The sequence below is a fragment of the Cynocephalus volans genome, chromosome 2 (genome assembly GCF_027409185.1).
Source record: "Cynocephalus volans isolate mCynVol1 chromosome 2, mCynVol1.pri, whole genome shotgun sequence".
In the NCBI taxonomy this organism is placed as follows: domain Eukaryota; kingdom Metazoa; phylum Chordata; class Mammalia; order Dermoptera; family Cynocephalidae; genus Cynocephalus; species Cynocephalus volans.
The window spans coordinates 174015580-174159758 of record NC_084461.1 but is presented as its reverse complement, the minus strand read 5'-3'; positions in this window follow the sequence as shown (position 1 = coordinate 174159758).

The window sequence follows — 144179 nt, the reverse complement described above, 5'->3', positions numbered from 1 at the left end:
TCCAAATACAGCATGGACAAGTGGGAATTTATGGCCAAGGAGTAAGGTGGGGGCCAGTGGATAGAAAATTACCAAGAGGAAATATCATCAGGGTAAGGCGGATTATGGCTAAATCAGCCTAACTGGATTCTTACTGAAGATGGCCAGGAGGGTCAGACATCACTTGGAGGATGTTGGATGATGAGGAACTTGATCAGATCTTGAGGATGATCAGATATGGAGGGCAGGGGGTTCTTGCTAAACTAACAGTGAGGTTCTTTTGCTAAAATTGGATTTTACAAGGAAGTGCACAGATGAGTCCAGAAAAAAGTTCAGAAGCCTGACTAAAGTAGGACCAAGCAAAGAATTTTTGTCACGCCCCACTGACATGTTTCCCTAAATTGTCCAGGTAATGCATTTATACTTGTTTGGGAAATTCTGGCAAAGGAAAACACAGAGTCCCAAGTGATCCAAATGATTGGCCTAACTTTTCTTTATCACAGAAAGACAGGGTAGTCTATAAAGTTCTTTTTCAGAGCCTGGGACAGAACTCTGCAAACACTGGTGTTTAATAAATGCTAACTCACTCATATGGCACTGCTTTCCTGCCAAGGTCCCAAAGAATGAGTCTTTCCTGCTTAAACCAGCCACCCCAAATTGCTATCTCATTTACATGGGACCATGTTAGCAATAATAAGTCTTATTCAACTTCTGCTAAGTTAAAAAAACTGTGACACGTGCTAAAAGAATAATAGGAGAGAGTTCCTACATTTTAGGAGCTCTTAAAGTACTTAGGGAAACTAGGTTAGAAATATAAGACATTTAATAATAAAAATAAACTTAATAAATGAGTTAGTCATGTAATATGTAAAGGTAGGGGGTTGGAGTGAAATTTAAAATGTGAGGGTGGCTTAATAGGTTTGGGTTGTTATAGCAAGAATACCACAGACCTGGTGGCTTACATGAGAAGCATTTCTCACAGTTCTGAAACCTGTCCAAGAACAAGGTGCCTGCAGATCCAGTGTCTGGAGACAGTCACCTTCTCATTGGACACTCAAATGGCTGAGAGAGAGCTCTAGTCTCTTTCTCTCCTTAGAAGGATGCTAATCCCACTCACAGGGGCTCCACCATTATGACCTAATCACCTCCTAAAGCCCCTACCTCCTAATAGTCTTACATTGGAGATTAGGCTTCAACAAATTGATTTGGGGGGACACAGCATTCAGTCCATATCAGGGGATGTCAGGGTAGGCCTCAATTAGAAGGAAGTGGGGGTGATGGTCCTGCTGATCCGGCAGAGAGCACCCCAGTTAGAGGGTGTGGCCATGCCAGGTTGTAAGGAAGGCCCTGCAAGGAGGCCGGGGAAGCCAGAGCAGACAAGAGCAGTAGAAGAGGAGGTCCAAAGGGTAACAAGAGGCCAGGTCACGTAGAGTTCTTCAGAAAACCAAAAAGATTTTGGCTCTTACGCCCAGGAATGTGGGAAACAATTGCAATGTTTTGAGAACAACAACAACAAAAAGGCACAAACTTTTAAGTTCTGCAAAGATTATTCTTGTTGCTGTGCCTAGCCCCAGGAGGCAGAGGCCAAACAAGGGGACTTGTTAGGAAGCAGTGCAGTAATCCAGGCAAGAGATAGTGGCAGTGGCTGGGACGACGGTACCTGTGGAAGAGGTGAGAAGTGGTCAGATGATGGATGTGTTTTCAAGATAGAATGTGATAGGATTTTGTCTTAGTCCATTACGGCTGTTATAAAACCCCTTAGACTGGGTAATTTATAAACAACAGAACTTTATTGCTTACAATTCTGGAGGTTGGGAAGTCCAGGATCATGGTGCCAGCAGATTCAGTGTCTGGTGAAGGCTCACTTTCTGCTTCATAGATGGCACCTTCTTCCGGCTTTCTCACGTGGTGCAAGGGCCAAGGGAGCTCACTCGAGCCTCTTTTGTAAGGACACTAACCCCATTCATGAGAGAAGAGCCTTCCTGACTTAATCATTTCCCAAAGGCCTCCACTCTTAATGCTAACACATTGGGAATTAGGTTCCAACATAGGAATTCTTGGGGGACACCAACATTCAGACCATAGCAGATTTCAAAGTGTAATAGGATATATAATTTGAGAAGACTTCACCAAAGATATTGAACTTTAGCTGAATCTTCAATAGAGTTTGATGAAAAAGGGTGAAAAGCAGCAGAGAGAGTATATCAGATAGTGGAAAAAGCATAACATTAGAAAGGACAACCAACTTTTAGAAGACAGTAGGTAGATTCATTTGGCCAGAGTTAAAGGTTTAGGAAAATCAATAACTCAAGATTGGTAGGTAGAAAAGGTAACAAAACATGGCTCTAGAGATCCTTGTTGGATGAGCCTTGGTTTCTGGATGATCCAGATTTACTTTCCTGTCTGAATCCAAGAATCTTAGAAGAGGAACCTCAGGCCAATGTCACTTTCAAAAAATAGTTGTTTGCTACATCATTACTGACAAGTGGTTGGCTAGCCTCTTCCTAATAACCTCCAAAGGGCTAATTCATTAGTTCAGAATAGCCCCTTCCTCTGGGGGCAATTTTTGTTTCTGGAAGATCTCCCAGACTGAGCTGAATCTGCTTTCCTGTGACTTCTGACCAGTGGCTTTTGTTCATTTTTCAGTCAGTAGTCACTAGCTCATTTATGCAAGAGACAGACATGTCTTAAGTACCTATCAAGATCAAGTAAGAGCATTAGTATGGCTTGAATTTCTTCTTACTACCACTGTGGAAGCTATTTTACATTAATTATAACATTTAATAATCATAAAAATCCCATAATACAGAAGATTCTCAAATCAAACTGTCTCTTATAGTGCAGAGTATACATATGTATATATATATACAAATGTGTATAGAGGGAGTTGATAAAGGACATAAGGTTAGATCTTCCTTTAAGGAAATAGCTCTTTACCAAGGAAGAGCAAATAATTTGACGTTTTCTTCTTCCTCCTTCTGTTTCATTCACCTCTTGTGTGGTTTGTGAGCAGGGAGGGATAGAGCACATATTTACTGACATCTAACTCTGACCTGGACTTTAAGGGAGAAGAATAGGTGTGTGGGTACACACAAGATTCATGCATTGCTCAGCCCAGCTTGCCAGGTGGCAGGGCAGAGAAATATTTGGACAGAGGCCTTAGCCAGAAGTAAAGAGTGGGCTCAGGGACCAGGGTGGCTGTGGATGGCAAGGCAAGAAGTCAGTTACTCGAAACCATGCCAAGTCCAGCAGTGGGTTCCATTACCCTCACTTCATAGAGGAGGACTAGAGCTTGAGAAGTTAAGAAAATATGTCTGGGTCAAGGTTTTTAAATGGAAAAGCCAGGGAGGAATGCAGCTGTAACCAACTCCATGAACTTCCATGGCTCCCAGGACACCATGTCAGGCACATCTGGGGAACCAGAGAGGAAGAGGCCAGACAGACCCAGAGCCTCTTCTCACTTGCTCTCAGACTGGTGGGAGATGCACAGAAGTAAAACAAGCCAAGGAATTAAGGCCTGGGAGCCATAAAAGAATGCATGCTACACAAGACCACGGGGGAACAAAATTACTGATGGCTATTGGGTTCAGGGGTTTAGAGTGGGGATGAGATTTTTGAAACACAGAGATGATCAGGGTGAATAGAGAACAGGATAGGTAAAGATGTGGAGGTGAGAAAATCCAGGTCATGTACGTTCTGTTTGACTCCTGCGTGAAGTTCATGAAAGGAAGTCATATGAACAAAGGTGGAAACTATTGCAATCAGATCACAAAGGGTCATAGAGGACTTGGTGGATTTGATCCCATAGGTGACCAAGAATTCTTGAAGGTTTTGAACTTTCGGTAACTTGATTGGAGCTGCGGACATCAATTGTGGCCTCCGAAGCCAAGAGAATAACTTTAATCCCTTTATACAAAATAGTCCCCAAGATGTTTGAGAGGTGGTCTGATCCTCTTAAGACAAGCATCTCCATTTTTAAAAACCTCTTGTCTTTAAGGCATGGTTTCAAACTTCTCATCCTGGTCACCTTCCCCTGGACATGCTACAGGTTACTCGTAAGCAGCTAACTAACATTTACTAAAATCTTATAATATGCCAGGCATTATGATGACTATTTTAAATGGGTTGTCTTATTTAAACCTCACAATAGCCCTATAAGGGAGTGTCATTTTATCCACATTTTACAGATAGGGAACCTGAGGTTTAGAGATGTTGTGTAAGTTGTCCAAGGCTCGTGAGTGTTAGAGGCAGAATCCAATCCTAGGCCCTCTCTACCCCACCCCCAAATCCCCTAATAAAAAAAAGGGATCTGGGGAACTCAGTCTGGACTCCAGACCAAACGACCCTTCCTTTTCTGAGACTCAGTTTCCTTAACATTAAATAAGGGGTTTGGACCAGAACCTCTCAAAGGTCTAGTTCTGACCACCAGTAGGAGGGTTTTATTTGTTCATGTGAGTAATTTCAGTCTCATAGGGTCAGGGTAACAGTGACTGCATTCACTGAACCAACACTACTCAAGAATAGCAGAGGAGTGAATTCTAAACACCCTGTTCTTAGGATAACCCTGGGAAAATCCCATCTACCCTCCAGGAGCTTATTTTATACAAACCAGAGATAGTAAATAGATCCTGTGGTTTAATGTACACCACGTGTTTAAAGCACACCTTAAATTGGATATAATTTTGGACTTATGTAGCATTTTTCTTTTCATAATAATAATAATAATAGTTTATTGATGACTGAGAAAAAGGGGAAGGAAAATATGCTTCTCACTGATACAGAGGAAGAGAAATCCAATAGACCTCTTTTACCTTTTAGCACTAAAAGCTTGAATGAAAATGATTGAGCACTGCACTATTAATATAAGCATAAAAGGGAATGGAAATGTGAGAAAATAATTCCAGCCGTGCTGAAAGCAATGGGGTGTTCAAACTGGGTATGACCAGATGGGACAGGCGGGCACCTCTGGAGATGGTCTGGTTCAAGAAGATGGACCCCGCATCATCAGCCAGGGTGAAACGGCCAGCTCAAAAAGGCGAAACAGGATGACAAGATTCTTGCCACAACGTGGACTCTCGTAATCTTCACTCTTGCCTCTGCCTTAGCCAGACCAGCTAAGATCCCCTCTATCCAGACCACCCTGACCCCCTGGGCAGCATAACAGAGCTCCCAGTCCTTTTTATAAGTGTTGAGCCTGCCCTCCCATTGGTCTTCTGGACTTTGGATCCAGCCTCCTGGTTCTTGCCTGCACCTAACTATAACAGGTCTCCCGGGCTTCTGCAACACCTGCTGACTTGGAGACTCTGTCCTGGCTTCTCCCAAACAGCCCAACACTATTGTTGCCTGGCATATGACCCTTTTGACCATACGTAGGTTGTCAGTTCAGTTATCCACGTGCTATACTCTACATAGAATCTGGGTTTGAATTGGGAAAATCTCTATGCTTAGGATATTTTATCCTCCTCCCTGGAAAGAACAGAGAGGGGTCTAAGCAGGAGCGGTTTCATAGGCAAGAAAGCTTCTTACTTGAGATCAAAGTGTGTGGTGCATGAGGGGAAATCCTGGAAGCTGTGTTTCACAGATGGTGCTGAGACCAAAGATGGGAAAGTTACCTCAAGTTGAGCCGTCTGTGTTTCAGGGTTAAATGAAGAATGGGAGCCAAGGCACAGAGCCAAACCAAGGCTCTCGGGGAAATAATGGGTGAATGATGGTACTGCCAGCACCTTAGAGGTCATGTGGGTGAATCTGGAGGCTGAGGGTCATTGCTGGCAGCTACTTGCAGCTGGGGACTTGGGCACAGGTTCATCCATATTTGATGGGCCCTCTAATTCAGTGGCTGAAATCTAGGGTTCTGAGTCAGAAAGATGGATTTGCATTCCAGCTCTACTAACTGATAGCTATGCTGTGATTGTTGCAGAATTTCTACACCCAAGTGCCTGAGGGGAGCCATCTGGTTGGATCAAGAGCTTGGGAACTTGTCTTGAGGCTGCCTTGGCATGGTACTATACATAATACTGAAAAGAATGAAGTGTCCTTATCTAAGAATGCCTGAGGGCAGGATGGCAAAGCAGTATTAGTCAGCTCCTGTCGCAATAATGTCTCATAACAAACAACCACAAAATCTCAGTGGCATATATGTAACCATGAGCTTTTATTGCGATGCTCACTGGTATGCAGGCCAGCTGGGGTAGCTCTGCTTCCTGCTGCAGGTCTGAGGGTCACTGTACAACTGGAGGAAAATGAAGGAGAATGCCTGTTAAAGATGGAAGCACTCTTGCTCTCCAGAATATAGACTGTTAGCAGAAATGCAAAAAGACTGGGTCAGCAAAAATTTGCAAGGCTTAACCACAAACCACAGACTTCCTATTGAGTTGCCTAGGAGATGGGGAGGTAGGGGCAGGGTTTACACCTGGCTAAAACATACATAAGGCACACTTTTACCCAATAAAGTTGCTTAGTGCGTGCACTAAGCCCTAGAACTTTGTGTCTGGTCTGTGGTTAACCACCTCCCCAGGTGGCAGCCCCTAGCTCAAGGTATGCTTTGAGCAACTCACCTTACCACACTCTCTTGGCAGGGCTGCGTGAGGCCCTGCTCCCTGAGGGATTCCTGGCAGAGGCTACATGTAGTCCTGCCTCCTGAGACACCCAGGACCAAGAGAAAGGTGCATACAACAACTCTGCTATGTTGCGCTTGGCTAAGTCTGGCTTCAAGCAGAGGACTGGGTCCAGGTTTGCTCTGCCTGTCTTACAACTTGCTTCAATTAGTGGCACCTGAGAGCTATTCTACTCACAGGGAGTGGCAGCACACACAGTGAGCCCAGCCACACAAGCATGTTTCAGGCCTTTGCTCAGGTCACACCCACCAATATCCCAAAGCCACAAAGTAGGGAGCATACTGCTTCCACTCTGATGCCATGGGAAGAAAGGGTGTAGGTGTACAATACAACCTCCAGAGGTGGAGAATTGAGACCACCTTTAGTTAGAGTTGCATAGCACTTGGCCTGGGACAAGTCTCTTAAAGCTTTGAATATAAGCTTCCATGTTTTCCTCTGTAAATCGAGGCTACTGTAACTCAGAAAGGCACAGAGGGTAACTGAGTGGACTCTAGAGTCAGACTTTCTGGGTTCAAATCTCGTTTCCAGCACTGATGAGCTGTGTGTCCCTGGGCAAGTCATTTCACTATTCTGTGCTTCAGTTTCTTGTTCCATAAAATGGGATTATGACAGTGATAGCACTTAACGCACAGGCCTATTCAGGCATTAAGTGAGTAATATAGCATGGCACAGAACTTGGTACATGCGTATGGCACATCCCCAACTCTCCAGCCACACTCTTCCTCCCCTCTGAGTACACTTGCTCTCCCTCCTGTCTTTTGCCCCTGCCTTTCCTTCTGCCCTGCCCAGGCTCCACTTACCCATGCCTCTCCTCCAAACTCACCACTTCCAGGAGAACACATTCCCAGTGAGCTCCCCTTCCTCCCAAAGCTGCATTTCCTCTGCATTTTTCCACTTCGGACCTCTTTCAAGGCTTGACCAGGCTGGAGGGCCTGTGTGATCCAAGAGCATGATGTAAGCATGAGGGGGGGGAGCCTGGATGCCCAGAAAGGAGGCAAGGTAGAGAAAGTCTGGAAGCCCAAGGACAACAGGAGCATATTCAATTCTGTGACCTACTATGGGCCTTGCAGTGACAAAGTTAATGTAGCTGTCATCTGGTTGGGACCTGGAGCCCTATGGGCTATGGGGTTCCACAAAGCTTATTGATCTTCGTCTTCATGACCGTGGTTCCTGTCATTTCCAGTTTGACCAACAAGTTTGTAAATTAGAGTCTGCATTTAGCATCTTATTATAACTACTGTTGCCCCAGGAGACAGGCTATAAACCCCAAAGGGCCAGGAATTCACCTTAGTTATGTTTGTAGCCACTACCCCCTCCATTCTCTCCAGTCCTCCCCTCTCCCGTGCATACCACAAAAGCCTGTGCATAGTAGGAGCTCTCCACTTGCTGAATAAAACACTGCACTGTGCCAGCCTGAGGGGCAGTCACTGCTGGGGTTACTGACAGAGATGGGTTAGTCCAGCCCACTTCTCCACTTCCCAGAATAGCTTAGGAATCAAGAATTGCAGAGCAAATCCACACACCATGCTGAAATGCATGCCACACACACACAGAGTTTAATCACCCTATTTATCCTCTGGGCTACCAGCATTGGGGGGCAAAGAAAATGTGAAAAAGAAAGATTGAAGAAAAAGTTTCTCATTTTCAACACTGCAGTTAATTCTGTTAATTATGTTGTGATGCAATTAGGCATTTCATTTAAGAGTTATTAACACTTAAATTATTTATTAATAATTACTGATCATTACCTGATAGTGTTCCTCTGCTGAACAGGGGATGAATAATCTAGCAGCTTTGACATGGTTCTCTCGTAGGGTTCTCCTTCAATGATGTCTGTATTTGTGCATGTCAGCTTGCCAATATCTGTGCCTGTTTGTGTCAACTAACCTGTCCCTTCTTGTGGAGACAGGATCTTCCTAAATTCTGAATGTTATTTAAAACTTTTCACTTAAAAGTTTTATAACATAGATTTTAGATAAGATAGGAATACTAGTAATGTAACATAGATAAAATGTGCATTTTCCTCCCACTGTTGAAATAGACTTTAATTCTAAGAGTAAATTAGAATTACACTGATTCATTAAAAAAGCTTTTTTCCCTATTCCCTTCTCCTCCCTTTCAGGACCTTTAAGAATTTTTATTGCTGCATTATTACTACATACGGGCATGAGCACAAATTAATACTTTTGCTTAAATGCTGTTTAAAGATGGTTTTCAATCAAAACTAAAACAAAATTATTAAAGTTTAAATGTATAAAAGAATCTCATGATGAATCAATGCAAGCAGTAATTGACAAGTAAATACTGATGTTATGTAGCGATAAAGACCAAAGTCCAGTTATTATTGAACCAAACCAATCAATTTTAATATCATCTGGAGTGGTTCACCCTAATGCTGTATCTGGGAAGAATTCTAACTGATGCCACCAATTATCCACATTGGGAAATTACTCAAGACGTATATACCAGGAGCACAGACAGCTACATGGGAGTGACTTAATCACATACTATCTATATGGACGTAAATATACTATTATCTATTTTGGGAGTTTAAGGTGGAAGCCATTTCTTCACTCAGCAGATATTTTTTGAGTAGGTGATGCCAACACTGTGCTGAATGCTGGAGATATGACAGTAAATATATTGAGGGGGGAGGCTTTACTGGATTCAAAATACAATTCTAATAGCTTTATAACATGCTCTTTTCCAGTTGATCTTCCATCATTCCTCTGTCTTCTAGTGATTTGCCCAGGAATGGGAACAAGACTTTCCATTCCAAAACAAAATTGATTTTTGAAACAAAAATCAATCAATTTATCATGGCATGTTCTCTACCTTTAACTGTGTATAGACCTGCTGTAAGCTCTTGGAAACATAGTATCTTTATTGCTGTATGCTGTGGATAAATTCTGATTAAGATGTGGTTTTGTACACATTCTGCCAGAATCTGGACAGGGAGGGTAAGGAAGACTTGTGTTTTCTAAGCAATTATAACTTTTTCTCAAACTCCAGCAACCTCAGACAATTCATTCCCCATGTCAGGGGTGGTGTACTTATGCTGTGATGCTGTCTTTTCTGCTCCAAACTTGTCTACAGAGACATTCTTTTCTTTATTGTGGTAAGATGTATATAACATACTACTTATTATTTTAATCATTTGCAAGTATACAATTTGGTGCCATTAAATATTCACAATGTTGTGTAACCATCACCACTATCTATAGCCAGAAAATTTTTATCACCATCTGCAAGAACTCTGTACTTAGTAACCAAATTCCTCATTCTCCCTCCCCCAAGTCTCTGGTAACCTCTATTCTACTTTCTGTCTCTATGAACTTGCCTAGTATAGGTATCTCATATAGGTGGAATTTTACAATATTTGTCTTTCTTTTGGCTCATTATGCATGGATCGTTATCCATCCATGTTGCAGCTTATATCAAAATTTCTGTCCTTTTTAAAAGCTGAATAATATTTCATGTATGTATGTATGAGTATGTATCACATTTTGTTTATCCATTCATCTATTGATGGACGTGAGGCATTTCCACCTTTTAACTATTGTGGATAATGCTGCTGTGAATATTGGCACGTAAATAACTGTTTCAGTTCCTATTTTCAATTCTTTTGGATATACCCCTAGGAGTGGAACTGCTGGGTGTATGGTAGTTCCATGTTTAACCATTTGAGAAACTGCCGAACTTTTCCACACTGGCTGTACCATTTTACATTCCCACCAGCAATGAATGGGGTTCCAATTTCTCCTTTTTTATTTTTTAATTTCCCCCCCCACATCTTGTTATTAGGTGCATAAATATTTATAACTGTGATATCTTCTTGCTGTACTGAAACTTTTATTAATATACACTGTCCTTCTTTGTCTCTTATCACCTCATTTGATTTAAACTCTATTTTATTTGCTATTAGGATAGCCAACTCAGCTTTCTTTTGGTTACTATTTGCACAGATTAGCTTTTTCCATCCTTTCACTTTCAATCTATGAGTATTTATGTATTTGGATCTAAAGTCTCTTATAGACAGTATGTGGTTGGGTCTTTTTTTAAAAAATGAAAAATCCTTTCCATTAATCTCTGTCTTTTGATTGGAGGTTTAATCCATTTACATTTTAAGTAATTACAGATGAGGAAACTTATTTCCACTGTTTTTGCTGTTTTATACATGCCTTAAAGTGTTTTTGTCCCTTATTTCCTTTATACTGCCTTCTTTTTTGTTTAGTTGATATTTTTATAGTGAAACGTTTGGTTTTCCTTCTCATTTCTTTTTGAGCATACTCTATAGATATTTTCTTTGTGGTTATAACAGAGATTGCATTCATCATCTGAAGTTACAACAATCTAATTTAAATTTGTACCAACTTAACTTTAATAGCATACAACAACTCTGCTACTATACAGTTTTCCTAACCACCCCCCCTCAACTTTTTTCTGTTATTGGCATCACAGATTGTATCATTATATATTGTATGCTCAATAACAGATTAATAATTGGTTTTCTATGTGTTTGTATTTTAAATCATGTAGAATATAAAAAATGGAGTTATAAACCAAAATTACAATAATGCTAGCTTTTATAATTGCTTGTACTTACTTATACCAGAGATCTTTATCTCATCATACAGCTTCTAGTTACTAACTGGCTTCCTTTCATTTCAACCTGAGACTCCTTTCACCATTTTTTGCAGGACAGGTCTAGTGGTAACATATTCCCTCAACCTTTGTGAAATCTGAAAATGTCTTAATATTTCCTTCATTTTTGAGGGACAGTTTTGCCAGCTATAGAATTCTTGACTAACATTTTTTTTCTTTTAGTGCTTTGTATATACCAACCCACTGCCTTCTGTCTTCCAAGATTTCTGATAAAAAATAGATGATAATCTTATTAAGGATCCCTTATATGTGATGGGCAGTTTCGCTCTTTCTGCTTTCAAGATTCTTTATCTTTATTTTTTGAGAGTTCGATTACAACGTGCCTTGGTGTGGATCATTTTAACTTCATCTCACTTGGAGTTTTTTGAACTTGTTAAATTTGGGAAGTTTTCATCTATTATTTCTTCAAATAATCTTTATGTCCCTTTCTCCCTCTCTTCTTCTGGTATTCACACAATATGTATGCTAGTCCATGAGCTGGAGTACCACAGTTCCCTTAGACTGTTCATTTTTCTTTATTACTTTTCTCTTTCTATTCCTCAGACTCAAGAATTTAAATTGTCCTCCCTTCACATTTACTGATGTTTTCTTCTGCTTACTCAAGTCTTCTTCTAAACCACTGCTATGGGTTGAATGTGTTACCCAAATGTCCATGTGTTGGAAACTTGATCCCCCTTGTGACAGTGTTGACAGGATAGCAAATCTAATTATGATATTTAAAAGGAGGAGCTTTAGGAGGTAATTAGATTATGAGGGTCCTACCTTTATGAATGGATTAATCAGTTATTTATATAAAGGTTTAATGAGTTATTAGGGAGTAGGTCAGATAGTTTTATAAGTGAGCAGGTTAACTCCCTTGTTCATTAAATTCTCACCATCTGATTGGACCCTATAGAAAATTCTCAGCAAGAAGAAGGCCCTTACCAGATGCATCCCCTGGACCATGGACTTCTCAGCCTTCAAACTGTAAAAAATAAATTTCATTTCTTTATAAATTACCCAGTTTTAACTTTTCTGTTATAAGCAATAGAAAAGGAACTAATACAAAAAGTTGGTACTGAGAATTAGGGTGTTGATTATAAAAAATACCTGAAGATTTGGAAGTGATTTTGGAACCAGGTAATGGGCAGAGGCTGGACAAATTTGGAGGAGCAGGCTATAAAAAGCCTAGACTGCTGTAAATGGAGCATTGATGGAGATTTTGATAAGGGCTTGGAAGACAAGAAGACCAGGGAAAGTTTGGAACCTCTTAGAGATTGCTTAAATGGTAGTGACCAGAATGCTGATAGAAATATGGATTGTAAAGAACATTCTGAGAAAGTTTCAGATGTAAATAAGAAGAAACTTATTGGAAACTGCAATGAAGATCACCCTTGTTATGAACTGGCAAAGAACTTGGCTGGATTGTATCCGTGCCCAAGGGTTTTATGAAATGCGGAACTTAAAAGTGATGAGCTAAGTTATTTAGTGAAAGGAATTTCTAAGCAGCAAAGCCTTTTGTCAGCTGTGTGGCTACTTGTAATAGCCTACCCTGAGTTGTGGCAGCAAAGTCATGACACAAAGGCAGAATTTATAATTAAAAGAGAAGCAGAGGGTAAAAAGTTGGAAAACCTCAGCCTGGCCATGTAAAAAGTGAAAGAGTGTGCAAAGGAGAGAAAAACCAAGGATGTAGCCCAGTGACTGGCTTCTAAAGAGATTAGTACAGAATGAAGGTATCTTCAACAGAGTGGATGAAAGACCATGAAGGTATTTCAGAGATCTTTGAGGCTATCTCTCTCATCACAGACCCGGAGGCCTACGGAGACAGAATGGCTTTAGGAAACAGGCTTGGAGACACTCTCCAAGGGCTCCCTGCCCAGGACTGACTCAGAAAGCTGCTCCCTCATTTCTAGCACATATTCCTTGGCTGCCCCAGCTGTAGGTAAATTGGCCTCAAGTGCAGCTAGACACATTGATTCATAAGACACAAACCAGAAGCATTGGCAGCTTCCATGTGGTGTTAAGTCTGCAGGATTGCAGAAAGAAAGAGCTGTGGAGGCATAGTAGCCTCCACCCAGATTTCAAAGAAAGTATGAAAAAGCTTGGGGACCCAGGATCAGATTTGCCACAGGGGCAGAGTCACTACAGAGAGCCTCCACTAGAGCAATGCCAAGCAGAAATGTGGGGTCACCGTTGCAGAAGAGAACCCCCTTCAGGACCATGCCTAATGGAGCTGTGGGAGAGGGACCACCATTGAGACCCCAGAACTGTAGAGCTGCTAGTGTGCAACACCAGCCTGGGAGAGCTGAAGTGTGACCTAAGCCCAAGAAAGCCATAGAAGAAGGGCTGCTCAATAACTTGGGAGTCCAACCCCTGTACTAGTGTGCAGAGTATGATGCAGAACATGAAGTCAAGGGAGATTATTCTCCAGCTTTAAAATTTAACGCCTGTCCTGCTGGGTTTCAGACATGCTTAGAACCTGTGACCTCTTTCTTTTGGCCTATTTTTCCCTTTTTGAATGGGAATATATACCCTATGATTGTCTCACCATTGTATATCGGAAGTAGATAGCTTGTTTTGATTTCACCAGAGTTAGTTTGGACTTTTGAGTTGGTGCTGAGATGAGTTAAGATTTTGGGGCTGTGGGGATGGAATGACTGTATTTGTACAGCAGAAGGACATGAATTTGGGGGGTCAGGTAGAATGCTATGGGTTGAATGTGTTCCCCAAAAGTTTGTGTATTGGGAACTTGATCCCTGTTTTAACAGTGTTAAGAAAGGGAGAGATCTGATTATGGTATGTAAAAAATGAGACCTTTAAGACATGATTTAATTGTGAGGGTCCTGCTCTCATGAATGCATTAATCCATTATGGTTTAATGGGTTATCAGGAAGTATTTCTTATGGCTTTGTAAGGAGAGAAAGTGAGCAGGGTAGTTCTTTTGCTTGTGCCATTCTCACCATGTGATTGCCTGCATTGACATGGGACTCTGCAGAGAGTTCCCACCAAGAAGAAGCCTCGAATCAGATGTGCCCCCTCGACCATGGACTTCCCAGCCTCTAATACTGCAAGAAATAAATTTTATTTCTTTATGAATTACCCAGTTTCAGTCATTCTATTATTAGCAACAGAAAACAGACTAATGCAGAAAGTACCAATTTAGTGTATTTTTCATATCAGTTATTGTAATTTTCAGCTCCAGAATTCCTTTTTGGATTCCTTTTATGATTTCTATCTCTTTAATGATATTCTTATTCTGTTAATGCATTATTTTCCTATCTTTGTCCAAATTTTTCTTTAGCTCTTTGAGATCTTTAAGGCAGTTTTTTTTTAAGTGTTTGTCTAGTAAGTCTGACATCTAGGCCTCCTCAAGTACATTTTCTGTCATTTTAGCTTGTTCCTTTAAATGCATCATTCTTTCCTGTTTCTCTGTATACCTTACAATTTTTTACTGTTGCTGAAAACTGGATATTTGAATTTTATATTGTGGTAACTCTGGAAATCAGACTCTCCCTCTCCCACATGGTTTTCTGACTTTTTTAATTTTGTTTTTGTTTCTGTTTGTAATTGTCATAGGGTATCTGTGGGTCAGGGATCAACCTGAGCTAAAAGTGTATGGTCCTATCAGGTGTTTTCTGTGCCTGTGCTTTTCCCTGAACACATACATGTCCCTAAATTTTCCCAGATATGCAGATGTTTTTGAATCATCAAATCAAAAAATCAGGTGTGGTTCCTTTAAATTCCCTAGATGCCTCTTCATCTAGTGAGGATTGAAACAGTGGTCAGCCTGAATATCTGCATTTCAGTATTAAGAAGCAGCCATCTACAATCAGCGTGTTGTAATATTTGGAGGACAAGATCCCCAGTATGTGGAGGACAGGTTCTTATTGCCCACCCTGGCTCCTGCAAGCCAGACCACGAATGTGGGTTGCTGTGCCCACAGCTGCTTACCATGGGTCTAGTGGTGGGGGATGGGCAGCCACTACAAAGCCTAGAGCTTAAGTTGACTGATATTAATTGCAATTTACCAACCAAGCTTTTCCCTGGAAGCTGTAGGCATTCAAATAGACTTCATAGTTCCAAAGTAGTTACTTCAGACAGTGTTTGCCAGTACAATTGTTGTCTAGGTACATAGATGAATTCCTGCTACTTCCTACTATGCTATCTTCCCTGACATTACTCTTCTCCAGAGGGATATTTTTCAGAAGAAGAAAGCAGAAAGAACACACAATGGAGCCACGCAACCTTAGGAAGCTGCTTCTGCAATGGGGCTGTTCTCTCAAGAGATCATCTCTGCAGGATTGCACGTAACACTGCACTTCTTTGGACATCTGCAGCCCAAGAGACTTGGAAGTTCAAAACCCATTGAGCCAAGTGGAAAGGGCAAAAGCCAAAATCATGAGATTTTAAACACCTTTAGAGTATCCATTAAACTATAATTCTCTGCTGAGGACCTGACATCTGAAAGGCATTATGGAGGTTATAGACACATTATCCAGAGTCCTTGTCTTGAAGAATTAACAATTTAGATTTAATAAAAAAATTAAAAGCTTCTTTGGTGGGAACCAAATGTTGCCTTAAAGAATGAGAACCATAGTTGCTCAAAAAAAGAGAGAGATTATTGTGTATTTGGAAGGTCATAAAATATGTGGGACATTAGGGATAGGAAGGGTTAAGGGGGAAAAGGTTGCAGATTAGACAGCAGTGTGATAAAAACTGTCAAAAAAGGTATTCAAGGTAGATATCAAAAAATTGTTTAACCATATAAATTAGTTTGGCTGAGGTAGAAGATTCTGGGAAAAGAGACTGGAAAAGTTTTCTTTAAGAAATGTCTCAGACATCCAAAAAGTTTAAATAAATAATAATAACAAACATCTGTATATACACTACCCAACATAAGAAAAAAAAGTTTACAAATTATAGTTGAGGTTCTCCAGGTACCCATTCTAGACCATCTCCTTTCCTTCATCAATCAGAGGTACCCCTTTCTGTAATTCCGTGTTTATCTTTTTTATGCAAATCTTTATATAATTATATACGTATCCTTAGAAAAGGTGTAGCATTAACTTTCATATTTCAAAATTTCATATAAATGTTATCATAATGCAGGGCTCTTTCTGCAACTTGCTTTTTTTTAATGGTGATTTTTATCCATATGATATCTATGGTTCTATGTCACTGGGCAATAGAAATGTTTTAATGCCTTGGGTAGGATGCTGGTATGCCTAAAATATAAATTTAGGAAGATTAATCTAAAAAAAGGAGACTACTATCCCATTGCTATAGGTGATCTTTTTTTAAAAGATTGTTTTTATTTTTTTCTCTTAATATACAATAGTAATTATTTAAAAGGATTATACTTTAGACTCTTTACACTCAAAATTTTAGAGCTTAAAGGGATTATTTTGATCCAACCAAAGGCTAGAGAAAGTAAAATAATTTTCCTTTGAAACAGGTGGACATCGGTCTCCTGACTGCTTTGTTTTGGGTTGGTCCTTTTTCATCTTGCTATTTCTGAGTTGTTCAATCCAGTACTACAGAGATTATCTATCTCCATAGAGCCTAAGTAACACCAAACAGGGTTAGTTTTGAAATCTTCCTCCCCCAAAACCTGTAGGCAAATTTCCTAGATGTGGCAGATAAACTCTAAGGTCTCCCCGCCTCAGGAAATAAAGTTTAATCAAGGGACTACGTACAAAGCTGCGGGCATGGTTGGGCAACCTACAGGGGTTGTACAGTACTATCAAGATGAGCTATTGCATGTAAGGAGCAAGGGTCAATATAGAGAGGTTACCTGGACCTGAAGAGTGCAGTTCTCTCAACAGAGCTGCCAGGCAGGAGCTCCAACCTCCCAGAGAGGAGGCAACCACCCACGACACTCAACAAAGAGGGATCTCAAGGCTCCCCTCCAACTCTTTTGGAATTTAGATGCCTTTCACTGGCAATGAATCCCACATGGCTTTATTCAGCCTCCCATTTGCCAAATCTAATCAGAAAGCTGAGGATAAGAAAGTTGTTGAAATTTATGAACGTCAATTTTCTAGTGGCCCTAAGAAATTAACATTTTACATGTATATAAAAAGAACTTCAAAGGATTTCAAAAGTAGCCCTGTTTGGTGTTACTTATAGTATCTTTTCAATCTTCCTCTTGGGGTCTTGATCCAAGCTCTCTTGAAGAGCGGAACACAAGAGCACCAATAATATATATACATACATATCACTATATCTATACATACATACAATGTCAATCACAGACATTATCTAACATATCTGTCCTCCATCCCTAGCACAAAGTGTGGTGAATCCAAGGTGCTCTATAACTGTTGTCCAGACACTCAATATGGAATTCAATTTCAAACATTCTTCTAATTAAAATTATTCAGTTATATATAAATGGAAACTATTTTACTGATATTTGCACATGAGACATTCAGCAATATGACTTCACTGGTATGGGCTGGGTAGTAAAAAATTAATTTAAAAAATTAATAAAAAATTAATAAAACGACTGGCTGACTAGATTAAAAAGGAGGACCCAACTATATGCTGCCTTCAAGACCCACCTCACCCATAAAGACTCACATAGACTAAGAGTGAAAGGATGGATGAGTTTAGATTTAAATCTTATTTAGACCACTCACTTGCTCTGTGGAATTGGACAGGTCATTTAATTTTGGAATCCCAATAAGGGAGACACACACACACACACACACACACACACACACACACATCATGGTGTATGTGTGTGTGTATATATACCATTGAAAGTAATTGTTAATTTAGGCCCTGTGGTGCCGGCATGTGACCCAGCAGGTAGGCCTCACCGCCGCCACCTGACTCCATCCCCGGCCTGGCCCAGGGCACGTGGAGCAGGGAGACATCCAGTGGTGGGGGGGGGGGGGGTGGAAGCTCTGCAGAGACCACACGTCCTGCAGTGCTGGCATGCAACCCAGCAGCCCAGCCAAGTGCATGCTGACAAGAGAGGTGGCTCCCCAGAGAGGCCCAGACCCAAGGCAACCACACACACAAGGTACTAGTGGCCAACTGAGCAGACACTGAGGTAACCATACCAAATTGGCAACCCCAGCAACATCCTAGCCAGACAATAGTGTCAAACCAGTGGACTGTGAACCCCCTGCCACAATGACTAAATATTAAAGGAAAGATACCAGAAATATGAAAAATCAAAAAAGTACACCACCAAAGGGTAATAACTCTCAAGCTCTAGATCCTATAGAACAAGAAGCCCTTGAAATGTCTGACAAGGAATTTCAAGGGATAATTCTAAGGAAACTAAATGTGATACAAGAAAACTCAGCTAGACAACATGATGAAACGAAGAAAAGTATACAAGACCTGAAAGAAGAAATGTACAAGGAAATCAATGTCCTGAAAAAAAATGTAGCAGAGCTTGCTGAACTGAAGAATTCATTCAATGAAATAAAAAACACAACAGTTTAACTAGCAGGATTGCAGAAGCAGAAGAGAGGACTTCTGACCTTGAAGATGGGCTGTTTGAAATAACACAGGCAGAAAAAAAGAAAAAAGAATTAAAAGCATTGAAGAATATCTAAGAGAGATATCAGATAACCTTAAGTGCTCAAATAACCGAGTCATGGGTATTCCAGAAAGGGAAGAAAAAGGAGATTGCATTGAAAACATATTCAACAAAATAGTGGCAGAAAACTTCCCAGTTATTGGAAAAGACACAGATCTTCAGATCCAGGATGCTCAAAGATCACCAAATGTATTCAATCCAAAAAGGTCTTCTCCAAGACATGTTATAGTCAAATTGGCAAAATTCAAAGACAAAGAGAGAATCTTAAAAGCTGCAAGAGAGAAGCATCAAATGACCTATAAGGGAGCCCCAATCAGAATAACATCAGATTTTTCATCACAAACCCTAAAAGCCAGAAATGAATGGGATGATATAGTCAAAATACTAAAAGACGGAGATTGCCAGCCAAGAATACTCTACCCCACAAGGCTATCCTTCTGAAATGAAGGGCAAATAGTATATTTCTCAGAAAAACAAAAACTGCAGGAGTTCACCACCACACGACCACCCTTACAAGAAATTCTTCAGGGATTGCTGGGTTTGGTACCTGAAAAACAACTACCACTGCCATAAAAACTCAAGAAAAATCAAAACCCACTAGTATAATAAAAGTGGCATCCATGAAGAGAAAACAAACAAACAAAAAAGGGCTATCTACAACCCAAGGAACCAACAAATACAGAAAACAAACAGTAAAACAGAAAGAAAGGAACAAAAGGCACCTAAGACATCCAAAGAAAAATCAATAAAATGCTAGGATTAAATCAACACTTTTCAATAACAACTCTTAATGTAAAAGGCTTAAATTCCCCAATCAAAAGACACAGACTGGCTGACTGGATTCAAAGGGGGAACCCAACTATATGCTGCCTTCAAGAGACCCACCTCACCCATAAAGACTCACAAAAACTAAGAGTGAAAGGATGGAAAAAGATTTACCATGCAAACAGAAATGAAAAATGAGCTGGAGTAGCTATTCTTATATCTGATAAAATAGACTTTAAACTAAAAACCATAAAAAGAGATAATGAGGGTCACTTCATAATGATAAAGGGATTGATCCATCAAGAAGACATAACAATCATAAATATATACGCATCCAATGTTGGAGCAGCCAGATTTATAAAACAAATGCTATTAGACCTAAAGAAGGAAATAGACACTAATACCTTAATAGCACGGGACCTGAACACCCCATTGTCAATATTGGACAGATCATCTAAGCAAAGAATCAGCAGAGAAACACAAGATCTAAACAACATACTAGACCAATTGGACTTGGCAGATATCTATAGAACATTCCATCCAACAACCTCAGAATATTCATTCTTCTCATCAGCACATGAATCATTCTCCAGGATAGACCACATGTTAGGTCACAAATCAAGTATCAAGAAATTCAAAAAATTGGAATTTTCCCATCTATTTTTTCAGACCACAATGGATTAAAATTAGAAATCAATAACAAAATTATAGAAACTGTACAAACACATGGAAATTAAACAGCATTCTACTTAATGACATATGGGTCCAAGAAGAAATCAAACAGGAAATCAAAAAATTTATTGAAACTAATGAAAATAATGATACATCACACCAAAACCTGTGGACACTGCAAAAGCAGTACTAAGGGGGAAATTTATCGCAGTAAATGCTTACTTCAGAAGAATGGAAAGATGGCAAGTGAACAACCTAACACTTCACCTTAAAGAACTGGAAAAACAAGAACAATCCAAACCCAAAGTTAGCAGATGGAAAGAAATCATTAAGATCAGAGCAGAACTGAATGAAATTGAAACCCCAAAAATGATACAAAAGATCAGTGAATCAAAAAGTTGGTTTTTTGAAAAGATAAATAAAATTGACAAACCATTAGCATGGCTAACAAAAAAAAGAAGAGAGAAGATCCAAATAACACAAAATAGAAATGAAAAAGGTGATATTATAACTGATACCTCTGAAATACAAGGAATCATTAGAGACTACTATAAACAACTATATACTAATGAACTTGAAAATCTGGAGGAATTGGATAAATTTCTGAACACACACACAAGCTACCAACAGTGAGCCAAGAAGGTGTAGAAAATCTGAACAGACCAATAACAATAAAGGAGATTGAAGCTGTTATCAGAAGGCTCCCACAAAGAAAAGCCCAGGATCAGATGGATTCACAGCAGAATTTTACCAAACATTCAAACAGGAATTGACACCAATTCTTTACAAACTATTCCAAAAGATTGAAACAGAGGCAAATCTCACAAACTCTTTCTATAAAGCAAACATCACCCTGATACCCAAACCAGGTAAAGATACAACTAAAAAAGAAAACTAGAGGCCTATATCCTTGATGAATATACATGCAGAAATCCTCAATAAAATACTAGCTAACAGAATACAGCAACACATACGTAAAATTATACACCACGATCAAGTGGGGTTCATCCCAGGGATGCAGGGTAGGTTTGACATATGCAATTCAATAAATGTGATACACCATAATAATAAAATCAAACACAAGGACCATATGATCATCTCTATAGATGTAGAAAAAGCATTTGATAAAATTCAACATTCATTCTTGACAAAAACCCTCTATAAGTTAGGTATAGATAGAAAGTATCTCAACATAATTAAAGCCATATATGGTAAACCCACTGCCAATATCATCCTGAATGAGGAAAGATTGAAAGCTTTTTCTTTAAGAACAGGAACTAGACAAGGATGCCCACTCTCACCACTCCTATTCTGCATAGTGTTGGAAGTACTAGCCTGAGCAATCAGAGAAGAGAAGGAAATAAAGGGCATCCAGATCGGAAAAGATGAAGTCAAACTGTTCCTGTTTGCAGATGACATGATTCTATATATCGAACAGCCTAAAGTCTCTACAAAAAAACTCTTGGAGTTGATAAATGATTTCAGCAAAGTAGCAGGATACAAAATCAACACACAAAAATCAGTAGCATTTCTATTCTCCTATAGAGAACATGCAGAAAGAGAAATCAAGAAAGCTAGCCCATTTACAATAGCCACCAAAAAATAAAATACTTAGGAATTGAGTTAACAAAGGATGTGAAAAATCTCTACAATGAGAACTACAAACCACTGCTGAGAGAAATTAGAGAGGATACAAGAAGATGGAAAGATATCTCATTCTCTTGGATTGGAAGAATCAACATAGTGAAAATGTCCACACTACCCAAAGTGATATACAAATTCAATGCAATCCCCATCAAATTCCAATGACATTTTTCTCTAAATGGAAAAAACTATCCAGACATTTATATGGAATAACAAAAGATCATGTATAGCCAAAGAAATGCTGAGCAAAAAAAATAAAGCTGGAAGCATAACACTACCTGACTTTAAACTATATTACAAAGCTATAATAACGCAAACAGCATGTTACTGGCATAAAAACAGACACACTGACCAATGGAATAGAATAGAGAATCCAGAAATCAAACCACACACCTACAGCCATCTGATCTTTGACAAAGGCATTGAGCCTATGCACTGGAGGAGAGACTGCCTCTTCAGCAAATGGTGCTGGGATAACTGGATATCAATATGCAGGAGAATGAAACTAGACCCATACCTTTCACCATATACTAAAATCAACTCAAAATGGATTAAAGAATTAAATATACACCCTGAAGCAATAAAACTTCTTAAAGAAAACATATGAGAAACACTTCAGGAAATAGGACTGGACACAGACTTCATGAATACAACCCCAAAAGCACAGGCCACCAAAGGAAAAATAAACAAATGGGATTATATCAAACTAAACAGCTTCTGCACAGCAAAAGAAACAATTAACAGAGTTAAAAGACAACCAACAGAGTAGGAGAAAATATTTGCAAAATATACATCTGACAAAGGATTAATATCCAGAATATATAAGGAACTCAAACAACTTTACAACAAAAAACAAGTAACCCAATTAAAAAATGGGCAAAAGAGCTAAATAGGCATTTTTCAAAGGAAAATATACAAACGGCCAACAGACATATGAAAAAATGCTCAACATCACTCAGCATCCGGGAAATGCAAATCAAAACCACACTGAGATACCATCTCATCCCAATTAGGATGGCTAATATCCAAAAGACTGTGAATGATAAATGCTGGCAAGGCTGCAGAGAAAAAGGAACTCTCATACACTGTTGGTGGGACTGCAAAATGGTGCAGCCTCTATGGAAAATGGTATGGAGGTTCCTCAAACAATTGCAGATAGATCTACCATATGACCCAGCTATCCCACTGCTGGGAACATACCCAGAGGAATGGAAATCATCAAGTCGAAGGTATACCTGTTCTCCAATGTTCATTGTAGCACTATTTACAATAGCTAAGAGTTGGAACTAGCCCAAATGTCCATCATCAGATGAGTGGATATGGAAAATGTGATATATCTACACAGTGGAATACTACACTGCTATAAAAACGAATGAAATACTGCCATTTGCAACAACATGGATGGACCTAGAGAGAATTATGTTAAGTGAAATGAGTCAGGCACAGAAAGAAAAATATCACTTTCTCACTTATTTGTGGGAGCTATAAATAAATAAATACACAAAAAAACGGGGTGGGGAGGGAAGAACACACAACAATTACAATTTCTTGAAGTTGATAGGACAAGCAAACAGAAAGGAGGTTGTTGGGAGGGAGGGAGGAAAATGAGGAGGGAGGGAGCTTTCGGTAATCGGCCACAATAATCAACCACATTCTATATTGACAAAATACAATAAAAATTGGGGAAAAAAATGCAATTCCTTTAAAAAAAGAAAGTAATTGTTAATTTGTATAATGTTTAAAAGTAAAGTAGCTCCTTTAGGTACACTGATCAGGAATATGGGTTATACATAGCTGGCAGTATAGTCGCAATTCCGATAAACCAGAATAAATAGTTTGAGAAGACAGAAAACTAGATAGTTGGTGTTGTGTATCTAAATCAAGGAATTTAGGTGCCTTTGACTGGTCACAAATCCCCACATAGCTTCATCTGGTATCTTGTCTACCGAATCTATCCAGAAGCTGGGGACAAGAGAGAAAGCTGCTGCAGTTTGTACAAGTCAGTTTTCCAGAGCACTGAGCTGGGGAATAAGGGCAGAGAGGAGATCTAGAGAGTCAAATAGAAGTGCCCAGAGCACCCTACCTCTGCTTTCCAAAGGGTGAGTTCCTGTCTTTTACACTCTCTGGAAGGCTGAGAAGTGCACTTTCTGCCTTCAGGACTAAATGCTAAGGCACAACTATCAGCCTCTTCCTCTATCATTTGATGAAGAGGTTTGTCAGAAATGTATTTTGGTGTCATGTCAACGATGTGAGTTCCAAAGCCAGACTGCCTGTGTTTAACTTCCAGCTCTGTCCTAGCTCAGTGCTTGGGCAAGTTATTTAAAGTTTCTGTGCCTCAGTTTTCTCATTTAGGACAACATGAGGATAACAATAGTACCCACTTCATGAGGTTGCTGGTGATATGTAAAGTACGTAGAAGAGTGTCTGGCACACAGTAGACATTGTATACACAGGTTAGCTATTTTTTATATCAGTACCACACACTGTAGTTAATGCATAGATATAATGCTCCCACTGCTAGATCTCGTACCCTCAGCTCTACATATTCTAAGCATTAGACTGGGTCTTTGGGGGTGAGGATTGGGGGTAGGGTGGAGAGAAGAGAGGACTTTACAATTCAACCAAGCAGCTTCTCAGTGATCCAAGAAGGCAGTGGATGGGAGAAAAAGGGTTGGTTTTAGCATCAGATACCGAAAGTTAGCAGCAGCTCAATCAGACCACAAGATCCTCATAGCCCTGCCACCAAGGCAATGAGGTAGTTGGGATTTTGTGGATGTCGCTAAAGCTGTGTATTTTGTGAGTCCTGTTCTCTCTAGGGCTGTCCTCAAGGAGCACCTGACCTAATTTCACTTGGTGAAAGTCTTGGCGAGGATCGCCTAACACCACCCCTGTCCCAAAGGGCAGCCTGCTGGCTGTGCTGTCCTCGCACTGATGTTCTTCTGCAGCCTACAGAACTGTGTCCCTAGTGACAGGGTACCGTGTCTGTAGCATTCTTGGGCACAGGGGCTATGAGCAATTGAATGCTGGAGAAATAACTTTTAATGTAGGGATCTGCAGCCTACAGAACTGTGTCCCTAGTGACAGGGGACCGTGTCTGTAGCATTCTTGGGCACAGGGGCTATGAGCAATTGAATGCTGGAGAAAAAACTTTTAATGTAGGGAAACAGACCGCAGTGTGGGCAGAGAAGCCAGACAGTGAGAGCTGATCATGTAGAATGCTCACGTTCTCATCTGTCCTAGCTATTTAGCAGAAGCTGGCCCACCAGGTGACCCAGTCCCAGGGTGGCAGATGTACATGCCAACTGCAAGCTCCCTGGCAGGGCTGTCACTCCCGTGGGAAACAGTTTGCTCCATTAGCTAATGAGAGTGCCAAAGGGAGATAAACTCCCATTAGGAAGGCTCTCCCCTGGGCTCTGACCTTTCCTGCAGGCAGGGGAAGAGGGGAGGAGGGAGCTGAGATAAAGGCTGAAAATACTGAAATAAACTGGCCTGGCTTCTGCAAGGAGGACCCTGTGATGCCAAGCCTTTGTAACTCAGCAAACAGAATTTGATGCTGTTTGAATTTGCAAACTAATGATAAGAAGTAATTGCTAAATAGCTCAATAACTGTCAGGAAATTACCCTTGTTTCTCCATAACAATGTGGCAAGAAGATTCAATTAGGGCTACTGTGGATTAAAAAAAAAAAAAATGTTTGTTTACATGATTAATTTCCAGCAATGACAATAGATGGGAAAGATAGGAAGATTGGGCCGAGGAGGGTCCAGAGAGGTTAATCCCCCTGTTTGCAGACATCTTTCCAGGCAGGGGAGGTGGCAAAGCTAAAGCCAATGGGTGGGTCTCTCCATTCAGGCCATTCAGAAGGGAAAAGATGAGCCAGAGGTCCCTGCAGGAAACCTGTCACGAGACTGCCTGATGAGAGTCAACAGGGGGTCAATAGAAACCAAGGAGAGGAGCTACCTGATTCCCACCCTGCCCACCTCCACCCAGGATCTCCAGATGGGGGCCCAGGGCTACCAGGAAGAGTCCTTTGGTGTTGGGGCAACTGCCCTAATCCTCCTCATTTCTGCATCTTTTCTAGATTCCAGTTCTCAGCTCTCCAGAACCAAATCTTGGTCCTACGTTTCATTTCTCAGGAACCTAGAATTAGCTGAGTAAGGTTTACAGCTGTTGCTCCTAAGGATGCTTGAAATTTGAAAAACAGTTCTTAAAAACCAAAAATCATTTTAAATTCCAAGAAATGAGCCTCTTTTGCTGGAACTACTAACAGTGAGGGGAGATAATTTAGTGCAAAGGGTCCTGCAAGTCTTGCCTTAAAGGTTTGTTGACCAAAATTAAGGCAGAAGTAATTGTGTAAAGGTTATTGGGAGCCAAATGTGAGGATCGTCCTGGAAAACACCATCCAACACAGTCGGAGAAGGGCTCCGAGGTCTATTACAAATTGCAAAGGTTTTACAGGGAAGGTTACAGAGGGAGGGGACCGCCTCTCACTGGTGGGCTTTTTAGCCCAGAAGTTATAATCATTCATGTCTAATTACATCAGAAGGGAAACCTGCATCAGCTGTCTTAAAAGTTCACATAACTTCCTTAATCAGCAAGTTAAACATCTGTCAGTTTATCTCATTCCTGACCACAGGATGTTCTTATCTTATAGAACAGGGTGTCACCAAAATCATGAGACTCAGTCCCAAGCAGAGGTTGTTTAAGTTCCTACTTAGGTTCCTTCATCAGGCGCATCCTTAGTCACCAGCTGCTCTGCCCCACTAGGACCAAGAAGAGCAGAGAATCAGGATCCAGGAAGAAGACTGAGAATTCTATAGCTCACTGCAAAAGCCACAAGTGTGAGTCTACTAAACATCTCTGAGCCCAAGTCTACTTTCTGATTTATATACAATTCACCCCCCCCCCAATAAAATTCCCTTATAAGTTAGACAATTCTCTTTGGACAAAGTTATCTATATAAATCAGAATTTCTCCCCAATGTCTCCCAATAAGTTACCCCAATATTTGAAGGGCAGGAGAGAAATGAGAGGCAGTGCAGACTGGGTAGGGAGATTAGCTATTCAGGGCAAATAGCTACTCACAAACACCGTCCCGTCTGGTGCTGTGAGCGCCAGATGGCAGGAGCCCTCTTCAGTCCCATGGTTTAGGGATATCTCACCCAGCACTAAGGCCCATGGAAATGATGGGCCAGCCAGGAAATGAAATGTGGCCAGGAGGGAAGCTGCACTAACCTTGTCATCTTTAATGCAGTCAGGTTCCCTGGGAGATCCAAAGCACAATTTTTTCCCCTTACAGATAAACCCAGGGAGACCAGCTGAGCCTGCGTTCGCAGCCCCTCCTTACATCGCAATTTATGGTTTCTTATTGCAAGAGTTTTCAGAGCAGAAAGTTCGACCTTCATCTGCACGTTCAAGTGAGATTCGATCCATTTCCCCTTCCCACCTTCTTCTTCTCCCTCCCCCAATGTCCTCTCCTCCACCCAACCCCACAGCAGAGAGACAAACTCTGCAGGAGAGAGGGCTCGTTTTCCTGCCTTGGAATCCAATTACAGTTGGCTGTTGCGAAATTAACATTCACAGCCATGAAATTATGCCGTAGACGCTTTATAGAAATCACTCAATCAAACAGAGTGAAACCTTTTTTATATGGTAATCATTTCCCACCATCAAATTTCATAGGAAGGAGCAGTTTGATTGAACCACCTAGTTAAACTGTGTATGAAATTAGTCATTCTCACCATAAACAGTGTTCTGCTGCCTTCCCAGACAAAAGCTAACACAGTCAAGGTAGTAATTGGTTAGGAAACGTCAAGTCCTCATTCCGCCTGAATTGTATTCCTGCTCTTTGCACCATCTCACTGGAAATCCTAGAGTCATGTGCTTCATGGCCTAGGGATTTTCGTCCTTCAAAGGTGGCCCACCATAGTGGACAAAAACCTAGTTTTGAACACTTTTCCTATTAACTAGAAATGTGACTATGGGTAAGTGACCAACCCACTCTGGACCTGAGAAATCGGGAATTGGACTTGATTTCTCTTTGGTCTAAAGAAATGTGATTTGAGGAAATCTGTATCTAATTCTGCTCCATGAGGAGGTCCACTCTGTAGGAGCACTTGAATGAGCCTGCTTTCTTGGGCCGAAGACAAAGAATGAAATAGGAGAAAGATAAAAATATGCTGATGAAATCAGTTCCTTCGTTAATGAGCCAATGGTGTGTATTAGTAGATGGCAAAAAATGAAGTCTCAAAAAATGAGTGGTCTCTAATCTTTTTATTAAACAAACACTGAACCATTTCATATGCACGCCATCCCTTTCCCTTTCAAATAGATGTTTTGATATGTACTAATTTATGAACATCCAAACCTTCTTTTCCCGCTGAATTTCAGTGTTTTCTCTCTACCCCACCTGAGTGTGACAAGCCTCACCTACCCTGCTGACCACAAGGCAGTTCCTGGCAAGGGTCTTAGATTGTACCCACGCATGCACAAAAGCCTGTAATTTTGATATGTTAAGGATTTAGCATAACAGCTTCTAGCTGTGAGCTCTCTTTATTTTCATTCTAGCAGTGTTGTTAGTTTATGACAAAGTCTTATAGATGCCAATCATGTGGTCTTAGCAGGGATTCCAAGTGCCCTGATAGTACCAGACTTTATTTTTTTTCCTAAGGTGGTTAACAACAGTTTATAAATCAGTTTCACATACATTTTCTCATTAAATTGTCATTAACTACCCCATGAGGTAAATCCTCTTCTTCTCCCCATTATACAGGTAAGAAAGTACAGGCTCAAAGAGATGGAATGGCCTTGCTGAGTCACTCAACTAGAAAACGGTGGTGCCACCACGAGGACTCAGAATGATAGAAGCAAACTGAGAACTCTGTGCCACATTGGCCAGAAAGCCTAAAATAACAAAATTCACAACAATGAAAAGCCGGATACAGGTCAGGTGGGGACTGGGCTGGGCTTGGGGTCTCAGCTGGAGAGTGTGAGCTGTCTCGCCCTATGGGTCTTTCATCTGCTAGGCTAGATCAGACTTCTGCAGAACACAGCAATCTCAGGTGACAGGAAGGTAGAAGTGCAAGGCCCCATGACACCTTGCTTCTGGAACAGCTATAATGTCACCATCATCACATTCTATGGGTGAAAGTCACCAGGACAACCTAGAATCAAGGAGTGGGGAAATAGACTTTACTTCTTGATGGGAGCAGCTGCAAAATACTGTGGTTCTGGTTTTCAATCTACCACAAATGGTCACCAGGAGGTAGAATTGAACACATTCAGTACATATATGCATTGTGCCTGCATAGACCTGGGTCTCCTGAGTAGACAGATGAGCCCACAAATGACACCAACAAGTTCCCTAGGCATGTTCTAAAATGCAGGCAGGACTATTAAAATATTCTGGGTTAGTGGAACGAGATCTGGATTAGGATATCAGAAACCAGGGCTCCTGTTCCATGTCTGTTATAAACCAGCTGAATGGGCCCGGGCAGTGAGAGTCAGCCTCGCCTTCTGTAATGGGAGTTTAATGTTCCTTCCACTCTTCTCCTAGGATAGTTGGTATGATCAACTTAAGTCCTAGGTGGGCCGTCCATAGAGGGAATAAGCTGCCTTAACAAGATCCACAAATGCCAAGGTGCTGTGAGGGGGGGAACAAAATGGGGCCTTGTGAGGAGACCAAGGCAGGAGCAATTAAGAATCACACTCGGGGACCTGTTTATGAGATCGTCTGTGAAGTCCTCACATTTCCCATTTATGTACTCAGCTAGATATAATTATCTTGTTAATTTCTGTGTACTCACAAATTGCATGGGACATCCTTAAACACTGCTCAGGATTAGCCAGGATGATCTCAAGGTTTTGGCATCAGATGGGCCTTGGGTGGTGAGCTAGCTCACTACTCACTAATGGAACATCTTGATAGTTCCTGGAAATATTGCTTTTCCCTTCTCAGGAATAACAATTTCTGTCTCATGGAGTTGTAAACGCCATGGCAGGTAGCCCCTCTAACAGAGACTGGCACATAGTGGGGTTCAGTGAATCCTGATTCTCTGACTCCCTTTCTCTCAATTGGGCTATAAGTTTTCTGGGGGATTTTTAACCTCCAGAGCCATGGAGATATAGGAAGAGACCCCCACCAAGGCCAAAGAAGGGAAGGATTTACTGAAGGATACTTGGTGGTGGACCCTACTGCTTTGTTTACTATTAGATTGTTGTGGGGCAAATGCAGAGAGGAATCCAAGACCGGCATCAGTGCTGTAGTTTTATAGCTCTTTATTTTAGTGTTGCAGCTCTTTGTTCAGTGTTACAGCACCTCTTTTTGCTTGCAAGCAAGGAGAGCACTGGGGAGCAAGAACGCCTAAACCAGTATCTCCCAGAACAAAGTAAAAGACCCCCTTATATAGCCTAAATCCCCCCCGCCCTTTCCCTCACAGGTTCCCATTCAGGTCCTCTTATGTAAATGAGGGATGCTGTCCTGCTAATTTGGATCGGCTGATTGTGGGACATAGTCCGTTGGTCACTTTAGGAGTCTAATTTGACTCTGGTCGCTGGATTGGGGTGAGACTGCTGTTACCTCCTAGAGGGTGGGCCCAGGAAGCAAGTAGGGTAAATGGCAAGGGCCAGAGTCTACAGTGGAGCATAGAGTTTCTAAAAGTTTCCCAAGTGGAAAAGGGAAAGCTTAACAATTAGAAAATGCTTAGGGTTCCCTGCAACAAGATCTCACCCAGTTATGCTGGCATAATGTCGCTACCCAATAAATGTTTATGGAAGGAACGAAACCCAGACCTGTGCTCTCTTGCCCTGTGCTTTCTCACACCCAGCTAACTAATCTATTTCTTGTGGGTCTCTCTCTAGTACCTAATACCAAGGACAGCATCTAATTGTTTCCTTCCTGTTGTAGGAAGTGGTGCTCTGTGAGTTTGCAGGTGTAGGAGAGAACACACCAGCTGGATGGCCTGTGTCCTCTTCCTCTCTCTGCTTCTGAACAACCATGCAACCTTGGGCACATTATCTTACTTCAGTGCTCAGTTTCCTCACCTGCATGATCAGAAAACTGTCTGATCAGGAGCCATAACTCTAAAGTGTTTTTCAGATTTAGCATTCCTTGAATTCATGAAAATCAAGGCAATGTTATCTTCACAGGGTGTGAGTGGGGAGAACGGCAGGACAGGGTTTTGCAATGATCCTCCCACTTAGCCCAGAAGCCGCGAGGTTTCTCTAGATGTCGAGTTCAACATCCTCTTGGCAGCTCTGACTTGCTGTTCTGAGAGCTCCCACCACCCAGCTTCTGGCAGGGGTTGCAACCAAACCCTCAACACTCTCCCACCTGGCCAAACAGCCAAGGGCCCTGGAGACTTCTTCTCCTGTTGGACAAGCATCTACAAGTCTGATAATGCTGTCTCCAGTTTGGTTCCAGTTTTCTGGAGCTGTCACAGTGGATGCTGCCATTCCAAGAGTGTATTAATGGTAGGGGGTACTCACTGCGCCATGGAGGTCTCCTGGGGAATTATCACTCAGGGCATCTCACCACGTCAGGCTCCTCCTGGTGTGGCAGTGGCCACGAGGGTGTTGGGACAGGGAGAGGGAAAGATGAAAGTACTGAAGAGCATTGCGTTTATAGGAGCAGTGACCATTCTCTGATTGTCTTCCCTGGAAAACCATGGCTTCCAGATTCACATAGCCCCTCACTTCCGCAAGCCCCTTTCTCACTCCCAGCACAAAGGTGGGAAGCAAATTTTCAGCTCGCAGGCAAGTCAGTGCAGGACGGAGCTGGGATATGGCAGAGCCAGGGGCAGCTCTGGTCATTGTGGGTCCTCTTCCATGGGGGTGAGTGGGAGGCCATGGGCAGGACATGCTCTGTCCAGATGTGCTTTCCCTGCTCTGTGCAGTGGCTCTCCCTTGATGTCACAGATGCTGCTTCTAAAGCAAGACAGACAGGGAGGCTGAACCCTGCAAAGAAAAATGCTTATTCACTGCTGCCCTGCCAATGCAGCCCTGAGCGTGAGATGGTGACTTTCTGATGGCCTTCCTACTCGGGAGGACTGAAGAGGTGGCCTTTCTGTTGGGTGGAAACTGTAGTGGGAATACTTTACAAATGCGACTATGCCTCATATTTCTTTTAGGCCCCCTTGTGCTTAGGAGTAAGCCCGACCCATAGGGGTTCCTGATAAAATTCTTGAGAGACAAGAGGGACAAGTGGCACCATGACCAGTGGAAGGACCACAGGGGTCTGCCTCAGAAGTGCTTCCGGCCTTATTCCACCTCTGCCTCCCTGGTGTTAGAACCGGGATCTTTCTATGAGTGTGTTTCTTCATGCTGACTCCTCTCACATGGAAGTCCCCCTCCTTTCCGTCTCAGAGTGAGCCCTTGGAACTGATTCACTGGTCATTTCTCCCTGGCTCTTTGTCTCAGCCATCCAACCGCAGCTACCCCCACCTGATTCAAACTGGATCCTCAACAATAGCACCCAGTGGCCCTCACATTAGCTTTGGCCCCTGAGCCTCCAAAATCCACCAAAAGGATTTTTAGGAGATTGCCTTTGTAGGTTTCTTGCTAAAAGGAACTCATGTGCATAGACCTCAGGGAGCACAGACAAAAACAGTCATAACAGCACTATTCACAAAAGCAAACTCCTGGAGACGATTCAAACACTTGCCTGTGGGAGAATGGGTAAATAAAGCAGGGGACATTCATTCAGTTGGACATTCTATGGGAGCGACACATAATATGGATGCATCACAGTAATCTAATATTAACCACGAAAATAAATCCCAAACAATTATAGACAGCACAGTATCCCTATAAATTTATAAACAAGTAATTACTTTCTAGGAAAATATATAGATACAATAAAACCATACGAAAAGAAAGCCAAAAAAGAAAAGTGATTCAGAATGACAGTCATTTCTAATGCGTTGATATAGTTCAACTTAGGTCATTGTTTGTTTGGGGTAGAGGGTTTGTAGGTGCTGTCACATTATGAAAAATAACTAAATGAAAACACGTAACAAGAATGATACAGTAAAGGTTGCTGCCTAGGCATTAGAAGTGGAACACCATAGTCAAGCTGGTGGCCAGAGATAAGAACTTAGAGGTGTGTTTTGTGACCAGCAGACTGGGCTCCTGGCTTTCCTGCTGCTTCTTTTCAACAGGCCATTCAGGCATTTGACCTGGAGCTTAAAGTGCCCACATGCTATTTCCTTATATATACTGCTAGTTGCTTCTCTCTCTCTCTCTCTCTCTCTCTCTCTCTCTCTCTCTCTCTCTCTCTCTGTCTCTCTGCCTGACTCTTTATTCCTGCATAGCATGACCTGGGAATGCCCTCTGGACTCATTATATTCTCCCTGCCTGGGATCTATGAGTAATAAATCTTTGAACTTGTATCCTGTTATGGTGGTGTATTGAATTTGCACCTTCCTTCTGAAGAACCAGAGGCTGCCCATGTCCAGGTTTTCTCCAGGATGTCAGGGAGAACATAGACTTGGTCTCCCCGTGCCAGAGTGATAATCAGGCAGACGTAAGGTGAGCATGGGTCAGACCAGAGCCACAAGGACATGTGCCAGTATAGACAAGTTTCCCGTATGAGGGGTCCCTGGGTCACAGGTTGGACGGCTAAGCATTAGGCCGTCTGCCAGGTAAAAAAAAGTATCCTGTGCAAGGCAGCTGTAAACACCCACATTTCCTGTTAGAGCAGGGTTGCTAGCTGCCCTAGTACTAGAACCCCAATTTAGCCAGGGGCTCTCAAAACAAAACAAGCCATGCATGGGCCAAAGTGAGAGTGTGCCATGAACTAAGATTATTATTAATCCAGTTCTATGAACCTGAGGAAAATCTCTCTGAAGAGGAGTATGAGATGCCTTAACACATCTCCAGGAAAGTGGCAGAGCTGGCTGGATTGTGGACACCTTCCTCACCACTCCCAAGCCAGGAGGAGAGGGAGGGTACGGCCCAAGACTGTGACTACTTTTAACCTTGTGCAAAAGTGAAGTCATTGCCCCCATATTAGTTTTCTATCACTGCTGTAACAAATTATCACAAATTTAGTACCTTAAAACAATGTTTATTGTCATACAATTCTGTAGGTCAGAAGTCTGAAGCTGGTCTCAAGGGGATAAAATCAGTGTGCAAGCAGAGCTGGATTCCTTCCTGGAGGCTCTAGGGGAATCTGTATCTTTGCTTTTCCAGTTTCTAGAAGCCACCCACATTCCTTGGCTCTTGACCCCTTCCTCCATCTTCAAAGCCAGCAACAGCAGCCTGAGTCCTTCCCACCACATCACTCTGATCTTCTCTTCTGCCTCCCCTTCCACTTTTAAGGACCCCTGTGATTACACTGGGCCCACCCATATCCAGGATAATCTTCCCATTGCAATATCCATAACGTAATTTCATCGGCAAAGTGTTTTGCCATGTAAAGTAACACATTCACACGTTCTGGGAATTAGACGTGGGCATCTTTGGGAGCCATTATTCTGCCTACCAGACCCCCATGGGAACAAGTCTGATTAGCTCATTTGCACTAACTGTTCCTGTCCCTACCCCTCTATTCTAGTTGTTTTGGAAGCAGCTGCTTTGAGGGCACACTACTGAAGGGAAAGAAAGAGGAATTAATAGACTGGGAAAGCAGGAGCAGGATACATTAAGGGCTTGATTCCGTCTCAGAAATCACCAGCAACTGAATGAAGTCAGGCTGAATCAGTCTCTAACTCATTTCGCTGAGCAAGGTATGGAAGTCTGGGCCATAGTAGCTGGGTGCACTGAGGCATGCAGTGTTGCTGTGGAGGTAGGAAGCTCTGACAATGTGGATTTAAGAGCAGAGCCAAGAAATTCATACTCTGTTATAGAGATGTAATATTGGAGCTGGTTAGCCTTGTATTAGAGCCTAGATCAATGTGCAGAATCAATAGCTTCTAACCAAGAACTGGCAGGGATTCCTCTTTTACTATCATCCTTTGCTTAGTAAGATTCTTCTTAGAGTCTTTTTCAGGGCAGTGCAACTCAGGGGCCTCAGCAGAAGTACAGAAAATATACGGAGAATGACAGAGTTCCCAAAATGTATAAAAAGCATGAAAAGACTTAAAAAACCCTGAGATTGTTTCATACAAAGGAAACAAAAAATCCCTGGTAAGTAACATACTTATTGTCTTTAAGTCAAGCTCTATCACCAAAGTCACCTGGACAAGTCAGTTCCTCTCCTTAGGCCTCCATTTCTCATCTAAATAATGAGGGGCTTATGTAAATCTCTTCTGTGCTTCTTAGCTCTGCAGTTCCACGATTGTGGTATTCTTGGCATATGGCATATTTCACCAGTTCTCTGCTGCCTTCAGGTTGGTGTCAGACATTGTCTTCTCCTGCTGCACCAGCCTCACTTCTGCTGGCTCCTCTGTGCGTGCCAGGGCTTCTCAGGGTGCCATGAGGGCCATACTGCACAGTGATGGTCTGTGCTGGCTCAGAGAGTTGACTGTGCCCTTCTGTCCCCAACTCCACATGAACATTGGGAGCTGGACATTGACCATTGTGGCGTACTTATACCACAGAAATTGACAAACACTGCAAATCGGGCTTCTCCCTACCACTATTGCCATTTACCAGAACCCATCAACTGGGGAGCACTACTACTTCTGCTAGTACCATTGATGCCAGAGGAAGGGGTCTGGGGAGGTCCAATGGGCAGCCTCAACCCACCCCGTCCTCTTACCAGGTTCTTGACTCTGCCACAGGAAAGAATTCAAGAGCAGAGTCACAGTAGAAAGTGAGAACAGGTTTAAGGTAACAAATAAGAGATACAGACTTCACAGAGAAAGTGCAGCCTAGCTCTAGAGACTGAGCAGGACCCACACCAAGTTTAATACAAAAGTAAGGAATGCTTATTTATAAAGTGCAGGCTGGCTCTAGAGTGAACAGCAGCCTGCTAAATCAAGTTTGAAACAAAAAGAAAGAAATACATGCTGCACAGGCAGAGTATGGGTTGGCCCCAGCAAAGTGAGCAACAGCCCTGCCTTCTGCAGGGATTCAGCTTTTATAGTTTCACTAATACATATTCATGATATCTAATGAATATTCAATTAAGGGGTGGTTCCCAGTTATGTAACCTAGTCTTGCACATGCTTGGTTCATCTCTTTTAGAGCATGCTCATTGGTCAAATTCCACCACATGCACCAAATATATTTCAATGTGTATTTGAATATGTATCTCTAGCATCTCAATGGAAGGTCATTCAAAGGATAAACTCCCTTCCCCTGAGCATGCTCAATCACTCAGTCATATAAGCCAGTATAAATTCCTTTTACTGAGCATACTCAGTTACTGGATTTGCATAAGCCAGCACCTTGTGATCTCAATTTCCCCATGTTGGTGCCAAAGATAGGTCCAACAAGCAACAGTAACTCTCCTCTAGGGGAGGGCCTAGTGGAGGGGCTTGAGACCCTGAGGAGTGGCTCGAAACCCAGAGATGTGTCCTGAAACCCAAACCCAGGGAAACTGAGCACCTCCTATCTCACCACTTCTGGGAAGCAGGAGAACAGGCTAAAGAGTATAGGGTGTGTAGTATATCACCCAGCTTTCAAATCTAGATTTGCCATTTTTACCTGTACCACCTTAGACCTCATGTAAAAATGCTTCATATTTAATAATGTTGCTATCAGGATCAAATGTATGTAAACACTTAACCCAGCAGGTGGTGCATGCTAATCCCTCAGTAAGTGTACTATTACTGTTCTATTGCTATCAGTGTTGCATAGGAGTTGTACCAACACTGCCCCAACTGAAAGAGAAAATACCTCTCTTCCTTTTGCATTTTATATATTAGATGAGGGATAAATGCAGAACTCTTGTGTGCCAGTAATTTTCAGAGTTTTAAGTGAAACCCTTATTTCAGTATTCTGTGTTTCTTCCTTCTCAGCCACCAGGACTCAGACAAGTCTATGGTGGGCTGAGGTGGGGGGTAACCCTAAAGAGAGGTATCATGTTGCTTTCACAATCTTATCTTCTCTCCAACCTCTAAGACTTTCTCACCAGGCTAAGCTTAACTGTCTTACTGTCTCTTCCCTGAAGACCAGTTCTTTCCCCAAAGTCTTAGTCCTACAAGAAAATAGGCATCCAAGCTAACTGCACTGTCAAGATTCACACAGCTAGCTCATAGAACGTGCTGGGAATCCCAACACCAACACTGGGACCCCAAGCCCATAAATCAGGAAAGGAATCTCTGTTATCAGGAGGTATATGTGTGCAGGAGTACTCTATCCCCACTGAGAATTAAGCAAGAGACAAACCGGCTAAGTTGTATCTTAATTGACCAACGTTCTATAGAAAGAGGCATCTTTTCCAAATGAAAAATGTAAACTATGAATTCTGAGGGAAACAGGTTAGGCTCTTCAAGGGTAACTTTAAAGTCAGCAAAAAATTCTTGTTTTTCAGAATAATAATGTTAGGAATGGCAAGTACTTGGAGTGAGTGGTTAATCTTCCCAGGGTACCCATGGTCGACACACCTAACTGATCACAACCCTCTCTCCCTCTCTCTGAACTCATAAGCAGCCTCAAAATGCTTCACAGTGCAGCACTGTAGGCAGCCATTATCAATCAATCAGAGTGGCATGTGATATTAAAGTATATTCCCCATCCTCAGTTCAGGTGAAATAGGGGAAAGGACACAATAGAGTATTATGAGGTCCTTTCTAATCCTAAGATTCCATAATATTCAATAATAGCATCGATATAAAACTGGACCTGCAAACTGCTATTACCAGATCTGGGTAAATATCACATTTAACTTGTGAAATATTCTTGCAACATCTACTAAAGATAGCCTGTATTGTCTAGTAGAGTTTTTATCTACCTCTGTATATTATGAGACCTCTATTTCCCACATATTTTCTGCTGATGAAATTGTTGATCGTGGTGGTGATGATTATTACTACTACTACTAATAATAATAATATTAATAATACTAAGCCTTTCTGCATTTCCTGGTAAAAAATGAAGATAATTATTTAGCTTGATAAAGTATAACTTCATTTCCTACCTCCCTCTTCCTGACGTTTGTAAAGCACCAAGTCATTGCTGGTTTAAGGAAGGTACTCAGTAAACGTAAATGTCTTCTTTACCCCTTTTCCCTTCTAATTTTCATTAGCATTTTAAAGTGACATTTCAATTCTTCCCATGTGTCAATCAGGATAAGTGGTGATTTTTGAGCTGATATCTGTCAATTAAGCTTTAAGCCAAAGATGCTGGTCCTCATCACCAGTGGGTAAGGACACCTAAAGAAGTGCCAACCATTCATTCTCCACATCCGTATTGACCCACCTTTGCTAGACACCTTTTTGCTCTGTTGGACTTTCAGCTCATGACCTTTCTGGGATTTTTCTCTTTATTTTACAGTTGACAAAACCAAATCCAAACTGAGCAAGTGACCACCTAAGGCTGCACAGAATGCTGATGTCAGGCACAACTAAAACCCAGACCAACTAGCTTCCATGCAACCCAAACCTCCAATGCATTCTTCTTGCATTACATTATGCTCACCGGTTAGAAAAAGTCACTGTGTGTTAGCACTAGGTTTAGAGGCTGTGTGGCTCAGGACACATTCACTGTGGAATTGATCTGCAGCCATGCGTGGGCATATACACATCTGTATTTGCATTCCCTCCCACGTACAAACACCCAGCACAGCACACTTGTTAATTTAATTTATTTATAAACATAACCTGCCAAATTTTGAGATGATGGATGATTTTGGGGCTTTAATAAATCCAACATTGAATGAGCCCAAGAAATTGTCTAGTGTCAGCTTTTCACTAAATGCAATTAGTCATGTGGAAATATTACAGATATAAAAAATAATTTTCAGCTGAATTTCATAAATTTGGCAGAGTACACAGAGTGTAGGAAGCTGTTTGTTTAGAAAGAGAAAAAAGAAAGGAAGGGAGAGAGAAAGGAAGAAAAGAAGGGAAAAAAGGAGGAGGATAAAGAGGAAAAGAGAAAGAAGAGAGACTTTTCTCTCTTCCTTAAGGGAGAAGAGAGAAAAATATTGACAAGATAGACCGAGAGAAAGAAAGTCCCACTTTGCCCTCGAGATTACATTAAAGTTGTTCTTTTTTGTATGCACAATAGAAGAAGAGCTACTCACTGCATATATACCCGTAGTGAAGCTCCTCATTCTGTGCCATCCCTGCCTTGCTTGAAGATCCCCCGTCACTTCCCTGCAGTCATCTGAGAGGGGTCAGACAAAGTCCCAAAAGAAGCAAAGCAAACAGGGAATATAGCTGGCTCCTGGAGCTCGTTTGACCCTACATCAGAAAACCTCAGTCACTACTAGAAATCACCTGCTGTTTTTAGATTTGCCTGCTTTTCCTGTCTTCATCTCTCCTGGTATTGCCCCAGCCTCTGGAACTTTGGTTTCAGGCACTGGGCAATGCCAGCACTGGAGAAATGAGCCTGTCGATGGGATCTTCTTGAGGACAGGGGTTGTGCCCTACACATTCCCAGGTCTCTAGTGGCTGGCCCAGAGTTTGGTGCTAAATAGGTTTTCAATGCATGTCTGCTGAATGAATGAATTGTTCTGGCTTTTCTCCTCTCATCTAAGTTAAGGAAAGATTCACTAGGATCTTATAAATAGGTTCTTAAAGAGATATATATCATCCCTGCCAGAGAGAGCTATATTTTTAAAGAGTAACCAGAAAGAGGCAACTTAGCTGGGAATCTTTATTTTCTAATAACGGAACTGTAAGTTTTGGCAGTTAACCTGTGTATTAGTCTGTTTCTGTTGCTTATAATGAAATACCTGCAACTGGGTAATTTGAAAGAAAACAAAATTTTTTGTTTACAGTTTTGGAGGCTGGGAAGTCTAAAGTCCAGGAAACACAGGTGGTGACACATCTGGTGTTGGCTTTACAGCAATGCAGGGGTCTAACATGGTAAATAATGATGAAGCAGAAAGAGAGAGACTCTCATGTGCTTTTAAAACCTTCAGAGCCACACCTCTGACCACCATTATTAATCCGTTCTACTGCATGGTCCTACAATCTAATCACCTCTCAAGGCCCCACCTTTTAATTACCGTAGTAGGACTTCCTACCCTCTTAACACTGTCATAGTGGGGACTAAATTTTGGGGGATGTCAATCCACAGCAACCTGCAAAGTAAGGCTGACCATAAGCCAAGGTGATTGTGAAAGACTCCCGCAGTGGGTAGTCAGTCAGTTCAGGGAGACCCTCCCAAGGAACAGCGAGACCACGGCTTCGGATGCAAAAACAAGAGGTTTATTGAACACACAGGTACCCGGGCGACTCAGTCTTTCGAAAGACTGGCGCGCCGAGTAGAGCTCCTGGGTCCTTTTTATAGCAAAAAGCGCGGGTACAGAAGCGAGAAGCAAGGTAATTGGTTAGTTTAAATCAAGCCAGGGGTGAACTTCGGTCAAGTGGGAGTCCTTGAAACAGCTGAGGGGCACTCTTGAAACTTTAACTGACTTGTCTATTTCTGGGAACTATCCGCCCTTTGCCTCGGGCCGGGGCCCAGGTGCATAACCACAGATATCCTGTTTGACTCTGTTCCCCTTGTTTCTTAACTTGACTTTTTGGCTGTATTTTCCCTATACCCTTGTAAAAAGCACTTCCTTCATTCCCCCATTTCTCTTGTGGATCGCTCTAATCTTAGAGCGGAATTAAAAGTTATCTTCGCCATTTAAGGTTTGGTATTTTTGCCTAAGGACCAGAATCTTAACTGCACTTACCCTATCATTGATGAATTGGACTAGTCTATTGATGACGTAGGGCCCAAGGGTGAACAACAGAAGGAGGAGTAATAGGGGCCCGGCGATGGTTGACAGTAGGGTGGTCAACCAAGGGGAGTTATTTGATCTGGTTATAAGCATTTTCATAGTTTGAGTCAGGAGGCCTGACTCTTTTAGAGGCCGGTGCATCAATTTCTGGAATATCCCAAGCCTCGAGACCCGCCGCCAGGGCACATATATCAGGGGTAAGGGAGGGCCACCAAGTCCAAAGGGGGTGGACTTCTGTCTTGAACCAGACAACCTTTCCAGTTTGGGACAGTACCTGCCAGGTGAGGGTGTTGGGCTGGTTAGGGTTATTACTTGGTAGGCTTGCTCCGCCGCCGCCGAATGCGCAACTTAAGAGGATTATCAGTCCTCTCCAGCTCCCAGGATTCATCTGGTACGGAGGGTGGCGCAGGCTTGAGGTGAGAAGCATGTACCCAGGCTGCAATGCCATCAACTTTTACTGCGGTCGGGGTGGTCAGCAATACCAGATACGGGCCTTTCCACCGAGGCTCAAGGTTGCTGGGTCGATGGCGTCTGACCAGCACTTGGTCTCCGACCTGGAACGGATGAGGGATGGCCACGGCACCTGGCTCGTATACCTCCTTGATCTGGTCCCAGATCTGGGTTTTTACAACTTCTAAAGCCTTTAAGTGAGTAAATAAGACAGGAAGAAAGTTATCATCGGGACCCAGTGTTCCTCCCAACTCAAGTATGGGGGGGGGTCCCCCGTGGAGGATTTCATAAGGGGTCAGACCAAGCTGGCCAGGGGTATTCCTGGCTCTGAACAGCGCTAAGGGAAGGAGGGCCACCCAGTCTTTTCCACCGGTCTCTAAGGCCAATTTAGTTAAGGTCTCTTTGATGGTTCTATTCATTCTCTCTACTTGACCTGAGCTCTGGGGCCTATACGCACAATGTAATTTCCAATTTATTCCCAGTTGTGTGGCCAGTCCCTGGCTTACCTGAGCAACAAAGGCTGGGCCATTATCTGACCCGATCACCTTAGGGATCCCGAAACGGGGCAGGATTTCTTCTAGTATCTTTTTACATACAGTCAGGGCCGTTTCAGTTTTGGTAGGGAAAGCTTCTACCCATCCAGAGAAAGTATCTACAAATACTAGCAGATACCTGTTCCCATACCGGCCAGGCTTTACCTCTGTAAAGTCTACTTCCCAGTATACGCCGGGTCGATCTCCCCGTTGTCTTTTTCCGGTCTCTCGGTAGGTGGTAGTCGCATTAGTCATGGCACAAGCCGGACACCGATTGGCGACTTCTTGAACGGTGGACCGGAGATTCGGGATGGAGAGGCTGGTGCGGCTCGTTAGTTGAAGGAGCTTTTCTGGTCCTAAGTGTGTTAGCTGATGTAACCGCTAAATGAATTCTTTTCCCTGGTCAGGAGTGAGCTCTCTTGGCTTGGTCCTAGCTTGAGCAGGCTCGATTGGCTCTTGAAGCTTTATAGTTTCTGCTAGCACCCTGACCGACAGGGCGGCTTGTTTTGCAGCCTCGTCGGCCCTCCGGTTCCCGGCCGCCACAGGGTTATTTCCTCTCTGGTGGCCCGGGCAGTGGATAATGGCGACCTGCTGTCCGTGTAGATGTTGATGTTTTTTCCTTCGGCTAGGCGTAATGCCTGCGTCAAGGCGATTAGCTCGGCCTTCTGGGCTGATGTCCCTTCTGGCAGGCTGCTTGCCCATACCGTCCGTTTGCCATCTACGATGGCGGCCCCTGCTCTCCGCTTACCTTCCACAATGAAGCTGCTACCGTCTGTATACCAGGCAGGCACTCCGGGCAATGGCTGGTCCTTCAGGTCCCGTCGAGTCCCAGCTTCTTCAGCAAGGATTTCTGAGCATTGGTGTACTGGGGTGGATTCTGACTCGACTGGTAGTAGGGTAGCTGGGTTCAGGACAGCAGGGGGCGCGAAAGATATCCTTTCGTTTAGCAGCAAACTCTGGTAATGAGTCATTCTGGCATTGGTCATCCACCGATTGGGGGGCTGCCGCACAATACTTTCGAGGCTGTGGGAAGCAATCACAGTCACATTTTGCCCCAAGGTTAACTTATCAGCGTCTTTGAGGAGGAGTGCCACTGCAGCAACCGCTTTTAGGCAGGTTGGCCACCCACTGGCCACTGGATCCAGTTTTTTTGATAGATAAGCTACTGGCCGTCGCCATGGTCCTAGGGTCTGAGTAAGCACTCCTCGGGCTACACCGGCTCTTTCATCTACGTATAGAGTAAATGGTTTGGTGAGGTCTGGGAGAGCCAAGGCGGGGGCAGACAGCAAGGCTTTTTTTATGTGGTCAAAAGCCTTTTGATGCTCCTCAGTCCAGGTAAAAGGAATGTTTTCCCTTGTCAGGGGGTACAAGGGTGCAGCCAGGGAAGCAAACCCAGGAATCCAGAGCCTGCAGAATCCGGCAGTACCCAGAAATTCGCGGACCTGCCTGGGGGTTGTGGGAGTAGGGATCTTCATAACTGTAGCTTTCCGGGCCGGGGTCAGCCATCTTTTTCCCTCCTTGAGCAGGTACCCCAAATAGGTGACCTCTTTCTGGCATAACTGGGCCTTTTTAGCTGATACCCGGTACCCCAACTTACTCAGTTCCTGCAAGAGCTTTTGTGTCCCTCTTTTGCAGCCTTCATATGTGGGAGCTGCCACTAGGAGGTCGTCCACATATTGGAGTAATATGACCTGGGGGTTGAGAGCCCTAAAAGGAGTTAAATCCCGGTGGAGGGCCTCGTCGAAGAGAGTGGGTGAGTTCTTGAACCCCTGTGGCAGCCGTGTCCAGGTCAGCTGACCAGCGTTACCTTTTTCTGGGTCTCTCCACTCGAACGCGAACAGTGGCTGGCTGTTGGGGTGTAGTTTGAGGCAAAAAAGGCATCCTTGAGATCCAAGACTGAGTACCAAGTGTGACTAGGCGGAAGGGAACTCAGGAGGCTGTATGGGTTTGGGACTGAGGGATGAATGTCTTGCACCCTTTTGTTAATTTCTCTCAAGTCTTGGACTGGCCGATAGTCATTGGTCCCTGGCTTTTTTACTGGTAGCAGAGGGGTGTTCCAGGGCGACTGGCAGGGCACTAAGACCCCTAGGTCTAAGAACCTTTGGATGTGGGGTCTGATGCCTTCCCGGGCTTCTTTAGTCATTGGATACTGTCGGACGGCCACCGGTGAGGCACCCGATTTCAGCTCTACTACTACTGGTGGGACGTTATTGGCCAGTCCCATACCTGTCTTTTCTGCCCATACGGTGGGAAAAAGTTGGAGCCAGGATGGGTCGATGGAGGGAGAGGCCGGCTTTTCATACAGCCGGTATTCTTCTTCTAGGTTTAGGACCAAGCACATGGTAGAGTGATCTCCCCATGTTACTTGTGGGCCCTCTGTAGAAAACTGGATTTGGGCCTTTAGTTTGGTCAGAATGTCCCGGCCCAACAGAGGAGCAGGGCACTCAGGTATGACCAAAAAGGAATGGGTCACTTGTTTATGTCCAACCTTTAAAAGTCTTTGTGTGGTCCAGGGGTAGACTTTGCTGCCGGTTGCTCCTACTACGACTGTCCGCCTGGACCCTACCTTCCCCATGGGTTGGGTCAACACCGAATGTTCAGCCCCGGTATCGACCAGAAACTCGATGGGGGTCCCCTCCACTGTCAATGTTACCCTAGGTTCGGGGAGGGGGTCCGAACCTTGACTCCCCTAGTCGTCTAGGGATAGAACCTTGGCTTCTCTGATGTTCTTTTTCCGGGGACATTCTCTTGCCCAGTGACCCTTCTCTTTACAGTACGCGCATTGGTCTTTGTCTAGAGGGGGTCTTCCATCCCTAGGTGTTTTCTTTGCCCGGTTGCTCAGGTTCCCTGTCTGCCTATCTCTAGACCCTCTTTCACCTACCACTGCGGCCAAAATCCTAGTCAAGTTTTTTTTCTTGGCGCCTATCGCGCCGTCTCTCTCTCTCTTCTGTCTCTCTTTTTTCTCTTTCTTGTTTTTCCTCTTCTGTCTCTCTCTTGTGGTACACCTTTTCTGCCTCTCTCACTAAATCTTGTAAGGAATAATCTTGGAGCCCCTCTAGCCTCTGCAACTTTTTCTTGATATCTGGGGCTGCCTGTCCGATGAAGGCCATTGCAACTGCCGCCTGCTGTCCCTCAGAAGAGGGGTCAAACGGAGTGTATCTCCTATATGCCTCCATCAGGCGTTCCAAGAAAACCGAGGGGGGTTCTACCGGTCCCTGCAAGACCTCTCTTACCTTAGCCAAATTGGTGGGGCGCCGGGCTGCCCCTTTGAGACCTGCCACTAGAGTCCGGCGGTAGACCAGAAGACGCTCCCTACCTTCGGCCGTGTTGTAATCCCATTGAGGTCGATTGAGGGGGAAGGCCTCATTAATGAGGTTCTCGAGTTGTGTAGGGGCCCCGTTGTCCCCGAGAACGTTCTTGCGGGCCTCCAGAAGAATCCTTTCTCGCTCTTCAGTGGTGAAGAGGATCTGGAGTAGCTGTTGGCAATCGTCCCAAGTGGGCTGGTGAGAGAACATAAGGGACTCAAGAAGTCCCGTGAGTCCTGCTGGTTTTTCAGAAAAAGACGGGTGGTTAGACTTCCAATTGTAAAGATCTGCTGAGGAAAAAGGCCAATACTGTAGAGGGACCAAGCCATTAGGCTCAGCTGGGGGCCCTATGGCTCGGAGGGGCAAAGCTACGGTGGAGTCAGGACCGGAGCCGTCTCTCGGACTGCGAGGTTGGCGGCTCCTAGTCCCCGCAGCCGGTCCCTCAGGGCTAGGATCACCGGGCGCTCGGCCTGGTGCCGATCTGTTTCCCTGAGGGGCCAGAGGGGGCAGCGGAGCCGCCGGGTAAGGTGGGGTTTCAGAGAGAGAAAATAGGTCATCTGGTGTCGGGAGGACGGGGGGTTGGGGAGGGGCGGAAGGCTTCCTTGTAGGTGGCCTTTGAGTATTTTCTGATCCCGAAACAACAGCGACTTTGCTGGAGGGTGGCACCCAGGGAGGGGGATTCTGGGCGAGGTCTTGCCATACCACGACACAGGCAACCTGGTCCGGGTGTCCTCCGGTCTCCTGAAAAACAATCTTTTTAACTGCAAAAATGACAGTAAGATCAAAGGTTCCCTCTGGCGGCCAACCTACGCCGAATGTGGGCCACTCAGACGAACAGAAAGTCTGCCATTTTCCTTTTTTGATCTCCATGGACAGATTGTGAGCCCTGGCTTTGACATCTTTCCAATGATCTAGAGTAAGGGAGAGGGGCGTAAGGGCACTTTGCCCCATCTCGAAAATTTCCAATAGGGGAACGACGACGCAAAGACCTATCACAACTAAGACAAAAAGAAACCAGAAACGGCGACGAGACCGAGTGCCGTAGAAATAGAAGAAAGAGTCCGATGGCAGAGCGCGCCTCCCGAGACGCGGTGAGACCAAAACACAATAATCCTCTGCCAAGGGGTCCACCAGGCGTCCCTGGTCCTCCCCTGATCCTGGGACGTCTCCCAGGATTGCCGGGTGGCGAGCCCCCGAACACGTCTGTTCGCTACCCGCACTTCGCTCCCAGAGCGACTAACCCGGAACAAACTGAAACCAAAATGCGCGCGCTCAGAAAAGACAGTCGAAATCACTGAGTCAGACACAGAGACGAGACACAGAAACGAGACACAGAACGACTGCTGGCCAGCTTACCTCCCGTTGGTGGGTCGGTGGTCCCTGGGTGGGGGTCTCCGATCCCGGACGAGCCCCCAAATGAAAGACTCCCGCAGTGGGTAGTCAGTCAGTTCAGGGAGACCCTCCCAAGGAACAGCGAGACCACGGCTTCGGATGCAAAAACAAGAGGTTTATTGAACACACAGGTACCCGGGCGACTCAGTCTTTCGAAAGACTGGCGCGCCGAGTAGAGCTCCTGGGTCCTTTTTATAGCAAAAAGCGCGGGTACAGAAGCGAGAAGCAAGGTAATTGGTTAGTTTAAATCAAGCCAGGGGTGAACTTCGGTCAAGTGGGAGTCCTTGAAACAGCTGAGGGGCACTCTTGAAACTTTAACTGACTTGTCTATTTCTGGGAACTATCCGCCCTTTGCCTCGGGCCGGGGCCCAGGTGCATAACCACAGATATCCTGTTTGACTCTGTTCCCCTTGTTTCTTAACTTGACTTTTTGGCTGTATTTTCCCTATACCCTTGTAAAAAGCACTTCCTTCAATTGGAGTTTGCTTCACTGTGTGCTGTCTGTTTTCATTGCCTGGTCCTGTGATACAGATGTGCTCGTGAGACAATGAGACACTGTGGCTGCCTCATCATTTACTCACTCTGTGCATGGCGCCTTAAGTCATTTAACCTCTCTGTGCCTCAGTTTCCTCATCTACAAGGAGGGATGACAGTATTTATATTATATGGTTGTTGGTGAGGATTAACCAAGCTAATATCTGTAGAGCACATTGAACAGTTCCTGGAACACAGTGACTATGGTGTAAGAATTAGTTATTATTTTTCATAGACATCATTTTATAAGACTGTGAAATGCGAATAGTAAACAAAGCTCACGTTTCCTAGTTGCTTGATCTTGATACTGAGCGTAACATAGTAAGTGCCGTGCCTGAAATGGGGGCCCTAAGTAGCGGGTTGGCAAGATGACACCATTCATGTTTTTTAATTTAGCCCTAGAAATTAGTATAATGGGGGAAAATATGTGAGGAATATTCATATTGGAGGAAAGATTGTCATCAAGAAGGAATCAGAGAATGCCCAGGCAGTCCCCCAGAGGCTGAGTCACAGAATGTGAGGGAGAAAATCCCTGTAGCAATAAATAGAATTTGGTGTGTAAACCTAACAGCAAGTCCTGCAGTGAAGTTGGAGCTGGCTTTTAAACTTAATTATGCACATGTGTCTCCGGCAGGGTTTATTGAATCATATGGTGTAAACCATAAACAAACACTAAAAACCTGGCTGGGTTGACGGCTACAAGCTACAAAATGATCTTTAAAAATCAAATATTTATTCCAAACTCCCAGGAGCCAACCTCTCTGCATTAAAGTCAAAAGCAAGTGATCCATTCTTCCTCCACCGTAGCTTATGAATCTTCTCCCTGATTGGAATACACACAAACAAATTACTGTCCCCCAGTGCCACGCTGCACCGAGAGTTTATTTGCTCTATTTGCGTGACATACCAAATCTAAAGGATTAGCAGGTTGCCTTGGCAGTGAATTATCTCTGCAGAGCTTGACATAAATCAACCTCGTGATGCGCCATTCAGGGAATGTAAATGCCTAGGCTCCCCAATAGTTTTCTGGATTCTCTCTGTCAGGGCCTTATTAGGCCTGGGATGGCTGATATGCTCAGCAGGGAGTTTCTGGGGGTGCTAGTGGGGAGGAATGCAGACTTTCACACACTTAATCCACTGCCTTCTACAAACAACCTCATGATTAGCTGCAGAACCCAGGCCTTCTGCTCATTTCCCAGGGAAGAGCAGCTCTGCTCCCCACCCCAAAGCCACAGCCTCTTTGCTAATTTCCATTCCAATTGGGAGCTGGAACGCAAGCTGCTTTTTGCTGCAGTTCTGGGTTGCTCCATAGAAGGTTTTTTATTTTTTTCTTTTTCTTTTTTTTTATGGAGCAATTCACAAGCCAGCTCAAAGTTCATAACTCTGCCTGTGGCAGATGGCTTTGCCTGTGTGTTTTTACAATAGTTATATATGTATGCACATATACATATTGAAGCATAAGTATAAATATCTATGTGTTATGGCCCATGTGAGGGATGTCTCCCTCCTGCAGGGAGTATGGGCTATCTGCAAATGACCATCTTCCAAGACCCCTGCAAGGCCAATTGAACCCCCATGGATAATGATAGTTTTATAGGGATACATATGTGTCAAAATGCTGATGCAAGCTAAGTCAGGGATGGCAAAAATAAATGAATAAATAATTTATAGATAGATGCTCATTGGAAGATTTTGTTTTGGTTTGAGGTTTTCAGGAACTCATCTGTGATAGCTTTAAGTATATATGGAAAGACAATGGATATTTACTGCTTATATACTGAGAAAAACCATATTATTACTGTTCTTATTGTTAAGACCGATGTTTCCTCTACCCTAATCCCTGTTTGTTTTGTTTGACTTCATGCTCTCTAAATAAATATTGCCAGCTGAGGTCCTGGGTGCCATATGCACCTGCAAAACAGATTTTGTTTACCACCACCTGTTACTTTTTCGAAAGTCTGTATATTTTGATTCTTATAAAAGGAACACATTTTCTGCTTCTCTTGAAAAAGAAATCAGAAGATTGGCTCATCAACTCCCCATTGCTACATAAAATCCCCCTTAGTGGCGTATATTTCTTTCCAGTGTGCCACAGTCACCCGCCATGCCCTATTGTCCCCCAATACTAAAACTCAACCAGTTCCACACCTTTAGTACTTATCTGGCTAAGGTAGACATGTAAATGTGTGGCTCTGGGACTAATCTGATGCCTCCACGGTGTGGCCAGAGTGGGGCCACCCTGTTTGAGGAGAACACCAGCTCCTTTTGTCACAGGTGACCTCCTGTTCCCAAATGAAGTTATTCATGCTCTAGATCATATTTGAGCCCTGAAAACACTACTTCAGCTCTCACATCTCTGTAGCCAAGGCCAGACAGGAAAGACCTAGGATCTTAGCTGCTTACAGGTCCAGTGGCCATCTTTCAGGCCTCCTTGACTTTGACAATTCTCTCTAACCCAAACTGATCAGATAATATTCAGACCCAGGAACCACAGGAAGAGAGTGGAAGAGAAATACCCACTCTGGGGATTCCTTCGCCTAGAGAGATTGACAGTCCTGGCAACCCTAACAGAGGAGCCCCTGCATGGGCTCAGGTGGGCACCTAAGTGCAATAATGCCTACATCTGGGATGGAGACACCTCAGAGAACACTGGGAACTGGGATGCTAAGGCTTTCTGATGCCAGGAGGGGCCCGGCCCATAGCTTCAGTGGTCCAGCACTTCACCATGGGTGGTGGCTGAGCTCTTCCAAAACACTGATGGTGGTCTGCAGGGTCTTTTGTGGCACTGTGACTGACACCACATTTCTCTGTATTCTTTCACCAGGACAGTCCCTTTAAACCCAACACAATTGCAGTCCTTTCCCAATTCCTGAACATCCAAGACATAGTCACCTGCTCCTGGCCCACCTTCCCCCATCCCCACCTTACATGGATGCGACAATACCCTGCAAGGCATCTTTGTGAAAATGCCATGCTTACCCACATGCTGGTCCCCATTCATTTCTGCTTCCACACTAGGTGTACATGAGGCCTTTTGTCTTTATGCATTGTTGGGCTGTTTGGTACTGGACTGAGGGCCTGAGAGTATACACTGGTTTTGGAGAACATCAGCCAAAGTCCTTCAGGTGTCATCCTCTGCTCAGCACTCAGAGTAATGGGCACTGGAGTTTGTTAATGGGACTCTGATAAAATACACTCAGCACTAAGCCTCCTACTGCTGGTGACACAGTCTAGCTCACTGTGTTCCTCCCCCAAACATCTCTCTCCAAGCCATGGTGCTTTGCTTCAGTGCCACCTTCCCACATTTCCTGCCACCAGCTATGTCCTGGAAGTTTGTCAGCACCAAAAGGATCTGGGTGCTGCTCTGAACTCTACCTGACACCAGCTGGTGGCTCAAGGCCAGGAGAAGTGCACCATGATAGCTACAGCCCCCTGAAGGGCATTGGGGCAAGGGATGCTGCCTGGCTCTCAGGCCCATGCCCACCACTGCCTCCTGCAGCCCTTTGGACTCCAGCCCCTCTTCAGTCCTGTCTCCTCCCCCTAACGCCCAGTCCACAGGGCCTCTGCTCTCTGGCTAACTCCCTGGAGCATTTGAGTCTGTGGTGGAAAATATGCTGGATTCCTAGCAGTGGCTAGCCAGCTCCAGCCACTGTTTTCTTTGGGAATCAAATGGGGCAGAAACAAAGCATTGGAATTCTGCCTCCTACACTCACAACATGTCAGTGCACTAGAGGTTTTCATTAAGCAAACTGGGGACAATCGGGTCCTGCTCTATCCAGAATGTCAGGAACACCATTTGCTCTGAGCACAAGCAGTTGCTGCTGTGTCCACACCGCTCAGGAAGCTTCCCCAGAGCTCACGTCCCAACCTCCACCTTAAACACCTGACTTGTACCTCATTTCCCAATTCCTTCCTGGCTTGGTTTCCACACAGCCCAGCCTACCGAGAATCAGTTCATTTGAGATAAGGGGTCAAACTGAAAGAGATGTTTGCTTTCCAGCTCAGTCTCGGTTACTCACGGGCAACGGAAGGATGTATCCCTGCTAAGCCCTATCTTAGCAATGACCTTCCCTTCCTTCTTGCCATTCTTTTGTTAATCAAAGCCACTAGTAGCCTGATTTTGAGGGACCTCTGAGCCCGTCTGGCTGCGGTGCTAAAGAAATGAAGAAAGGCCCCGCCAGCCTCCCTCAGACAGAAGCAGGAGGGTGGGAAATCCACAAGCCATAGTGAGCCAGTGGATAAACACACATTGATTATGCTCATTTAACTACCAGCCTATCTGCCTATGGGGAGGAAGGCCTAGTGGAAAAAAAAAATTGATGAGCTGGTTAATGTGGCTTATGGGCGAGACAGTTTTAACGTCATGCGGCTTTAAGAGTCCTGTTTTAAAAAAATTAATGTGGAGATTGCATTTTAATGGGTCTGAGTCCATAGGCAGCAAGTTGCAAATATGTGTCTCTAGGGGAAGTTACTGCATTAGGCTCTTTGCTCTGAGATCCTTTGGGGTGGAAGAGGGTATCGTATCTATTGAACGTTTGTTAAGTGCCAACGGTACTACGTGCCCCGTGCAGAGTGCAGTCAGGGGAAATGCGGGCTGCAGTGTGACGGCTCCAGCTGTTGGGCAGGTGACAGTGATGGGAGGTCCTAGAGTCAGGAAGCTGGGATGGGTTGAGAGAGGGGGTGATGAATGAGATGGGAACTGAGTGGGACGCTATGCTAAAAGTGATGGAAAGGGGACGTCAAACCCTAACGGACTTAGAGAGAGACTTAGATGATGTCAGGTGTATCCAGAGAGAGTGACAGAGACAGAGAGAGAAAGGGAGGGAGGGAGGGAGGGAAGGAAGAAGGGAGAGAAAGGAGGAAATCACCTATTCTCGTCTACTCTGTTTTACTGAAATTCATTCTGGCCTCCACCTGGTTGTTCACACCAGTTTCCCAATGGATTTAACTCTAAATCTTACTCAAGTCCTTCAAGAAACCCACACGGGACCTCTCTAGCTGACGAGCATTTCTCTCACTGATTCTCTCGTGGGGAGACGTTTCACATATCACCGTTAACAGTGTTTTACTCTTGCATCAAAATGTTATCTAATTGGTTCATAGATTTTCTAAGCCCCTCGAGGGCAGGTCTTATCATGTACCTATCTCTGCATCCACCCCCACCCCACCCCCACTTCCTAGTATAATGCTGGACCACAGAGGATGCAAAGTTGATATTTATAAACAGTACTTAACTGGAAATTGAAATCTCATGTGAGTTAAGGATCCTCCCCACACCCCCAAAAGGCTGAGGCCCTGTGCCGTTTTGGCTAATACCTTGCAGGCTGATTCTGACCTACATTCCTTTCCTTCTCAGTTCCTACTCCCTAAAATCCTCCTCCTCCTCCTCTCCTTGATCTCCGTGTTCAAGCCCTAGAGAGTGAGGGTCAGCGGGAAGGTCCCTCTCCTGCCATAATCTGAACCAAGTGTGCTCACAGTTCCCAGCCCTGCCCATAGGGACTCTTCTGACCCAACGGAAGCCCCGGCATTCCATAAAAAGCCCCTGCACAAGCTCTCCCTGGGGTGGGAAGCCCTGCCACCTCTGTCTTCTGGTTTCCTTATTGCCATGCTGTGTCCTCAGGTCTGGAGTCCCCTCACTACATGACACCCTGCAGTTATCAGTGGCGTGGGAAGCCATGCCCAGCTCCAGCTTGTGCAAGTGCTACTGGTCGTTGGCATCAGCCCCGTTGGCTCTTCCTGCTGTGGCTGAAGGACAAGTGAGACTTACCTGCTGCCAGATCCTTCCCCAACCTTGCTGATCTGGACAAGGCTTGTCATGAAACCAGTGATAAGAGAAACAAGAGAATGCAGGCCATGTTCTTATGTGACCACCCTGCCTTGACACGGGGCCCCAAGGAGCAACATGCTGGCAACATCTCATCACGTCATTTGGAAGATCCACCTTGTTCCTGGAAATATGAGAAACTCTTGATTCCCTTTTTACCCCCAATTTCCCTTTTCCCTGGGTACTTCCTGAACCCTGAGTTCCTTTATACTTAGCTTAAAAGCAATCTCTTTCCACCCTATAGAGCTTTTAACTTTTCAAAGCATTTTCATACCTTTAATCTCATTTGATCCTTATAATATCCCTTTGAGGCAGGTAGAGCATTATTAAACCCATTTGAATAATGAGAAAAAGAGACTCAGGAAGATAAAGGGTCTTGGTCCATGTCCCCTGAGAAGGGACCCTTGTTTCCTGACTCCTGGGTCAGTGCTTTTTTATCATTCTAGGGACCTAAGTGACATGGCCATCCTTTTTACAAGCTTTCTTGTATCCTCTCTCCATCCAGCAGGAGTGGGGGGGGAGGTGTATGGGGACGTGGGTGGGGGTCGGTGAAGCAAGGAAGAAGGTCCAGAAGGGGAAAATGCATACATGACTTCCATATCGATGGCTACTCATTAGCCAGGGAGAGGTCAGGGCACCTGCCGATAATGATGTCTGCATTATAGTACTTAATGGAGATGGTGCAATACCAGCCCCATCAAAAACTCATCTACCCAAGAGACACCCTGGCCCAGCACAGCAAGAATGAGATCCCCGCTGGGACCAGCTCCTGGAACTGAATCCAAAGCCATTAGTATCAGAAGGCCCCAGCCATGCATCCAGCGGGTCCTGCTGATTCAGGCAGTGCATAGACTCCAGCCATTAGTGCAGCCTGGTGGGGACCAGAAAAGCATCTCTAAAGGCTGGATGCTTAGACTCATCTAGGTTACCTGTAGGGATGCTAAGAAGCCTGCAAAGAGGGGCTAAGGAAGGAACAGGGGATCCTCTTTGCCCCCAGTTCCACAGGGGTCTTGGCATAAAAGCTCAGCTAGTTCTGTAAAATTCAACCAAGTATTTTTTTTTCTCTTCCCATTTTGTCCCAAGCATAAGCATGTCCATGACTTACCCAGGGAGTTGTGACATTCTGTTCCCCTATTCTCTATCTAGCTTCCTCCTGAATTTAGCATGAGTGGGTTAGCTCCAGTCCTTGCAGAGCCAGCAACAGCAACATTTCTGGTAGCCATGGCTGAGACAGAGCAGGAAAGGTGCAGTGGCACCACTGGACTACAGCTGTGTGAGCACTGGACCAGGAGTCTGAGCACTGTCTCTTCATTAGTCAGCCATGTGACCTTCATCGAGGATCTGTCCCTCCATGCATGACTGTTTTATCTGTCAATGGGGTTATTAATGGCTACTCACTGGGTGGCCATGATGCCTCAATTTCACTTGAGAAAAGTGGGGACAAGGGAGGTTATAAAAGTAGGAAAAACTCTAGAGGCAAAATATTGCTCTTCTGTAGATGAGATCATCTATTCCTTTTTCCCCCTAAAGTAGCACAGCCAGCTCGTCTCCCAGAGGACTACCAGGTAAGCAACATGACATGCTGGATTTTCTCTTGGGATCCTTTTGGTTCAGGCAGAGAACAAGCATTAGCCATTACAGGAGTCAGGTATGGGGAAGAGAAGGCCCCTTGGGGCTTCTGCATGGGCCTATGGACTATCCCCATCCCCAGTCCAGGTGGCCTCCGAGACCATCCTGTGCAGGTGACCTTGCTCTGCCCTTCCTTTCCTGTGGCCCTGCCTTTCCATGGGACACAGGGCAGTGGCAGCATCAACACCCAGTCCTGCAGCCTTCCTCCTGCTTAAGTTTCATCACTAATGTGTTTTTTTCGCCCAAAAGGTCTATTCCTCACTCATGCATGTCCACAGCTAAGAGTCCACAGCTAGTTGGAGTTGGAAGCCTCAGCAGAATTAAATAAGCCTCTGGTTTTATAGAAGAAGGAAAACCTAGAGAAAAGCCTAGAGAGAAGACAAATTTCAGGGTAGAACCCCACTCTTCTGACCTCAGAAGTCCTCATGCAGACCTGAGAGACGGCATAGAAATGATGAGATCATCCCCCTTTAGGTCCGTCTAAATCTCTGGACCAATTCTACCATAAAACATCCTTCAGATGACCCCTATAACCTTACACATGTAACTTACTTATTTTGTTCTACAGGAAGGTCTAGATTGGTGCTGTCCTATATGACGGCCCCTGGTTACATGTAGCCATTCAATTCCAATTAATAATTTAATTTAATACAAAATTCAGTTCCTCACTCGCACTAATCACATTTCACGTGCTTAGTAACCACCAGGGTCTAGTGGCCACCACACTGGACAACGCAGCTGTCGGTCATTTCCATCACTGCGGAGAGTTCTACTGGACAGCGCCGGTGGAAGAATGAGGATTATTTCTCTCATTTTCAAGACGGGAAAACTAAGCCCTAGAGAAGGGAAAAGACAGTAACTTGTCTCATTCCTGCAGTCAGTAACAGGAGGAACCCTGCCTTTTATTATATCAAATCCCAAGCCTTTGCCAGCAAGAGGAAATGGTCACTTCCTATCTGGTGGTCCCTGGAGGTGGGGACTCCCGAATTCCTAAGCAAAGTGACCTAGAGAAAACACCTTGATTAAATGAGGGTCTTGACCCTGTGTTTTCATATTACTTTATGTAACATTGAGAAAATGTTGACTGTCCATTTCAAACACTGGGGGAGAGGAAACAGACATGAGAGTCTGGCTAAAGGCATGCTTCACTCCGCCCCCTTTCTAAGCTGCCTTCCTCTTCATTTTTATACGATAAAGAGGACATTTATGGAGGCTTGCTTTTTCCCCTAAAACAGAAAAAAACAACTTTGCTTATCATAGTAAACATATTCTTAACTTGTTTGGTAGAGATTATCCAATTTTGAGCATACTAGCAGCAGCCTTTCTTTAAAAAAGCATAGTATTTAAAGGATAGAGGTGAAAACCTCGATCTACAGTGAATGGTTGGACTACACCTGTGCGGTTCTGTGGGGCCTCACTTAGGAGGACAGAAATCAATAGATGCACATTGTAAGTGTGTCTTCAGGCCTGGAACAAAAGAATGGGAATGTTTAACTTAGAAAAGGAAGACTTAGGTGGAGAATAAGTACTAATTTCTAATTATCTGATTTGGGTTGTTGTTTGAAAAAAAATGATATTTGTTATGTTTTTGCCTATTGGGTGGAACTTTGGCTTATTTTTAGCATTATTATTACTTTATGTTAAAATCTCATTTTCTTTAAAATAGCATTTTTAAAAGTTCACTGGGAACTACATGTTAAAAGGAATCTGATTTACATCAACAGAAATAAGAACTTTCTCCCAGACAAAACTGCTCTCATATGGAAGAGGCTGCCCAAGACGACCATGACATCTTCACTCCAGGTCACATTTAGGAAGAGATTGATGCCGGACAGGGAAGTTGTAAAAAGAGCTTGGAAACTGGGTTGCTCTTTCTTACTAGTTAGAAGAGATTTTTAAATTTTTCTTAAAAATTTTTTTTTTTATCTTGAAGGTTTTAAAGGTGTGTGGAAATTTCAGGTAAGAGACAAACAAGGGAGTTTTGATTATGCTGCCTTTGGTGACAACCTTAGGTGAGGACATCTCTGACTTGAGGCTGCACTGACCACAGTGTGGGGGAGCCCGCATCTTGCCCACTGCCCGGAGGTCCCATCTGGTTCCACGTCCTCCCTTACCATGTCTGGGAGTTTGGCACAGCCACCTTGAGTGTTTCCTTCATTCTGGAAGTGACAGCTTGGTTCCAGACACATCCAAGATAAATAAACTGACAGAAAAGTAAAATGACACAGAAGTCCCAGAGCTTGATTTTTAAGATTTTGCTAAACTTTTAACAGAAGTAAATAAAGCCAAGAAAGAGATGAGACTGATTCAATATCTCAGATCCTACGCTGCCTCGGTGAGCACGGATTGCTTCCTTGTTTATCCTCACCTAGACAGGAGCTGTGGAGAAGGTTGCCTTCCCCAGTGCAGTTCTGCATGTCTTGGGCCCAGTCCACCGCCAGGGGCTCTAGTGCCACAGCCTTTTATGTAGTGTCAACCCTTGCATTATTGCACTATTGAGAATCACACACATTACTGAGGATTTCTCATTTAAAATCATCATCATCGAAGTTCAGCAGGTCCACTTGCTCCAGAACACATTTTCAAATAGTGTTTCAAAGAGCCATTGAGGGAGGTTAAGGAAGGCTGAACAAGGGGATCTCATGGGAGCTTCTCCCCCCATCCCCACCTCACCCCATACCAGAGCATTTTTATGCGACTGGAAGATGTCAAGGAAGCCGCACCATGGCCAGCATAAGACTCTTGAGCCAACAATTCTCTCTCCTGAAAAGTCTCCCAAATTACCACAGGCACGAGACATTAATACACAGCTTCAATCTGGTTACACAGAAAGAGAGCAGCCATCCCAAACTCCCCATGTTATTTTTTGTTACATTGTATTAATGTTGGTCACCAACTCCCTCCCACCCACTTCCCTATTAGGGCCTTCTCCTCCTGGCTGTTAGGCTGTGTATCACCTTTTCAAGAGTTACCTTGCCTTATGGAATCTTTGCCCTCAGAGGGAACCTCAGAGGTCATGCCACGCAGAACTGCTTCTGGTCTGTGCTGACTGACGAGCAGCTGCCGTGATTCCCCAGGAGTTGTGAGCTGATAAGTGTTTTGAAGTGCTTCTCCATCCTCTTTTCAATGAATAAAACTCTGGAAAGCCATAAAGGTACCCAAAGGAATAAAGGGGTAAATATTTTTTATCAGAGTAGAATGCTCAACAATCTTTGAATTCCACCCAGTACATGACCACCCATGATATTCTCTTAAATACCAACCAATCATCAGAGAGTGTCGTTTTCATGGGTTGGCTTTGGCTCCATCGTGTAAGGTGAATTGGCACTTTAGACCGCTGCTGGAGACCACATCAGAAGTCCATCCTTCCCGCTGGTTTTGGGCAAAGACAATGAGGTTTCCCTGAAACTGTACGCAGTTAAACTACTTTGAATGAGATATAAGACTCTCTCACCACATAGCACAATCCCTCGTAGAAGTTTAAAGCTATTGTACTATTCCACAAATTTGGCAAAGAGGTGGAATCTATACCTGCCAGCTCTACACAGTATGGTTAGGAATGCAAAACTCAAAAACTTTTCTATAACAGAGTTCATCAACCCCTGAGCTGAATCTGCATTCACAATCTTATTTGGAAGATTATATGGACCCCATAAGTTACATGTGTTTCATTAAATGTACATCCTCATTACCTCCCACACTATGTGTTCAAGTAAATGTCCTTCCCCTCATTTTCTGCCTAATCAAGACAGAATGCTTTGTGTTCACCAAATTTTACATGTTTTCCTCCTGGACACATAGCTGGACCTCATGTCCCCGCCTCTGCTGTGACTGAGCTGGCCTATGGCATGTGGGCACATGGGATGGATGTAACCTCCAGCCCTGGTCATAAAAACCTCTGCACCTTTTTCTCTTCACCCCGTCTGCTGGCTGGATATGAGTACCCAGCAGCAGATGCCAGGAGATGGAAAGGACACACTGCAAGGATTCTAGGTCCCTGAGTCACTGCCTACAGAGAGCCATTGGGAGAGCTGCCTGAGCAGAAATACCTACAATGGACTAGTTCATAAAACAGAAGTAAAAGTCTAGGGTTAAGTCACTGAACTTTGGAATTGTTTGTCACAGCAGTTAGCCTACCCCTGACTAATACATCATTTCACTCAAACTACCATGCTTCTATCAAAAAGAATTGTAGTTTACACAAAATGCTAGGAATCAGAGGATACATATCTGTGGAATACTGTTTCACTATAGTTCATGAAAGTGGGGTGAACAGAGCAGAAGAATCTTCTGGTTCTGTGGAATCTGGTCAATTGAACTCACTAGAGGTCAGACCCTCACTGGAGTACAATTGTAGGGGGGTTTTAAGACCAGGTTGATTCAGGAAGGGTTCCTGGTATCCTCTGTCAGGTTATCAGGGTTATCAGAGATGGGCATGCTTGTTTGTGACAGGCAAGGCCATAGTCAGGAAAGCAACAGTGTGGGTCCAATCTGAGGGCAAAGCAAAATCAGCAAAGGAGAGGGACGAGCATAGCTGGCCAGCCCTGGTCAGGAGCATTGAGAGCAAGGTGCACTGGCTGCCAGGAGTCGGTTGAAGAAAGTGTCTCAAGGCTGAGGTACGGCTGGCCCACCGGCTTTGGAGATTTTGATGCTGGTTTGGTTTGGGGCCAGTCCACCTGTGGCTTCAAGGCAGGACTGTTTCTGAGCCAATCAAGAAATAATCCTAGGTATATTTCGCTCATGGTGTGAGACTTAATTTCTGTATATTTTTTTGAATCAAAATAATCTCTAAAAGTTTATTTGATTAACATAGAAGTATTTAAATCTTTCAGCCAGAGAAGCACATCCTTTCTTGAAAAATTTAAGCTTCATATAAGACATATATGTGAAAGAAGTTATTGTAAGAATTCCAGAATGTATACTATAAGAAGATATACTGGCCAAAAAGAGTTAAGAGTTCTGGGCTTGAATTCTAATTTGGCTGCTAATGTGGTATAGTATAACCTTGGACAAATTGCTCTTCTTGATTTTAGTTTCCTCACATGTAAAATGAGGAGATTACATCTGACAACAAATCAAGATGGAAAGTCATGTTCAACTCTAAAGTCCTATGAGTCTCAGATATTATCTCTCATAAGTGTTTATCTGTGGTGAGATGGAGTGAAGCCTTTCTTTGGAAGACTGGCCCCTGACTATAAATTTGGGTTGACTCTGGGCACAGATTGTCACTCATCAGAGAGTGCCCCAACCCTAATGGTCTGGACAGCCAAGCCCTACTGTGTGAAGGGGACTGACAGAGGAGCTGCCTCTGACAGTGTCTTCTGAGCATGTACTCATGTGGCAGAGAAAGAGATCACAGGCTTTTGAGGTAGACAGAACTGGCTCTGGAGCCTTCCCTCCTCAGCTCTTTCAACAGGTCACTTAACCCCCGTGAGCTCTTGTGTTCTCATCTGTAAAATGGGGATAATAACCAAGGTTTCTCAAAGTTTGAGACCAGTACAAACCACTTTCATTTTCCAGCACTCCTGATTTATTAAACAAATGAAAAAGAAGGTTACAACTAGCTTACCAAAAATCAAACTATATTTTAAATGTTTACATTTAATGGGCTAATACTTTAAATACACACAATGCACAGGTATGAGATCATTTAGCAACACTGAGGCCCTTTATGAAAGTAAGGGCCAGATTGATTAGGCCTCCTCTCCTTTAAACTCCTACCTACCTATACCCGCCCCCCCATATCCTCCTTGTGGTAAAGGACTCGATGAGAAAATGTTTGTAAAGTGCCTGGCATGACAGAGAGTAGGCGCTCAATAAGTGGTAGCTATTATACTGATGATGATGTATGGGTGAGTCTGAAGTCCAGCAAGGCCTTGCAAACACCTCCATGGCACCCTGGGGAGTGCGGTGTAGACTGAGTATTTGCCCAGTGAAGACCCCTCGTTGGGTCTCTATCCTCTCTGGTTAATGCTCCCAGTGGCCACAGAGCATCCTGAAATGCAACCCCTCCGAGTATGGATCTCCAGCTTCCTGGCTGCAGAGCTGCCTCCTCCCACCAGGAGGGATGCTCAAGTCTTTATGAAAATACGTTGAGGATCCCTTCTGCTCCTTGGCATTTATTTACTGCAGATTATTTATCGTGGAAATATGAGATGGATGGTTAGGGAAGGAGAGAACAAACAAACTTACCTTCCTCGCTTGCCTTAACGTGTTTGAGTTCCTTCTTGTACGCCCTGAAATGTCTATAATTTACTTTTCAGTTTTGCGATGTTTATGGCTTTTATGTCATTTGAAGGTTATTTATAACAATTATATAAGGAAGCAAAGTGCCATAAACTGAAGTAATTTACTGTAAAATATCTGAAATGCTAAAATATCAAACGGTGCATTTCATAGTGCTAGTACTGCTCTTGGAAAAAGGAAAAGGGAAAAAAATGTCTAAAAATATAGCCTCTGCCCCATCAGCCAGTCTGTTACATCTATCTTACAGAGATTCATAAACTCAGGAACAACTGGCAAATAGTAATTTAATTGCTTAGGGGGTGGTGGGTTGGAATTGGGAGCATGTTTCTTGATACAGAATTCGTGAACTTAGATGGATTCTTTTGGAGCAAAAGGATACAGAGGTGAAGCCAAGCACAGTGGGCATCAAGTGGGCCATGACCTTCTGCTCCTTCCATTAAATCCTAGTGTCTGGAATCCAGATGACAGGGCATCATATATTGCTGGTCGCAGGGACAGAATTAGGGAGTGGCAAGTCTGAGACTAGCTTGCTAGTTCCAGAAAGCCAACCAAATAACTTGATGTCCTCTCACAGGACATCAAGTCAGTGAGAGATTAACATCTGGAGGTGGCCGCCCTACGACAGGAAAGAGCCTCTCCAACCACAGTTCTTCTCAAGATCAGGGCCCAATAAAACAACTTCTTCTCATCCATTCTTTTTAATTTATTGATTCAACAGATGTTGGATACCTACTATGGATCAGGTTTGAAAATGGACCGGTGGGCAAGGCAGCAGCAGCCCACATGGAACTTGAAATCTGAAGTGTTAATATCAAGAACTACAGAGATATGCTCACCATAAGCCTGATAATCCAGCAGATTCCAGTCTGAGCTTGGAAGGCATGAGCTTATCACGTGCCCAATGAGACTGTGGGAATCTGAAAAGAGTGTTTCCTCCAGGACACGGCAGGTGGCCTTCTCTCTCTGAGTACATTGCTGGGGTCACACTTGCTAAGCAAGGATCACTTCATAGACAGCTGCCTCCTTTCTTGGCTTCAGCTGTGGAAAGAGAACAGAGTTGTCACTAGGTCTATTCATACAATTCTCTGCCACAGTAGAACTGACTTGCAGTCATTTGTCAACCTGAACCAACCACAGGAGGACTAGAACTTCGGGTCAGTCGCTTCTGTGTGAGCCAGGGCAGATGGACTCTAGGGATCATCTCACAATTGAAAGCCCTTTACTGGACCATGGAGGGGTGGAGATGCAGAGCTTTTCTCTGTTACTTAAACAGGAGGATAATGACCAGCTGTGCAGGCTATTTAGACCCTTGTCGACTAGGTGTGGTGTGGCGGGTGATGAGAAAAGCAGCTCTTCTGCCCCCAAATCTTCCCCCTCCTCTGCTGCGTAGGACCCCCAGATCCTCCACTGTCTCTGCATTCCTGGAGGTTAACTTTATCTCCTCCCTATAGGACCTTATTTATCCTTCTAACAAACATTCTTTGTTTGCTTTTTGGAAAAATAAACACATTTATTGAAGTATAACATATGTCTAAAAAAGAGTGTACGTGACAAGTGTACAGCTAGATGAGTTTTCACAAAGCTAACGTGCTCATGTAAGCACCACTCACATGAGAAAGAGAACATTCCCAGTGATCCCTTCTAATCACTACCCACCTCATTTCCAGAGATCATCGCTATCCTGATATCTCTACAGTACATTCTCTTTTGTTTGGTTTCACTGCTTCATCATGTTTTAAAATCCATCCTTGCTGCTGCTTGTAATAGTAGTTCATTCATTTTCATTGCTGTATAGTTTTCCACTATAAGATCCTACCACAGTCTATCCATTCTACTATTGATGGACTGTAGAATTATTTTTGATTTCTGGTTATGATGAATAATGCTATGAGCTGTCTTGTATATATCTTCTCGTGTACATATATGCATTTATGATGGGTATACACTACAAGTAGCACTACTGAGTCACAGGGTATGTGTATAATCAGCTTCATTACACACTGACAAGTATGTTTTGCCAAGTGATTGCTCCAACTTTAATCTTGCCAACACCTTAGGAGAGTCTGGTTGCTTCACTTCACTAACCCTTGATATTGTTATTCTTTTACATGTTAGCCATGATGTGGGTGTGTATTGGTATCTCCTTGCTTGCTGTTGTTTTTTATAAATCAACTTTTTTCAGATATAATTTACATAAACTATGTACCCATTTTAAATAAACGATTTGATGAATATCTGACAAATGTGTACTTCTCGATAACCATCACTCCAGTCAAGATAAATAACAGTCCATTATCACAGATAGTTGTTTCCCCTTGTAGTCAATCCATGCTTGCTCTCTGCCACTCAGTCACCCACCCCAAGACTACCACAAATCTGATCAAGTTAGTTAACTTCATAGTTAGTTTTGCTGTTTCAGAAGTTCATAAAAGTGGAATCATGAGAGCATGTACACTCTTCAGTCTGGCTTATTTGACTCAGAGCAATACTTTTGGATTCATCTGTGCTGTTCCATGCATCAGTAGTTTACCCCTTTTTATTACACAGGGTGTTCTATTTTCCACATATTACAACTTGTTTATTCATTCCCCCTCTGACAGATGTCTGGGTTGTTTCTCATTTTGGGATATTATGAATAAAGCTACTATAAACATTTATGTTCTTTTTGTAATCTTATGTTTTTATTTCTCCTAGACAAATAACTAAGAGTGGAATTTTTGGGTTCTAGGCTTAACGTATGTTTAACTTTATAAAAAACTGAAAACTGTTTCCAAAGTGCTTGTGCCACTTGGCATTTTACAACCAATGTGCAAGAACCCCAGTTGCTCTGCATCCTAAGCAAAATCTATACTGTCATTTTAGACATTCCAGTGAATATGAAGATCTCTCTCCTTGTAGTTTTACTTTGCATTTTCCTGATGGCTAATTAGGTTGAGTATCTTTTTCATATGTTTGCCGTCCATTTGGAAACCCTGTTTTGTAAAGTGCATGTTATGTATTTTCCCATTTAAATTTTGGGTTGTCCATTTTTCAATCTACTGAATTTTAGGAGTTACTTATACATCTTGGATACTTATCCTTTGTTGGCTATATTTTCTATATGACTTCTTTTAAAAAGAAAACCCCACTGAAATAAAGAACATGCTGGGTCACTTACCAAGCAAGTTAATGTTTAGAATCAATTCTGTTTTTAGTGGAGGAAGTGGACTGTAAGGTTTAATTGAGCAATAAAGAAGGGAGATGAAGGGAGAGCAAAACTGGTCAGGGTAATAGATTTTGGGTAGAGAAAAAAGAGTAAACATGATGTTCACAGAGGAAAAGGCTTTGGGAGTTATCCTGGCAAAATCCTTCACCTTGCATGTAACTGGTAGTGGTTGCCTGTGCTGAGAAGATTATGGCTGAATTTGGATTTGATGGGAATTAGTACTGCTATTGATTAACAAAATCTGTCATTGGCCTTGTAGTGGCAAAGTGTGTGTCATTTGACAAGTCTAGCATAGAACTTGGAACTCTAAAAAACCTGGGAATTGTCTATTCCATCTCCCTTATTTTTCAGATGATAAATTTAAAATCCAGATCAAAGTGAGCTGTAAAGACTAAGGTCATCTGCTCTGGGTCTGAAAAATGAGAAAACACAACATGCGCTCAGCACCCTGATAGACAATTTGTGGTATTTATCAGAAAAATGTAATATGCAGTCCTGTCTTCAAGAAACTTCCAGTTGCGTGAAAATGTAATACATTCCCATGGGATGGTTTAAGAGCAACAGGAGAAAGTTTATTTTCAAGTGTAAACACAAAGAATTGGACTCAGTCCAGAGAGCTTTGACCTTGACTAGCTTAGATGGTCTTGGGGAAAGTCAAGGCAGGTTTGGACACCAAGGTCTCTGCTCATCAGTGGGTCTTCAGAGCCAACCACATCACTCTTTTATTAGTGGCCAAAATATGTATTTGCTTGCTGATTAGCAGTTCTTAAAGATCTGTCCCGAATGGGGGTATATAGGCACACAGGAGCAAGTGCTTGATAAACACTTGTCCAGTGATGATGGATTGAGTTTGTTGAGAATAGCAGTTGAAAATGAAAGTGCATGAGGCTTCAACCCTTTTCCCAAGGGCTGTTAGTCTAGAAGGCTCTATCCCAGAACTTATAGGAGATGAGGATCTGCTGAGACGGGTCATTTTCAAGGGGCATCAATGCCATAGATCAGCAATCAGAGAATATACCCAGCAACGTTAGCAGATTTGCATGAAGAACAAATACTTCTTCTGAAGTATAAGCAATAAAAATGGGTATTTCTACACTACCTTATTTTTATTATTGACCATAATAATAGGTGCTGCTTATGGAGCAAATTCTGTTCTAGGAAGAGTTTAAGACACTTTATAGTTAACAAAATGCATTCACAAGCTCTTCTCATTTCCTCCCACAAACACCCTATGTCTTAGGCAGAGTGAAGGATAATGTTTTCATGCAACAGATAAAGAAACAGAGGCAATGGTTTTCTTTTATAAATTGCATGGAATTTGGAGGCACACAGATCTATGTTTAAATATCGTAAGTTCTTTGTTTTTTCATAGCCAATTTTATTTAATATTCAGTTGACCTGAGAGATAGGTATTGTCATTTCCAGATAGCAGAAAAAGAAACTGAGGTTCAAAAAGCTTAAGGATCTATAACAGCAAGTTTATAGGAAGGTGTGAACTAAATCCAGGCCCCTAACTCCTGTGCAGCCTACCCTCCTGATCTTGGGAATTATTATTACCATCACTTTGATGTCTTTTGTCCCTATTTTTTCAGTGCATATAATTGTCACTCTTGCAATCCAATTGCATGTACAGTTTTATAAAGGAGAGAGTGGTCCAGGGTTGGGCGTGTGGGTGTCCATTATGGGCACACTGACAAGATAAAGAACAGAAAGATGTTCCTGAGCACAGAGGGGAGAATAGTTATGTCTGCTCTATTATGGACTAGCTCTGCCTGTCACTTCATCTTTCTGGGATTCTCTTTCCTATTATGTAAAATAGGAGTGGTTCATTTCTTAAAGGAGTAGGATACTGAAGATGAAACCACACCTACTGTGGGTTGGCCACTGGGAGAGTACAGAGCAGGGCAAAGCACCCTCTCTGCCCCAGAGGGGAGCTCCTCATGGCAGGCTCCTGGGTCCAGCATCCTGCTACCCCTCTGCGCCGCAAATCACTCAGGCCCCCCACTATGCTTGCCTCAGTGGGTCATGCTACAACCTCCCTGTCTGCCTCCTTCTTCTCTCAGCTCTCAGCAAACACTCACAGTCTGTTTCCTTCTCTCCTGGAGCCTTGCATCTGTTGGCTCAATCCCATCAACAAACTGGAATCAAGGTATGACCAACTTGCTAGGTTGCTGTGGTACAGTGGAGACTGCGGGCATTGAAGAGCCAAGCAAGAAAAGGTTTGCATCCCACCCTTGTCACATTGTGTGACTTTTGTCAAGGCACTTGGTCTCATTACATCTCAGCTTCCTTGTTCATTTATTATAGGGATAATAATTTCTAAGTCTCAGAGTACTGAGGCACTTTGTAGATGCTAATGCTCTCTGGAAACAGATAGGATAATTATTGTCCTTGCACAAGATGACATTTGCAGAAATGGTCCTGAGTAGCCAACTCAGCATCTATAGCCAGCCAGGGGCACCTGGTCTCACTGACACATTTAAGATAATGAACTGGTTATGAGGCAGCCTCTAGAAAGCAGTGCATGGTGACAAGTCCCATTCTTAAAGGCAGAAACTGACATTCCACTAAGAATTTCAATCCTTGGATTGTTAAGACTTAGGGTGTTGGTGAAAAGCAAAAGCCCCCTATGGAGTAAATCTGGGAAAGCTTCATCAGATCCTTTCTTTTTTTTTTTTTGTCTTTTTCGTGACCGGTACTCAGCCAGTGAGTGCACCGGCCATTCCTATATAGGATCCGAACCTGTGGCGGGAGCATCACTGTGCTCCCAGCGCCGCACTCTCCTGAGTGCGCCACGGGCTCGGCCCCTCAGATCCTTTCTTCTGCATCAGTTTTGATGAGAGGGACGAGAAAGAGTAGACATCCGGAAATTACGTAGAGTGGGGCTGGAACCTGAAGGGCTCTGTTCAAACTCTCTGAACAGAGAGGACCCTGGGGCAAGGTATAGGTCAGAGAGAGACAGTATTCCTGCTCTGTCGCTTATGAGATGCATGAAGTTGTCACTGTGGACACATTGTATCATATGTCCAGGCTTGTTTTTTCCATTTGTGAAATGGGGGTAAAAACACCAACCAGGGCTGCAATAGGAAATTAAATGGGAAAAGATATCCGAACTCCTTTGTGCCTCCTCCAATGTGCAGACCACCCACTGTCCTGGGCCTGGAGGAAAGAGAAGGAGGAAAAAGGAAGTGAGCATCATGATTCCTGTCTTAGAGGCGCCTCTGTCCTGCTTCCTGGCTGCCCAGCTCCTGCTCTGTGGGAATCCCCATCCTTCTCCATGCAGACCCATACTGGCAGGCAGGCTCCTCTTCTTATAAAGAAAGCAACTCCTTGATTCCACTCCCTAGCTTTTTTCAGCTTGTCACGATTGTCATGTGCTGGTTTCAGGGTGCACCTCTTAAGAGACTATCGTGAAGCAGCTGGCATCAGGGGAAGCATGGCCTGAGCACCCTGGGGCTCTGAGCACTAGCTCTGCTCCTCCGTAGCCCTGGCACAAAGGACACAAAGGGCGAGGGCCTCCTCCCAGTCTCAGTTTCTCCACCTGTCACAGGAGGGTTGATTCAATGATGTCTAAGGGTTCTTCCGGTTTTTAAACTCTATGACTCCTCAAAGGCTAAATGAAACAAAACAAAATCCCGGAACAGATAAATTCATCAAAATGCAAAACTGTAACTCAGTTCTTAGACACAGGCATTGGAGGGAAGCCAGGAAATGCCGACAGCTCTCACTTGCAAAGGCTTCCCCTCTTCTCCTCTGGCCCCAGCCCCAGGGCTACTTCACCGTGCTCAGGAGGACCCAGCAGAACACCTGTCTGTAGACTGACTGTGAGTGCTCCCAGGAGGAAGGGGCACCTGTCTACTGAACTACTGAGCTGCAGAGCCTCACCCTTCGTGGCAATTGTAGTGACCTCTCCAGCCTGTCCGCTCCCACTGATGGCCTTTCCAAGAGGAGAGCAAAACTAGATCTGCCTCTGAGATGAAGCATCTCAGAGGGAAGGGCCTTGCTCTGCAGTTGGCGGCTGGGGGGCTTCATTAACAATCAGTCCATCCCCTCCTCACTGCAGGATGTCAAACAAGTTTCCTATTCCATTTCAGAGCCTCAGTTTCCTCCACACTAAAATGAGGCTTTTAGCTCTGCCTACCTCAAAAGCATTATTTAGCATGTCATTTTTTTTTTTTAAATGAACTTAAAATCCTTAGTTAGGGCTGAAACACCGTGCAAAGATCATCTCATTATTCACATTGTGTCCGTATTTAAAGGTCTGTCTAGCTTGCTCTCACATTCTGCCTTGATGTGGGTGCAGATTCTAGACACTGCTAGAGCACCCTGTGCTTGAAGGCAGGTGGGAAGGAGCTAGAGATCCCCATTTCCTGGGCTGTCTGGGGGCGGAGGCTGAGCTCAAACCCCTGGGAGAAGGCTGCATAGACAGTGCCATTCATCTCCCAGGGCAATTCAGTACAGTGGTCAGAGTGGCTTTACCTGGCCACATGGGTCCTCTCTCCTACACTGCTCGATCTGTCACTTGGTAGGACTGGCCAGGAACCCCAGGAGGAGCTGATAAAGTCTTCCATGGAGATATCCTTGCTTCCCTTCCCTCTCCACCAGCTAGCACCAGCGGGTTCTCAATTTCTCTTGGGGCTGGCACCCCATCCCTCCTTGTTCAGAAGCAGGCTGCTTCCCGAGGGATGAGGACTTGATTAGAAAACAGGAAAACCTGTGCTCTCCCAATTTCATTCCCTCTGCTCAACTCATACAAAAGCACAAATCACCCTAGGATGCCCCCCTACAGGAACATGCCAGATTGATCAGAAGCTCTCAGAAACCAGGCGGGCATGGCCACTGTCCTGAGCCATAGCCAAGGTGGTGCACCCTGTAGTCACTCAGCATCCTGTAGGAGGTTATTCAGTGTCAGATATTTTGGTGGGCTCTGGACAGAGGATAGGGCTAGGCCCCTGACCAAGGATCCATCAGGATCTGCCAAGTTAGCTTTGCTTGTCAGTGTCAGGCAACCAAATTGTTCTCCATCTGGGAGAGTTCATTTCAGACACAGTGTCCACAAACATCTCTAGATACACTGAGAACATTCAGAGTCATTAAGAAAAATGACCTTCTAACTGCCCTGTATTCAAGAGGGTAGGTTCATATGGCAGGCTGGCTCGCCCTCTCCAGCCCGCTCTGAGTCAAGTGGGACCCCCGGCCCAGCTGCCTTTGAGGGTGGTCAGGGCCTGAGCAGCTGATGAGGAGCCACAGCTCTCAGACCCGACTGGTTCTGATCACAAGACTAACTTCCCGAGGGTCCCCTGTGGCCCATGCTCCCCGTTGCATCCTTCGAGTGGTCCTGCGGCTGGCAAGCTCCGCTCTGCTGGCAGACACAGCCCCCCATGGCTGACTGTGAGGAACCCGTTCTCCTCTTTCAGCCTTTTGGGCATTGCCAAGCTCCCGGCCAGAGGCTGATGCGGGGTAGAACCGTGGGTTGCCTTGATTTTGGGTCTCTGACCCCAGAATGCAGATTGGGGGAGCACCTCATCTGGGCAGCAAGATGATGTGGGAACACCGAGGGTTTGGTGGCTGAGATGCTGACTTGTAGGACAGCGACAGGCGTGCAACACAGTGCTGAAGGCTGGCGCCTACATTCCTGTACCATGTCCCTCTCTCCCTCTCACTTTGTTCTCTGCCACTTGTTTTCTCAGCATCTCAAGCACATAGTCTCTTTTCATAGTCACACACTCACTCTCTTCATGGTCTAAGGAAAGCCACTTTCCCTCTCTGCTCCTCCCATCCCCACCTATAAAATAAAAATCTTGGACTAGGGTTTCTCAGAAAGACCTGTTTGCTCTGACAGCTAATGTTTCAATGACTTTACATTTTCTTTCTTTCCAGTTCCAGATGGGAACTTGAAATCAAGTGAACCAAGGAGCAACCATCTTGGAAGTTGAATCTTCCTTTTCTTGCAGAAAAAGGGTTTTGTTGGTCACAGCTTTCAAGAGAATGGATACGCTGTGCTTCCTCTGACTCCAGGGCAGGGTGACAGGTTTCTCTGGTGGCACTGCAGACCCAGGAGCCAGTGTGATTGCAGAGCTACGGTCTCGTCATGGTGGGCAGCTGTCCTTCCTCCTGAGTTGCTGGGCATCCCACCATTGCTTCCCATGGTGGGCTGGGCAGGCCTCTGTCAGTAAGCCCCACATATGAGCTATTGTGCAGGAAAAAGGTGAGAGGTGGTGCTCAGGGCCTCACCATACAATGCCAGCTGTGTTCATCCATTCACTATGGCCACCTCAGCAAGGAGCTGGGGCAGGGACTGAGCAAGGGGCTGGTCAGGAGACTGGTGTCCTGTATTTGTGAGCCTTCGTGAAGGAAGAGGAAGAAAATCTCCTCTTCATATTACCCAGGAGGCGCTAAGCAAACAGGAATGAGGACACTGAATAGAAAAGCTTAGCGTGGTTGGAGGTGGCACTTGCCAAATCTCCTGTGCTTTCCTGTCTCCCAGAGGTGCTGGTAACATGCAAGTCCTTAATTGTCTATAACGATTATTAGTCAAGACACAGAAAAAGCAAAGCTGTTAAAAGGGGGGACGGAATAACTTAAACCCAGTGGCTAATGTAGATAGAGGAACTATAATTATATGTGTCTAGAAGCTTCCTTCCAACCAAACCAAAAAGGGAAATATGGCAGATTTAGAGAACTTTTATCTGATAGAAAAAGTGGCATCTTCAAGAGAGGCAAAAATCACCTGTCTCCCACAACAGGAGCCAATGGCTTACTGGAATGTATCCTGCAGCACCTCTGCAAGTGACAAGTGGCCAGTGGCCAATATCTTCTGCTGAGATTGTGGATTAGGGAAGGAAGAGGGTAAAAACAGGAAGCAGGGTGCTGGTGCCAGGCAAGCTGGGGGCTGTTGGGGAGGAGGAATGTGGCCACGGCTGGGCAGAGCAGCAGGAGAGGGCCACATCCCCAGCCATTGCCTCCACTGTAGCCTAAGCCCTCTGTCCCCAACGCTGAGCAGAGGGAAGGGGGCAAGGCCAGGTAGGCAATGCAGATGCTGAGCCCAAACAGCCGGGAGATTTAAGAGAAGCTTGGAGAGAAGTGAACTGGATTTCTATTTCTTGTTTGTACTGTTAAAATGTTCCCTTAATGTGAAAGCCTTTCTGTTAAATGAAGGGTAAAGGGAGCTCTGCGACAGGTAGCAGCCATAAAACAAAGGAACTAAAGGAGGAAACTGCTGAAATGGGTTTTGTTGCTGCAGATCTATGGAGACACGTGGCTGGGCTGATGGATGGATCGAGGCGGCACTTGTCACGAAGAGGCTGAAACAGGGAATAGGAGACCGGGAGTGCACATTGCCAGGAGCTCCTCTGGAGAATGTCCGCTGGGAGTTGTCAAGTTGCTGAAAGTAAAAGGGCCAGGTCAGATGCACTCCACTGGGAAAGGGCTGGAGAAAGGAAAATGGTGAACAAGACAAGACTGGAAGGGACTTTTGGCCCATCCCACTTAATTTGCAATTGCAAATCCCCCTGGGTCAGTTCCAATGACTGCAGGTAATAAGAACAATCCAGAGGATGGGATGGTCTCAAGCCACTGGATGCGATATAAAAGGACCCTTCAGTAAATAAATCTGAGAACCACCTTCCACGTTGAGTCTAGTTCCCCAAACACACACTCTCTCACACACACACATGCACACCTACAAAGAGAAATAAATAAGTTACAATAGCGAAAGACATTTAGAAGTAAACCTGTCTTGCTGCAGGTACAGAGGAGCGTAAATTTTGTGCAGGACCAATAAAATGAAGCCACTCTCCTCCAGGCATGGTACCAGTTACTGCAACAGAGGTGACCTATAGGCACAGAACGGCTATAAATTCCAGTGTTTATAGAGTCTTTCCTCATTCGTGCTGGAGGTAATTAAATTGCGGGGGCATGTCTCATAAACTCCAGGGGCTTCCCCATAAAGTCCCTAGGCCATCAGACTGAGGGCAGAAAGATTCAATCAGAAGCCCAGGACCAGGGCTGTGGGACCCACCTCCCGCTTTGGGCTGGCTAAGAAGCTCTGTTGTTCACGCCCCACTCATGCACTCATGGCGAGCCCGTGAGCTTGGCTGCTCTGCAGAGCCCACTCAGAAAACAAGGACACAAAGTGCTGCCTGGTTCTGCTCGTGCTTCCAGAAGCTGGGGTTTGGAAGGGAAGTGGACTCTCCTGTTTCAGCCCTTCTTCTCCCACTGTCCTCGGAACAAAATCCAAATGCGTGGTGAACAAGTCTGTTCTTGGACCAGCATTGGTCTCCATCACAGCTCCCGGAACACCACTGGTGCCTCTGCCAAGTGTACCTCCTTCTCCCAGAATGCCCTCTTTACCTGGGTCTCCCCTCCTCTGTGTGGCGCTTGCTCATCCCCCCTGCCAGATAAAACCAGTCTCCCTTCTGTGTGGTCCAGATCTCTTGCCTAGCTCTTATCACCTGGCACTGTGCTAGCTAAGTGTCTCCCTCCATAAACTGGGAGGTGCTTGAGTGCCTGGGTCTGGGGCCTACAGCAGTGCCTGGAATAGATAAGGTGATGGATAAATGACTGCAAGAGAAGGGGAGATGTCAGGAGCCCAGGCGGGCCCAGAGCTCCACCTGCTCTCTGGGTCACAGGCCCCTCCTGCGGTCTCCCCCTCATCAGGCAGGCAGGAAGAGGTGGGTCTGCACCCTGCGCATAGGTCAGGACCTGTGCCCACCCTTCCTCCAGCATTCAAAGCTCACGCCACTGTCTTCCTTGGGCCCATCAGGACACAAGCCGAGGCTCCTTTATTCCTCGATTCTTCTTCACGTCAGGTCTGTCTCAGAGGAGAAGGCCAGGACACACAGGAGACCCTTGCCCACCCCACAGATAATCATCCTCAAACAGCTCTTAGGGCAGAGGAGCGCCCCTTCACCCGCCCGCCACCCCGTGCCCTGCCACCCGCCACGCTGCCCTGCTCTGCTGACGGTACTTGCCACTGCCTGAGGCCCTGTGCACCTGACTGTGTTTGATCTCTTCCTCTCACTAGAAGGCGGAGGTTTCTGTCCGTTTGTTTACTGCTTTGTCCTGGTATATGGGAGGAGCCAAGTAAGTGACAGTGAATGAATGAATGAATGAACAGAGTGGTTCTCAGACTGGAGGTCACCAATGCCTTCTGGTTAGACGTGTTGTCCCATCTCTATTCAACCTGGGAACTGGGTCGGAGATGGCAGAAATGAATAAAAGCAGCCAGTATTACTTAGTTTTTTGTGGTGGGCACATCTAGCAATCTTTCTTTGGCCTCCTACCCACTGGCCTATGCCCCCTCCAGCCTCCTGGCACCAGCCCCCAGTGTCCAAGCCTTTAGCCTGTCCTGTGATGGCACAGGCTGTCACTGCTCAACCCGCTTGCCTACCCCTGAGCCCCTTGTCCCTGTCACCTCCCATCACATGCTGGCTGAGGGCAGTCTGCAGAAGGGCCAGCCTCGGACACAGCCTGACCAGAGCCCCCTCGCAGCCCCAGGCTTGGGACACTGCCGGCTGATGCATGTGAGAAGCTTGCCTGGGAGAAAGCACGGCGCGGCAAGGAGAAGGGCAGAGACAAACATGCACCAGAGTGAGGTATCTCCACGTGCACTGTCACGCTGACTCTCCACTATGGTCCTTAGAGATCAAAGATGTTAACAATATTTTAAAAATCAGGTAAATGAAGCCAGTTAGGTACCTTACCCAAGGTCACCTAGCTAGTGGAGCCGAGCTTCAAGTCCAGCTCCCTCTGCCTCCAAGGGCTGGTCTCTTTCTAGCAGAGGCCCAGTGACAAGCAGCAGCCTGAGGAATAGGAAGGACCACCCATCGTCTTTATTTTGATGCTTGTTTTGAGAGTGAATTACAGTGTAAGCATTTTGGAAATTCCATTACTTTGGAGATGGCAATCTGGCCAAAACAATACAAATGTGACTCCCAAAAGATTTGGAACACAAAAGAGCCTGAGCACAGATATCACCCATTGTATAGATAAAGAAACTGAGGCCCACGGGGGAAATGAGTGCACCCAGATTCTCACAAATAGTGATGAGCAGAAGGGCACCGAACCCGGGCTTCAGTGGTGAGCACTCAGGTCTGCTTTCTATGGCCTGCACATGGCAGAGAGGGGCACAATGCCAGCCTCCCCTGTGGACCTTTCCCAAGTCGGGAGCTGCACTCTTGACCCCTGCACAGGTGTGGGGTTCACTGCCCATATAGGGGGTGCCCAGAAGGTCAAAAGCAGGCTAGTCCCTGAGAGACCAAGGGGCAGCAAACATGGGAGTAAGGGCCAGTGGGAGTGACCCATGCTGTGAGCAGAGGCGGGGACAACATGAAGACCACCCTGGGTCCCACCCAGCATCCAGAATGACTGCACCTTGCCCTGTTTTCTAAGGGCTGTCACCTTCACCAGGGAGCAGGGAAGTAGAGGAATGTGCCTGGCAGAGACGGCCCTATCCCAACCTCTTTAAACTCCAGCCACCACGGGCCACAAATCAGGCAGCCTCTGGAGACCCAGCCTGGAACGGGATGGTCATGGCCCTCCTTTGGAAATTCAGCTCTTGCAAGGTTTCTGCCTTACAGCAGACCTGCCCACGAAAAACCTAGACATCCACGTGGTTGATTTACGCCTTTAATACTGCTGGCTTCATTTAGCCAGCCTGGAAAACACATTTCAGCGTGTGGAGCTGAAGAGTTCTTTCCTCGTCCATCCTCACTAGGCATTAATTTCGATGGCGGGTTCGGTCGTTGTTGTTTTCGCTGCTCCTGCCAGGACAGGTCTATTGTTCTGTCTCAGACAATGTCCAGGCTGGCCGTAGTGCACCACGGGCTTCCCTGATGCCCTCCCCAGAAAATGGGGACAAGGGGTAGGAGACCAGGACACACTCAGTGGGGGTAAGATTAGGCATGTTCTTGGAGATTTTAAAATTATCCACAAAAGGTGCTGTAGGTATAGTAATTATTACCCTCCCCTACCCCGAATCAAAATTACAGCACCTTTGGGCTGGCTGGTCAGCTCCATTGGTTAGAGCACAGTGTTATTACACCAAAGTCAAGGGTTCGGATCCTTGTATTGGTCAAATACCAAATAAAAAGAAAATTAAAACACCCTAAAGATTTCATCCATTTTCATCTATCCAAATAAATACAGTGTTTACACACTTGTAGTGAAGTTCGCATAAATGCTGAAAAATATTTTTACCCAATATTGCCTCATTAATGATGTTCTTAGTGGTGAAGTTTCTTTTTTTGGTGGAGGGTTAGGGCATATTTTGTAGATTTATTTTTTATTCCAAGATATCCTTAAACATTTTCCACAGCAGCAACAGCAGAATGGCCCACGTGACAGTCTGAGAGCAGTCTCAGCTCCACCTGTCCCCTGGGGCCTCTAGCTCCTTTTCTTTTCATGGATTCCCCATAAGTTATACATCAAGCTATGCTCTTCCAATTCTTTTAGATTTCTCTTTCAAGTTGTTATGTCTTGGTTTTGATGTATTTTTTTCTTCTATCCTTTTACTTCCTTTTTCATTTGCTCTCAGTTCTTTTCAGAAGACCTAGTATCCACCCCTCTCCCCCAGACACACATACTCAACTTCCCCAAAGCAGTCTTTTCCATTCATCTGTGCTGTTCTTTTCAACGATGAAATCATTTATTCTGAAGGTGCACATGTGTCCATAAAACTTGGTGTGGAGCTGGGAGACCTGATCTGGCCAACACTGTGAGGGAGGAAAGTTCATTTATTGTCTCATCTGAAACAAGGGGAAATTGTATCTTAGCAAGGCTATGACTGGCTCGACGTGACTCTGGGTGCTGTCCTGGACGTGCTGGGCACCAGCATGGTTAGATGAACTCCTTGATGTCCAGATGGAGCCACCAGGGATGTTAAAGGAATGTAAGGGATCTGAGGAAGAGGGGCAGTTAAGGGACAGGGACAGGGCAAACTTAGAGCTCAGAGACAGTCCAGGATGCCCAAGTCAGTTAACTGGTGCCCAGTGCCTCCCGGAGGCTTGAAGCCAGCTTCGAGTACAAAAAGTGCCCACCTCCCCCTCCTATCCCCTCGTCTGAGCATGTCCCTTTCACGGACACAGGGGAATCCAGGGAAGGGCTTCCCTTGCTGGGAAGGAAATGTTCAGCAAGCAGCTCACTCCTCCATGAAGAACCTCTGAGGACATCAAGGGAAGGAGAGAACGAAGAGAAACCATGGTGCTTGCCCTCCTCTCCTGCTTTCTCCTTCGTCCTCTTCCAGCATATTAGCTGCAAGGAAACTGAGGCTGGGGGTGGGACTGGGGGTTCTCTTACCCATATTTCAGGTTGCATGGGTTTTCTTCTTTTTTCTTTCTCTCTTTCAAATAAAGACAGAACAGTTCTCTCGTCTAGCAGGCACCCTCTCTACCACTCACCCTAGTGCCCCAATCACAGTGACAAATGATGCCACGGGAACCCCTGCTCAAGGCTTTGTGCTCTTAATGAGAAAAGGGAGGGGAGAGCAGGCCAGGCCCAGATTGCACAGGGGTCCTGCAGCTGGCCCCCACTTGCAACAGCAGCCACCAAAAGCCCTTGTCCCCCCACCGCCCCAGCCTGCCACTTCCACTGTCTCAAGGACCAAGGACCCCAGTCGTCTCACCCTATTATTTCCTTTGGGAAAGGGAGGTTTGAAATCACCTATGACCAGGGCAGTTGAGGGGTGGGGGGAGAAATGGGTTCCAGGGACTTATTGCAGCACAATCACCAACGAAATTAGAGGGACATGGTTTTTCTTTTTAATCTAGCTCTCAGGGGAGGGACAAAAGGACCTTTATGCCTCTTTAGCTTGCCGCGGATCACACTCCAGTGCCTCTCTCCTGCTCTCCAAAAACAGTGCAATCGCTATTTTGCTCTTAGCCAAATGGGATCCAGCTAATTATAAATAGCTTTGTAAGTGGGTATCAGTGGGGGGGGGGGGATGTGTGCCTTTGGGCATGGACTTGGGGTCCAGTCTCCAAGCTCCGGATGCCTTTCTTGGGTAGGAAGGGAAGGTCGCTTTTGTTTCCCTGAGGGAAGAAAGTCCCTTTTTCTCCCCACTGTTTGCTTTGGCATGAAAGAGAGAGAGAATTATCTGGTGGCGACTCTGCAGGGAGCTGCCTTCTCTCAGCTTGGCGTGCTGTGCCGTGTGAATTGATACTGCACTGATAATGGGGCGGGGGGAGCGCCCAGCATTGTGAGCATCTGCAAAAAAACCACTTTGCTAAGAAATGATCTTTTTCCTTCACACAATGGCAAGATGTTACCCTAAGAATCTTCTCCTGACAGCGGTGGTGGTGTGAGCGTAATTTCCCTTGTCTTCATCGAGGTAGTTATTTATACAATTCCACGCTGGAGTTAAGGTCTGTATTTTTTTTTCTTCTTCTTTTTTTTTTTTTTTTTTTTAACTTTGCCTGCTGCTGCGGCTTTTGCAACAGAATAATTACTTTTGTGCCAAGTACTTAGGTAACAAGATAAACAAGAGGCAACATAAATGGAATGTAAACATGGAACAAGTGCCTGGGAAGGGAAAGGCAGCCTAGGGCAAGAAGAGCTTGGCTTGGTTTTCTGCATCTAGTAAATCCATGGGGACCTGCAGAAGCTTCCTTTCTCCCTCCGCAGTGGGTCCTGCGGCTCCTCAGGGAAAGGCTGGTGCCCAAATCTCAGGGCGGTGAAGCCTCACCTCTGGCAACGGGTGAGGGTTAATGGAGGGTTGAGGAAACAGGATCTCCTTCATCTTGTGGCCAACGGGGTGTGCCCCACACAGGGGAAGGAACACAGCATGTTTGCAAACCCAGAAAGCTGGCCCTGGTCCTGACGCTGACCCCAGGCACTGAGTGACCTTAGGTCAGTCACTTCTGGTCCCTGGATTCAGTGTACTCATTTCTAACATGAGGGGTGGAACTGGCTGAACTCACAGATTCCCCAACTCTTTATGATTTCCACCGGACATTCCCATGACTGAGCAGACTTTGGAATTCACAACTCAGATCCAGGAAATGTGGAATCTAAAATCTAAGTCTGTATCTTTACCTAGTCAGGTGGCTGTCATTTGATAATACCACTGTAGTGGGTTGAACAGTGACACCCACCCCCCACCAGAAGATGTGTCCAATGGGAACCTCCTGTTGATACAGGAGGTGTTCACTTTCCCTGCGTTCGGGTTTCAGGATAGGCCTCTGGGTTTCCAGCCACTCCCCAAGGTCTCAGGCCCCCTCCTCTGAAAGTTACTGTTGCCAGTGAGACCTATTTTCAGCAACAAGACAGGAAAAGGAGACCACAAGGGGCTGGCTTATGCAAATGCAGTGGTTGGGCATGCTCAATAGAGAGCACAGAATATTTTTGAATATGACTGGTGCTTGCGATAGGGTCTGATCAATGAACCTACTCCAGGAAGAGATTGATTGAGCATGTGCAAGACTAAATGTTACATAACTGGGAACCACTCCCTTAACTGAATATTCATTAGATAGAGAAACTATAAAAGCCGAATCCCAGCCAAAGACGAGTTTGTTGCTCACTCTCCCAGAGCCAGTGTACAGTCTATCTGTGGAGCGTGTCTTTCTTTCTTTTTGTATCAAACTTAGTTTCAGCAAGCAGCTGTTCAGTCTCTTCAGCCAGGTGCATTCTGTACTGAGCTTCAAGTATGTATTTCTTGCTTTTGTGTTAGACTTGGTGTGGGCCCTGCTCAGTTTCTGGAGCGTGCTGCACTCTCACTGTGGAACCTGTATTTCTTATCTGTTGTATTAAACCTGTTCTCACTTTCTACTGTGACTCTGCCCTTGAATTTTTTTCTTGTGGTGGAATCAAGAACCTAGTAACAGGATGCAGGGCGGGGGGTGGAGATTGAGGCCAACTATCAGGCCCCCCGGACCCTACCTCCAACATCACTGTGATTGTTACCCAAAGGGTCTTTGCAGATGTCAGTAAGCTAAGCTAAGGATCTTGAGATGAGAGCATCCTGGATTAGGGTGAGCCTTAAATGCAAAGACTGGTATCCTCTTAAAAGAAAGGACAGGGAGATTTGAGACACAGGGTGAAAGGCCACATGAAGAGAGTGGCAGAGATTGGAGTGATGCTGCCACAAGCCAAGGAGTGCCAGGAGCCACCAGAAGCCGGAGGAGGTGAGGGAGGATTCTGCCCCAGAGCTGGAGGAAGTGTGGTTCTGCCATCACCTGGATTTTGTACTTCTGGCCTGTGGAACTCTGTCAGAACACATTTCCAGTTTGCAGCAATTTGTTAGAGCAGCTCTAGCAAAAGAATACACCATTTATAAGCCTGGAATGAAGACCTATTTTCTGTGCTGGTTCTCCTCTTCTCTTTTACCTATTAGAAGATGAGAACTTGTCCAAGAGGGTCTAATGAGAAAAAAAGAAGGTCTGGAGCAGAAAAAGGAGAAGAGGTATCACTCTGCCCTATGCCCACCTTGGCAGACATCCCTCAGCATCATGCTGTAGGAGCATTCCAGCTGTGGAGAAGGTGGTCTATGTCACTCTGAGAGGTGAGGTGTTGTGACTATTCCACTGGGCCAGCAGCAAAGAAACCTGGCTTCTAATCCTCTCATTGCTTGACCAGGAACAAATCTCTTTGCCTTTCTGGACCTCAAATTCTTTACAAGTAAACTGACAGTATTGGTTAGTGGTTTCAAACTTATTGTGGCAAGTATTTTGCAATGTCCCATAATTATTCTAAAGTGAAATTTAAAAATAATATCATCTAGATAAAAGAACCTATCTTTACTTATAATTTAAAAAGTAAATATAATGTGCTAGCAATAACAAAGGAGAAATAAGGGAAAATTAAATTATAGTAAAATAAGTTTTCAACATATAAGTGACCAGCATGTCACAGCACAACTACATTGCCATCAATGATGGGCCTTTCCGAAATGGTGAAAAATTCTTGTTAAAGTTCTGAGCAACACAAGCTTTCCTTGATTTACAAGGAAGTTGCATTTCTGGAAAATACAGTATATATTAAAACATAATATGTTTTTATGTCATAAAATGAAGTTAAGTTCTGGCCCTGGGTAACTGTAAGCAGGTTTTTCACCTAGAGGATACTTAGAAATTATGCGGGGTGTAAGACAATTCCACCTTGGGAAGACTTCCCCGGACATACATTTCAGGGTTTCTAGCATTTCTGCTCCCTGCCATAAATGCCAGCTCCACCCCCTAATCATTGTGATAAATGAGAACACCTGCATGATTTTCCAAGCTTACCCCTAAGGAAGGCACCAACCCTTTGAGAACTACTGGCTTCGATATTTCTCTAAGGTGCCCCCCAGCCTGTGTTGAACCCACCTGAACTCACCTTCTCTTGCCAATTGTAAGTGGTATCAGTGTCTATCAATCAACAACATGCACTGATCTTCTGCTCTGCTTTGCACTGTGCTGAAGCTAGAGAGAGATGAGATATGCATTTGCCCAAGTGATGCTTGGGATGCTCTGACTACAGGGACCAAGCTCCTCTTTCTTCCCCTTTCTCTTTGTTTCCTTCCATTCAGTTTCAGAAGGTCCTTGTTTTTCACACGACTGGTGTTTCCAGACACAACCCAACAGAAACGGACACCCGGTGTTAGCTCACGTTTAGAGGAGGACTTTCTGTTTTGGAGCCCTGTATCTGGAGAATCATTCTAACAAAACATTGTACCTAGAAGATGTACAAAGTATTCACTTGGGAAAATATCAAACTCAGATAATGCAGCTTTGGTGCAAGAGCAGCTATAGAAAACAGCTCTCCAGGGAATGAACATCTGGGGCAGGATTTGGAATCAGTTGAGGCCACCCGTGCCTTTGGCTAACCAGAACACAACGGCACTCCAATGCTTCGTGGGGTGCTGTTTGCATCAGCGACCAGATTCCTCACAATAGTTATGTGGCATGCAATAAGTGACAAAGGCCAGTTATAGAAGTGAATTATGTATGATAATGATTAATAATAAAAAATAAGTTTCATCCAACCCTAACGTGTCTACAAGTGGGAGGAAATGCAACCTGAGCACATTTTTAACAAGAAGAAAGAGAAAAAGAGGCAATTTTGGAGAAATGCATGTGGTCTGGGTTTGAATTACAGTCTGGCCTTTTATTAGGGCCTGGGAATAGAGGCAAGATATTTAACCTCTTTCATCAAATGAGCATGAGGACACCAACTCTAAGTAGTCGGGATCATGTGCATAGGAGACTTGTGACAGTTCCATCAAGTTGCAGTGCTCAGTAAATTTCAGAGCCATCCTCCCACCAACTCCACTCTACCAACAAAAGGCCAAGAAATAGGAGGGAGACTCAACAAACCAGAGCAACCCAGAACTGGGCAGCAGAATTAATACTTGCTTAGAAGAGCAAGAATATGAGAAGGGTCATGAGATCCACCCCGTGCCTGGCCCAGATGCTGACAGCGTGGACCTGGAGCGCAGCCGGGCAGAGCCTGGCATCAAGGGAGAAGATTCAGAGCTTCTCCATTCCAGGCTTGCCATGGAAGGGAAGCCTGAGAAGAGTTGAACAATGTCTTACAAAGGCTCCTCAGAGCTCCAGAGCACTCAAGGTCATCACTTAATTTTCCAACCTGAACCTGAGTCTGCTCAAAGGCAGAGGGTCCCTCAGGAGTCTTTCTCTGTGGAAGAAGATGGATCTAAAGTCCTTAAGCTCATCCCAGCCACAGCCTTCCAAAAACACAGGGATCAGTACCAGCAGCCCAGATTGATCAGACCACAAGTACATACTGAGTTTCTTCTAAGGGCATTATCTTCCTGAGTGCAAAGCTGATCATGTCTCTTCCTCTTTTAAAGATGCCCATTGACTCCCCATCACCTACAGGGTAAGCCTGAGACTCCTAGCATGGCAGACAGCACCCTCCCATCTAACCACACTCCATCTGCAGCCTCCAGACCCCAGATGCCCACATGAGCACACAGGTGCCACACGCCCACACACCTGCTGCACTGTCACGTACCCCCGCACCTCACACCCTAGAGACATCACGTGTTCTGATGCCACTCTATCTCTAGACATGCTTTTCCTCTGCTGTTCCTTTTATTGTCACTGAGCAGGTTCATTCCAAACATCACCACCTGCGGCAAGACTGTCCTGGCCACCACCAGCACAGCTGTGCCACTCTCTCAACCAGGAATAATTTAATGATTCCTCGTTCTTTCTAATCTCTTCTTCTGTGCCTCTGACTAAATGTATGTTAGATTTCCTTGTACCATCTTGTGTTGCTAAATCTTTCATTTTCCATCTCTTTGCCTCTCTGTGCTGTATTTGGTATTCTTTAGATCTCCAAGTTTATGATTGAGTGTAACCTGTTATTTATTTTGTTTCTAATCATGGTATTTTTAGTTTCTAGAAGTTTTTTTGTTTCTTCTATTAACTCTGATTGGTTGACTTCAATAATCTCTTGTTTATAAGTCACACTTACAAACCTAATTTTATTTCTTTAAGCATGTTGTATTAGTCTGCTCAGGCTGCCAAAACAAAATACCACAGACTGAGTGGCTTAAACAACAGGAATTTATTTTCTCACAGTTCTAGAGCCTGGAAATCTGAGATCAAGGTGTTGTCAAAGTTGGTTTCTTCTGAGGCCTCTCTCCCTGGCTTGCAGAAAGCTCTCTCCTCTCTGTGTCCTCATGGTCTTTCCTCTGTACACGCAAATCCCTGGTGTCTGTATCTAAATTTCCTCTTCTTAGAAGGATATCAGTCACCTTCATAGAAGGATACCCTAACAGATTCAATTTACCTCAATCACCTCTTTAGAGGTCCTATCTCCACACATAGCCACATTCTGAAGTACTGGGGGTTAAGGTTTCAACATATGAATTTGGGGGAACAGAATTCAGTCCATAACACGTATTAACTTTTATATTTTTGGTCAAAAATAACTATTATCCTCACTGGTCTGATTCTATAGTTTGAATGTTTCTGATGGCTCTTGTGAAATAAGTGATTTTCTGTTAGGAATGTGTGTTCTTCAGAATTTCCATATGGGAATACCAGCCTGTGCTTAAGGTATGTTTCTGTAGACAGAATTTGCCCTTGCTTCTGGCAAACACCTGGGGCACTTCTGACTCATGGCCACTTTAGAACTAAACTGTGAGTTTGTATTTTGTGGGGTTTGGGGGTAGGGGAAGGATTGAAATACACGGAGTTTGTATGAATTTTAGCCCTTAACTCACAGAAAGCAGGGTTTGTAGTTACAATTCTCTGACAAAATTTTACCTTTTGTTCCACCCAGACACAAGACCAAAAAAGCCTCAAGTCCCCACCGTTGCTTCTGCCTTGCAGATTTATTTTCTAAAGGTTTATCCTCTATGGTCACTTGGTTGTGTTCATGGCCCCCATTCTTCACTCTTCCTGTATTAATTTCCTAGGACGGCAGCAACAAATTATCACAAAATTGGTGGCTGAAAACAACAGAAATGTGTTCCTTCACAGTTCTGGGGGCCAGAAGTCTGAAATGAAGGCGCTGGCAGGGTCCTGCTCTCTCCAAGGGCAAGTCCTTCCTCGCCCCTGCCAGCTTCTGGTGGCTCCTGGCATTCCTTGGTTTTTGGCAGTGATGCTGGAGGAGAGGGTGTGGGGAGGCCCAGTGGGCAGCCTCTACCCACCCCATGTTCTTACTAGGTTTTTTACTCCACACAGGAAAGAACTCAAGGGCAGAGTCACAGTAGAAAGTGAGAATAGGTTTAATGTAATGAAAAAGAGATTCAGATCTATGGCCATATCATCCTGAACGTGCCCAATCTCATCTGATCTCGGAAGAGATACAGAGTTCACAGAGAAAGTGCAGTCTACCTCCAGAGACTGAGCAGGGCCTGCACCAAGTTTAACACAAAAGTAAGAAATACACACTTAAAGTTTAGTAAACAGTGCAGGCTGGCTCAGGAGAGTGAGCAGCTTCTTGGTGAAAGTAAATGTGATACAAAAGAAAGAAATACACACTCCCTAGGCAGAGTACAGGCTGGCCACAGAAACAGTGAAGAACAGTTCAGCCTTCTGCTGGTATTCAGCTTTTATAGTTTTGCTATCTAATACATATTCATGCTATCTAATGAATATTCAATGGGGGGAGTTGTTCACAGCTATATAACATAGTCTTGCATATGCTCAGTTGGTTTCCTTTCAGGGCAGGTTCATTGGTCAAATTCTATCACATTCACTGAACATATTCAAGAATATTCATTGCTCTTTAGCACCTCTAGTGGAAGGTCATTCAAATGATAAACTCCCCTCCAGTGGGCATGCTCAGTTACTTGGTCATATAAGCCTGTATAAATTCCTTTTACTGAGCATGCTCAGCTACTGGATATGCATAAGTCTGCCCCTTGTGGCCTCAATTTCCTCACAGTGGTGCCGAAAATAGGTTCAACAAGCAACAGTAACTATCCTCCAGGGGAGGGCCTAGAAGAGGAGCCTGAGGCCTTGGGGAGTGGTTTGACACCCAGAGGTGTGTCCTGAAACTCTCACCCAGGAAGACTGAGTACTTCCTATCTCAGCAGTATCACTCCAGTCTCTGCTTCCATCTTCATAGGCCTTCTTCTTCTCTATGTGTCCTCTCTTTTTCTTATAAGGACACCTGTCAATGGAGCTAGCCTCCCCCCAGGGATGATTTCACCTTGAGATCCTTAAGTAATTGTATCTGCAAAGATCTGTTTGCAAATACGGTCACATTCTGAGGTTCCAGGTGGATGTGAATTTTAAGGGGACACACATCTACCCTCTGCACCTTCCTATATACATACCCCATGCTGTGTAACCTTGTAGTAAACTTCCCCTCTGACCCTCATCCCAGTCATGTGACTTTCTTTAAGCAATGAGTTGTTACCCTTTATGGCACAGACAGAGCCCTGAAGAAGTGCAAGGCATTCCACTTGTTGCTGATTTCTAAAGCCATTGCCCTGAGAGGGACACGCCCCTGGTCCCCAGCAGAAGCTGAGAGAAACATGGAACTGAGCAAAGTCATCAGTCATGCCATCCAGTACTATCTTTGGACAGTTGGGTGCCCTGCACATGTATGAATGAGCCTGGCCATAATCCTCAGTTATTTCTCACACAGTCGTACCATGGCAACAGATAACTGATACCCACTATGAGTGGGTGTCCCTTCTGGTGTTCTGGCTTTATAAGGGGTCTCCCACCTGACTTCCCACCATGCCCAGGCCCTCGGCTTTGTCTCCTCTTCCCTGATTCTGGTTCTCATTAAAATAGAAAGCTCTAGAACAGCAGGGATCTGCAGATGCCCCTGAGGGAGGCCAGCTCCAGGGCAAATCCACCTTCATGGGATCATACTTTCTTGTCAAGTTCTGGCCTCCAAGGAATTCCCCTACTCTATTGACAACCAACTATTTAAAAACTACATTTTTTAAACCCAGAATGTGCAGGTGTGTAGTTGTGGGAAGGAATGGTTGTGCTTAGAAGTCTTTTTATAATTAGTTATCTCATTATGTCTCCCTCCTCACCAAACCGTGGTCTTCCTGGTAGGAGAGATATTGTAAAGTAACTTGTTCCAAGGGTCTTAGTCTACTGGTTCTGAGGACAGGACACTGGCCCCCACCAAGACAGACATTTTTCTTCATAAAAGGAGCCAGAATGGCCCTCAGTGAAACATGTTAAAAATCTCAGCCTTCTGGGACTCTCTTCACCAATTCAACAGCCATAAACTGGTCTTGGAGCCTGGGAGCAGCATCGCACAGCCAAGGGACACTTGGGATTCTCCTGAGTCAAGGACTCATTAAAACAAAACCACATTCACCCTTGTCAACCACGTCCATGATCACTGCCTGCCACTACCTCAAGGAGGACATTTTTCTATTTCATTCAGATGGCGAACACTTTCATTCTTGTAAAGCTTCAGTACAGTACAGGCACTGATGTTTTTTTGTGAATAAATATGTTCTAAGCACCTACTGGCTGGGTTCTTCTGTCAATCTTGAAACTATAGGAGGTGATAACCCCCTTTCCAGTTCAAGTTCACTTCCCAACTTCCCTACCCCTACTTGCAGGCTATTTCCTGTCCTGCCTCTGCTGGCCATGGGCTGCTGGGATGTAAACACAGTTATGGAACTGGAAGCACATTGACCAGGAAACTCAAAAGCCCCTAGTATTTACCACTGGGATTCACTTGGCTGAGTCTTTGCAGCTTTTCTTTAAGGGATTAAAATGGACTTCTTCCCATGGCTGCTGTGCATAATGAAGTGTCTCTTGCAGAATAGAACGGGACATCCACATTCTAACCAGAAGTCAGGAGGCCTTCAGTGCTGTACACTTTGTTTACCTCCAATTTGACCAATCAGCACTGATGGAAGGATGAGGTGCCTGGGCAGGTGCCAAAGATAGAACTGAAGCCCAGTATGGAGAAAAAGAGAAGAGGTAAGAAATGAAAACTTAAGTCAAGGGAGGATGCCTCACTGTAGTCAATAAAGGATCATATTGCTGACTTGCTAGGGATTGCAAAGAGGAAAGATGCAGCCTGCTGGGGAAGATAAGGTGTTTCCCAGCATGCACTGCACAGTTCTCATCCATGTGCTCCTGGGACAGCAGGTGTGGCTGTCTCCCACCTCAAAGTGAGGCGAGTGAGGCATGAGCAGTAGAAAGTGGCTTATTTTTAATATGCCATTATGTCTCATTTCACCCTCATCTGAAAAGAAATTGCATTCAATAAGCTGATGTCTATAACCAGAATCTCAGATGATTAACTTAAATTAGCATAAACAGTCATGTTTCAGGGAACATCAAATTACAATCAGATGGAAATTTTGTTAATTTATAGAAATAGAATTGTTTCAGAAACTCCCCCATTAGTAGACCTTATGTGAGGCCAACTTAAAATCAAAAAGTTATCTTGAGAGCTTAGAACCAGAACAAAAGAGTTAGTCAGAGGGATGGCTCCTTCAATGGTATCAGGTGACCACAGTCTGGCTCATTGTCTTACTTTATGGTTGCACACATGAGGAATACAGAGAGTCTGTCGACTTCAGCTTCTGGCACCCATTTCCACATTAGGATGGTCTTGCCATTAGGATGAGACACACTTTAGGTTGAGAATCCTCTGTCCTATTAGCAGGACTGGCAATGCCAATGGTTAATTTTAGGAATCTGCTTTCTTTGCTTCATTCTGACCAATTTTTTTCAGATCTACATATTCTCTCTTTTGATTTGTTCAGGCCTCCAATAAAATTACAGCAGTCATTAGACAATCATCATTAGGGAATTCTCTCTTATCTTAAGCCTAATGCTGTTTCTCTACAACTCCCTCTCACTAGTGGCCCAAATCCTGCTTTGTGTGCACACACAGAAAAACTCTATGCCATCTTCCACAAGGCAGTTCTTCAAGAATTTGAGGCTTGCTATCATCAGGGTTGCCACACATAATTGTGTAAGTTGTGCACTGAACAAGGGAAGATGGCTGTTGGGAGGAGTGTGAGCAGGAAGCCTGGTTGGGAGAGGTGATTTTCTCTTCTTTGCACAAACACTCCATGTAAGCTAGCAATGGGATGGCTATCACGGTACTGCAATATCAACATTTTTGGGTCCAATAACTTTCTCAATGCTTAAGACAGTCTGAACTCTCCCTGTAATGTTACTCTCTTAGGATGCTTTGAATTTATCAATGTCCTATCTAAATGTGACATGCAGAATTGACTACAATCCACCAAAAAGCAATGATATGTTTATACTCCATTGATCCATAAATTACTATTCATTAGTAAATGTTACACCAACTTTTTTTAGCAGCCTCATCATACGGTTGACTCATGCTGAGCTTGTGGCCCACAAAAATCTCAGGTGGTTTCCCTTGAGAAATACTGGTCTCTTCAAATCTTCTAAATCTTGTGCAAAGTGTGGACCATACATCAATTGTTAAAATTCAGCATGTTGATTCTAGCAGTTAATGTTGCTGATCGAGGGCTTATCAGTAGCATGATTCTGTGTATCCTTGTACCGCTCACTCCTTCTGCCTCTGTGTCATTCACCAGATCCATAATCTGTTTTCTACAGTTTAAAAGAAAAGAAGGCAGCAGGGAAGAGGAAGAAAAGGCAACTAATATTTTGGTGTACCTACTATGTTCCAGACACTGTACTCTTACATACATCATCTTTTTACATCCTTATGACAATCCAAGCATATCCACGCACATATGCAATAGCATTGTTTTTAAGCTTAACGATAAGTAACCTGCCTACCATTTTACAGTTAATAAGTTGCAAAAGTGAGATTCAAACTCAATTCCATTTCATTTTAAATTCCAAGTTCGTTCAATTAAGATATAAGGCTCCTGAAGTCATCCTGTAGAATGTCTCACTGGTCAGGACTAGATAGACAACTCTGTGGCCACACCTAGAGTCCTTGGTCAGGGAAGGGTTAATGTCCCAAGGATCTGGGAGATTGTGGGTATCCTTCTGGGAACCCCAAATTGGGTTCCCATAATGGTAGCTGTTCACCAGATCAAGGAAAAGATGGTCACTGAGCTTCAGAGCACATGCCCAGGAGTTTGCCAATGTCAGTATATCCTCCTTCTGCTTGTTTTGAGTTCAACTCTACTCTTTTCTGTGCTACTTTTATGGTGGGATTCACACCAAAATCTGTCTGTGCTCTGTCTCTGGGAAACCCAGCCAGAGTATGCTATTGACAAATTGGGACTTTTTTTTTTTTTTTTTTTTGGTCCTTATCCCATTTCTCTATAAGCAATTCAGAATAGAATAGAGTATCTGAATTGGTATCCTGGAGATCATTTAGTCCAATTCTATCATTTCAGAGATGAGAATGCTAAGGCCCAAGAGGTTAAGCAACTCTCTTACACCTCCACAGAGGCTAGAAGAAGGGTCTTGTCCCTTAACTTTCAGGCAGGAAAACTTCCCATCACACCACACTGCCTCTCGTTTTATTTCAAGATGACAGAGTGAATTTTCTAAACCAGGCTATCAATGGAAACATTCAGTAAACCTCTAAATATCTCTGGTGAACGATGACTGCCTTGACCATAACTAGCAATCTAGAATGTGTTGAGAGACCTCGCCTTCATCCAGGCTGTGGCCCAGGCCTGGTCCCGTCCCTGTCCTCCTCCTCGTTGCCTGTGGTCCTACATCATTTTTTCTTACCTAGCCCTTGTGCAGTACTCCGTGCATGACGGCAATCAATAACCTCCTTATTAATTAAATGACACTTTGTAAGAGCTCTCCTCCAGGGGCTCTGAGAAAGCCAGCTTTGGCTAGCTGTAAAGTTTTCAGTAATCATTTAAGGAAAAAAAAATGTTATTCATCATCTTTATGGCAGATCACGGCCGCCACATTCTCCCCAGGAGTTCAATCCATCATGCTCCTCAATGCAAGGACGGCTAACAAGGTCCTTGTCACTTTGGGTGAAATATACAGGTATCGCCAGAGGCTCCTGACTCTTACCAGGAACAGAGTCGTAGCCACCTCCTGAGCCCAGCATCTTCCATCCAGAAGCCATCGAGATGGTCCTGTCTTCCTTCCTATCTTCATTTGTAGAACAAACTGGACAAGAAGGAATCCTTCAGAGTCTTCTCCCCTTATGAGAATGGTTGCCTGTGGGCAAGACATCTGAGGTCATGCACCCAACCTTCTATATCTGAAATATTCATGAGAAAATGGTTTATCTATGGTTATAGGATCTTGGGAACTTCCAATTCTCTCTTCAACATTCCACATTAATAACAATGATAATAACTGCTAGTTGTATGCTATTTTGCAAAGTGGTTTCAATTTTGCTGTCTCACTTGGTCCTCACCTCAACCGTATAAAATAGACATGGAAGGGGTTCTTACCATTCTCATTTTTCAGAAACTGAGGCACATCCATGGTCACATGGATTCTGGTTGTGCAGAGGGTTTGAGCTCACATCCGGCCTCAGACCCCACACATCTTAACTATTACACATCACACCCTCCGTCCCATCTTCCCTGCGTCTGCTCTGTGCACTGCAACTGTAGTTTGAACTGAGTTTTTTCTGTAGTCTTTTCTGTTTTCCTGTATCACAGACATCTTACCATAAATAAGGTGCTCAGGAACAAGCCAGGATGCCATGACTGGACTTTTCAATCAACTCAGAGTGACCAGAAACTTCTGTCCTAGCCCTTACATAGAAAACTCCAGACTGTGCGGGCTCCACTCTCCCGAGCTCTCGGGCTACTGTGAATAGACCAGAGCCTTCTCTGATCACTGGGGCTCAGGCAAGGGTGGCTCAGATCGCCCCCTCCAGGGCAGTGCACACAGCCTGCTTCTCCAGCCACTGAAAAAGGAATCTGGAGTAGATGTGAACTGAATCCAGGGCACACCTAAAAGTCACATGTGTGTGCACGTGTGTGTGTGTGTGTGTGTGTGTGTGTGTGTGTGTGTGTGTGTGATGAGTCAACAGGAAAACATTCACATCCAATTGAGATTCATTGTATGCACTGTGTTCAGAGCTTTCACATGAGTTGTTTAATTTAATTCTAATTTCTTGAAGTGAATATTACTGTCTTCATTTTCAGACGAAGAACAGAAGCTCAGAGAGGCTAAGCGACTTGACATCAGTGATTGGCCCTCTTCTCCCCTCCCCGGCACAGGAGGCGGAGAGCTCTTTCTATAGGTCTGTGTAGTATGGGTCACCCTGCTTCTTCGACTAATTAATGCTTTATCCACTGGCTACGTCCCTAGGGGATGTAGCCCAATTCTTCTCTTATTACCGTCAATTCAAGTCCTGGCCTGCAGGGCACAGGCCACTGAGGCAGGATGGGGCTCCCACATGGCTCAGTGCCAGGAGCAACGCTGCTGTCCTTGCCTGCTATCCCGGCTCTTCCTCCCATGGGTTGTGCTGCAGACCCAGAGAGATGGGAGCAGGAGGCTTCTGGCTGAGCATCAGTGGCTTTCTGCTCCTCTGTTGCCCATTTCACGGCATGCTGAGCCACTCCAGATGATTTACCTGCCACCCCAGGGCTGAAGGCATGTTAGAATGCCCTGCAATGGAAGCGGTTCCCGCAGGCAGGAGGGGAGAGGTGTTAAGTCATAAGAACAGGTGTTTGTTCAGACTGATGGTGGATAGAGCCTGATATGTCCTTCTACACATTGTCCTGGGGGACGGGAGGGGAAGGAAAGGACTCAAGTGAGCCAGGGAGAAACAAAGGAAACATGAAAAGGAGGGAAGAGAAGCTGCCTGAGGGAACACACACTGTTTCGAGCTGCCCATTTTCCATTCCTTCTGGGTTCTCTCTACGCCCCAGAAACCTGGTCGCAGAGATGGCGTCACTACCACAAGGTTCACAGTGGAACACCGATGCTCATCCCTTCACCCTCTTCAACAGTCCCAAGGAATTATAAAATCCCTTCTCCCTCAGTTCAGCTGGGATTGGTGAGACTTTCAAGAGAATATTTGATAGATGATATACAGATAGACAGGATAGGTGAATAATAGATAGATGATAGATAGGTGATATGTACAAATAGACGATAGACATAGAAAGATGGACCCACAGGTAGGTATACATATAAACAATAGATGCTAAAGTAGATAGACAAGTAACAGATAGATGCAGATACAGGTTGATGATAAATAGATACAGATAGATGATAGGTAATAGATGATAGAGATAGATAAGAGATAGATACAAATAGATGATGTGGGTAGATGATAGATAGGCGACATATACAGAGAGATGACAGACACGGCATTTGTGGGATTCAAAAGAGGGTCGGGTCACTGCCTGTGTCCCAGTGAGGATTGGAGGGAGACAGATCAGCTGGTGACACTAGAAATCAGGCTGACGGAGATGTGTTAAGATGAGCAGTTATTTCAGAGCAGGATTCCAGCCACATGAATAGGACCCAGGCTTGGGAACCAGGCCCCACCAAGCCAGCTGCGCCCAGGGAGGAGCGGCCAGTGCCGGGGAGAAACTGCTGTCCTGGGCAAGACAGGTGTGGCAGGGGCTGTGGGGTAGGGGAGGGTCTGGATTGGCTGTCATGGGTGCCCAGAGCACACCCCAATATGCTGAGAAGGAAAGAAATAGCCAGAGTCATGGTAGACCCGTCCACACACCACACTCACAGGAATTCCTGCTGAGAAGGCTGGAAATGAAGGGATTAGCAGGAGAAAGCAGCAGAGAGAATCAAATCGGAGTCAAAAGGAGCAAGAAAAACCCACCCTTCCATAGAGTGGGGTGATTCTAGTGACTTCTGCGTCTCTCTCTTCCCCTAGCCAGGCCACTGAAGAACTGTCCCAGCCTACCCTTCTTTTCCTCATTCTCACTGATGGCTGATAGCACACACCCCTCCATCCTTCAGTGTTTCAAAGTCACATACTCCAGTCGTCCTGCAGCTGCATCTGCAAATCTGCTTCTCTCCATACCCAGCTAGGCCCAGGGATTGGGCAGCGCCGATCTGAAAACCACCTCTGTCGTGGCACCTTTGAGCCAGCCCTGGCTGGGCTCTCCAGCAATGCGGAGCCTTCTCCACGTTCACCCTGCATGGTGAGGATTGTTCTTTTGATGTCCTGCGCTGATACTGGACTACAGCGTCTCTGAGGCCAGCTTTAAAAAAAATAAAATAAAACAGGAAGCTAAAACATCATCATTTGTGTTTACTCCCCTTTCCCCAGAAATCATATCAGCTTATACTTTGAAAACTGGATTCTGCAGGCGGATGTGGATGAATGCGGGTAATTGGCCGCCCTGAGGAGCCCTGGAGGCCGTGCTCCCAGGAGAGCTGCCTACTCTCCTCACGCAGGTGACCTGGCCCCAGCCCTGGGCCTCAAGGCCTGCAGTCCCCAGGGTGGCCCTTGGGTGACCCAGGGCTCTCTCACTTGCAGGGCTGTGCTCATAGAGCAAGAAGAAGCATGGGGGAGCAGAGCTATGGGCTCCTCAGGAGAGCACTCCCTGATCAAATACACCCACTGCTCTGCTTACTGTGGCAACCTGGACGGAGCAGCCACATGGAGGCAGGGCTAGGAGTAAGGGCTGTTAATATTTATGGCTGGTAACAAGCTCAGTGCAGCAAGTCTGCAGCCTTCCTGTAGAAGCAGATGGAGGGGGTGGCAGAGGGTCAAGCGACAGTGTGGCCAGTGCCAGATGGAGACACGGCCACTGAGCCCCTACTGTTTGGTGGGTCATTGAACTGGGGTTGGAGGACCACCACGTAACCGGGGGAATGAGTGCCATAAGGGGGCTCCAGGTCCTGGCTGGGGTGGCCCCCAGTCTCTGGGTCAAGATAACAGTTTTCAGCTGAATAGCTTCAGCTTTGGAAAATGGGGTGATCCCTCTTTACAAAGAGAAAGGGTACTCCTGTGACTGCAGGTGGCTCTCCTGAATGGCTGTCTAGTTTTTCCCTGAAGGGGCTTCTTTGAGCTCCTTTCTTGCTTGCTCCTGGACCTGGAGCTCCATACTGAGGCCCTTGAAGCTGATGAGAGTGGGCTGGTGGCAAAGGGGGCGGCTTGGGGCAGTGAGGAGGCCTTGAGAGAGCCCAGGGTGACCCACATGGGACCACGGTACTCCCTGTGAGTAACCAACCCACATCCCCCCAGCAGCAGATGCTCTCCCCAGGTAGGCCGGGTCAGCCTTGAACCCAGGTGCCCAAAACACTCCTAGGACTAAGTGATTGAAGAGGGAGTTGCCCACCCTGGCTCTAGACCTGCTCTGCTAGCCCCGCTGACTGTGTGATGCTGGACAGAGAATTTCCCTTCTCTGGACCTGATTCCATATTTGCATAAGGAGGGATTTGGGTCAGATAGGCCTCACTAGCTTGCATGAATCCAACCTGGCTGGCTTGAAGAAGCCAGACCTGGGATGTGCATATGTACAGGGAAAAGTGGCAAGGGGGGAGGGGTATTAACCAAGGTCTGATACTGGACTTCTGGGGTTCCAAGAACCTCTAGAGGTAGGTAGCAGTGTATGTGTACACATAGCTTTTATCAGGTTCTTAAAGAGTTCACAAACAGTTCAGGTGTGCAGAAGTGGGGAAGGTTCTCTTGAGTTCTAAGATCCTCTAGTTCTAAACCTTCTCACCTCCGTGGGACTCTCTGCCTGTACTTTCTTAGAGATGGGGCTGCCCCAGTCTCCCTGAGTGTACAGTGGGCAGCGGTCTGGGATGGGATATGTTTGGGTTTCACACCACCTGGGGGTTCACACAGCACAGGGTTGAGGGCACAGCTTTTGGAGTTAGGCAGACCTGAGCTGGCAACTCAGCTCTCCTATTATGGTGACACTTGTTAGTTTCAGGTCCCTCATCTGTGAAATTGGTGTAATGGTACAGGGTGACCCACGTCTGGAAGCATGGGCAGATATGTAATGAATCAGTCATGGATAGTGCATTACAGTCCACGATAAGATGATATTAGCTGTGTATTTACCGTGTGCCACTCTGTAGTAGCATCTACATCACAGGGTGGTTTAGAGGACTGTATGCAATGGTGAATATAAATTCCCTGGCACTATATAAGTGCCAGTAAATTTTACCAATAATAACAATTATCATAATGTTTATTTCTGTGTCATGGTATGTATCCTGGGCTAGGGCTGTTTTCCTATCCCCAGGTGATGCCTCTGACTACAGGCACGCCTTAAAGTTCCCTCTCGGTGCACTGTGTCAGGAGTCTTCAGTTTCAAGGGCTTTGTGTGAGAGCATAGACCAGGAGGAAATGGACCAGGAGTGCAGCCAAGCAGTTGGAGGCCCAGGGGACCCTGCAGTGACAGCAGGCAAGTGGTTTACAAGGACAAAAGAGCAGGCAGAGGGACCAGAGTCCAGTAGCAGTTGAGAGAGGAGTCCAGGTGATACTGCCTAGTTGCACCCCACGGTCAGTCCCCAAGTGTTGATTGTGGACAGAGGGAGATGTGCCCAGAGCAGCAGGTGAATTCTGCTCCTGATTGCTGCAGGTTCCCAGGTGCTATGATTACCTCTCTTTATGGAGTGGTGGCCTAAGTAAATGCAATGCAAATGGATGTGGGGAGCTGAGCATTCTCCAAGAGCAGAGACTGCCTGATTCTCCCTGTAAACCTGCTGCTACAAGTGCCTCTCTTTGGATTCTTTAATTAAAATGGAGCCCATGAACCTTGTGAGGGGTGAGACCTAGTAGCTGCTGGGCAGAGATGCTTAGAGAAGCTAGAAGGTCTCTCCTGGGTTCTCCAAATGAAAGACAGATTCCTAAGGGGTAGGGATGAAGCAAAGTTTGGAGTGAGGGGAGGTTGCTTGATGGATGGAGAGAACAAGAAAAAAATCTATTAGCAGTGCTTTGAGCTCCTTAGAGAGCAGTTCCTGAGGAAGCCAAGTAAACAGCTTCCTGCTACTCAAGATTTGTTAATTAAGCACTTTGAACAGGCTCTGTAGGGAGGGGGCAGACAACTGTAGAATCTGATTTCTGAAAGTCTTCCAGCCTCAGGAGAGGGCAGTGGATCTCAGGGCCAGTGGCCCAAGGTGTCTCCCAGCCTTGTGTGAAGGGTGGGGTTGCTGTCACTATAGGAGGTCATATCCACAGTGGAACCCCATATAGGGAATATAGGAGAGGGGCTGAGCTGAGCACAGAGAGACCCATGCCCTGTGCCATCCATCCTGATGCCTGTGAGCTCTTTGGCATGCGTGCCCAGCAGCACCTGACCTGTCTGGGCAACACTGGGAAGGAATTTTGCCCACTGATGCCTGCATTTCTCTGCACCCGAGCATCATGAGTTTTGTTCAAGCACAGGACACACCTGGGCTTCTCTTCTGAATGCACATGCTCCTGGGAAAAGCAATGTGTCACATCTCTATGTAAAGAAAGTTGCTGGATAAGATAGCTCCCTGATTGGAGAGAAGGGACCACAGAGGAGTGAGCAGGAGGAAGATCAGGGAAAATTAGGAGGGGGGAGTGAGCTGGAGGCGCCTCCCCACCCAGCCTGAGCGGGGAGGGTGCCAAACCCCAGCTCAGACCCCTGTCATCCTGCCCAGGGCCTGAAAATGCTCAAGAATGAGAAGCCCAAGTGAGACAGGGGAAAGAGGAGAAGGACCAGGGGCCAGGGAAGAGAATTCCTGTGAACTAATAGAAGGGACTTGCTTTCCCCAAGGGGATTTCAGGGCAAGTCAAATGTGGGCTGTGGTCCTGGGCAGTGTACCTGGATGAGACATTTGTTTTCTTCCTCTCCATCTTCACCAGGTGGCAGCCCTGTGTGCCCACCTTGCTCAGTGTCCTTATTCATGCCACAGGCTATGAAAACCAACATTTGGTAAATTCGATCACCCTTTGGAGGAGTCATGTAGGCAGGAATCCTAGAAGCACCTCGTGCATGGAAAGGAGAATCCTTGACTTAACTGGGTGCGTCCAGCCTGGCCCCCACCCCAAATTACCCGAGTCTAACTCCGGCAACCCTTCCCTAGACAGAAGTCTTGCCCTCAAACAAAAATCATGAGTCAGGTTGTCTTTAGCCTTCTGGGAAATGCCCTTCTCAGCCAGGTAGAAACCCAGCAGTTCCATCTTGCACCCGACACCACATCCCGTAGTTTCAGGGTGGTGCAAAGCCAGAGAGGATTGGAGAGGAGGAGGAGAAGCTCTCCTTTCTCTATGTGGAAGACATATATGCACATACGAGCACGCAGAGCTGTGGACGTGATGAGGGGGCAGCTCCCAGAAAGACTCATTCACACTCCAGGCGGGCTCACTCGTGTCCGGCTGTGTCACCCTGAGTCCCTGGGCACAGAGGAGCACAGTTGGTGGGAGTGGAGGATGGCAGCTGGGGTGTGCTCAGCTAAGTCTGGGGTTGAGGCCCTGTCTGCCCACCCTCTGGTGGAGTCCCCAAGAGTGACAGGCAAAGGAGTCGAGGAAGGAGGGAGGACAGGGAGCCCGGGAGTGAGACACTAGGGTGTGAACAAAGATTTCCCCACCAGAAGGCCAGCCCAGTGGTTCTTTCACCACATACACGGCACCTGGAGTACATGCTGGGAGGTCCTATTCTCGCACCTCATCCACGTTTGTCTTTCCAGACTGCTGCTGTGGTCTCAGACCTGTCGCTCCATTTCATACTGATAACATATTGCTTAGAGGCAAGGCCAGTCTTGAGAGTGATCCATCAGCCCTTCCAGAGTGAGAAGCAGAGGTGTCTGGATCAGCAAGCTCCACTGAGCAATGAATGAGTGTGGGAGGGCTGCAGGGAGAGCAGGAAGCCTATCTGTTTGCCCAATACCTATTTGCCTGACCTGTCTGTTTCCCAAGCCTTAGAGATGACACAACGCAGTTGAGGAGGGACCTTTTCTGCGTGTGGTGTCCAGGGGTGTTGCAGAATCACAAACCATGGATTTCTTTAAATCTCAAAGACATGAGCCGTTCCAGTTCTTTCAGGTACCCTGGGTGATAGGGATGGGCAGAAGGGCAACCTGTCTACAACTATCCAGCAAAACTATGTATCATCTAAGACTGAAAGACCAATATTGTGAGGATGCAAACTCACTTAAACTGATCTATAGATTCAACACAATCAGAATCAAAATTCAAGCAGGCTTCTTAAAAAATAGAATTTGGCAAGCTGGTACTAAAATATGTGTAGAAATGCAGAATATCTAAAATAGCCAAATGATTTTGAGAAAGAACCAAATTGGAGAACCTATATTACCTGATTTTGAAACTTGCTATAAGCTACATTACTCTGGTGTATTAGTCAGGGTTCTCCAGAGAGACAGAATCAATAGGATATGTTATAATTATATGAGAGGGATTTATTGGGGGAATTAGCTCACGTGGCTATGAAGAAACTTCCCCCATGATAGGCCGTCTATAAACTGGATGCCGGTAGCATGGCTCAGTCCAAGACCAAAGGCCTCAGAACCAGGGAAGCTGTGGTGTCCTTGGTGTAAGTGCTGGAGCCCAAAAGCTGAAGAGTCTCAAGCTCAGATGTCCACGGACAGGAGAGAAGAGTGTGTCCCAGCTCCAGCGGATCAAGAGAGAGAGAGGAGAGAACTTCACCTCTTTCCTCTGTCTTTTGTCCTCTCCGGACCCCCAGCAGATTGGATGGTTCCCACCCACACTGAGGGTGGGTCTTTCACACCCAGGCCACTCAGACTCTCATACTAATCTCTGGTGTTTCAGGACACACCTGAAAAGATTGCTTTACCAGGTTTCCCAGCATTCCTTCATCTAACCAAGTTGACATCTAGAATTAACCTTCACATCTGGCATAGGATAGAGTTACATATCCATGAAGCAGAATAGAGAGGCAAGAAATAGACTCATACACATATATCCAAAAGAGGTGGTGAGGCAGTGTGGCAAATGAAAGGAAAGTCTTCAACAAACTGTCCTGGAAGAACTGGAACTCCACACAGAAAAGAAAAAATCCTTCATTACTATCTTATACTATATCAAAAAATTAATTTAAAATGGGCCATAAACCTAACTATAAAAACTAAAACTATAAAAACCTTCACAAGCTTGGGTTAGGCAAGTGTTCTTTAGGTAGAATACAAAAAGCATACAATGTTGAGGAAAAATATGTGATAAATTGGACTTTACCAAAATTTGAAACTTCTGCTCTTTGAAAACTACAATTGGGAAAGGACAAGACATGGAACAGAAGAAAAATGTTCACAATACCTAAATCTGACAAAGAACTTATATCCAAATATATGTAAAGAACTCTTACAAATTAATCATAAGACAACTCAATAAAATAATTGGCAAAAAATTTCACAGACACTTCACTAAAGAGGATATAGGAATGCCCAATAAGCCCATCAAAAGATGCTCAACACCATTAGTTTATAAGGAAAATGTGAAATAAAAACACCATGAGATATTATTACACACTCACCAGAATGGCTTAAATTAAAAAGACTGATAATACCAAGTATTGGTGAGGATCTAGATCAGCAATCTCTCATACAATGCTGGTAGGAATGTGAAATGGTACAGCTACTTTGGAAAATCGTTTGGTAGTTTCTTAAAAAGATAAACATGTACTTACCATATGAGATACCAACTGAATACTTTTGTATTTACCAAAGTAAAATGGAAACATATGTCCACACGAAGACTCGTACATGGATGTTCCTAGCAGCCTTCATCAAAGCACCAAAAGGAAGCCAAGTATATCAATCAACAGGGGAATACAGAAACAAGTTGTGATATACCTCTGCAACGGAACTCTACTCAGCAATAAAAAAGAAATGAGGTAATTGTCTTAGTCCATTCAGGCTGCCATAACAAAATATCTTAGACTGGGTAATTTATAAACAATAGAAATTTATTGCTCACAATTCTGGAGGCTGGGAAGTCCGACATCAAGGTGCAAGCAGACTTGGTTGTGGTGAGGGCTTGCTCTCTGCTTCAACGATAGCACCTTCCCACTGTGTCCTTACATGGCAGAAGGCATGAACAAGCTTTCTGGGACTTAATCCCACTCATGAAGACAGAGTCCATATGATCTAACTCCCCTCCCAAAAGCCTCACCTGTTAATACCACCACCTTGAGGGCTGGGTTTCAACACGTGAATTTTGGGGAACACAAACATGCAGATCATAGCAGTAGTGATGCATTCAACAACATAGATGAATCTCACTGCATTCTGCTGTGTGAAATAAGCCAGACATAAAAGAAGACACGTGGTAAAATTTTGTTTATACTAAATTCTAGGGAAGTTGATCAATGGTAACAGCAAGCAGATTAGGGTTGCCTGTGTACAGGCATAAGAGAACCTTCTGGGGTGTTAGAAGTACTCTACATCTAGATTGTAGTGGTAGATACAAAGATACATGTGTATGTGTGTATGTACATATGTATGACTATGTATTTCTATTATATGCTCCTCAAATTGAATATTTAAAATAAGTGCATTTTACTGTTATAACTCAATAAAGATGACATATGTCAAATCTTCTCTCACCCTTTTGCTTATAACCATGATCACCCCCACTGCACTTAGAATAAAGTCCAAATTCCTTACCATGTTCTACAAGGCCCTGCTTGGTCTGGTGCCATCTCTCACAGCTTTCCCCAAGTTCACTGTCTTCCAGGCACACTGGCCTGCTGGCATTTCCCACCTTGGCCCTCCTCACAGGTAGCCCCTTCTGCCCAGAGTGCTCTGTGCTCAGCCCTGTGCCCTGCCTTTTGCATCTTACCCCCAACAGTTCTCAAGTTAGCCTTCACTCTCTCTGAGTAACCCTTCTTCACTCATTTTAAATGTGGCCTCCTTGTTGTGTTTGCTCATGACACTCTTTTTCCTATTTAACCCTTATCACAGTTAGTACTTGTGAATTTATGTGGTGTCTACATTTTAATTGTTTTTCCTACCCTAGACTGTGAGATCAGGGAAGTCTGCTTTGTCCACTACTGAATCCCTAGCATCTAGCCAAGTCCCTGGCACATAGTCAAGGCTCAATAAATACTTGTTGTTGGTAAAAGGATGGGTGAACGCATAAATCAATAACACTTCTTTTGGGAGGAAGTCGTTTGGGACAGTGAAGGCAGCAAGCTGTGGGATAAAGGACTCAGCCTCGGGTATTAAGTCCTGGCTCTCTCACTAATGCACAGACCAGATCTGACTCAGTAGGCTGGCTTGGGGCCCAGGAATCCTAACATTTAACAAGGGCCCCAGGGTAATTACAATGCTTAGAAATGTATGAGAATAACTAGGTGAGCATGTATACACATATTCCTATAAGCACATGCAAATCCATATGCAGAGATTTTCGAGCCACTGTTTGTTTTTTAAAAATGCAATTCTAGTTTACTTATTTATTTGCATTGTGTTTTTCTTACTCAACAATTCCTTGTAGAAATCCCTCCAAGTTGCTTAGTATAGCATTACTTCTTTCTTCTTTGTTAATAAATGCATAATGGGGGATGTGGGGTGTGTGGCAGTCACAGCTATCCAGCTGAACTTTTCATTTTCTTCCCTTCCACGCACATGGTAGGATTGCATTTCTTAAGCTCACCCTCGGCTCAGTGGGACCATGGGACTAGCCATGGGACTTAGCCAACGAGTTATAATTTCTAGGTTGAAGCATTTGATTGTTTGGTGCAAGTCCCTCCAGAACTCCTGTTTCCCTCTGGCATGGCAACTGGAAGTATTCAAGGGTGTGGTTGCTTTGTCAGCTTTGATCCCTGAATAACTGTGAGGAGCAGACCACCTTACTGGCTTGAATCAGACACAGAGTATGAGGAAGCAATCCATTTTTATTGTTGTAAGCTTCTGTGATTTTGGAGTTGTTTATTTCATATCAACACACAGCCTAACCTAACTGAAATATGTGATTGTTGCAGAATTTCTTCAACCATTCCCTACTGATAGATGCTCACTTTGTTTATGGTTTTTTTGCTGCTAACAACAATACTCCAATAAACATCCTTTTATATATATATCTTTACTCACTGGTATGACTAGAGACAAAGAGAGAAAACTGGAAGGATGCATAAAAGGGCAAAATGGGGCACATTGTTTTGTGGAGGATTTGTGGCTGAGGATTACTAGTATGAAAGAGGTTGGAGAGGTGAAAGAGTAACAAAGCAAAAAAAAAAGGAAAAAAAACAATTCATATGAAAAGCTATGCACTTTTATATGAAAAGTATGATCACATTTATGCAATTCTGTGAAAGTATAAATCTATATCTCCAGTTCTACATAAACATACCTATATCTATCTATATTTGATATTTTAAATAATTAAATTACTTGGTGGTTAAAAAAAAAAAGTTGCCAGACCATTTAAAAACCTAATGAAAATGCAAATGTTATTTGAGATGCTCAAATACTAAAGGATTATCAAGCAGTTATTTATACTTCTCCGTTCACATTAAAGGATTAGTAACCGCATGTGGATGGAAGGAACGAAGACACATCACTCAGGGCAGCCTGGTGTTAATGTGGTATGGGGAAGAGGGGGGAGGGGAAAAATCTGAAATGCCCTTTGATGATAGGCTAAAGTGGGGACTTTAGAGGGACAAGGAACAGCAGGCTGGCACTAGGAAGGCAGGTGAGGACCCCAGATAATAGGACGGAACTAATGCAATATATACACCTGTGAGATCATCTGGTCTAACATCATGTTATAAGAAGCTACTATTTTCTTTTCAGATTATTGCCAATAACTAACACAATGCCTGGTCTGTCAAAGAAAGAACTCCAAAGCATTTGATGTTTAAGAGAGAGAGGGGGAATGAGAAAGAAAGGAAGGAACGAGGACCTGACTTGATTATGTAGCTTATCACTTGCAGTGCCAGGAGTAAAATCCAGACGCAGGCTCATTTTAGCTCCAGGTTTTTTTTTTTTAGGAATACTTGAAGGGCAGAGGTAGAGAGGGAAGGAAGGGAAAGGAGGGAAGGGGAAAGGGAGGGAGATAAATATCTCTTTCTTCCTCTTCCTCTTCCCCCCACCTCTCCTCCCAGGAGTGGAGGTGAATTGTGTGCAGGAAAGACATGTGCAGGCCCTTCTGCAGTGTTCCAGGCTGCATAGCAGGAAGGATTATTCACCTGCCTCTTGATGGACTCCAGACAGGTCCCCTGGCAGCAGGAGCCTTCTGACTCACCGCTCATGAGCACTAGCATCTGTCACTCATACTTACCCACCAGCCACCTCTGTCTTAGCTTGACGCTCCCACCAGGCCCTGGAACCTGATTGTGTTGGGCACCCAATGGGATCAGGCATGGTCACTCAGTCCTCTCTGAGCTCAGCTGTCTGGAAGGGGTTAGCCTGTAACTATGAACATGTTAGTAAGAAAGCAATTTAATTTTCTGTATAGTCTCTGCTTTCCCTTTCCATGAGTGTTTTCCCTGGAAAGAGATCCTCAGTCTTTTATGGGTCCACAGCTCACTTTTTTCCCACATCTGACCAGACCCTGAAGATCATGTCTCCTGGACTGGTTATGCTAACCCCTTATGAAATGTAGAGAACTGGCCAAGGGTTCCGAAGATGGTTAAACAGAGGATCTGATAAACTCGTCTATACCTAGGTGTTGGAGCCTGATAACCCCTTAATGTGTTATCTTTCCAGACAGATTGGCATTATTATAGAGAACAGAGACAGTAAGTTGTTAGGCATAAGGCTGTGAACTCTGGCTCAGTTTTCCAAACGTGAATATGTTTGATGTAAGTGGATCATAGATAACAGGTACTAAAGTATTAGATGATTTGGGATGTGGTAAGTATAGGATAGATACAGGTTATTAAAAATTGAGCTTGGATTCTGTATCAAATGGTATGCTTTTAACCAGAAATAATGGATTACACAATGAAATGTGGCCAAAAGATTGAGGAAATTTTATTATGTTATATAACAAAAAAATCCAGAGTTTGATTAATTCGACAGCTGGAAACGTTTCCCCTTTGATGCTCCCCCTGTGATTGCAAGCTGTGCGTGGCGGTTCAGTGTAAAGTGCAAATACAACAGTCATTAAATAAATTGCAGAAAGGGCCATTTCCCATGCATCTTTTTTTCAGTAGGGAGAAAAGCCTTTACAGAAGTACTTTGTGTTAATCAACATGAGTTTATAGCTGCCATAACAAATATCACCAAAATTTCAATGACCGAATACAATAAAGGTTTATTTCTTGATCATGTCATGGTCTGGTTCAAATTGAACCAGGGGCTGGGGGGTACTCTGCTCCATTAAGACATTCAGGGATCCAGGCTTTATCCACTTACTGGCTCCAGCATCCTCTAGGACCACAAAATATTATGCTGCATGCTCTGTATCTGCCCTCTGGTTGGAAGGAGAGATGGTATGGAGACGGCCCAGAAAGGAACATACCTCATTTCTATTCATATTACTTTGCTGAAAACTAGTCACATGACCTCACCTGTATACAAAGGGCTGGGGGGCAACATCTCATTCTGTAGCCCAGAAGAAGAAGAGAACATAGATATTGATGCCTCTGCCTCACACCCCACCCGGCATCCTCTCAGTTCCCATTAGTGAGGAGTGGGTCACATACTCATGAATAAATGAGTCACTGTCAAGGGGGATGAAAATCATCAGATTGGCTTATGTGGTTCCAAGTACCTGAGGTGACCCCAATGATTCACACCTTTTGTTATAATCCCCTCCCATGAGCATGGTGGGATGTGTGACTTTTTTCTAACTAGTAGAACATGGCAATGGTGTGTGATGTCACATGCATGACTGTGTTGTTATATAGTAAAGGTGATGGAGTGTTACTTTTGTGATTACACTGCCATGTTATGTAAGAGTCTGTCTCTGTAGACATTCTCTGTGCTGGCTTGATGAATTGAGCCACCATTTTGAGGCAGCTTGTGGCAAGATTCTGTGGCACCTGCTAGGAGCTGACAGTGACCTGGATCAATAACCAGCAAGGAACCACAACTCTATGTTCTACAGATGCAAGTTCTGCCAACAACCTGAGTAAGCTTGGAAGTAGACTCTTCTCCTGTCAAGCTTCCAGATGAGAATGCAGCCAGGCTGACTTCTTGAGGATAGCCTTGTGAGACCCAGAGCAGGGGACTCACCATGTCATGCCTGGACTCCCGACTCACAAAAACCGTGACGTAATAAATATGTGTTATTTAAGCCACTAAGTTTTTAGTAATTTGTTATGCAACAATAGAACACGAATATAGCTTAGATAAATCATGATTAATCACTGGAAGTGGAAGGAAGCCAATGTATCCAGAGAATGAACACCCAATCCAAAATTAAGCTCTTCCAAGAAGGACTGTGGGATTCCTAGCTATCAGTAGACCATGGACTGTGTTTTCCATAGACTGTATTCTTAAAAAAAGAAAAAAGAAAAAAGGGGTCAGCCTATTTGGTGGCAAAGCCCTATGTTACAGTAGTGTCTGGAGCAAATATATAAATGCAGGATCTTCCAGACAGCATTTTAAGTCTTAGAAGAGGAAGAGATAAGTTGTCTATAAAATGGAAATGAGTATGACAGAGTTTTAAATGGATAGTGTAAGACGGTAGACATCAGCATCCATCAGGTCTAAGACCTCTCTGAGAATATGAGGAAATTCTGGACACCTTCTCCTCAGAAAAAGATGAGATCCCTTGATGCCCATCTAGAGGCCTCTAGGTTAGGAACATGCTATATGGGGCTTGGCGACCTGAACTGCTGGGTCATACAGGTATGAGTGGGTGACATCAGCTGACAGAGTTGTCCTTAGTAAAAATATATCCTGGGGGAACCTCAGTTTGTCTTTATATGAAGAGACATGTTCAGAGTACCACCCAGGGCTCATTTAAAAGAGTTGGGGCTGAAAAAAGTAGAGAGAGTATCAAAGATAGCAGCACCGATTGGGCAGGGGTGGAGACACAGCCTCCTGGATTAACTAAGTCCCGAAGGAGCTGGAGAGACAGAAGAGCCGGGACTCTTGGGTGAAGGAAGGCATTCGACAGCACCAGAAAGAGGAGAAAAAGGTAGGAGAGCAGGGGCTGGAGGAGCAAGAGATACAGCATGTGGGTGACGCAGGCATTACCACCATCGCCTGTCCTGTCCCCTGTGCTGGGGCGAGGAGATGGAAATAGAAAGGACAAGCAGAAGCTGTGTTTCTAAGGGATCTCTGACTTCTCTAGAGGAGTTAGTGAACTTTGTTTTCAATTCAATAGCAATCCCCCCCCACTCCAAAAAATGATATAAGCATTTTCTGGGTCATATAGATAATTACCTTATTACCAACTGCTGACTCCACTGCCCACATTTTCCTTTGCATTGTGATTGTGTCAGTAGCAATTAGCGCTACAATAATTGGCGTGGTCTAGGGACAAAAGAACAGAGGGGTAATTACAATGTAAACAGTGTGCTCCTGCCAAGTGAAAGCCAAACGACTTCATGGATGTTGGCGTGTTAGTGGGAGAACTGAATCGTCACATGGCATGTGGGACCAGAGGCAGGCCAACCCCAAGGACCTGTTGGACATTTTCATGTCCTGGGGAGTGACTCACTGTTAGCAAAGCAATACCAACTGCAACATTGAATTAATTTTGTTAATTTGAATTGTTTGGATTCTGTAATTGTTTTTTTTTTTTTTTTGTATTTCATCTGCAAATTCGTTTTGGTTTTGTGGCAGTCTCGAGGGCTGCTCACAGATAGCCAGTTCTTCTCTCCTCCTGGACACGTAGCAAGATGGCACTTTGGGGCCCTCTTCTGTGATTAGTTCTGTCCAGTGAGCTGTGAGTGAGAAATGATGGGGCCAAGCATTAACTGCAGTGTGATTCTCTCCAGGCTGCCTTTGTCTGTTGCATAGTTCGAGATTTGGCTGAGTATCTACAAGCGTCATGTTCCAGGTGTCTCCAGCCTTCTCTGCCTTCTCTGGAGGTAGATCTGTAGGGACCAGGCCGGTGGTTTCCCCTGCATTCTTACTTCTGGTTGGGTTTGGCCAGTGGGAAGTTGTGGCAGGAGACCACAGGCCAGGAGGAGAAGGGGCTTGGAGTAAGTCCCCTGGCGCACCTTGCCTGACCTCCTGATTGGCTACACCTCTCTGTCAGCCACCTATCCAGGTGGCTGGAAACTGCTTCGCCACCTTGTCCCTTCAGGGTAAAGGTGGTTGATCATCACCAGCCCTCAGGTACTGAACTATAACGTATTGGTTTCTCTAACCCCTGCCTATACCTTGTAAACAGTGCAAATAAATAGTGGGTGAAATGCTCTTCAAATTTTTCAGTCGGGTGTGTCTTTGTTTCTTGCCAGCACTTGACCCGTGCAGTGGTGGCAGCTGCTGGATCAGCACAGTTCCCTGCTATTCTGTGATATTATGTAGTGTGAGAAAAAATAAATCTTTGTTGGTAGCCACTAAGACTTTGGGATCTTTGTTATAGCCTATCCTGACAGATGTAGGTGTTATGATTATTTAAGAGGCTAAGCATAATAAATTAATACCTAGTTTTGTACTTGTAGATGACTTTAAACTATTTTAAGTTATCACTGGAGGGGATTCACAGTAAATTTCGTTTCCCTAAAGGAAGCTACATATTTCTCATCTTAAGAAATGCCCGAAGTGTGAAGACTTTGAAGTCAGACAGACTTTGAGTTGGTGTCCTGGTGCTACAATTTACTTAGATGATGCTTTAAGCCTCTGTTTCTGCATCTATAAAAGAAAGATAACAGGTCTAACTCATAGCAAATTTGCAAAGTTTAGAGGATGCATGCAAAATGCTCGGCAGATGGCTTGACCTAGTATTGGCTCTAAAGGCATGGCTTGTGTTCACTCGTTAGTGATGGTTACAATTGAATGATCAGTAACAACAACCTAAAGTATTGGAGCCTAGAGAGAAATGTATGGAATAACTGGGCAGGGGCCAAGGGCATGAAATAGGTGATCGGGATGGGAGGAACACCATCCACTTCCAAAATCAGGAGGCGGAAATGGAAAAACGGGGGATGGCCTGGACTATGCCAGTGACGGAAGTGGGTGTCAAGCCATGCCCAGAGCCGATTGGCTGAGCACTGAACTAGCAGGCTGTTAGAGTGTGCGTGAGAAGGTAGAGTGTGGAGTGAAATAAGTTTTCTCTTTCACCACATAGCATTGATCCAAGACCTCCAGAACAGCTGCATTGCAGTTATCCCCAGGATAGGCCACCCAGGGCCTGTGCTTGCTACCTGCCTTTGTTCAAATCTGGTAGAGCCAGACAGCTCCCAGGCAGCCCTTGCTGGACACTGCCAGCCCCCTGCCTTCTAAGCTTCTGGGTCTCCACGCCTGCCCGATGGGAAGTGCAGCAGCTCATGGCTGCCCATGGGGGGGACTAGCCAGTCCTGTGGGCTCCGGGCTTTGTCCTCCAGTCTTCCGCCCTCCCAGGAGGGGTGAGCTCAACACTGGCCCTGCCTTTAGGAGGCAGGAAGTGCTGGGTCAGCCCTGCTTGGAATCCCTGCATCTCCCTCATGGCCGATGCACTAATAATGCTGTGTTCACTGCCATGTGCTGAGGACACTCTAGGCACCCCGCAGCCGTCTTTATTATTAATGATGGTAATAATAATAATAATGATCATTATATATCTCTTTTATCCCCCATAAAATGCAAACTGGAAATAATGCATTCAATCAGCAAATGTGTCCCACCTCTGTTTTTGTCTGACAGAGCCCCACACCCCCATACCCCATACACACACACCACACACACACACACCACGTGCACACACATACCACACACCCCCACACCTCGTACACACACACCTTGTACATACACACTACACACCCACACACCTCATACACACACACCACACACACACACCCTTTGTACACACACATCACACACCCCTAACACCTTATACACACACACTGTGTACACACACACCATATACCCCCATACAGACAAGAATACACCATAAACACGCAGACACACACACCACACGTATCACATACACACGACTCACGTACACCATACCACACACATGCACACCACACACGAACATGTCGAACACACACATACACCACACTCCACACACACCGCATACACCATGTGCATTACACACTTATACACACCACACACACCACACACACACACACACACACACCACACACATCATACATACCATGCACATACACCACACACATGCACACCACACATACCATGTCTGTTACACACCACACACACCACACATACACACACCCCACACATACTCACACACACACACACACACACCCCCAACACACATATAGAACTCACATTTAATCTTTTCAGCAATGCTTTGAGATAGTGGTCATTTTCCCCATTCTCAGGCAAGGTGGCTGAGCCTGGCGGAGATGAAATAAATTCCTTAAATGATCAGAGAGCGAGAAAGCACTGATGCTGGGGCATACACCAAGGTCCCATGGGAGCAGGGCCAGCTGGAGTCAGAGAGGGAAGCCCAGAGCCTGGGATGCCACCTACAGGGAGCAATCAGAGGCCGGGGAGCCAGGTCCAAAAAGCTGTGACCAGGAAAGCAATGAGACAGGCCAACCAAAGTTGGGGGGCGCACAAGAAGCAAAGAGAAAATCAAATAACCAGAGATAAGGAGAACCAGGACTGTCAATAAGTGTGTACTCCAGTAGGAGTTTAAGATGGAGTTCACCCTAGATGCCACCGATTACGCTCTCCTGTTAGCATGGGGCTGATTCCTAAAGCACACAACATCACCAGACTCTTTGACTCTAAATCCAGCCCACTCCTGTACCCTGAGATTCTCATCCTGAGGTTCATGTGTACACAAAACTTTGTGTCTGTGATTGCAGGCGTTCTTTTGGAGAGATAGGTCACAGCTTTTCTCAGATTCTCAGAGGGTTCTTTGTCCTCCTGCATCTAAGCAACTCAGCTGTCTTCACGGCGCACCCCGACCCCCAAACCCAGGCCCCTCTGATCCTGAGATGTAATGTCTCTTCTAGTCCTGGGGGTTTCTCCTAGCTCATCCCATATGAATTGATTAATTGATTGTTAAGAACCTTTGGTGTTTAAACCAGTAGTAGCCACCACAATAAATGCAGAAAATACTTAACACACATTCTCACTGTCATAGACCCTAAGATCTTGGCTTAGAGACGAGACATGGCATGAGGAGCTGAGAGTACAAGGTAGCATAAACGTCAGTGAGATGCAGACAAGGCACCTGTCAGAAGATGGCAGAGGAGTGGGATATGCTTATCAGGCAGCCTGTGTGGGCTGCAGCGAGGCCGAAAGCACCGTGGCCTTGGACCCAGATGGTCTGCACATCAGTCCTCACTGCCATCCACCTCATACTCCTGGGGAGTTATTAATGTCTCTCATTTGTAGAAATAGGGATCATGACACTTCCTCAGCACATGGTACTCTCATCACGGTGGGGAATTATGTAAGTTCCCACAGGCAGGAGTGCCTGGCTCAAGGCCAATGGACCAGGGGTGCTCCATAATCATCAGGATCTGCACTACACAGAGGCTTATTTAAAAAGTATATATTGATTGGTTCTACATATCCATGAATGCCTTACACCTTGAATCATTCTTTATCACTCAAAATTATATTGCAATGTTCGTTCATGTCGATAGATGGAACTCTGGTTAATCCATTTTGCTTACATGACGTTGGCACACTTTGTTTATGCCTTCCTCTCTTGGGAGACCCCCACCCCCATCTTTGCTATTGTAAATATTTCTGTTGTAAACATGCTTGCAGACATGCAAGGATTTCTCCTACTTTGTGGCACACCATGACACCCACACGGCATTGAGTCTAACCTTTCTTTACCTGAGGGGAAAATCTCTAAATGTCTTGGCTTGGTGTGGAGGTCTCTAATTCAACCATTGGCCCCTTGCATGAGTCCAGACTGTGCCTCTTTCCTCTGTACAACTGTGGTAACAGAGGTCCCCAGTTACCAGGGATTGGCAGAAGACAGAGACAGTCACGGGCTTCAGTATAGCTCGTGTCTCCACATTTATGTTTTTTCTTCATTTTTTACTTCCAGGGGCTTCTCTTACTTTCTTGACAATTCAGTGAATGTATTTAAAAATATGGTCAATTTTCTCAATTTTATCAGCAGTTCTAGGTGTCTTATAAAGGGGAGAGAGTTACGTTATCTAGTCTGCCATATTAATGGAAACAAGATTCTTTAACATAGTATCAACAGAACTTAGAATATTTGATTTTGTGACATAAGTAGATACACACGTGTTTTCCATTCTACTAATGCTAAGCTCCTTGCAGGTCAGAGACTGTCTCATTTATTTTTGCATGTGTTCGGTTCAGCAAACACATCAGGGATGCTCACTCTGTTAGGTACTGTGCTGACTGCTGGGGAGCAAGCCTGGGTTCACGTAATGGAATGTTTTCCATAGTGATGACCCTCCAGCCAGTGTCTCCCATTCCCGTTGGATCCCTCTGCAATGGGCACAGAAACACCCCATTTTGTGTTTTCGCCTATGCTGTTTCCCCCCACCTGGAATGCTTTCTTCTTCACCCTTTTCCCAGCCTATTCCTACCTGCCTTTGTAGGGTCTTGAGCCCCATCATCTTCATGAATCTTACTCTGTGTGAAAGAGCAAAGAAGCTCTGTCCCCTCTCTGCCTTCCAATATGATAAGCTGTTTGTGCTGATCTATGTAAGATTTGAGCATTCATTTCTTTATGTGGTTTAATAGTGTCAGCCTCCTCCTCTCCAGTCTTCTCTTAGATTTCAAGCTCCCTGAAGATGAAGGCTGAATCTTATACCTCCCTTGTATCCTCCATGGCTCATTGCACAGCTGAGAGCACTCAAGAAATATTGAATAATTCAAGAGGAACTCAATAAACAACGATTGTTTAATTGATTAGCTCCATCAATAAATCTCTTTGAATAGAGGTAGATCCAGTGAAGATGCTGAAAAGGCAGCATGGGTCACTGAGTCTCTGGACAGGGGAAAGCTCGGTGAGTATAAGGTCCAGTGGGAGATGGCTGGACAGCCGGGCCACTCTGACTCCTGCAAGATTCCAGAGGCACTGAAAGCACAGGAAATCTGGATGCAAATCTTAATTTTACCACTTCCAAACATTTCACCTTAGGCAAGTTACTTAACCTCTCTAAGCCCCAGCTCCTTTATCTGTAAAATGGGAAAATATTGTAGCACCTGGCTGTTGTGGCCATTGTGAGAACACAGGGAGAATAGTGCATTTAGCACACTGCCTGGTCTCTTATAAATGCCCAATAAATGTTCATTGATGTGAGCCACTGATTGACCTTAAGGAGTGGATTGAAAGAAACACCACAAGGAAACTCTCACTCTGCACCTATAATAGCCTTCACTTTCATGTTTACAAGTATTGCACCATTTTAGTCTCATAACACTCATGTGATAGTCAAGAATGAGGTAACTCGTACAAGAGAGGGAGTTGCAGGATCATTTGGGAACTGTCATTAACTCCTAATACATGGTCCCTTCCTTGATCCATGCCTGTAGGTTGGGAAGGGTCCAGGGCAGAAATTGCTCCACAAACATGACTTAGAAATGCATTATGGACCAGGCACAGTGCTATGAATTATAGTCACAAATAAGCCAGGTGAGGTTCTTGCTTAGCATCTACAAGTGCAGCCAAAAGGTGTGACAGGCCCTTACAAATCACTGAAGGATCTACGGGAGCCCACGGCCAGATCCCCTCACTCACTGTGCTAGGGAGGCTTCCTTGAAGAAGTGACATTTGGAAAGAGACCCAATAGAGGAGATGGGGGTGACATTGTATCCCCACTGGGGCTGCCATCTGAGTGGAAGGAGAAGACAGAGTGTCCCTGGTTGTGTTCAGACCCAGCTCCTCAGGCACTGAGCAATAGGAACAGAAAATTCCGGCTGTGCCTCCCACGAAGCAGGAGAAGAAGGTTGGCAGTGCAGAGCGACACCTGCACTCGGGGTCTCTGAGTACCCGCTTGGCCCTTCTCTTATCGCCCAGCTGCTTCCTGGGACAGAGAGCACAAAACACTGTTGTCTTCCCACTTGATGTTGTGAGAGGGAAAGAGAAAATGTGACTTTCTGGATCTCTTACTTGAGAAGGAGCGTTGTCATGGAAACAACCCTGGACTGCTTGGACTGGAGAGAAGTGACGGCCAGACCTGGGGACATTGGCTGGAGAGGCCATGACAGGCCCATGAGAGGTGATTTCACACCTGGCTTCTTCCTCTGGAACTTAACAGTCTCCTCCCATCCCACCCCAATCTCACACCCATCCTCTCCCCACATAAATATCTCCCTCAGTGACACTCACCTATCTTTGGTCTTTTAAACTAGACTGAACAAAAAAAAGTGAGGAGTCACCTGTCTACAGACTTTTCCCTGCATTTACCTCATTTAATCTTCTTAACAAACCTGGAAGCAATTTATTCATTCATTTATTCATTCAACGCATATGTATCAAGAACCAGCTATACACTAAGTGTGAGCTTAATTGTGCTATTGTCCTTTTATGAATGAGGATAGTGACACTCAGAAAGGTTAAGTGACCTACTTGGATCACACACGGAGTAAATAACAGAGTCAAGAGGCAAATGGCAGGGCTTAGGTCAGATGATTGGACTTTAAACCAACTACTTTTTCCACTACAGTGTAAATACTTTTCCAATTCAGTGGTCTTCAGGTTATTCCATCTGGAGTTCTAGGAAAGGAAAGAATGAATCTTGGGCATGTCAAACAAATGATGGCTAATTGCCTACATCAGAGAATTTGCTGGCAAATTACACTCCTTGCCTATCCACCTGATAAGGAACCAAAATCCACAGAAACAAAAATATGAAGTCAAGTCCTTCGTGTTTTCCTCAATGCCCACTCCTATCACCCTTTCCAAGAAAGGCTCTAATATGTACACAGAGGTTTAAAAAAATGCTTAAAATGCTGTGCCACCCACAGATGAGAATTGTAAGTAACAGGCCATACAGGGATGGGGCTGGAGGCACACTTGCTGCTGGTCCCATGATGGAGGTCTGTTTCTGCAAAGTCAGCTCTATTGAAAGCACCTGTTCAGTCTCAGGCATGGTGGCAATGTGGGGAAAGGGGAGTAATGTGTATCTCATAGCACTGATGGGTTGGTGTGAAAGTCTTGAATACCTGGATGTCTCAGAGCCAGCCAGAGGAACTGATTTTGGGGATTAAGAGTGATGATGTCACATGTCACATTCACCTTCTCTTCTCTACCAGCCTTATGTGTATGTGTGGAGGGCGGGGGGCGGGTGAAATTATTGAGAAAGCAGCAAGCAGAGCTAGGATAGACTCAGAGGTAAGTCTTTTTTGATGCTCTTCTACACAGAGGAGTTTGGTCCCTGAGTTTAATTCTTAATTCTGCTACTTCCTGATTGAGCATCTTTGGGCAAATTAAACTCCGAGCCATGATTTTATCATTTGCAAAATGAGTGTAATAATAGCAGCCTTGCAGAGTCATTGCGAAGACCCAGTGAGAGTGCCTGCGTGAGAGCGGGAGCAGCTTGCACCATGGAGGAAGGTAGGATTTGGAGCCAAAGGATTTCTGCTCAGGATGAGCCTACTAATGTTCAGTTCAGCTGTGTGACCACCAGAAGCTCAGAACTCCTCTGCAGCCTCATCGTCCTCACTTTTCAGATGAGAAAAGTAACAAGCATATGCCTTGTTTGAATCAAAGGAGATAACAAGTAAAGATAATGGAGCTGTTAAACTGTAAAGTCCTATTCAAATAGAAAGACCATCACTGTCTCACTCCTGAGTGGGGCATTGTGCATCCACGAATACCTACAATCCAGGTGTTTGTAGACTCCAGCATGCCCCGCCAGTGCCGGTGCTAGGGGCTAACAAAGGAGTGGAAGGCATGGGCCCCTCCCAACTGGAGAGTAGCATCAAGGTACCTGGTAAGCAGAATGAGGGGCAGTTTTAGACTGCACTGTCTCTATGATATGCTGGGGTAAGGAGAAGGCGCAAAGCGTGGGAAAGACCGCAGCAGATGAGGCCAGGCGTGGAGCCTCAGCGTGGGGCTGAGCCTGTGGTGGGCTGCAGGGATGTGCAAACTGGGTGTCCCAGCCTAATTATCTCCAGAGGCAGACAAGGTGTAGGCAAAAGGAGTTTGTTTGGGAGACATTTTCAGCAAGCAAAGGGAGTGGGGAAGAAAGTCAGGGAAGGGAGCAAGACCAGTGAAGGGTCATTGCCATGCAGGTCACCACTGCAGGCAATGGGGTTCAGCCCTGCCTGTCACGTCTCCCAGAGGGACGGACGCACAAAGGATTACTCAAAGCCCATTTCTCCAGAGCAGCGAGAGGTTAATCCCAGGCATGATTTCTTCAAGCAAAAAGAATTCCTAGGAGTAACCCTGAATCAGGTTTTCTCTCCATTTTTATTGTCCAGGCAAGAAAGTTACAGAGCATAGGTGGTTACAAAAAGAACAATGAGATATTTGTCATGGCAAAACTCGGTCCCCCATGAAACCTAAAGAAACACCTGGAGACGAGATGTGGAACATCTCACAACCATCAGCCTTGAAGCCTTTAGCTCACATACTTTCCCATCATTAGGTTTAGCTGCACCAAGGACAACTGCCCTTAGAGCAAGTATTTTTGCTGTGTTACAATTTTTTTTTATCTATAACAGAGACTTTAGTCCTGGGAAAGTTTTCTGTTTTTCCCAAGTTTAGCATTTCTATATGCAATTCTAAAAGTTGAGGCTATACTTTAAACTACAGGGTTGTGGCCCTGCTAAAACTAAGGGCTGTGGCCCCTCTAAGCTATAAAACTAAGGACTGTAGTCCTACTAAGCTATAAATTAGGCACTGAGAAATGCATGTGCTTATTATCCCCCACACTGCCGAGGGGCTGGGAGCTGTGTTGTGTATCCATCAATTCCAGTGCCCATAGAAGTACCATTGCCTCCTGCCATTAACTCCCCAGCATTCCCTTAGCTAGAGAAAGTACTCAGGCAGAGAGACACAGAGTGCCAGGAACCATGGGCAGGTGGGCCTAGGAGGGAATACAGATGGGACACCAACACGTCTGCCAGCTTTGGAAGAGCAGAGCCAGGAACACTCCAGGCTAAGGGGCAGCATGAACAAAGGTGAGGGAGAAGAGCAAACATTGTTATCTGAGACCTGTGGCCAATGTCTAGAATCCCAAAGTGAGGATATGCAGTCTGAATGACAGTGTGCACTTAGGAGTCAGAAGTCTGAGTCATTAATTGGGCACAGTGGGCACAGTATTTAGGCCCCTGATACTTTTAGGGCCCATGGAAATGTTTTCATTTCTTTTAAAAACAGAAAAAAGGATGAACATAATCCAGCCTGCATTATATTGATTTTCATACTGACAAGGTCATAAAATATTTATACTTACTATTATTTTATGGGAAAAGGAGCCCAGAAAGGCAAACATGCCTTTGGACCACGAGAGTTCTAAGGTCACCCTGTGAATGGTAGCAACAAACACGCACCCAAATTTTATCATCTGAACAAAGCAGAGGTTTATCTCTCATCCACATAAAGTCCAGTTAACAGCAAGGCTCTGCTGTCTTCCACACATGGCTTCTAAAGGACGCCTGAGTGTCAGCATTTGGGTAACAGGTGAGGATAAAGCCTGAACCATTGCATGTGGGAGTTTTCGCAGCCACGCGGGGCAGTGACACCTTCCACCTCCTCCATCCATGGCCACGCCTGTCCGTGAGGGCTGCTGGGAAGCATAGTCCAGCTATATGCCTGGGAGGAGGGGGCAGCTTTAGGAGGAGCTAGACAGGCTTTGGCATGGAGGGACAGAGTATCTGAAATTGGAACTATCCAAAAAATCATCAATATATGAAGGGCAGTGAGGAAACAGTAAGAGGGGAAAGGGGTAGCGGAGTGGAGGTGCTGAACACCCCTGAGAGTGCTTCTTCTTCTGGGCTGATGGTCCACTTGTGCCAGCCCGGCCTGCAGATGGCCATCGGTGACCAGATGAGTGGTCAGTAGTGGTCCCACTCCATGCTGGCTAAATGAGCTCTTCCCTGGCAGGTCCACCAATCACTGTGGAACTGTAACCCCACAGGTGCACCTCCCTCTGCTGCTAGATGAGGGAGGGATGGAGTGCATATTAGGTAGCAGAGACCAGGCAGAGTGGGCAGGGTGGGGGGGTGGAGGTGGTCCTGGCAAGCAGATAGACAGAAGTACACAGCAGCAGGAGAGAAAGAAAGGTGGTGGGTCTCACAGTAGGAAGTGCTGGCCCCCAGCAGCAACCTTGGCAGGACATAGAAAGCTGCTGAAGTCATTGGCCAGGCCATCACTGTGAGCAATGACCCTCCCAGTCCCACCCGCACCTGGTCACCCTGCTTAGTAACCACTCCTCTTGCGTGGCTGGGCAGGAGGGACACTGTGGATGACATAACTGATAAGCCAAATCAAATAGCATGTGTAGATGGCATCATGTGTGCCAGGCTCTGCTCTGGGCTCACTCATTTACACTGTCTCATGGAAGCATTGCTCATTTATTCCCCTAAATACTGGTTTGGGATAAAGTCAGTATTTTACAGATGAGGTAAAGGAAACCCAGAGAGACTAAGTGACCAGCTCAAGGTCATTTGGCTGCTAAGGGGTGAAACCACTACTTGCACCAAGTTTATCTGGTTCCAAGCCCAGTGTGCCCTTCTTGAACTCACAGCAGGGCCTGGGCTAGGGTGTGGTAGGCCAGGTGCCTAGGGTGTGAGGTGGAAGGAGGTTCTTGCTCTCAGGGTGGCCCGGTGTAGGGTCAGCTCCTGACAGTGAGGGCCTTTGTAGAGTCTGTGGCCTTGCTGGCCTTCCCCCAGTCCCATCCCAGAGCAGAACGCCTCCAAAAAGGCCTCAGACTGACCCCCAGGGGGGACAGGATAGTGCCTTTCTTCACCTACAAGGCCCTGCAGTGCCTATTGGGAGATGGGGCTGTTTGGGACTTGGGGGAAGAATGACACATTTGTTATGAATTCACTCACATCTGTTTTACCCTTGTGGCTGCCCCCACAGTGTCATTTGTGACATCAGGAATGGCTTTCATGCCGCTGCATAGCTTCTCTTCCTACTTGCCGTGGTGCCTGGAATATAACATCATTTATGTATTCCTTCATCTGTTGATTTATTTTTTTTCTTCCTCTCTGCATAGGCTTAGTGAGCGACCGTAAGCCAAACCTTGTGCTGGGCAGTGGAGGCGGCGAGGTGGCAAAGTCACACTGCGTCCTTCCTCCCATGGACTTCAATAAGGAAGGCAGAAGGCAACACGGTAACCAGAAGTCATTCGTCGCCTGCTCCCCCGAGGAAGTGCAGAGCAGCAGGGTTGGCGGCACAACGCACTCTGGGCTTCAGGGGAGTCCCTCCAAGGCACTGGCATCCAAGCCAGAACTCCCTCACCTCTCAAGTTCCTCACTTTGTGGAAGGCCTAGAAATGACATTTTCAGAAACCTTACTTCCCAGAGACAGTTTCTGACATGGTACAGAAATAGAGCTTCTTATTCTCCTAGAATTGCAGGTCTGTAAGTATCTACAGATCATCAAGAATTTCTAGTCCCATCTTTTGCTTGTTGTTGTTGAGTGATGATGTAACAGGCCTAGGTGTTCGCTCAAGGGCTCAAGGACATGCTGCAAGCTCATGACAAACACTGTCTCAGCCACAAGCCTCCTGATCTGACCTCCAGTCCAGCGCTCTTTTCAGGGCCTGGCCTATCACATGGCTGAGCAGCCTGGTCTATTTCTGTAGCTTTATGAGGGTGCTAGCTAAGGCTCATGGGCCTGCTGGCTGGAGTCAGTTCCTCCATCAGCCCTCCCTGGGAAGAAGGAACACCTAGACAGAAAGTGCCCCGGCTGGGTAGGCCAGCTCCCTGATGCAGGGCTGCTCCCTGTGTCGCCCCTGGTGCCAGGACCAGTCCCACAGGCAGACGGAGCCTGGTGGCTTGCAAAACTGCCCACAGGTCTAAGCTAGATGGGCACAGTTTGCTGTGACTGACAGTTGCTGTGGGGTTGAGCCAGAGCAGACAGGGGCATTCCTCTGTGGGTGGGAGCCCAGGCCCCATGGCCCACAGCTTGGAGACAACAGACACCTGCTTAACTTATCTGAGTCTAGAGCTCATTCTGTGGAGATGGAAAATACAGGAATCTCATTTCCTGGTCTGAGGAAACCCTGCTGGCCAAGGGGCTCAGCTCCATCATCTCACAGATGAGGGGCATGGTTTGTAGCGGGGGGTGGGGAGGGCATATGCTCAGGCTGGAGGGAACACAGGCATTGGCTAGAGCTGCATTTGAATCTCGTTCAAGCTATTATAATACCAATGTTTCAGGCAAAACCATCAAGCTTTTTAAGGGTCAGTTTCCTCATCTGAAAAATAGCACAAATTGTTCTTACGGCCCAGGGTTACTGGGAACATTAAATGATATAGTAAGCATGAACTTGGCCCTTTCTGTGCCCAAGAGGGTAGGTGTGCTGTAAAAGTTGCCATTTGCTTGGGGTCTTGCAGCTCATTAGTTACAAAGCTGGGACTTGACCTTGTGCCTTGAGTCCAGGATTATGGAAGAACATTCTGCCCTCCATGGAGGCCATGGGGAGCTGTAGTTGAGCATCCGGAACCAATGCGTCTGCCAAAGCCTCCAATCTCCTTTTGGAACAAACCTAAATTGCCAGGCCTCTAATTTTCAGAAAGTAGATTTTTTACAGGTAACTCAATAAAACGTCTTACCATGACTTCCCAAACTATAAACTACAAACCCTAGTTTCAATTAGTCTTATTTTATTGCCTCCTAAACTGATGGTTCCTGAATTTGTCTTCATATTAGAATCACCTGGAGACCTCTTGACATGTCCAAAGTCCAGGCCACAGCTCAGATCAATGAAATCGCAGTCACTGAGGATGGGATATAGGGAGGAGTATTTTTTCAAGCTTGCCCAGGGGAATTGGAATTTCCACTGCTGTCACCAGCTTCTCCTACTGAAGCAGGTTGATATCAGCCTGACTGTGGTGTTGGCTTTGCTGTCCCTCCCTGTTCGACCTCTCCTGCTTAGGGCTACAATTCTTTAGACCCATGGATAGCCTTCACTCTTCAATTCCAATTCCTTCACTTCTACTATATTCACCCTTTATTCAAGGTGGTGTATCATTCATGCATTTATTCACTTATAAGACTATATCGAGCATGTATTCTAAGATCTAGGAATGAGCTGACCCTGGGCTAGGGTGAGAACATTTGGGTGGCTCCTCATGGTGCCACCTCCTACCAAAAGCACCTTTCCCGCCCTCCTCCCAGTCAGTTGAATCACTGTCCCAGGCAAAGCCCAGGGGTTCCCACCTATTCCTTGTTTATCCTCATTTGCCTGCCTACCAAGAGCATGCTCTGAGAACCCCACAAATGGCCTGTTGGAGGGTCCACATTCAACTACTGTAGAGTTAGCTATCGGTAACTAAAACCTCTTGAACATTTCGTAGGGAGCCCTTTTGGGTTTTCAGGCAAAAAATAATTCCAGGCTGATGCCCTGATGGGCCAGAATTCCTGAAATGGGAATGCAAGTCCTTCAGCCCCAGTGGCCCTGAATGACTCCCATCTATCCCATTAGACTCCAAGCTTCTCAACAGCAGTGACATCCACTCCAGAATGACAAGTTCAGAAATTTCACCTGGTGCCTATTGAAAGAAATTTAACAGATTGTGTGGTGGCTGGAGAAAGGGAGAAAGCAGGAAAGGAGAAGAGCTGGGGAGGGAGAGGGAAAAGGAAGAGATAGAGGGTAAACAAGACAAAAAGGAGAGAGACAAAGAGAGCAGAGCTAACTTTGAGATCTCACCCGTCCTGCCTCTCCTACTGGGGGGGGGACAGAGGCGGAGGCATTGAGCTCACTTATTTTGCTAATTTGAGCTGTTCTACTCCAGCCTCCTTCCCTACCCACTTAAGAACATTGACAGGCTGCCCCTCATGAAGGCTTTATTCAAAGCAGCAACATCACTAATCTGTTCTGCACTCAAAAGCCCTATGCAGTGAAGCCTGGCGATCTTGTCAGCCCCTCTCAGCGCTTGGGAGGGTTTACAACTCTCCGCCTCCAAAGGGTTCACCAGCCACCGGCTGACTCACTCTCATACTATCACGATTGTCATTACCAGCATTTGTATTTTCTTTGTTACTTAGCACTTCCCTAGCTCTGCTGGTCTAAAATGGGCTTTTAATGGTAATTGGCCATGTAGAATGTATAGCTCAGTGAGAGTTGTGGAGTTTGCTTTACCAAGACACAAGCTGAGGCCAAGTTTGAAAGACTTGCTCAGGGTCATCCACCTTCAGGGTTCCTGCAGATGAGGTTTTACAGCTCCTAAGTTTACTATCCTTTCTTCAGTCCCCTCTCACTTATCACACTGGGAGAAATTCTATTTCCCTGAATTGTAAGCCTGGGCATCTGTGTGCCTTGAAGCAGAGCAGAGGTTGGAGGCAGTTGTGCATGCTTGAGGTGTGTGAGGGGCTGGGCTGGGCGGAGCAGAGGGAGCAGAGCTGAGCTGCTGAATTCTGCTTCTACAACGGCAGGTCCACGGGGAATTTCTGTAGAGTGAGATATATTGCTGGATGTGAATAATTAAGGATTCTGATGTGGCCAGGTGGATTAATGTCCCCCTGAAAGCTCCAGATCAATGTTGGAAGGGAAAAAAATAAAAGATATGCATAATTTAAAAAAAAAACCATCAGAAACTTTGCTTGACATGATGACATTACTGATTTTTTTATGATCTTCTCAAATATACTCTATAACCGTTATTAATTTAGTATCGTTAATAGCTCATCCTTCAAATGTCAGGCAAAAGCCAAAGCTGAAAAATAGATCTGCTTAGGGCTGGAAAAAGCCTGGCAGGGTGGGGGGAAGCTCTAGGAGCATAAAGACCTTGGCTGCTTCCAACTTTCCAGAATTCCCAGCCAAGCTCTCGGTTGTTGTGACTTCTTTCTCTTGGGCTACTTGTTTGTGATTCACAATGATGGCCAAACCTGGCCCACTCACTGGGCATCTGCTGCCTTGGCATTGGCCTGGCTTTCTGCATGGTGATGTGGCCAGGATCCAGTGTGGGAGAATGTTGGGATGCTCCAATAGGTCTGTCCTGAAAAATCAAGACCTCCCAATGGTGCCTGATATTCAAGTGTTTACGATCCAGTTAAGCATTCTGTAGTGTTAAGTACTGCCCTCTTACAACTGGGAAGGTTAGAAAATGCAGATGTCTCAGAGAGGAAAATATACTAACAGTAATGAATGGTCACAGAGTGCTTACTATGTGCTAGGCACCATTTTAAGTACCTTACATGCATCATCTCATTTAATCTTTACAGCAACAAAGACTATTATTATTTACAATTTTATGTCTAGAAAAGCAGAGATTCAGAGACACTAAGTAACTTGCCTGAGGTCACACAGGTAGTAAGTGCTGAAGCTAGGACTCAAACTAGGTTTGGCTCCAGCTGCTGATTTCACTCACTATATTATGTGTATCCTCCTCGTAGGTTCCTGATATATTAATCAAGTGAAACTGGATTTCTCTGCAAAGAAGAAAGCACCTGGCTCTTCCAGAAAGAAGAGGAGCTCAAAGGGGTGAGAGTGTGGGTGAGTGAGACTGTGAGGGGGTAAAGGAGTTACTTGGCAGAGGGACAAGAAACTGTCCCTTTCTTCAGCAAAATCCTCATCTCTTCTAAAAGATTGAGGGGGAGTTCATTGTGTCACCCCACTGGGTCATGTGGTGGGATGGAGCCTATCTCACACTCCCCAGGTGCTTCTGCAACTCACCTACCACCCAGAAGGCCAGCCCCATGGATAACTGTTGGTAATAAAGGTCGGATGCTTAGGTTTGCCAAAGACCGGGGGAGACCAAGAAAAAGTCCAAACATTTCATCCCAGAGTGGACTTGCCCTTAGAGAGCCAAGGTGGGGTGTGGCAGGAACAGAATCTTTAAGGGGCAGAATGGAAAACAGAGTTAGCTTGAAATCAGAAGCAGCAGGGTTGAGGAGAGGATGCTGGACCTCCAAGTTTGCATCATTAACAAGAGGATGGCCCTGAAAACCTCTGCCATGCCTGTGTTCCTGTGACATTGGTCTTTCCTCAGAAAGGCACAGTGCCACCCCCCCTCCAGGAGCCTGGACCCCTGTGTGCAGAAGTGTCTGAGTATCCTTGTCACGACTTGCCCAGCATGGTGGGACACCCAGCACTTCCTCAAAGACCTTCCAATGTTGCATCTTCCTGGGGACAAACTCAAAGATAGTCCTCAAGAGAAGGGATGGCTAATCCTGCACTGAGCATAGATTTTATTTATCCACTTCGTTCAATTGGTCAGGGAAAAAAAGCCAGACTTGTTTGACTGATCTAATGAGTCTTTGATATAAATGAGCAAGTGGGGTTGCTCTTGTAGACTCAGGTGGAGCCCCAGAGTGGTTTGCTCATCTGCCTGTGAAGGTAGCTGGGTATGTCCACAAAGCACGGTGCGCCTGCGCATGCGCGCACACACGCACACAGGGTCTCTTACTGTTAAATTAACCAAGCTGGATCTCAGCTGTGGGAAATCTACATTTTAATATGAAATCAGTAATTAATAGCCACGACACTTAGTTCACTTTCCTTTTATTAGCTTTGCCATAGACACTGAATGGACAGGGGCGTCATTTCTTCCAGCCAGCAAGCTGTCTCCACCCGCCCACCTCGTGAGTATGAATGTGTTCCTATCTCATTTGCATCCAATTATTAGTTCACGGAAGCTACAGTCACGTACACCCTCTTTATATTTGCTGGAAAATTAAATTACAAAAGTTTTTCAACGTTGCAATTTATGTTCCGGTTGGAGCGGATTATTTTTTGTATTCAGGCAAATATCACAGTCTCTCCAGGACTTAATGAATTCATGAGCATTGATTCCTAGGAGGAATAGCATGCATAGTATATCAGAAAATGGAGAAGCTCAGCCTAATGTCAAAATGTTTTACTTTCTCCCACCCAAGTCTTGGGAAATTCTTGTGGTCACCAGGCAGCTGATGTCTGCAGGCACCTGTCGATACTGCCTGCTAGAGTGCAGTGTCTGAGGGGTGCCTGCAGAAAGCTACACCTTTGGAAAGTAAGTGATGGATGCTGTAAGATCTATATATTTTATGCAACCTATTATTTTAGGGTAAATCGGTGCTCAGTGTCGGCCTCCACCCTGGCCATTCCCCAGTTCATGAAAGCCAGAAACACTGCCTCCACCAGTAACAGAAGCCACAAACTTGTGGTCTACTGATGTATTTTGCTTGTATTGCATGATATTTTTTCTTAAAAGTCAACATTTAAGTATTTGTAGGTATTATAAAACAAAATCCAAATTTTGACTTCCTTTAAAAAGTTGGAAGGTCTGAGAGCATTGAGCTGATCTTCAACATGATATCCATTTGGGAGCGTTGAGAAACAGCAGTCAGCTCCTTTTAAACAGCCCATCAGGGAACATACTCTACAACCCTCCACAATTTTCCACAATCCTCACTACTTGTGGATGGAGGCCCAACATGATTTTACATTTTTTTAAAAATTCTAACTTCTCAATATACATTGCAGTTGATTTTCGTGACCCTTTACCCATTCCTCTTTCCCCCTCCCTCTTTTCCCTCCCCCTCCTACATCATATCTGTTCACTTGTGATTTGACATTTTTTAAAAGCACAGGTATGCTCTTGTTTTTCTTGCAAGAGAGAAATATATCTGTATGTTACAATTCTATTAAATGTGGGCAAACAAAAATAGACCTGGAGACCAAATACCTCAATACAGGCTTAAGGACATATTTTTTAAAGGAAGGAAAACCATGTTCCTGTTTAATTTCCAAAGAGAGTGCTCTTACAGATCTTTAAAAAAATCTTGCCTGCTTTACTCATTTTTGTTATTTGCCTTGACCCTGGGGATATTTCAATTCAAGACCCATAGGTTTGGAGGTTTGGAGGAAAGCCCTGACATCAGGCAGGCCCTTTCAACCTGGCTTGGCTCCCCAGTCTGGAAATCTCAGGCCAGACACTCTTCCAGACTCAGGGTCTGGGCCTTTCATCCTCTGATGCTCCCAGGCTGCTCTGGCACCTCCCACTTCCCTGAGTCCTAAAGCTCCAAGGATGGCCGAGAGCTGCGGCCCCACTGCCTTCAGAGGGAGCCCCCTCCAGAGGGGAACAACTTTTCTGCTTCACCCCTGAGTCCCTTGATTTGAAATAGTAAGAAATATATATAACGATCTCTGCCCCAACATAGAGCTCCTAAAAGCATCATAGATAGGGATGCTAGGAGAATCTTTTATTGTAATAGTTGGGTTTTGGCCCTGGTTCCTGACACAGAGCTCCTAAGACCTTGGTAATTTCCTGAGTGATAGGAGCATCTGACACAGAGCTCCTAAATCCCTTGGAATTTCCTGGGTAATAGGAGCATCTTTTGTTCTAATGAGGCAGCTTTTGGTGGACTCTTGGATTGCCTCAGAATAGGGCTGGTTGCCAGGGCAATGAACCATGTGATTAGAGGGTTGGGACTTTTAGCCAAAGCCCTCAGCCTCTGGGGAGAAAAGACCGGCTGAAGGTTGAGTAGATCACCAATGGCTGATGACTTAAATAATCATGCCTACATAATGAAACCTCCATAAAAAGCCAAAAGGACAGGGTTCAGCATGCTTCTGGTTTGCTAAACACATGGAGGTTCATGGGGAGTGGCATGCCTCAGAGAGGGCACAGAAGTTCCATGGTCCTACCCCCTACCTCGCCCAGTGCATCTTTTTCATCTGGCTGTTGATATCTATCCTCTGCAATATCCTTTATAATAAATGGATAAGCATAAGTAAGATGTTTCCCTGAGTTCTGTGAGCCATCTTAGCAAATTGATCAAGCCTGAGCAGGGGATCCTGGGAACTCTGACATATAGTGGTTAGTCTAGAGCACAAGTAAAAGAATGTGGGGCTTGTGATGGGTGTTTCACAACCCTGAGTCTTTAACTTGTGGAGATTTATGTTAACTCCAGGTAGACACACAGTTGAAGACCACTGGAGAACTGTTCGGTGTATGGGGAAAAAACCCACACATATGGTGTAAGAAGTGAAGAATTGTGTTGAGTGTTGAGTGTAAGAATAGAAAAACAATGCAGGTTTTTCTGGCATTTACACTTGGTGACACCTTTGATGGGTACTCAACACCTCCTCTTAGATCCAAGACCCTGGATCATTCCAGAGGTTAAACTGCATGTCCAGCCTCTTAGCCTCAGCTCACTGCACATCCATCCCTCCATCCCCAGCTCCTGCTGGGTATTGCCAAGAAAAATGATGTGGGGTAGAAATCCAGTGAGGAAAATAAGAATAAGGTCCTGGAGCTTAAAGGAAGCATGGAAACCAACCCAGAAAGACAAAGCAACTTCTGTGGAGCCCCTCATGTGGGGCTGCAGAGCTCAGATTTCCTGGCTGTCTCTACTACCTGACATCCCTTTGTGATCATGCAAACAATGTTTGTGCAGAAACATTTCCAACAAGACCACCTGCTGCCCTTGACCTTCACATCACAGGGCCCACCTCATAAGAAAGGTTCTGTCTCCAGTAGTATTGGAGTCCAGGCTAGTTCACTGTGAAGGACTGCTACACTGACCCAGACCATCCCCACTCTCTCTGCATCTTTCAAGGAGTTGGTAAATGATCTGAAGGATGCATGGTTAGACCTGCAATTACAGTACTAGAGCTTCCTCTGAATGCTGGAGATTCTGGATCTAAGGCTGGAACAGAAGTGCTCTCCTGGAGAGATAGGTCTTCTCAGCTCCTGGTGCTGACTCAGAGAGGAGTTTCTGGGCTGAGTCACCTATTCTCTGCACTCTCATTCTGTCTCCACCCCACCATCATGGCAGACACCCGCAGCACAGAGTCATCATCATAGGATATTTTGAGAAAGAAACCTGTCAAGGCATAATTTCTCACTTGTCCCAGCCTGGTGCACTGTGGGAAAAAAAATCTGTGCTAGGAGGGGATGTCTCTGCCTCCTCCTGTCTAGCACCATCTTGTCAGGAACAGTAATCACAGAGACAAACCCAGGAGAGGTTTCAGTGCTGCTGGTGTGTCTCCTGCATAGCAGCAGTGAGCATCCACCTGGAGCCCCTGTGAAGGTAAACTATAGGACAACTGCCCAGGGGTGACTACTTGCTTCTACCTGGAAAAGCAAATCCAGCCCTATACTATAGCAAGTCCTGGTCCAGGGCTGGATTCTATAGGAATGGCTGCTCAACGGTGCCATCTCCAATCTTGGTACCAAGTCTTTAATGAAGATCACTACACCTCTTATCTGGGACCCTTTCTTCTTTCTCTCCAGTCTCCTAGTTTTGTTTGTTTGTCCATGCTACCTCCTGCATCCCCCTCCCTTATTGAGTCCCCTGGCATATTTCTTCTCTCCTTCCTGTAAAGGACTTGTGAACTTGTTCAAGTCCATGACATGGAAGTGAGTATCTCTGCATTTCTAGGAAGCCTACTGTGATACTTACATACGTATAAACATAGATGGACGTACACATATGTCTACGACAGCTGACTCAGCTGACACATTCCTTTGTCATCTTCCTATCCCTTCCTCCTGACCAGAATGCACCAGAGATGCCTAGGGATACAGCATTCATGTTCTGGCCTGCAAAGAAGGCCACAGGAAAAGGAGTGTGTGCAAGTTCTCACGGCCTCCATGGTTTTCTTAAATTACCAGGAAGCCCCAGTGTGGGCACTACCTCACGTCATGCCTAAGCAGCAGGAAGCCATGTCCTCTTGAAGCCCACAGCTCTCTGCCCATGTTGCTTATAGGCTGACAGGGGAACATGAAACAGAATGAAGGAGTCCTAGAAAACTGCTCCTCGAAAGAGTCCTAAGCTAGAGGGAACATATGGAACATAGGAAAGGGGCAGCTTTCTCTCTTCCGTTGGTATATTTAAGGCCCATTTTCAAAGAAGGGTCTGTGACTCTTATGGTAAAGAGAAGATCAACAAACAGGTGGCATGATTGAAAGAGATGGAGAGGGGACACTAGAACTTGTCACACCTTCTACCCCCTTAAGTAGGTACCCTCTTCCCCTACCAACTTCAAACCATCCTACCTGGGATATTTGGGACAAGGCAGAACTTCAGCCTGGAAGTATTCTTCCCTCACACCTATAAGCAGCAGTACAAAGACAACTGGGGAGTGATGGCTGGGCATGGGGCAGCCTGGCCACTGTCCTGAGTCCATGGTACTTGATCAGAGAGGACCCCAGCCACTGCTGAAGGGATAGGTCTATCTGTCTTTCTACCTGCCTGTCCATCTATCAATCCTCCCCTCTTACTGTAAGTATTAGAGTCTGCTTATAAAATGCCCATAATATGAAAGAATGAAATAAATACTCAAGGGAGTTATTGGGTTAATGAGAAGAAAATATGGGAATAAAAATAAAAGGCAAAATAAACTGACAGACCACCAGATGCAGATCATAAGATCTGGTACTGTTGCAATCAACAGCTCCAAAATGTGACTCTGGTCTTCCCAATAGCCAAAAGAAAGACAGGATAAAATTCACAGTTACAAGAAGCAAACTGTCTTTAATAGGAAAAACATGTTCAAAGAATGCCAGTCGTAAGCAGAAAAGCAGAACTCAGCTTTTCCTGATGATGAGGCCCAAGAGGAATTTCTCCCATGGGTCTTCATGAAGAAGACACCGTGCTGTTGAGGAAAACATTCTTGGCAATATCCCCACAATGGCATTTGTTGGGCTGTTAATCTGAGCCTCTCAATGGCATAATGCCAAAGCACAGTACAGAAAAGGTGGAGCGGCCTGGTGGGAAGCACGGTAATAGTGTTCTGAAAAAGGGTAACATTTAGGCTTCCTAGAGCAGAGAGCCTTAAATTTGAGGGGCCATTTGTCACCTCTACAGATAAACACATATATGCACAAAATACAAACTTAAAATGTAATTTTGGAGGAGGGGGGTAGTTTACAGACAACTCCCACTCCAGAAGACCATTCATGCACCATGAGTTAAGAGGCACTAAAAATTGAGGACTGCCTGCCCCTCTGGCTAGGAAGAAAAAGCCAGAAGACCATCTGAAGTGCTGCTGGAACAACAGACTTAGTCTCATTTCCTGCCACTATCTCATGTATTCTCCAATTTTCCTTTGGAAATTTGGCTACCTAAATGGAACTTCCCACTGCGAAATAAACAAAAAACAAAAACAGAAAAAAGGTATGTCTGAAGCTTCCTTGGACTGAACATACTTTTCCTTATTCCTTCTACTAAGTACAACTAAAAGCCCTGGACATTATAAACAGAACACACATAAGAAAACTCTTAAAGATGAAGAGAAGAAGGCAAACTGACTAGGGACCTCAGGACCTAAGGAGCAACACGGAAGTGAGCTCCCTGGGTTTTCTTTTGGCCTTATCCCCCACTTGCAGCTGAACAAACCAGCAAACTCTGAAGTGCCAGTAGAGAGGGGAAAAACTCAAACAAATGCCTGCTCTCTTTAGCCAAACAACCAGGAAAAGGACAACCTAGATAGACAGTAAACTTTTAGACAATAATTGCTCTATTCCAGCTAAATACTAGAGAAAAAAAAATTGTGGCCCTATCCCCACCCATGCCAGCAAAAGTAGAGTAGGGAGCCTAGACTTACAACCTTGCTAGGGTATAATGAAGTGCCCCAACTCTTCTGCATGGATGGTGTCAGAGAAAGCCAAGTAGGGAGCCAGGATGTCATCTCAGAATTATCTCCTTCCAGGAGGTAGAAAGCCACACTCTGTCCTCCATACTTAGTGTCAGTGTAGAGCACAAAAGAAACAGTAATAAGTCACTCCAGTCACTCCTAACCAGAGAAGTATCAGTGGAGGTCTATCAGGAAGCAGAACTCCCACTTCCACTCAGCTGTAATAAGAAGCATCCTCCTTGGGTGTCAACAGAGGTGAAGTGGGAAACCTGGAGTTCTACGTCCACCTGATAGTAACAAGAGGACACACCCTCTTCCCCTGCCTGGGCAGTGTTAAAAGAAACTAGCTAAAACAGAGATTTAAACAAAATCCATGGTCTCATAACATTATACCCCAAATGTTCAAGTTTCCCACCGAAAATCTCTTATCATACCAAGAGCCAGGAAGATCTTAAATTTAATGAAAAAAAGACAATCTATAGATGTCAATAACAAATATGAGAGGTATTACAATTATCTGACAAAGACATTAAGGCAGCCATCATAAAAATGCTTCAATAAGCAATTGTGAACCCACTCAAAACAAGTGAGAAAGAGAAAGTCTCAGTAAAGAAATAAAAGCTATAAAGAAAAATCAAATGGAAATTTTAGAACTATAAAATATGATAATTGAAATAGACTTAATAAAAAATCTCAAAAGAAGAATGAAAGGGTTAAAGGAAAGAATCCATGGATTGGAAGACAGAACAATAGAAACTATCCAAACTGACTAACAGAGAGAAAAATATGATGGAAAAAAAAAAAAAAACAGGAAACAAACAAACAAAAAGAAAACAGATATTTGCAAGACTGTAGCAATGATCTAAATTTGTGTTATTGGAATGCCAGTAGAGAAAGAAGGCAGGGTTGAAAAAGTACTTAAAATAATAGTCATTGAAAATATCCTATTCATATTTTGCAAAAGGCATAAACCTACAAATACAAGAAACTGAGTTAACCCCAAAGAGGAACCCCTCCCCCCCAAAAAATCTATGTTACAATACATCACAGTCAAACGTTTGGAACTAAAGACAAATCTTGAAAGCAGTGAGAAGGAAACAATAAAGGACTCATACAGGAAAACTAATTAAATGACATCAAATTTCTCATGAGGAAGAAGCCAAAAAAGAAATGATTCATTTTTCAAGTGCTGAAAAAAAAAGAACTGTTAACTTAGAATCCCACATCCAGCAAAAATATCCTTCAGAAATGAAAGAGAAACCAAACCATTCTCAGATGGAAAAAAAAAACTAAGAGAATTATCCAGTAGATCTATCCTAAAAGGATAGCTAAAGAAAATTCTCTAAAGGGAAAGAAAACAGTAAAAGAAGGAAACTTAAAACATTAAGAAGAAATAAAGAACATGGTAAACAAAAATATGGGTAAATACAATAGACTTTCCTTTTCTTCTTGAGTTTTCTAAATTTTCTTTGATGGTTGAATGAAAAATTATGACACCATGGTGGACTAATAGATACAAAACTATGCTATCCACCCTAAAGTGAATCGTTGTATAGTATATGCATGTATCAAAACAACATACTGTCTTCGACAAATATGTACAAGTAAATGTTAAAATATTTTGAATGAAAAAAATTGCACCTACACAGGTTGCTTTTAATTTGCAAGTCAATACTCTAAAAAAGTTATAACAGTTTCTAAAGTAGTTGCAAATGTATGTAGATAAAATACTTGAAAGAATTATACTAACAAAAGAGGGTACAGACATATAAAGGGAGGGAATATTTCTTTGCTTGAACTGATAAAATGATACTCATGAACTATGATAAGTCTACTTAACATAATACCTATGGCAACCACTAAAAAACCTACACATTCAAAAGCACTGTATATAAACCAAAATTGAATTCTACAAAATGTTCAGTTAACCTAGAAGAAGGCAAGAAAAATGAAACAGAGAAAACAAATAGAAAACCCATAATAAAACTGCAGGCTTAAGGCCTATTATATAAATACTTACATTAAATGTAAATGCTCTAAATATACCAATTAAAAGACAGAGATTAGAAAAATTATTAAAATATGACCCAACTAAATGCTGTCTATAAAAACTCACCTCAAATATAACTCCATAGGTAAGTTGAATGTAAAAGGATGGGAAAAGATATTTCAGGCCATCAATCAAAAGAGGGGAGGGATGGCTGTATTAATATCCAATAAAATAGAATTCGAAGAAAATGAAAGTAGCATAGATGGAGGGAGATATTATATAATGATTAGAAAGTCAGTTCTCCAAGAAGGCATATCAATCCACATGTTCAGGTACCAAAAACAGTGTTCCGAAATATGTAAAGCAAAAACCGATAGAAGTGAAAGCTGGAATAGGCAAACCCACAATTATAGTTTGAGATTTCAATCCCCCTCTCTCAACAATTGATAGAGAAACTAGACAGAAAATTATCAAGGATATAAAAGAAATCAACACTACCATCAACCAACAGGGTCTAATCAACAATTATATAACATTCCACCCAACAACAGTAGAAAATACATTCTTTTCAAGTTCTCATCAAACATACACCAATGTAGAACATACCTTGGGCCATGAAACAAACTTCAACAAACTTCAACAATTTTAAAAGAACCAATATCAAGAGTATATTCTCCTGCCACAATGAAATCAAGCTAGCAAAATGATAACCAGAAAATCTCCAAACATGTGGAAACTAAATAAAACACTTCTGAAGTATATTCAAAAAGGAGCTCTCAAGGGAAATAAAAAATTACATTGATTACATTGAACTAAATGAAATCAAAATACAACCTATCAAAACTGTGGTGCATAGCTAAAGCAGTGCTGAGAAGAAAATTTATAGCACTAAATACATATACTGGGAAAGCGGAAATGTCTCAAATCAATAAACTAAGCTCCCACCTCAATAACTTAGAAAATGAGGAGCTAAATAAACCCAAAGCAAGCAGAAGGAAGAAAATAACAAAGAGTAAAAAATCAATGAAATTAAAAACAGGAAAAAAAGAAAAATCAATGAAACAAAGAATTGATTCTTTGAAAAGAGTAATAAAATTGACAAACTTCTAGCTAGACTGACAGAGAAAAAAAGAGAGAAACTCAAATTGTCAATATCAGAAATAAAATATGAGATACCACTACAGACTCTGCAGACATCAAAAAGTAATCAGGGAATACTATGAATGACTTTGCACACATCAGTTTGATAATTTAGATAAAAATTAACTGATTCCTCAAAAAGCACAAAACACCATACTCACCCAATATAAAATAAAAAATTTGGATAGCCTATAACTATTAAAGAAATTGAATTCATAATTTAAAAAGTCCTAAAAAAGAAATCTCCAGGCTCAGATGATTTAACTGAAAAATTCTATCAAATATTTAAGGAAGAATTAACATAACTTCTACAAAAAATTTTTCTTTCATAAAATAGAAGCAGGTGGGGGGAGCCTTCCCATTTCTTTTTATAAAGCTAGCATTACCCTAATATCAAAACCAGACAAAGACAGTACAAGGAAGGAAGGAAGGAAAGAAACTACAGAACAATCTCTTTAATAAATAAGACTGAAATATCTTTAGCAAAATATTAGCATGTAGAATTCATAAATATGTAAAAATAAATTATACATTATGGCCAAGTGGGGTTTATTCCAAGAATGCAAGACTCATTCAATATTCAGAAATTAATGTAACTAGCTTATTAGCCAGTTGAAGAAAAAAAATACATCATCACATAAATTAATGCAGAAAAAATATTTGAAAACTTTAAACAATGATTCACAATAAAATCTCTCAGACAAATAGAAATAAAAGGAAACTTTCTCAACTTCACAAAGAGTATCTACAAAAATCTACAGATAACATTTTATGGTGAATGACTGAATGCTTCCCCCTGCAACAGGAAACAAAGTAAAAAGGTCTGCTGTCACCTTTCTTATTCAGCATAGTGCTGGATGTTCTACCCAGTGCAATAAAGCAAGAAAAGAATATGAAAGACATACAGATTAGAAAGGAATAAATAAAACTGGCCCTTTTTTACAAATGACATGATTATCTACATAGAAAATCCCTCAAATTAAAAAGAAGAAAAAAAGAAACCTACAAAAATTTCATAGAACTAATAAGTGAATTCAAGAAGGTCCCAGTATGCAAGATAAACATAGAAAAAATTAATTGTATTTCTATATACTGCTGAAAACACATGGAAACCAATATTAAAAATACAATACCCTGTACAATCTTTCAAAAAATATAAAACACTTAAATGTAAATCTAGCAACTCTTGTACAGGACTTGTATGCTGAAAAGTACAAAATTCTGATAAAAGAAATCAAAAAAGATCTAAATAAATAGAGAGACATAGAGCAGCCATGGATCAGAAGACTCCACATAGTAAAAATATCCATTCTCTGCAAATTGATATACAGGTTTTGTAATTCCTATTAAAACTCTAGCAAGATTTTTTGTAGTTAAACATAAGATTATTCTAAAATTTATATGGAAAGGCAAAAGGGCTAGAATAGCTAAACAATATCTTGAAAGGAAGAATACATGAAAAGGAATGAGTATACTAGATTTCAAGACTTACTGTATAGCTGTAGTAACCAAGACTTGTGATGGGGTAGACACATAAGTAAATGAAACAGAATAGAGAATACAAAAATAGATCTACACAGATACAGCCAACTGATCTTTGACAAGTTACACAAAAGCAATTCAACGGAGGGATGATTACCTTTTCAACAAATGATGCTGGGACGATTGGAATTTTTCAGACAATAAAATAAAATAAAATAAAATAAACCTTGACCTATGTCGCAAACCTTACATAAAAATAATTCAAAATGGAACACAAATTCCAATGTAAAACTAGACCTATAAAACCTTTAGAAAAAAATAGAGTATCTGGGATCTGAGGCCAGGCAAAAAGTTCGTAGACTTGCCACCAAATGTACAATGCATAAAAGGAAAAATTAATAAATTGGACCTCATCAAAGTGAAAAACTTTTGCTCTACAATAGACCATGTTAAGACAAGGAAAAGATAAGCTATGGATGGGGCAAAACATATTTCAGACCACATATTCAGCAATGGACTAGTTTCTAGATTATATGAAGAACTCTCAAACCTCAACAGTAAAAACAAAACAGAACAAAAATAATCCAATTAGAAAATGGGCAAAAGACATGAAGAAGCATTTTACCAAAGAGGGTATGCAGATGGCAAGTAAGCACATGAAAAGATATGCAACATCATTAGCTATGAGGGCATGCACATTAAAACCACAATGAGGTATCATATACACCTGTCAGAACGGCTAAAGTGAAAAATAGTGGCACTACAGAATACTGGCAATGAGACTGAGAAACTGAATCACTCAAACGCTGATGAGATTGTAAAATGAAGGGTATAGCCACATGAAAACAGTTTGGCAGTTTCTTAAAATAAAACTAAACATACAACTGCCATATTGCTGGAACGTTATCCCAGAGAAATGAAAACTTGTGTTGATACAAAGACATGCATGTAAATGCTATAGAAGCTTTATTCACAATAGTCAAAAACTGAAAACAACCCAGATGTCTTTCAAAAAGTGATAGGTTTAACAAACTGTGTACATCCATATCATGGAATACTCCTCAGCAATAAAATGAAACAAAGTATTAATGCATACAACAACCTGGATGAATCTCCAAAGAATTATGCTGAATGAAAAAAGCCAACCTCTGAAGGCTACATACTGTATTATTTCGTTTATAGAACATTCTTGAAAAAAATATACTATGGGGAACAGATTAGTGGTTGCCAGGGGTTATGAGAGGGACACTAAAAGGACCGGAGTGTGGCAATAAAAGGGACATGGTGGATTCTTGCAGAGATGTGAATGCTCTGGACCCTGGCTGTGCCGAATCAGTACCCTGGTTGGGATACTGGACTAAAGTAATGCACAATGTTACCAATCCAGGAAACTGAGTAGAGGGTACAAGGGAGTCTTTCTATTATTTCTTACAACCGAATATGACTCTACACTGATCTCAAAATAAAAAGATTAATTTACAACAAAAAAAGATATGGCCAATTTGACATGTAATACGTCTAATGTGACAGTCATTAAAAAAATCTGGCCTGGAGGGCAAGAGGCATGGATGTAAATTCATTCTCTGCCAATAACAGTCATGTCATTTTAAGTTCACCACTGACTTTTCTGGGGTCTTGGTTTCCTATTCTGTCAGTTGAACTCTTTGAGCTAGACTCTCTCTAAATGCTTTCCTACTTCACATAGAGCTATGTAGATGGGATAGAGGATAACTGATAGAGATTGAGCCCAAAGTGGCCAGGAGGGCAAAGTGCCTTACGGTATCTACACCACTTCCCTGGTGAAGCCATAAACATCTCAGAGATAAGGAAGGAAACCACCTTCGACTGAGTGCCTGCGACAAGCCAGGTGCAACAGTAGGCATTATCTACATGATATCATGTAGATCAGGCAGCGATAATAAACATGAATATTTTTAGTTCCCATTTTTTGCTGAGAAAACTGAGTCCCAAAGAGACTGTAACTTTGTAGCGAGTGTATGCATTGGTAATTACAAAGTATGGATTAAAAACCTGACATGCTACTTGCTAGCAGAATTATAAATTAATTAACCTCTGTAAGTTTGTATCCTTATTTATAAAATCGACATAACATAGTTCCTATTTTCCAAGAAAGATTAGTTGGGATTATGTATGTAAAGCCTTAATATAAAATCAGGTATAAGAGGAGCATTCATAAATGTATCAAAATAATCGTTATCATCGTCATCATCACCATCATGATCTCAGCTAGAGCCAGAGTTTCAGGCTGGGGTATTCTGATTTCAAAGTCCCCATTCTGGACTTTCATCTCTGACAGCTGCTGAATTCTCCCCTGACAACCCCATAAAGCTCTTCCTGGTAAAATGGGGAAGGAGAAAGGAAAAAAAGAATGCCCAGCTCCAGGTATCTCAGCTCCCGGCAGCTGTTCCAACTCACCCCAAAAATGGTGAGATCCCAGAAACCAGCAGCAGTTCTACATAGCTTCTCCCATCCCTTCCCCACTATATCCCTGACCCCACGCCTCACCAAAGACAAACACACTTATTTTGTAGATGAGAAAACAGGACCAGTGAAGTGCAGGGGCCTGATCGAGGTTATGTAGCTGGTCAGAAATGAAACCCAGGGCTAGAGCCCCAGCCTTCTCACTCTGCTCTTTCCCCTGCCTCTACCAGGAGCTGGTCTCCTGGCTGGCCATTTCCTCGTGTAGGATGTGCCCTCTGGAATCAATGACATGCAGGGGAATTCAGGAAAACATAGTAGGAAAAGACTTTTGGGGAAAGACAAGACCTGCGTTGGGTTCTGAATGCACAGAGGATATCTACAGGTGGAGGGAAGAGGGTAAAACAGTTAAGGCAGAAAAAGAAGCTTGGGGAAAAGTGTAGACATGGAGATGAGTACATTCAGACAAAAGAATCAACAATCCACTGCTGAGTATATACCCAAAGGAATGGAAATCATCATGTCAAAGGGATACCTGCACTCCCATGGTTATTGTAGCTCTATTTACAGCAGCCAAGGGTGGGAACCAACCTAAATGTCCATCATCAGACAACGGGATGAGGAAAATATGGTATACATACCCAATGGAATACTACTCTGCCATAAAAAAGAATGAAATACTGCCATTCACAGCAACATGGGTGAACTTAGAGAAAAATCATGTTGAGTGAAATAAGCCAGGTGCACAAAGAGAAATACCACATGTCCTCACATGTAAGTGGGAGCTAAAAAATAAACACATAAATTTTTTTTAAAAAGAAGAAAGAAAGATAAAACAATCACAATAATACATTGGACTTTCAAAAGAAGAGAACAGAACTGAGGTTACTAGAGGTGGGTGGGAAAAGGGAAGTAAGGGAGGAATTGGTAAAGGGCCACGAAAATCGATGACATTGTATCACGTTGAATATACTAATTATCCTAACTTGAACATCACAGATTGCACACAGGTATTGATATTCAACTCTGTACCCCACAGATATGTACAATTGACTATGTTCCAATAAAAAAAAATTGAAAAAAATTTTTAAGTGAAAAAGAAGAGAATCAACAGACATGGTCCTCGTGCCTTTACCCTGTTCATTCTGAGGACCTGACCTCAACAGTCTCACCCCCGTGAGCCTTCCCATGTTCAGAATGAGAGCCTAACATTCCCAGTGTGACTCCTTCTCACTGCAGTCATAAAGACAGGATGAGATCACAGCCCATGTTATATAAACTGTAAATGGATGTGTCCAGGTAAGAGGTCACCAGCAGCAGTGGGAAACCTCCGGAGACAAGGTTAGGGAATCTTGACCACCGGGCTGTGGAGTTTGGATGGGAACCTCTAGGAACTGGGAGAGAAGAAGTCTCCCTCTCAGCACAGCCAGCTCAATCCCCCAGCAGGTACACGGCATCAGGTCCAACACAGTCCACGGCAAGGTCATCGTCGTTCCCATGGCTTTGATGGCCTAGCAAGCTGAGCACCAGCAGTTCTCCTGCCCCGGTCCTCATGGGAGCAAGGTGTGGATGTTGAAGTCTGGGCCCTATGCTCATTGTTGCAGGTCCCACGGGCCCCCAAGTCTCCCCTCCTGGTCTTTCAAATAGTAATAAAAAAAACCCTTGCCTGAATAGGTTTAGGAAACTGTAGAATGCCGCTTCAGTGGAAGTGATGGCTACTTCTAGGAGCAGAGACTTCTGGGCCTTTGATGGCAGGTGTCTGTGGCTGCCGGCCCTCCTGGCGCTTCTCCTTGGGCCCACGCTCGCCCAAGTCTCTGAGGGGATTACGCTGCAGAAGAAGGTAGAGTGCTGCTCAGGCTTAACTGCGCTTGCCGGCTGGTATTCTCTCCCCATATCTCCTAATTAATAGTCAGGATTAACAGCTGCTGCTGCTGGGCCTAAGCCATCTAATCACTGCCACGCAGGCTCCTGGGTGCTCCGCATCCCCACGCTCCACAGCCTCCCCCAGCCCTGGGAGAAATGCGTTCAGAAATTAAAACAACCACACAAACCAGAAGAAATCCATCCCTCTCCCAGCCCCACTGCCTCCTGGGATTGGAATGGTGCCTGCCTCGTGCCTGTCTGAGATGAAAGCAGTAAGTCCAACTTCCCCAGGGCCCTCTGGGAGGGGAGGGTTTTTGAAGCTGTGCTGAGAAGGGACAGGATGCCTGTCATGCCAGCCCCCAGGCAAGACTCATTCTGAGACAGCAGACCACCTATACAATAATAATAGTGTTATGATTGCTATGGCTGAGTGCTTACTATATGCCAGGAGTAATTCTAAGTGTTTTACACAGATTCACTCATTTCACATGCACAAAAGCCTAGGCAATACATACCATTATTATCCCTCTTTTGTAGACCAGGAACTGAGGCACAGAGAGGTTGTCACTGGACTGGAGCCACAAAGCTGGTTAGCGATGGAACTGAAATTTGAGACCATGCTCTCAACCAATGCACTGGACTAGGCCCCCATGGAAGCAGAAGTCAGGAGCCCAGAGACCTGTCTTTCAACCTCCTGCTCCCCTGCTCGGGTACTTCTACAGATCCTGGGACTGTGAGATACATACTTTGAAAACCCTGGTGGAAAGCCCTCTGCTGGTCATGTCTGCACTGCCTGCAGCCATGTCCCAGGGCCAGTCACTGTTCTGTTGAGTGCTGGGCTGCAAGAGATGTGTGGGAGGTCTGCTGGTCTCCAGAAATCATGAGTGAGTGGCCAGTGCTGTCACCCACAGAGGCCAACCGTTGGAGTGTTTTCTACGTCCTCCCATGATCTGTCCACCACACTTCACAGGCCTCACCCTCAGTATGGATCTGATTGGCTCATTCTTATTGGACCCACCTCCTTTGCTTGTTCTGCCATTCTCACGCTGTGCACTTGAGTCCTCTCCATGGTCACTTCCACATACAACACACTCTGCTGAAGGCTGATGGCAGAAAAAGAGCACAGTTCTCTGCCCTCAATCAATGCCGCTGCCGGAAGCTCCAGTCTCCCTATCCTGCTTCTCTTCCCATCCTTCCATCTGTCAGGGCTTCACTAGGCCTCCTCTCAGTGGAGGTCTGTGTGCTTCTCATCTGGTACTTTCCATTTCTCCGATGGATGAAAATGCTCTTCTGGAACCACGTGATACTGGGGCCCTTTTCCCAGCCAGCACCAGATGTTGATAATTCTGAGCCACACTCCCCATATAGACTTGCATTCTGTTGGGTCAGCCTGATAAGCTAATTGGAGCTGAGACATTACCTATCAGTGGTGAGTCCATGAGGTTGCTGAGATTTGGTGTCAAACAGAAAAAGATTTAGAGCCTCGCAAAGCCATTTACTAGCTCTGGTCAGCAGCCTCTAAGAGGTCCCCCATTGATCCCCATCTCTTGCATTTGTGCCCTTATACAGCCCCTTCCCCTGGAGTGTGGGCCAGCCAGACTTATTTATTGACTTGCTGTAATAAACAGGATATAGTAGAAGTGAAGGAATGTCACCTCCAAGATCAGGTTATACAAGGCCATTGCTTCCACCTTGGGTGCTCTGCTCTACTCTCTCTCAGAGCCCTCGCTTTGGAGAAGCAAACTGCCCTGTGTCTGAGTAGCGTTATGGAGAGGCCCATGTAGCAAAGGACTGCTATCTCTGGACACCAGTCAGAGAAAACTAACATGCATGAACTTGCTGGTGGGCCCAATTAAGCTGAGCCCAGAGTCCTCACCCAGGAAACAGGGAGATGATAAACGTGTGCTGTTTTAAGCTGCTGAGCTCTGGGGTAATTTGTTACTCAGCAGTAGATAACTAATACAGTAACTGAGTGACAGAGGCACATTTTTTCCCCTCATTTTAGTATAGAAAACCTCCAACCTAATGAAAAATAGGAAATAGTGTAATAAACTCCCATGTACCTGTCACCCAGTTTCAACAGTTGTCCACACATAGCCCATCTTGTTTTATCTCTGTCCCCAATGGCCAAGTTATTCAACCTTCCTTGGCCTTGGTTTCCTCCTCTCTAAAATAATGTGCTTTAAAACATGTGCCCTTCAGCAATTACCTGAGTTAATGTGTGTGAAAAGGCTGGTACAGTGGCTCACACATAGTACCAGATCATTGGATGTCCACTCCAGCCTGTTCTTCCTTCCACTGCTTATGTAACTGAATTTGTACAGTGACTTAATCTGAAGATGTGGAACATTAAGACATTTTGAATGACAGGTTAGTGGAGATGACCTCACAATGGCAAGATGGCCAGGGCCTGGCACAAAGGTTTTGTTCAGATTCCTTATGCATATATCCTCATGGAAATTATCATGGAAACGTCATTCTTCTATTCTTCCATTTATTAAGTAACAACACATTTTCTGAATGCCTACCTTGCCAGAAATCTACACCAGGAAGACCAGAAGGCAGATGGCCCCTGCCTGCAAAGAACACAAAGTCTTGGAGTGTAGACTGACACTTTAGTAATCATGATAGCACTTTTCTTGTTGGATTATGCAGGTGCACACAAAATCCTACGAGATCGCCTATCACTCACATGGGGAAAAATAATCTTTACTGGCTCATTTGGAAGGCATAAGGGAAGAGATGACATTCAGACTCCCAGAGAAGGGGTTTGCCTGTAAACATGTGGAAAGGGTCTGAGAGCGGGTAAAGTGGGTGGCATTTCAGTGAAAGGCCGGGATGAGCAGTGAGAAAACAGAGACGGCAGGAAAAGACCCCTCCATGGGAGGCCTGGGGCTGTGGTGAAGACAGAATAGGAGCAGAGGCAAGACGAGGTGGGAGATTACCTGGACATGTCTATAGACAGAGAAAGAGCCGGACCAGGGGGGAAATCATGGTGCAGGAGGGAGGATATCATCAATGGAGCTAAGTCCAGAGTGGGTGTGACAAGTTGGGGTGAGGGACAAGCTGTAGCAGAGTGAAGGTCCTTTTCTCTGAGATTGGTAAAAGGATCACTGGTGAGAGTGGTAGCTTTAGAGCTTCATGTCTAAGGGATTCTCTTTTCTCAGTGTGGAGGAGGCGAGTCATCTGCTGGAAGTGGGGAAGAGGGTGGGGATGGGTGGGAATGCCAAAGAGAAGTATCCATCCTGGACAGAGAATGGGAACTGGTTCATTAGGTCTCATTGCTCTGGGTCAGCTATTTACTGGGAGGGCAGTGAGGATGGCAGTGGGCAGCTCAATGGACAAAGAAGAGGGAAGATGTTATGGACTAAATATTTGTGTCCCCCCAAAATTCATAGGTAGAACCCTTAATCCCCAGTGTGATCATATTCAGAGGTGGGCTTTGGGGAGATAAAAGAATTAAATGAAGTCGTGAGGGTAAAGCCCGTGTAAGAGTCACCAGAGACTGTGCTTGTCCTTTCTACTCTGCCGTGTGAGGACACAATGAGATGTCAGCAGCCTGCAACTCAGAGGAAGGCCCCTGAGAACCCAACCATGCTAGAACGCTGATCTTGGATTTCCAGCCTCCAGAACTGTGAGAAATAAATTTCTGGGATTTTTTTGTTATAGCAGCCAGAGCTAAGACAGAAGGGTGTCTTTGAGACCTCCCAAAGAAAGATAGTTAGGGGTGGGTGACTAGGTGGCCAATGTTTAGGGGGCAAGAATAGTATTAGGTTGAAAGGAGAAAGATGGAATATAGAATGAATTTTGCTTCCCACCCAAAAATGTATATGTTGAAGCCCTAATCCCCAGTGTAATAACTTTGGGTGGAGCCCTCATGAATGGGATAATGCACTTATGAAAGAGACCTGAAAGAAATCCTTTGCCCCTTCTGCCAGGTGTAAGGGCACAGCAAGAAGGTGGCCATCTGCAAACAAGTAAGAGAGCCCCCACCAGGAATGGAATCAGCTGGCACCTTGATCTTGGACTTTGCAGCTTCTGGATCTGTGAAAAGTAAATATGCACTGTTGAAGCACTTTTATTTATATTTATCAGTGTCTGGTATTTGTTATAGAAGCCCCAAATGACCAGATAAATGACATGAGTAAAAATGAGGAGGGACTAATGGCAAACCTCATTTTCCCTAAAGAAAGTTCGTGTGAAAACATGCTTTAAGAGAGAGCAAAGGGAAAGATTTTGTGACCCGTTCTGGGGCTTGTGAGGCCTGGCAAGGACAACACATTACAGGTAGGGAAGTTGTGTACCACATGAGGAGGAGATGCCGGGTGGAGGACGGGGTTGTGTAGTCCCAGAAGCTGTCCCGCAGGGTGCGGCGGGGACAGGCCGTCTCCCACAATGCCTTTCCTTCAGCACTCTGGCGCAGATGAGCCCAAGACATTTTATAACTTTCAATCCTCTTTTTATGATGCTCAGAACTTGTCACCATCTGCTATGCAGGGCTTTAATGCAAATCTGAGTTTGCTTTTATGGTTTCAATTAACCTAATAATAAAGCAGGGCAGGCAGGCTCCTGAAGAATCTTCCCCTCCCACTCACTTCCAGGCAAGCTTCCCACCCTCCTCCCCCAAAATAAAAGACAAAGATGGTCTCATCCTTCAGCTGGAAACCCTTCGCCAAATTAATTATGTCTTGTCCGTACCAAGTTAACCATTTCCTGTTGCACCATCATTGTGGCTGGGATCCCTCCAGAGACCCAATCCATGGTCTTTTGTGACAAGTATTACTTTAGAACAGAGGACATTCTGACCAGGAGGCGTTTCCTGAAGCACTAATGTGAAAGGAAGATCATGACCTCAGAATGGGAGACATAGATTCAGATCCCTGTTTTGTAGTAGGGTCACCTTGGGCAGCTACCTGATCTTCACTTTCCTCACCCATGGTAAAAGGACAATCATATACACCTCGAGGAAAGTTGCAGGGATTAAGCATCTGACTCCTAGTAAGCCCCCTTATGCTTTCAGTGGGAACCAGGACCAGGTTAGGAAGGTATGTGCAGAATGGCCAGTCATCCCAGTTTGCATAAGACTGTGGATTTCCAGGGATGAAAGACTTTCAGTGCCAACACTTGGAAAGTCCTGGGCAAACTGGAAGAAATTGGTTACCCTAAATGTGTCTCCTCTCCAAGATTTCCTCACAGCACTCCACAGGTAAGTGGGTAAAGTAGGATACCAGTTCCAAATCCCATTCTCTTACTTGCTAATGACTGGCTTGGAAATTTCACAAAGCTTTAGGTAGTAAAGTTTCAAGAATATAATTGTTATTATTAATTTCTTTCTAAACTACAATTTAAAATAATGCTAAGATCCCTTGCATTTGCATAGTGCTTGTATATAACTACAATTAGTGCCTGTTTATAGTGTTTGCAGATAGCTACACTCATTACTTGGAAAACCTCTGCAAGGTTAGGTAGGTTATCCAAGGCCACACAGCAATAAAGTCTCAGTGGTCCCCGGTCTTGAATGGGTCACTTAATCACTCTGCCTCCATTTTCTCAACTCTAAAATGAAGCTAAAACACCTACTTTGTGAGAGTAAGAGATAATGCATTTAAAATGCCTTAAATTTTGTAGGTGATCCACTAAATGGTGGCAATAGCTTATTATTGTTTTCAACCTAGTACAATTACTATGTGTATCTATAAAAAATATCTGGCATTTGACCTTAGATACTCACCCACCCTTGCCTTGGATGTGAATGCCCTAGAATTTTCTGCACTCGGTTGATTAGGTAGACATCAGCTTGTATTTTTCAAGTAAACACAGCCTCTGATTATAATTTCTGAATGATCTTCTCTTGAAGCACAGGTAAGATGTATGTTCCTATTTAAAGCACTCAGTCATTCATTCACTCACTCTGCGAATGTTTTACTGGGATTCTTGCTCCTGATGCGATTTTCCTAGGCTAGACATTCCCCAACTCACCCAGAATACATTGGACTTTGGTTTTCAAGCTGCAATCACCTTTGGGTTCAGAGGTTCTTCTAGCCAGACAAAGGTGGCACTTCTGGAAGGATGGGTGGGAACATTGTTTGGATCTGGGAGCAGAGATCAGCTTTAGGGTTGTATTTTCAGCTGCCATTACTATAGGCGCCCAGAGCCCACAATACTTTTAGGGGACCACAAAAAATGTTTTAATTTCTTTTAAAATAAAAAAAAATACGATCTATCCTGAATTATATTATATATACACACACACACACACACACACACGTGTGTGTGTGTATATATATATATATTTTTTTTTTTTTTTTTTTTTTTTTTTTAATGGAGGAAAAGGCTCTATGAAGTCCAAATGCTAAAAGCCCATGAGAGCCAATAGGTCCCTGGGCCACTTCCACTTCGGGGCTGGATCTCTGAGCTGTGTTGTGGTTAGCAGAGTGGCTAGCTGCAGGAGCAATTATTTAAAACCTCTAATACCAAGATTTATGAAAATGGAAGGGGCATGAAGGCTGCAGAATGACGGGATGGATGAATGGATAGATGGATGGACGAAAGGACAAACACACATTTGTGACAGTGC